At 40.1% G+C, this 144,179-nt stretch overlaps 1 protein-coding gene and 1 pseudogene across 6 annotated transcripts; both read left to right on the top strand.

Moving 5' to 3' along the window:
* Window positions 1-37,060: 37,060 nt before the first annotated feature.
* On the top strand, window positions 37,061-92,934 carry CAND1 (cullin associated and neddylation dissociated 1). Of its 6 annotated transcripts, XM_054718881.1 has the most exons (16): window positions 37,420-37,484; window positions 49,758-49,849; window positions 50,621-50,764; window positions 59,931-60,085; window positions 62,755-62,878; window positions 64,173-64,429; window positions 64,516-64,621; window positions 67,480-67,625; window positions 79,749-80,041; window positions 82,782-82,923; window positions 83,271-84,764; window positions 86,272-86,367; window positions 89,214-89,383; window positions 89,468-89,632; window positions 91,525-91,632; window positions 92,369-92,934. In XM_054718881.1, the coding sequence occupies exons 3-16, from the start codon at window positions 50,625-50,627 to the stop codon at window positions 92,591-92,593; spliced, it is 3,621 nt and encodes a 1,206-aa protein (XP_054574856.1). In that variant the 5' UTR covers window positions 37,420-37,484; window positions 49,758-49,849; window positions 50,621-50,624; the 3' UTR covers window positions 92,594-92,934. The 6 variants fall into 6 exon arrangements, with proteins under 6 accessions (XP_054574857.1, XP_028012273.1, XP_054574858.1 ...); XM_008148761.3 differs by lacking the exon at window positions 49,758-49,849 and having other exon boundaries at window positions 37,084-37,484; XM_054718882.1 differs by lacking the exons at window positions 49,758-49,849; window positions 89,214-89,383; window positions 89,468-89,632; window positions 92,369-92,934 and adding an exon at window positions 87,331-87,425 and having other exon boundaries at window positions 37,061-37,484; window positions 91,525-91,586.
* Window positions 92,935-107,258: 14,324 nt separating this feature from the next.
* On the top strand, window positions 107,259-108,001 carry LOC129149628 (AN1-type zinc finger protein 5-like; annotated as a pseudogene).
* Window positions 108,002-144,179: the final 36,178 nt, after the last annotated feature.

The following is a 144,179-nucleotide window of genomic DNA, read 5'->3' as shown; positions in this document are numbered from 1 at the left end:
AAGGAAATTCTGGCATCTCCATTTAATTTAATATAAGCTATTGCTGTATCCAGACTTCAAAAAACCATGCCAGGTGTCTTTCTCAAAATATTGAGTCCTAAGTCATAGAAGAAAGCCTCCATAGCCATGAATTTTCCCCTATCTAGTCTTATATTTTACACTCCTGCCCAGTCCCATGTTCTAAAGATCTGGTCCCTCACATGTGCCCTTGGTTCATACCTGTATATGTGATCCACATTATTCAATTCCCTCAACATGCAAGCTACTTCTTCCTGGAGCAGACTACTTTCTCGTTCAACCTGTGCTGAAATCTGGCCCTAGTTTTCCACTAAGGGGTCGCGCTAATAATTGGCACCATTTTATGAGACACCTGCTATAGCTGAGGCCATTGCACAGTCTCCAGGTACCAGGACTCTCACCCTAGCAAGTGGAAGGGTCTGCTTTTGCCAGTTTAGAGAGATTAGAAGAATTTGGGTGTTAGAGAACTCGCAGGCTCACCTATCTAAATGCCCTAATTCCAGATCTCAGGACCCTATTTGTTTTCTATCAAGGTCCTGTATTTTACATAGGAAATCTATTCAGTTTGCACAGTCAGTCCTCCTTAAATAAGATCCAGGGCCTAATTTTCATCACCATCTACCTTGTGGCTGCAGGAATTGAGCACATTCTTCCAAACTACTCTAGAAGCTTATTGGTTAAGGTCAGAGTATTTCCTTTCCCTTAGTGCACAGTCATGATGGTAAATGCCTGCCCTCTCTTTGAGGAAAGCTTAGAGGAAGATTTACAGAGTATATTGTAGCCCAGTGGCAGGGTACTTTCTCAAGGGACTCGCCCTCCTCTTCAATCAAAGCCTGTTGAGCTTGTAAACCGGCCTGCAGCTGGATGAGGGGCACTGACTCTCCATACTGGTGATTCAAGTCAGTTTTTTGGATATGTGATCTGGATTTTTTTTTTCATGTTATAAAGGTCAAGAAATACTTGATTAGAATGTATATCATTTATGTAGCTGATGGCCAAACATCTTGGCCAATTGAAATCAGGTAACCCATGGCAATGGCAGATTTTCACATCATCCTGCCTGGCTTACAGAGGACAAGGACTACTGAGCTTTTATGTGATACTTTTGGCTGTCTCACCAATGTGTTGCTTAATGATCTAGTGAAGGAAGGGTCCTCTGAGGCATCCAGGATGATGTCATGAGGGTGGGGGTTTAGTGTACATGTCTCTTATGATAAATCCACTCCACCATACCCATCCTCTGAAACCTTTAAATTCCTTCCTTTACATTATTGGGGAAATGTCTGCCTCTCCTTCTCAATAAATACATGTCACCATTAAACCCAAGTTCTATCAATCAACCAAGGAAACGATTAGAACCACTTCCAGATGTGCAAGATAACACATTACATTACTAATCTCTGGAAAGGATAATCCTTTCAATTTCTTTGACTCAAAACAGTTGTGGATCAGAGACAGTGTATCATAAAGAATTAGTTAAATAGATATTGAAAGACTGAAAAGGCAAAAGGAAAATATTGAGATAACACAGAAATAATACTGCCATTCCAAGAGCTGGGGAACAAATTTTTATTAAAACTTAGAAGCTTGAAGAGCCTCCAGGTAGCAGGATGCTGGCCTCTGAGGATGGGGACTGGAAGTCGGTGTTTCTGAAGGGGTGATGATGGCAGGCACTTAACACAAAGCCCAAAGGTGCTGGCTGGTTATTTCTCCTCTCCAGGCTCCTAGTCTCCCTCTAGTGTTCTTTTTTGGAAAAGCCTAACAGGGAGCTAGCTGCTTGGCCAGCTGTTCATAAAGTATCACAAAACAAAGTACAGAAAGTGGGGTTGGAACTGAAAAACCACAGCTTAATAACTAGCAGGGCCCTCAGACTATCACAGTGGCAACTGGCTCAAGTAACCCATTATTTGAGTTACCAATGCCATGAACAGAGGCCCAGTCTCTTCCATTACCCTTATGCTTATAACTGTCCTCATATCTGGAGACATGAGATGTGCTACAGCCACAGCACATGCCAGAGCCTCAGTCCGCCCCCCGCGCCCCTCCCCCCCCCACCACCACTTCATCCCAATTAACCCTAGATGAAAGCTTTAGTGATTCTGTCGCTACTGCAAGCAGGAGTTATTACCACCTACACTTACCACCAGCAATAGGGCCCCTATCGCCATCAGAATGGGGAGAAACACAACTCCAAATTCTTTCCTGAGGGGTCTGCTTTCAAGGGTTAATTTTGGTTCCAGCAGTCTTAGCATGAATGCTCTAGAGCACAGAGCCTGAGGCAAACACTCATAGCTTGCTACTTTACCCAAGAATGCAAGCCCAGAAGTGAAAGAAAAGAGGAAAGAGTCGGGGAAGTAGGGAAAGGCAGCACAAGGTATATTACCTAGCAGGCTACCACCTGGTTTCCAACAAACTCATGGCTTGATCTTGTAAGATCCTAAGAGTCTATGAGCTACTGTGTTTCAGGACAGTCTGTGGGATAGAGGGAAGGAGGAAGGGTGGGTCTTTTTTTTTTCTTCTGGCTCCCATCTCCCTTTGTTCTACGATTCTCTGTGATTCTTTTTAAGGTTCACTTTCCTGCAATTCTGGTTTGAATGCATGGTTGCTAAGCCTGTCCTAGGGCATTTATGCCTCAGTTGCAACAAGGGAGCCCTAAGTCAGGAGGTGAAAGCCACATGTCTTCGGCAAGGAACAGGCACTGTTTGGTTGGAGTGAGCCATAGCTCCTGCTGGACAGGTCATTACAGGAGCAGATAGGGGGAAATAGTGACAAAGGACCCTGGTGAGGCTGAAAAGGCACAAGTGATATCTGTTATAAACAATATGTATAACAGCAAAAGATGAGAAACGACACAAAAGGAAAATGATTAAACAAGAATATATATATAATATTACACAGCGGTTAAAAAATTAGAAAGAATTTAATGTACTGTTGTGGAAACCTATAAACTATATTGCTAAATCAAAAAGAAAGATATAGCCCTAGCTGGTTTGGTTCAGTGTAAAGAGCATTGATTGCCCATGAACTGAAGGGTCCCGGGTTCAATTCCAGTCAAGGGCACATACTTTGGTTACAAGCTTGAGCTCCAGCCTTGGTCAGAGCTCATGTGGGAGGCAAATAATTGATGTGTCTCTCTCACATTGATCTCTCTCTTTCTCTCCTCCTCCCTTCCACTCTAAAAAATCAATGGAAAAATATACTTGGGTGAGGATTAAAGAAACAAAGAACTCAAACTCAACAATAAAAAGACAACACAATTAAAAATAAATAAACAAAAAGAAAGGTACAGATGAACATTTATAATCTGCAACCATTATTGTCTGTCTTCCCATTCCTCATTGAAAAGTAGGAAATTTAGACCATATATATACTAGAGGCCCAGTGCACGAAATTCATGCACGGGTAGGGTCCCTAGTGGCTGTCGGCTGCTGGCCAGGGCCTCCCTTCCCACCCACGTTGGCCTGGTGCCGCCTGCTCACCTGCTCCACCATCCTGCCGTGGTCCTGCTGTAATCGGGGCCCATCGGGGCCAGCAGTGACTCCACTGCCACCAGCTGCCAGCACTGTGTCACCAATGCCCGCCATGTTCCGTGCCACTCCCTGGTGGTCAGCGCACATCTAACTCCCAGTCGGTCAAAGTCCTGCCCATAGGGACAATTTGCGTATTAGCCTTTTTATTATATACTAGAAGCCCGGTGCACGAAATTCGTGCACGGAGGTGGGTTGTCCCTCAGCCCAGCCTGTACCCTCTCCAATCTGGGACCCCTGGAGGGCAGTCGGACATCCCTCTCACAATCCAGGACTGCTGGCTCCCAACTGCTTGCCTGCCTGCCTTCCTGATTGCCCCTAACCACTTCTGCCTGCCAGCCTGATCACCCCTAACCACTCCGCGGCCAGCCTGGTTGATACTTAACTGCTCCCCTGCCAGCTTGTTTGCCCCCAACTTCCCTCCTCTGCCAGCCTGGTCACCCCTAACTGCCCTTTCCTGCAGAGTTGATCACCTCCAACTGCCCTCCCTTGCAGGCCAGGTGCCTCCCAACTGCCCTCTCCTGCCGGCCATCTTGTGGTGGCCATCTTGTGTCCACATGGGGGCAGGATCTTTGACCACATGGGGGAAACCATATTGTGTGTTGGAGTGATGGTCAATCTGCATATTACTCTTTTATTAGATAGGATAGAGGCCTGGTGCAGGAGTGGGGGCCAGCTGGTTTGCCCTGAAGGGTGTCCCTGATCAGGGTGGGGTTCCCTTGGGGCATGGGGCAGCCTGAGCGAGGGTCCTGTGGTGGTTTGCAGGCCGGCCACGCCTCCTGGCAACCCAAGTGGAGGCCCTGGTATCTGGAATTTATTTTCCTTCTACAATTGAAACTTTGTAGCCTGGAGTGGAGCCAAGCCTGGGGCTCCTTCTATGGCCGGCAGCCATTTCTGTTGGGGTTATAATTGAAACTTTATAGCCTTAAGCGGAGGCCTGGGCCCGGCCAGGGTTGCGGAAAGCTTTGTTTCCCCTGTTGCCTGGGGCAACCGTGGCCTGCTCTCTCAAGCTCCGTTCTGCCACCATTTCTGTTTGAATTTGTTTACCTTCTATAATTGAAACTTTGTAGCTTGAGTGGAGGCTTAGGCCTGGCAAGAGCAGGTGGAAAGCTTGGCTTGCTCTGTTACCTGGGAAACCTTGCTCTCTGTGGCTGTAGCCATCTTGGGTTGGGTTAATTTGCATACTTGCTCCGATTGGCTGATGGGCGTGGCTGGTGGGCGTGTCAAAGGTGTGGTCAATTTGCATATTACCTTTTTATTAGGTAGGATACTAGTATAGGAATAGAGAAACTCTGGAATAGCACATGTGAAACTAAGAAGAGTATAACAGAAGCACAGTAAGAATCAAATATATGGGGACAAATATGAGAGGTCAGGTTCCCACTATAAAATGTTTTGTACTATTGGACTTTTGAGCCATGAGAACATATTTGCTAAGATTCAGTGTTAAAGGTTGGTATGGGGGGAGCATTAGAAAACACCTAGAAAAACAAAAAGTAGGGAAATTCTACTTATCTTCTCAGATACATGACACTCTAAAATAGACAAAGATGACAATGATAATAAAAAATTAATCATTAAAAAAAACACCCAGACCTTGTTCTTCAAAAAGTTTAATGAGATATTCATGCAAGACTAATAAATACAAGTATAAAAATAAATAAAATACAGAATAAGAAGGGATAAAAATGCAGACACAACAATATAAACATGTGTATGCTAACAAATTTGAAAACTTAGATGAAGTGGCATAATTCTAAGAAAAATAAGATATTAAAATTAAAAAGTGGGAATTTGAAGAAAATATTTACTATTTTAAAAATCCCAGGCCTGACCAGCTTTATAGTGAGTTCTACCAATTTTCCATAGAAAGGTTAGTTCATGTTTGATGCAAGTTGTCCTAAAGGTGGAAGAAAAGCTGCCCAGATCATATTATGAGGCTAATGAATCTGATTCTGAAAGTATAAGGACAAGTCAAGGAAAGAAAATTATAGACCATTTATCTTATAAATATAAACATTGCCTTCAAAATACAAGCAAAATCTGACCACTTGTTACCTCCTCAACAATGCAGGCCACCATTACCTCTTATCTGGACGTTTAGCAACAGAGTAGCCACTGCCACCTATTCTCCACAGTGGCAAGAGTGTTGTTATTGTTTTAATGTTAAGACATCATTCTTTTAGATATCTGCTCAAATATCTCTTCATAAAAGAGGACTTCATCTTTTTCCACATCCCCATCACTCTTTATCCCTTACCATGTACTACCAGATGTATTATATATTGCTTAGTTTATGCTTTATTGTCTGTCTCCCTACTCCAGAATTAAATTTTATGAGAGCAGGGGTTTTATTATGTCACTACTATTTCCTCTGTACTTAGAAGAGTAGTTGGCACAGAGTAGATACTCAAATATTTGCTGAAGAATAATACTTATTAGTATGACTACATGAAAAATATGCAGTATATTGTACAGTACTCCAATATATATATAAAACCTAAAGATATGCATGAGAATGATAGCCACCAATGGCAGGAGAATGTGATCAGTTCACGGGGTAATTTTTATGAGTTGAGTAATAGGTACATGGGTCTTTGTTATATCATTATTTCTTTACCTTTTTTAGGTACCTGAACAGTTGATATATTAATTATCAAAAGTGTAGACTCCAGAGTTGCTTGGAACTGGGTTTGAATTTTTCTCTGCCATTTTGAAACTGTATCACTTGAAAAGTTGCACTTCACATATCTGGGCTTCAGTGTCATTCTCTGTAATGTGATAATAATAATGCCCATCATATCACTGAATATATCTCTGTATATAAAAGCCTAAGCGACCGGAACGCCAGAACAACCGATCGTTATGATGTGCACTGACCACCTGGGGGCAGACGCTCAATGCAGGAGCTGCCCTCTGGTGGTCAGTGCACTCCCACAGCCGGCCAACCTCCCCTGGGCTTTCCCCACGCTGGCCAACCTCCCACAGTCCCTTCCCCGTCCAGCAGGCCCCAGCTGGCAGCTGGTGGCCAGCAGGAAGGTGGGGCTGGCCAGGGGGAGAGGGGAAGGAAGGAAGGCCCCGGCCCACAGCCGGAAGGCCCTGATCGGCCCTGATCACTGGCCAGGCCTAGGGACCACACCTGTGCAAGAACTTCATGCACCGGGCCTCTAGTGTAAATATATTGGCACATAGTGCTAGGGAAGACACTTTCTTATTTCCTACTATTGAGTTCAACTCCGACAAAGGATTTGTAAGCAACAAAATAACACCAGGTCCCTTGGCATGATCCATCCTTGCATCTTAGTGAGCACAGAATAGAGGAAAGAGACATGTCTATGTTTACATTTGACCATGCCATTTCCTATTTATGTAACCTTCAACAAGTCATTTTCCTTTTGTGATCCTCAGTTACTCTTCCTGAAAGTGGGAATAATAATTTACTATTTTAACAACAAATGTTGACCAAGCATCCACTATATTAAAACACAATAGACAATCTCTAACATATAATAAGGCAGAAACCATTATTGTTGTCCAGGACAGTGCTAAGCACTGAGGAATAGAGATAACAAACACATAAACCTTATTCTTAAGGAAGTATTATCCGAGTGGTGGAGACAGTGTGACACCCAGATGAATTATAATGCAATGTGAGAAGTTCAGCACTAGAAATAACACAGAGAAGGGAGTGGTTAAAAGCTGAGAGAATCCAGTGAAGTGCTCCAAAATGAACTCACTGGGGAGCCTCCCTCTCTGTGACAGAGGGAGCTGTCCAGGGAGAGATGCTACATGCTTTGTCTTTTGCGTCCTTCTTCTTTGTGTCTCTGGTGGCCTCTACTGATGAAGCTTAACATCATGCAAGCTGTCAAGGAAGAAATATCCCAATATCACAAGCATAGCAGTGAAGGGTGAATTTGGAGCAGAGAGGCAATAGATTGACTATGGTATAAACTAATGAGTCCACAATTATAATAAATGCAAGTGAACTAAGTGATCCAATTAAAAGGCAAAGATTTTCAAACAATTACAACTAGGTACTGTTTACAAGAAACACATTTAGGAAATAAGGACATGGAAGATATAAAAACAAAAGTTTACATTTCAATTACTAAAAATAAAGAAGGGCACTTTATTATGGTAAAACGTTGAATTCACAAGAAATTAAAACAAATGAAAATTTGTATGTATCTAATCATTTAGATTCAAAATATATAAAGCGAAAATTGATGACGTTACAGTGAAATGGACAAATCCACAATAGTACTGAAAAATTGTAACATACATTTTTCAGTTAACTGATTAAATAGATAAAAATTAGTAAAGATATAGGAAATTTATGGATTGTTGCAATGATAGGCAATAGATCAATGGAATCATAAAGAGAGCACACAAAAAGACCTACATACTGGTATAAATGGACTCTCAATTTATCACAGAAGTAGGACTGGAGAGCAGAGAGGGAAAAGCTCTTTTCAGAAAATATTGTTGGGACAAAGAAAAGCACTTAAAAAGATTGATACAGTGGACTAATATTAAAATTATGAACTTCTGCTCATTAGTAAGAGATTACACAACAAGGTACAGACTGAGAGAAGTCATTTGCATAACATTTATAGTATTTACTAGAGGCCCAGTGCACAAAACTGTGCGCGGCTAGGGTCCCTAGGCCTAGCCTGTGATCAGGCCATCTTCCAGCCCCGCTGCTGCCACCCACCCTGGTTCCTCCTGAGATCAAAAGAACAACCCACTCTGCCTCAGGTGCCTTGTGCCATCAAAGGGCACCTGGCCCTTTGCTCCCTTTAAAGGAGTAAAATAAACGCCCTCTCTCTGCACCTGTCTCTTCTCTCCCTTGTGAATCCTTTCACAGCTGGCGTCACCAGCCAAAACCCTAACAATGACATGGGAAGCTCAACCAGGAAGGGCTACGCCTGTGGGAGGAGGTGCAGGGAACCAGAGCTGCCCGCTGCTCCTGCCCCTCCCTCCCTCCCTCCCTTCGTCCCTCCCTCCCTCTGTCCCTGCACTGGCCCAGCTCCTGGCTCAGACCCTCCCCTATCATGGAACAGCTCAGCTCAAGCTCTGGCCCCGCCCATCCACAGGGAGGAGCATGCACAGTTTCTTGCAGACCCGGAAGCAGCTGTGGAGTAGGGAGGTGGCTGTTTTTCCCGAGGAGGGTGTTTGTGCTTTAAAGCTGATGCTCTCCGTCCACCTCCCAGCAGTGAAGGCTGAGGGTTGCTGCAGGCGCTGAAGTCCTTGTTGAAGTCCCGGCTCCAGAGCCTCGCACAGCAGTGAGTCCGAATCCCAGGAGGCTGCACAGTGGAGTAGCTACGTTCCTTTCGGAAGAAACTGAAGATTGATCAGAGTCTGCGGGCCAGGGTAGAGGGACCAAGAGGTCTGCCTTCCTCCCGCTTGCCAATCCCCAGTCTCACCCCGCCACCATCCAGCCTGGTTCCCTGTGGTTCCCCGTTGGCCATCCAGTCATCAGAGCCTGCCAGCTGGGGGGAGGGACCGAGAAGTGGTCGATGCACTTCATAGCAACTGATTGATCAGTGGTTCTAGTCATTACACCGTTATCATCACTGGCCTTTTATTATATAGGATACTAACCAAGTGATCCTACCCAGAGCATTTGAAAAAGGCAGACAACATAATGAAAAAAAAAAAGAGGGTCAAAATTTTAAACAGGCATCCTACCTAATAAAAGGGTAATATGTAAATTACCATCACTCCTCTACGCCCATGATTGGGCCAGCAGGAGGCGCAGGGGGCGGGACTCGGGGTGGCCGGGGTAGCCTATTGGGCCAGCGGGACGCTGAGCTTGCGTCACCAGTGGCGGCGCGAGCTCAGCGTCTGTACCATGCTGTGCTGCGGCACAGAAGGGGCCTCTGGGGCAGCGAGCTCACGTCCCACTACGGACCGTCCAAAGCGTGGGAGCTGGGTGCCTGTCTGCTCTGGCACCAGGCCTTTCAGAAGCCTCCGCCTAGCCGAAGGCTTCTGAAAGGCCTGGTGCACCAGCAGACAGGCACCCGGCTCCCCCGCGATCAGCGAAAGCGTGTAGGGGACCCTACACGTGCATGATTCAATCATGCACTGGGCCTCTAGTTTTACTTAAGAGGTAAGCCAAATGGCTAATAGAGGTGCTCGATCTTATTAGTAATCAGGGATGTGAGGTTTAAGCTAAAATGAGATCTACATACTCAGTGGAAGAGTTAAAATGAAGAGTCTGACAATACCAAGAGTGGTAAGGAGTGGTGCAAAAGCAATTTTTACCCGAGTGTAAATTGGTGCAAACAGACATTATCTAGCAGGAGTGAGGATACATATGTCCTCTGACCCCAGCAATTCTTCTTCTAAGTATGTACTCTACAGAGATGCAGACTTAGATGTAACAAAAGACATGTATAAGAGTTTTCATTGCAGCATTTTGTATGATAACCACATAGTGGAAACAAACCAAATGTTCATCAGTGATTGAGTGATTTAAAATTGAAAATGTGATATATTTATTCAAATGAATATTATACAGAAACAAATTAACAACAACTCACATTGACAATGTGGGTAATTTACAAAATAATGTGACATGTAAAAAAAATCCAGGGAGAACAGATTGTATATAAACTGCAAAACCAGCCTAAATCAAACTGTAATGTTTAGGGCGCATACTTAAGTGGTAAAAACAAACAAACAAACATATAAAGAAAGGTAAAACAGTATGTGAGTGGCTACCTTTAGTAGGAGGTTGAGCTTCTGAATGGATGAAGCAAGTAGGCATTCTGGGATAATAGCAATATGTATTCTATTTCTATAGCTGGGTGACAGGTACTTGAGTGTTTGCTTTTAAATAATTCATTTTGCTGAGCATAATTTTTTTTTGCACTTTTCTAAATGTGTTCTGTTTCACAATCAAATACAAAAAGAGACAAACAAATAATCCTAACAGGGTAAAACATTGTGCTGGATGTTTCCTGTTCGTTCTGTCTTTTAATTCTGACAATAATACTGTGGGAACAGTATTAGAGTATTATCCCTTCATTTTAGGGGTATGTATTATATGTTAGTGTCTTTATCTTCAAAATCTAGCACCATACTTGGCATATGATATGCGCCCTATATGTTTATAATGTGGGGCTCCGAGAAGTTAAATGCTTTTTTTCCCAAGGCACCATAATCCATAAGGAGTGGAACCTGCAACCCCCAGTTTTCTGAGTCCAGCCTTCATCAAACCACATCTGCCTCTCTGCATTTCTGCTGTGGCAGACAGCGGCTCTTCCAATTCTGGCCGCCAACTGCACACGCAGCTCTCTATAAAAACCGGTTTCTAACTATGGACTACAAATAGACTGCAAGATTAAAAACAGCTAGAAAATGGGGGTGGGAGGAGGCTTGTCTGTCCCCGAGAGGATGAAATGGGAATTGTACACCTTCAATTGCTGTGTTAAATTGACATCAGACAAGTCACCAACATCCCACACAAGCCAGTGCCCCTTGCCTATGCAGCATATTTGCCAGTGTCATTCTGGAAGCAGCAGAGATAATGTTAAAATTTTTATCCTAAAGCATGTTGAACTCCCCCCTCCCCGCCCTCCCATAGCTCAGAGTATGTTTAACAAGTTCATCATAATGTAGTCAAAAAGTCCTGGTGTAAAAATTACTTGAATACAGATACACAGACTTCAGGCCTAAGTCTCTGGACATATCCACTATTGTGGAGGTAACAAAAATCTGTTTCCTACTGGTTTCTGACATACAGAAAGTATCTAAATGGTTGCCAGAACAATAAAGGTTTTACCCTGGGTACAAACAGTGACAAACTCAGCAGATTCTCAGCCAGAGAGGCAAGTTCTAGGGACTCTCCTGAGAAGGGGAGTTTTTCAGCGTCAGGTTATGATTCATGAATGGCTCCCAACCACCTAGGAAAACATAAAATAAAATAGATCAGAAAACATTGGAGTGCTTTGCCTATAGTAAGAATAAGTACTATTTTATGAAACCTTTATTTCACATTATCTGGGTGTGTGAGGACATATGCTCTTTTTTTGTTCCTGGGCCCAATCCCAATGTTTGGGGGTGAGGGCTTCCTCACATCACCAAGGAATTCTTGGCCCACCAACTGGGTGTCCTACCATTTAACTCAATTGACACTGCCTACCAGAGATAGAGTCAGATCCCACAGGCAAGTCCTACAAGATTGCTGCCCCAAGCCCTTCAGACACCAATTGCAAGTTCAGGATACATCGCCTGTGCTTCCGACCAACTGGCTATAGATAACTTTCCTTGGGTTTGATTAATTTGCTCGAGTGGCCCTCAGAGCCATTTTAGTTACTAGATCACAGCTTTATTATAAATGGATATACTTGGGAACAGCCAGATGGAAGAGATGAAGGACAAGGTATGGGGAAAGGACAAGGCGCTTCCATGCCCTCTCCAGATGTGCTGTTCTCGCATTTGTGCACTCATTCTTTTGTTTTTTTCTGAAGGCTTCATCACAGAGGCACGAATGGTTAACTCATGGGCCATTGGTGATGGATTCAACCTCCAGCCCCTCTCCCCTGTGTGGTTGGTAACCAAGTCAACTCATTAACGTGACAAAAGATACCTTTATTGCTCTCATTACTTAGGGAAATCCCAAGGGTTTAGGAGTTTCTGTGCCAGAAACAGGGATGAAGACCACATGTCTATTTTTGGTTATAAATCACAATATTGCATATCTATCTATATCTATCTATATCTACATCTATATCTATATAATTTTCATGTACTGAGTTGAGATATAAAATGTTTTTCTTGATACATACCATGGTAAAAATATGGCTGAAAACCGCTGCTTTAGATGATATTTTTCTTCTGTACTCTACAAGATTCATGTTAAAGGCCTATAATTATGTGTTTACTTTTGTGATTGATTACAAAAATTCAGATAGAAAAAAAAAAAGAAATATTGAGGAATGGTACATCATAGCCTATGACCTAATTCATCTGAATCAGTAACTTGATGTGGCCTGAAAGCAAACGGATAGCCAGCTGACCAGCAGAGCTACAAAAATCTATAAACTCCAGCAGGGAGGAATTCTGCACTGTTGTTTTAATCTGGTCCAAAGGCAACACAGGGGAGCACAGCTGCATGCAAGGTCTGTGCCCAGGCACACTGAAGACTAATCCTCTAACCACCACCCGACTCTAGAACTAATCTAGTGGCCGACCTTCAGTTACAGATGTTGACTAAAAAGACAAATGAGAAAGCAGAAACTTCATCATTTCTCCTTCTTTACAATAACTCCTCTTATTTCAGTGTTTTCTGTTTGTCTTTGTCCCTAATGGGACAGGGGCTAGTTTCATTTCATATGTAAAAGAGATTATAAATGTACTTCAACTATTTCTCTTTTTGGCATAGTGATCTTGTTTCTGTATTGAATTGTTTTGGATATATGAAAAAAGAAACTCTTTAATATTATTAAAACAAATAAACAAACAGGCCCAGGAGTATCCAGAGGTAAATCTGCCCTAAAGCACTATATGAAAAAAAAAGTTTGCTAAATTGAATTATTTTTCCATTGCTTTATTGCTCAAGAGCTCTGACATTTTAGCTACATGCTTCTCTGCCAGCCCTTTGTTTTCTTCAAGAAGCTAATGCTAGTCCTAACCAGTTTGGCTCAGTGGATAGAGAGTTGACCCTTGGACTGAAGGGTCCCAGGTCCGGTTGTGATCAAGGGCACGTACCTTGGTTGCAGACAACCTATCAATGTGTCTCTCCCACATTGATGTTTCTGTCTCTATGACTCTCCTCCTCCCTTCCATCTCTCTTAAAAATCAATGAAAAAATATTTTTGGATGAGAATTAACACAAAAGAAGAAGCTAATGATAAAGGAATTCTGATATTAATAACCACTCCCTAAGGTATTTATTTGACACATTTAAATGTTCTTTTATTGTGATTGCTGAAAATAATGATGAAACTATATTAAATTATTACATTTTTTGTAAGAACTTCTTGTCTATTGGCCCAAAGATTTACTACAAGTGCAAAAGCATATACGTACGTTATGAAGAAGATTTGTGAAGTGGTCTGTTAGAGATTAGCAGGAATAAAGACATTCTGCTAGGAAACATAGATAGGCTAGGTATCTTTCTAATTTCTTAGGAGTCATGCCAGAACAAGCGATGGCCTGGCCGAATCCTGGATGGGTGTGAAACGGGTGGACACAAATTGAAAAGCAGTGAGTGCTGAACTTCGTATCTGATTCTAAGAATCAATTACCTTGATCAGCATGACTTCTTTTCCTCAGAAGTTTCCATGGGGATGATATTCATAAAACATTTTAACTTCTGAGAATAGCTTGCTCCTTTTCTGAACTATGGGGCTGAAAACTGCTGATGAGAGGAGAACAAACATTTGGAAGGGAGATTGTCTTTTTCCAAAATACAAACACTACAGTATTTCCCCTTTTCCATGGCTTCACTGTGTGCAGTTTCAGTTACCTGTGATCAACTCTGGTCTGAAAATATTAAATGGAAAATTCCAGAAATAAACAATTCATAAGTTTTAAATTGCACGCTGTTCTAAGTAGTGCAATTAAATCTCTCGCTTTTCTGCTGCATCCCTCCCGGGATGTGAATGATCCCTTTGCCCAGTGCATCCACACGGTACATGGCCCCTGGCCCTTAGTCACTTAGTTGCCTTCTCGGTTATCAGATCAACTATTGTGGTATCTAGTAAGCCTATTTTATTTTAAGAATGGCCCCAAAGCCCAAGAGTAGAAATGCTTGGGATTCAGATGTGCCAAGAAAAGCCTAAACCGGCAGTCAGACATACCTCTCACAATCTGGGACTGCTAGCTCATAACTGCTCACCTGCCTGCCTGCCTGATCACCCCTAACTGCCCCCTCGCCAGCCTGATCACCACTAACCGCCTAACTGCCCCCCCCCAGTGGCTTAGCCACCCCTCACTGCCCCCCTCTGCCAGCCCAGTTGCCCCTCACGGCCTCCCCTGCTGGCCTGGTTGCCCCCAACTACCTCCCCTGCTGGCCTGGTCACCCCCAACTGCCTTCCCTGCTGGCCTGATTGCCCCTCACTGCCCCCCCTGCTGGCCTGGTTGCTGCCAACTGCCCCCCCTGCCAGCCTGGTCGCCCCTCACTGCCCCCCCCACACTGGCCTGGTCGCCCCACGCAGCCTGCTGTTCAGTCGTTTGGTTGCCCCTCACTGCCCCCACTGCCGACCTGGTCGCCCCATGCAGCCTGCTGTTCAGTCGTTTGGTCATCCCTCACTAACCCCCCTGCCAGCCTGGTCTCCCCATGCAGCCTGCTGTTCAGTCATTACTGTGAGGGCGTCCTGACCAATTTGCATATTACCCTTTTATTAGTATAGATAGTGAATTTAAAAATGTATATACTTTGGGTTCTGGGAGATCATAACATTTTCACAGCATATTCAATTAGATAGTTCATAAAATACAAATAATAAAATGGCATATTTACATGTAGTCATAAAATAACATTTATATTAATTAAATGTTTTTAATATATTTTTATTGATTTTAGAGAGGAAGGGAGAGGGAGAGAGAGATTGAAACATCAATGATGAGAGAGAGTCATTGATCGGCTGCCTCCTACTAGGGATGGAGCCCATAATCCTTGTCTGGAATCGAACCCAGGACCCTTCAGCCTGCAGACTGATGCTCTATCCATTGAGCCAAACCAGCTAGGGCTAATTAAATAATTAAGTAAAATAATAAGACAAGTACTTTTAAACTTTGGATATTTTATTTGTAAACCAAGAAATAGTTTTCTCTCCTGACCCTGATCCAGTATCACCTTTGGCAGTCCTACCCATGTTTCAAAACTTCTCTCTAATTATCCATTTCTTTATCAACTATTTTGAAATCCATTCTCACTATAGTCAGAACTAGTCACTTCCCTCCTGTCCACATGTTGCACATTTATGTCACTTTTCATCAGCAGCCTGAATAATAATAGCTATTTTGCCCTACATCAGAGTTTGTAAATGAATAAAAAGAGTTCAAATCTATCTAAATTCAAGTCCATGTCCCTCTGCCATGCTGCATCTTATGAATTATAATAACTAGATTGGGGTCCCCAAAGGGCTGGCATGGTATTGCAACATTTAGCGTAGTACCTTATACAAACTGGGAAATCACAAATGTTTGGTAATTCAAATTGTTAAATACAAAACAGCTATTCTGAATAATGTGTTCAAATTATATATACATGTTAACATATATAATAATTTCACAGGCACTTAAAATTCATATTATTCTTCAAATTTATTTTTAAGAAAAAGAATATGGAAAGGAACATGGGGAGAAAGCAAGTGGACACAATAATGTACTATTCTAAAGAAAATATATCAGAAGACAAGAGAATACAATTTAAGAGGAAATGTACTGAAAAGAAAATAAATTCATTACTTGGGATTGATTTTGTGATCTATATCTAAAAGTTTTGTTCTCCTTCAACTGTTTCCAATCCACAGTAGATGGTTAATGATGCACATTAAAAATATAGAAGGCTACAAAGGAAATTCACTGCCACATTGTAATATTTGAATACCCTTCTCAAGAATTCTAGGACATCAGAATAGGCCATTGGAAATCCTGTTTGAGGTTTCCCAGGAAAAACGGTGAAGATTCCTTTGTCCAAACCCAAGGGAATGCTGGTGGAAGGAATTGTAGGATCCTAGCAGATGCCTGAGAGACAGCACATCCCTCCTGAGACAGGAGAAAGACGAATCTGGCCTTGGGAGCTTATCCAGCGTGGTTAGAAAAGGGCCCTTTTGAGAATGGCTCTGGAGAGTTCCTGAATGTCTTCCAGAATTGTTCTAAATTTCCTATAGAGAAGCTTCTAAAGCTAAAGAGTAGGGCTACTCTTTGGAGTCCAAAATAGCTGTATTCATCATCTAATATCAATTCAAGGTTTTCTAAGAGAAAATTAAAAAAAAAACAACCCACAATTCTGTAACAATTTATTAAAAGCCACAACACTTGACAGGTTAGGGAAGTTCTCCAAAAAATAAAAATAAATAAATAAAAAGAAGTTCTGACAATAAAATCATAAATGACTGATATAGAAAAACACTGCTTTGAAATATCACCTGGTATATTTTCTTTTCTCAACAATTTGTCTTTATCCTCTGTAGTCCTTCAGCCCAGGAAGAGTTAGTTGTTCATGGTAGGAGACACATTGTCTATGGGAAAAGAAGACAATTTAGAACTTTGAAAGGAAAAGTCATTGCCCAGCCCTGAGACCCAAGCTTGACTTTTAAAAATTAATAAGGAAACAAGAGCCTTGAAAGATGGCTTTTAGAGAGAAATAAAGATTTTTCTCAACATCATCAAAGTTTGGACTTCATTCTAGAACCAAAGCTTGAAGGGTTTATCATAAGTGGATATAGAACAGAGGCAATGGGAATATGGTATGCGAAAGTTCTTGCAAAACTGAGAGGTAGTACCGAGAGAGTGGCTTTCTCTATCCCATGCCTAGAAGTCAGTTTCCCTACCTAGAAGTGAGTTTCTGAGGAGGACACATAAATAGAAACACCCAGATATGTTTAATATAATTTACAAGGTAAATTGTTTAGTTTCTGTATTAGTTTTCTAGGGCGGCTATAGCAAAGTACAACAAACTAGGTGACTGAAAACAACAGAAATTTATTCACACACAGTTCTGGAGGCTAGAAGTCTGAAATCAAGGTGTGGGTAGTACCGTGTTCTCTCCGAAGGCTCTAGAGGAAAACTGTTGTATGCCTTGCTCTTAGCTTCCAAGGTTGCCAGTAATCCCTGGAGTTTCTTGAGAAGGGTATGGCAATACTGTGTGGCAGGGAGTTTCCTCTGTAGGATTCTTCTGCTTCACTAACCACCTACTGTGAATTGGGAAAAGTCAAATAAGGATAAAAGTGTTAGATGTAGGATATAAAATAAGCTTATTCTGCCAAGTAATGAAATATTTTTTCAGTATTTTTCCACTTAAATTGTATTCTTTGTTTTTAAATATTTTTATTTAGAGTAGTACATTATTGTAGTCTACTGGTTTTCTCCCTATATTCTTTTTCCATAAAAAAAAAAACAACAAAAATATATGTAAAGAACAATATGGATTTAAAGGCCAATGAAATGACATTAAATTCTATGAGTATATATAATTTGAATACATACTGCTATATTCAGAGTAGCTGTTTTGCAATTATCAATTCAAATTAGCAAACTTTTGTGATTCCATGTTTTGTGCAGGGTGCTATGCTAGACAGTACAATACCATGCAGCTGTTTAGGGACCTCAATATAGTCATTATATTTCATAAGTACCAGACATTAGTGCTTTGCATTTTTAAAATATTTTTTTATTGATTTCAGAGAGGAAAGGAGAAGGGGAGAGAGATAGAAACATCAATGATGAGAGAGAATCATTGATCAGCTGCCTCCTGTATGCCCCACACCAGGAATTGAACCCGCAACCCAGGCATGTGCTCCAACTGGGAATCGAGCCATGACCCCTTGGCCCATAGTTCGATGCTCAACCACTGAGCCACACTGGCTGGGCATCATTTTTTGAGGGGACATAATTCAACCCACAACAGTTCCCAATGAAAATGTGGGTTTAAGAGCTAATTCAGTTCATTTATGTGATTATTTTTATTATCATTTTTCCTACTGATTATAGTATGTGGCAATACTGTGTGGCAGTGAATTTCCTCTGTAGGATTCTCCTGCTTCATTAACCATCTACTGTGAGTTGGGAAAAGTCAAATAAGGACAAACATTTTGACCCTTCTCTGACAGGCTGACAAATTACAGAATGCATGTAAATTTCATCCAACCACCTTTTTCATTTTACTAAGGTGCATCAGCTTTCAATGTTTTTGTGTTTTTTTTAACATTTTTAATGGTCTTAAACAAATAAAAGAAAAAGTATTTTATAACATGTGAAATGTATATAAAATTCCAAACTAGATATCCACATATATAGTTTTATCAGAGCACAGTCACAGACATTTGTTTTATGTATTTTCTATGGCTGCTTTTGTGCTCAGTGGCAGAGTTGAGTAAACACAATGGAGATTGCAAGCCCACAAAATCTAAATTTTTTACTATCTATCTCTTTACAGAAAACGTTTGCCAACCTCTGATCTATGGTGATAGGGCAAAAAGGGGAGAAATATAAAGTGATGAATATAAATGAATGGAGAAACCTTCAGAGAGTTCACCTTTAAAAGACTTTTGCAAAAATGAGATCAGAAATATGAGGGAAAGGCACAAGAAGAAGGAGGAGGAGGAGGCGGGAAGAGAAGGAAGAGGAGGAGGAGAAATATTTGGAGAAGTAGCAAGGATTATATAGAAATGATGTCAGTGAAGGTAAAAGCTCAGAAGATTCTGAGGCTTGTGAAAATGATTAATAACAAGAAAAATTACTTTTATTTGTGAGTAAGGAAACAAGAATGGTATATAAGGCTACCATTCGGGATGAATGGCACAATGTTACTGAATAAAAGAAACCAATTTGAAATACTTAATTTTCTTCAATACTACTAACTTCTTAGCTATATTTCCTTCCATCTTTTCTGTGAAGATTTATCATCATTTGGACAGAAGAAAATGAATAGTAATAATAATAAAAAAAAAATCAAAGTCAGAGGAAGGCTGTGTGAGAGAGCCCTGGGCCTCTCCCCGTGAAATGACAACAAGTTAACCAACTGTAATTCAACAAAGAAATCCCTGCTCAACACAGACGCATGCCTGAGAGACCTGCACATTGAAATATCTAAAGGTGGGCAACCAGGAATAAATGGGGAGACAAGAAGGGAAGAATGCTCAGATGGCATGCAGATGGACCCCTGAAGCCAAGAGCTCAAGGCCCAGCCAGGAGATGGAGGAAGACAGCAGTAGAAGGAGCAGTAGAAGGAAGCAGCACTTCCTTCAGGCAGGAGGAACAGAGAGCTGTAGGGGACAGGCCAGCAGCAGGGGCGGCTAGGGAGTGAACAGTGTCTGAGACAGCAGATGCCTGACAGAGCGAGGAGTTCTGCCGGGCAGCTCTTCACTGTCTGGCAGGATGGTGGGGTTTCAGACAAAGAAATGGAACCACAAAGCCCTGCAGCCGCTTGGACTCCCAAAACTCGCCTCCCATTGCCCTTGGAGTTGGGTCCAGAAGCATATTATCTGTAAACCAAGAGCTATTGCAGTAGAACTACTGTTTCCCTCATGTAAAAAAAAATCCTGTGATTCAGTGCCATCTACTGGAAAACAGGAAAGACTTCTCCATTAATATAGACAGATATAAGTGCCTAGGCAAAGAAGAACGGCAAATACCATGAATAACCATGGTTACAAGGATGATCAAAAAGAAAATGAAAAATTCCCAGAAAGTAAGCTGGAACACATGGAAATATGTGATATAAATGACTAAGATTTCAAGATTGCAGTTCTGAAAATACTCAAAGAGAAACGAGAAAATATAGACAGGCAATTCAATGCATTCAGAAAACAATGAACAAAATAAGTACTTTACTAAAAATATTGAAACTTAAAAAAAATACCAATCATAAATCCTGAAAATGAAGCAGACAAATAAGGAGATTAAGAGTGAACAGGCTCTGTGTGGCTCAGTGGCTGAGCCTTGACCTATGAACCAGGAGGTCACGGTTCCATTCCTGGTGAGGGCACATGCCTGGGTTGTGGGCTCAATCCCCAGTGTGGGGCATGCAGGAGGCAGCAGATCAATGATTTCTCTCTTATCACTGATGCTCCTCTCTCTGTCTCTCTCTCTCTCTCTCTTTCTCTCTCTCTCTCTCCCTCTCTGAAATCAATACAAATATATATATTTTTAAAAGAGTAAACTACTGAGCATAGAAAACAGAGTCAATGAGATGGAGGAAAGAATTAGTGCTATCAAAGATAGGAATCTAGAAATGACCCAGAGGAAAGAAAAGAGAGACCTAAGCATAAAGAAAAATGAAAGTGCTCTACAAGAACTATCTGACTCCATCAGGAAAAGCAATATTAAAATTATAGGCATTCCAGAGGAGGAGGAGAGGGAGCATGGAATGGAAAGTCTATTCAAACAAATAGTGTATCAGAACTTCCCAAATCTATGGAAAGAACTAGATCCTTGAATCCAAAAGCAGGACACCTAGCTACTTTGATCAGAAGAGGCTATCTCCAAGGCACTTGTTATTAAAGTTGTCAAAAATTAAGGACAAAGAAAAATTCTCAAAGAGCCAAGGAAAAGAAAGAAGTGACCTACAAAAGAAAACCCATCAGAATTTCATCCAACTTCTCAGCAAAAACTCTACAAGCCAGAAGAGAGTGGAATTAAATATCCACACATCTGAAAGAGGGAAATTATCAGCCATGAATAGTATATCTAGTAAAATTATCTTTAAATATGAAGGAGAAAGGAGAAATAAATATGTTCCCAGAAATGCAGAAGCTTAGGGATATTATCTCCAGAAAACCTCCATTGCAAGAACTACTCAAGGAAGTTATTCTACCTGAAACAAAGAACATAAAGTCACAACACTACGAGTAAGTTCATCAAAAAACTTATAGCATAAACAGGGATAATTTGTGACAACAAAAACATAAAAGGGGAGGGAATAAAGATCTGAACTAGCAAAGGATGAAGATCAGATGCACTCAAAAGAAAAAAAAAAACTATGCTATATGCAACTTCATTTTTTATAAACCTAATGGTAACCACACATAAAAATACCCAAACCAGAACACACAGCTTAAAAAAAGAGGAAACAGAGGATAGAAGTATGGAATACCACCAAACAAAAACAACAGACAGAAACACAAAGGAAGAGAACCAATGCAGACACAGGACTACCAGAAAACAAAAGATAAAATGGCTATTGTAAATCCTCATACATCAATAATTATCCTAAATGTAAATGGTCTCATACATAAATAATTAATCTAAATGTAAATGGTCTGAATTCACCAATAAAGAGGCACAGAGTAGCAGAGTGGTTAAAAAAACACACACAAAACAACCATATAACTATATGCAGACTATACAAGACACATCAAAACTGTAAAGACAAAGGTAGATTCAAAGTAAAAGGGTAGAAAATGATTCTCCAAGCAAGCAACATTCATGGAAAAGCAGGTGTAGCCATACTTATATCTGACAAAACAGATTTCAAGATAACAAGAGATAAGAATGGACACTTTATAATAATAAGGGGATACTACATCAAGAAAACATAATACTTCTTAATATATATGCACCCAACCAGGGAACACCAAAATATATAAAACAACTATTCACAAAACTAAAGGGGGAAACAGATCAAAACACAATCATAGTTGGGGACTTTAATACTACATTGACAGCTCTAGATTGATCAACCAAACAGAAAAACAATAAAGAAATATCAGCCTTAAGTGAAACACTAAACCAAATGGACATAATTGACATTAACAGAACCTTTCATCCCAGAACATCAGATTATACATTCTTCTCTGATGCACATGGAACATTCTTAAGCATAGACCATATGTTGGGTCACAAAACTAGCAGCAACAAATTTTAAAAGATTGAAATTATACTAAGCATATTCTCTGACCACAATGCCTTGAAATTAGAAATAAACTGCAAAAATGAAGTAAAGAAACTCACAAATATGTGGAGATTAAACAACATACTATTGAAAAATGACTGGGTCAAAGAAGAAATAAAAGAGGAGATCAAAAGATATATAGATACAAATGAGAATGACAATACAACATATCAAAACTTCTAGGATGCAGAGAAAGCAGTAATAAGAGGGAAGTTTATATCATTATAAGCCTATCTCCAGAAACAAGAGAAATCCCAAGTGAACAACCTAAACTGACATCTTAAAAAACTAGAAAAAGAAAAACAAAAGCAACCCAAAGTCAGCAGAAGAAAGGGAATAATAAAAAATTGGAGCAGAATCAAATGAAAGAGAAAACAAAATGAAAAGCTGGTTCTTTGAAAAGATTAATAAAATTGACAACCCCTTGACTAGACTCACTAAGGAAAAAAGGGAAAAGACCCATATAAACAAAATCAGAAATGAGAGAGAAGTCACCATTGACATCATAGATATACAAAGGATCCTACTAGAATATTATGAAAGACTATATGCCACCAAATTCAATAACCTAGAAGAAGTGGGTAAGTTCCTAGAAATATATAACTAAATCATGAAGAATTGGAAAATTTAAATAGACTGATCAGTAGTGAGGAAATTAAAACAACCATCAAAAACTTCCCAAAAAAATAAAAGTCCAGGACCTGATGGCTTCACCAGTGAATTCTACCAAATGTTCAAAGAAGATTTTAAACCTATCCTTCTCATACTCTTCCAGAGGAGAGGCAATACTTCCTAACACGTTCTATGAGGCCAATACAACCCTGATACCAAAACCTGGCAAAGATAGCACAAAAAAAGAAAACTACAGAGCAATATCTCTGATGAATACAAATGCAAAAATCTTAAACCAAATTCTATCAAATCAAATACAACAGTACACCCAAAAAATAACCCATCATGATCAAGTGGGGTTCATTCCAGGTGCAAAAGAATAGTTCAACATATGCAAATAAATCAACATAATACACCACTTTAACAAAAGAAAGGATAAAATGAGATGATCTTATCAATGGGATGCAGAAAAAGTATTTGATAAGCTATAACACCCATTTATGATTAAAACACTCAATAAAATAGGAGTAGAGGGAAAGTGTCTCAACATAATAACAGCCATATATGATAAACCCTCCAAGAATATCATATTCAATGGTGAAAAACTGAAAACTTTTCCTTTAAGATCAGATTCCACTCTCACCACTCTTATTTAACATAGTGCTGGAAATCCTAGCCAGAGCAATAGGGAAAGAGAATGAAATAAAAGGCATCCAAATAGAGAAGGAAGAAGTAAAATATAATTTTTTGCAGATGATATGATTCTGCATATAGAAAACCCTAAAGACTCCACCAAAAAAATATTACAAACAATAAGCAAATAACAAAGTTGCAGGATACAAAATCAATGTGCAAAAAAATTCATTGCCTGCCTTCCTGTATATTAACAACAAAACTTCAGAAAAAGAAATGAAAATAAACAATTCTTTTTGCAATTGCAACCATAAGAATAAAATACCTAGGAATAAACTTAACAAAGGACATGAAAGACCTATATACTGAAAATTACAAAACATTACTAAAAGAGATTGAAAAAGACACAACAAAATGGAAAAATACCCCATGTTCATGGATTGGAAGACTCAACATAGTTAAAATGGCCATATTACCCAAAGCAATATGCAGATTTAATGCAATACCCATCAAAATCCCAATGTCATTTTTAAAAGAAATAGAATGAAAAATCATCAAATCTGTATGAAACTACAAAAGAACCTGATTAGCCAAAGCAATCTTGAAAAAAAAGAATGAAGTTGGAGGTATCACACTACCTGACTTCAAATCATACTACAGAGCTATGATAATCAAAACAACATGGTATTGGCAGAGAAACAGACACACAGATCAATGGAAAAGAATAGAGAGCCCAGCTATGAAACCACATGTATATGGAGAGATAAACACACAAAGGAGCCAGAAACACACAATGGATTAAAGATAGTCTAGTCTTTTCAACAAATGGTGCTGGGAAAACTGTAAAGCCACATGCAAATGAATGAAACTGGATTACAGTTTGTCCTCATGTACAAAATTAATTCAAAATGGATCAAAGGCCTAAATATAAGACCCGAAACAGTAAGTTACATAGAATAAAATATAGGTACCAAACTTATGGACCTTGTTTAAAAAAAAAAGAAAAAGAAAATCAACAGAGTAAAATAGTAAAGAAACATCTATCTGCCCTAGTTCATTTCCAGGCCTGGATGAATATCTCAGGATATCAAAAAGATACCATCAGTCCTAGCCAGTTTGGCTCATCTGGTAGAGCATCAGCCTGCAGACTGAAGGTTCCCAGGTTCAATTCTGGTCAAGAGCACATCCCTGGGTTTTAGGCTCTATCTCCAGTGAGGGCATGCAAGAGGCAGCCAACCAATGAGTCTCTCTCATCATTGATGTTTCTATCTCTCTCTCCCTCTCCCTTCCTCTCTGAAATCAATAAAAATAGATTTTTTAAAAAAGATATCATCATCTCAATATATAAAACAACTATTGACTATTACTAAGTTGTTATTGATAATCTTAAGAAATTTGGAGAGAAGTGAAAAAGTGTTTAAATATAGAGTTAGTAAAATAAAGCCTCAAATTTATAAAGAAAAAGATGCTGTAAACTATGCGATTGAGAGTTTGCTATGACTACCAGTAGGACTCTAGAATGAATTGTTAAGTCTTTAAGAGCTGACAAAGGAAACTTGTGATCAGGTTTACTAAAAATTCATGCCAGATAAGCCTCATAATATTTTTGATAGGATTATATATCTTGATTTTGCAAACTCCTTTGACAGGTTCTCTCATAATAACCTTTGTAGAAGATTTATAAGAAATGATGTTTGCAGATTAAGAAGTATAATTAGTGCAGTTATATGGATTTGTAAGTAGAGTACTTGATTAATGATATTCTCCAAAGGGCTGATTAATGAATTAAAGCCAAGTCATGAAGAATTCTCCAGGGTATCTCTCTCTCTCTCTCTCTCTCTCTCTCTCTCTCTCTCTCTCTCTCTCTCTCTCTCTCTTAAATGATTTGCTTAAGGATATTGCTGACATATACCTAAATTTGCAGAAACTTAGTAACAGTAAGAGGTAGCTAGCATGTCTCATGGTAAAATCAACATTCAAAAATATCTTCAGAAACTGAAGCAAAATTCTACAATTAGATTACAAACAAAACAAAGCAAAACATGACCAAAAAAAAACAAAACAAAACAAAACGTAGGTCTCAGTTTCTCAATGCCGGTTGCACAGTAGAATTACCTGGGAGATTTTTATTTAATTGGTCTGGGTGCAGCCTGAGCATCAATGTTTTTTAGAAGCATCTCAGTGGATTCTAAGCTCAGCTGGAGCTGAGAATCACTTGCAATACACTAACAGTGAATTTACAGGAGGGGGTGGCAAGTGAGATAACCAGGTCAAGTGCATGTACAGAAGTGTTTAGAGGATTTTGCAGGCCAAAAGATCAATGAAGCAACAGTGAGATGTGACAACTGCAAAAGCTGAAATGATCTTAAATTGTAAATATCGAATAGATAATTAGGAAATGTTCAAAGTAACTCCCATTTGTCAGGCAATTACTCTTGTATCAGGCACAGTAAGAACGGATTTCTAATACATTATATAGTTTAATCCTCACATTATCTCTATGAGGTAGATGTTATTATCCTGAAATTGTAGTGGAGAACACTGAGGCTTAGCGAGGTTAACTAATTTGCCTAAATCACTCAGCTAATATATAGTGTGGCTAGAGTTTATGGATTTACTATATGAGTAATGAATTGAAGAGGGCCTAGAGAGACTAATTGTACTGGGAATTATTGGAAAGGAAAAATTTAAGTGATATTTTAATGAAGAATTGGTGTTGAAGGGAATATAGATAATGAAGGAAATGCAAAATTCAAATATTTTCCCAAGATTTCTACTCTAGGAGACTGGAATATTTGTAGGACCTATGGGGGAAAAATGTAATAGGGAAGACAGTTTTCTGGAGAAAAATAATTTTGCTTTTTAATAATAGTAGGTAATATTTATAAAGTACTTACCTTGTACTAAGCATTTTATATTCATTTCATTTAAGTCTCATATAATCCTAGGGATCATTAGTATTAATCTCCTTTTAGTGAAGTTGGTCAAGAATACAGAATAAGTGCTATAGTGAGGATTTGAACCCAGCTCTCTGTGAGTTAGAGCCTGCACTCTGAAACACCTGGCTATACAGTATCACATGTTGAGTTTACAGTGACTGTGCAACATCCAAGCAGAAATGTGCCAGCACAGTGGGAAACATGGGAGTACAGCACAGGCAACATGATTGTATTATATGTTCAAGTAATTAAGAGTTTATAACTATGCCTACCAAGTAATTTTAAATGGAGCAACAGCACATAAACATTTGTATGTGTCTAAAACTTGTTTTTGTAGATACATATGGGAAATATATACTGTATACTCTCTTTTACGCAATTCCTGGTTCCTCCTTTCTAGTTAGTATCTCTTGCTCTCCAGTAGTGACAATTCTGAGTTATTCTTTTTATGTCTTAAACCAAGCACTCTCTTTTGGGGAAAAATCCATAAAAGAAAACTAAAATTTACTTTGACTCCTATTCTAACTAAGTTTGTTTTTAGCTAACTTGGCTTCTATTTTTATCATTATTTTGTCATCTTTATTGAGGCATAATTAACATCTGATAAACAGCACACATTTAAAATGTACACATTTGTGAATTGTGACACTTGTATATACCCGTGAAACCAATATCACAATTAAAATAACACTTTTCCATCAATTTCAAAACTGTTCTGCCACCAATCATAATCTGTCCTTCTCTCCATCCTCATCCCTCTGCAACCACTGGTCTGCTCTTGTCCCTGCAGATTAGTTGGCAACTTCTAAAATTATATGTAAACTAGAGGCCTGGTGCACAAAATTTGTGCGGGGGCGGGGGGTCCCTCAGCCCAGCCTGCACCCTCTCGCAATCCGGGACCCATCAGGGAATGTCCAACTGCTGTTTTAGGCCTGATCCCGCAGGGATCCCGATCCTGCAGGAATCCCTGTGGGATCGGGCCTAAACAGGCAGTTGGACATCCCTCTCACAATCTGGGACCTCTGGCACCTAATCGCTCACCTGCCTGCCTGCCTGATAGCCCCTAATCACTTGCCTGCCTGCCTGATCGCCCCTAACCCCTCTGCCTGCCTGCCTGATTGCCCCTAACTGCTTTGCCTGCCTGCCTGCCTGATCACCCCTAACTGTCTCTGCCTGCCTGCCTGATCACCCCTAACCACTCTGCTTGCCTACCTGATTGCCCCTAACTGCTCACCTGCCTGCCCGATCATCCCTAACCACTCACCTGCCTGCCTGACCACCCCTAACTGCCTCAGCCCTGCCACTGTGGCTTCATCTGGAATGACATCTGGAAGGACGTCCAGAATGATGTCCAGAAGGTCGTTCAGCTGTCCAGTCTAATTAGCATATTTGCTTTTATTATTATAGACTCACCAATTGTGTACTCTTTTTCTCTGATTTCTTTTATTTATATGATAACTAGAGGCCCAGTGTATGAAATTCATGCTGAGGGGGGGTGGGTCCCCTCAGCCCAGCCTTCACCCTCTCCAATCTGGGACCCCTCGGGGGATGTCCGACTGCCCGTTCATCCAATCGGGCCTAAACCAGCAGTTGGACATCTCTCTCACAATCCAGGACCACTGGCTCCTAACTGCTCACCTGCCTACCAGCCTGATCATCCCTAACCACCTCTGCCTGCCAGCCTGATTGACCCTTACTGCCCCCCCTGCCAGCCTGATCACCCCCAACTGCCCCCCTGCTGGCCTGGTCACCTCCAACTGCACCCCCTTGCCAGCCTGGTCATTCCCAACTGGCCCCCCTGCCAGCCTGGTTGCCCCACGCAGCCTGCTGTTCAGTCATTTGGTTGTCCCTCACTAACCCCCTGCTGCCAGCCTGGTTGCCCCACGCAGCCTGCTGTTTGGTCGTCCGTCTGGTCGTTTAGGTTGTGATGGCCCCTGGCTTTTTATATATTAGGATTTTGCTCATCACTCATGCTGGGTGTGTATCAATGGTTCTCTCCTCTTTATTCTAGGAAGTATTACCTTGAATAGATTCATCACAGTTTGTTTATCTGTTCACCTGTTGGTGGACTTTTGGATTGTTTCAGTTTGGCACTACTACAGATAAATCTGATATGAACATTTGTGCTCTTTGTCTTTGTATAGATATATGCTTTCATTTCTTTGGGGTAGATACATTGAAATGGAATGGCTGAGATATATGATAGATGGATGTTTAGCTTTTTAAGACAGTTTTCCACCAGCAATGTAGGAGAGTTTCAATTGTTCCACATCCTCACCAACACTTTCTATGGTCAGCCTTTTTTATTTTAACTCTTCTAATAAGCCTGTAGTGTTGTCTCATGGTCTTTTTTTTTTTAAAAAAAAAAAATAAGTTTTTATTGATTTCAGAGAGAGGAAGGGAGAGGGAGAGAGAGAGAGAGAGAGCATCGATTGGCTGCCTCCTGTTCACCTCCCTACAGGGATTGAGCCCACAAGCTGGGCATGTGCCCTGACTGTGAATCAAACCTGCGACTCTTGGTGCATGGGAGGATGCTCAACCAACTGAGCCATGCATGCCCAGCTTACGGTAGCTTTAATTTCTCTTTCCTGAATACTAATGATATTGAACACCTTTTCATGTGTTTATGTATCATCCTGTAGCTTTTTAGTGAAGTATTTGGTCAAATCTTTTGCCTATTTTAAAATAAGAATTTGTCTTATTATTATTGTGTTCTACGGAGTTCTGAATACAAGTCCTTTGTCAAATAGATGTTCAGCAAATATTTTCTACTGCTTTAAGCCTTGGTTGTACTATTAAAAGTAATAGTTTGTGCCCATCAATAACGATTATTTGCTAAGTCAATTCTAGATTGTGATATATCCTAATTGTTAATAACCACATCCATTATAATAAAGCTCTCACACTTGCTAGGAATTAATGCAAAATATTACATGTATTCACTATAAAATACAAAGAGAGCTTACCTAAATTTTTTTACTTAGGTTATATAAAAATGTTTGTATTTTCCAAAGTTATATAAATACAGTAAAAATATCTATTTCATTTAATGAGCAATTTTTTTTCTAGAATGTTTTTAGCACTTCACTTATTAGTATAAGTAATAATGATGGACTGATTTCATTACATGAATATCCATTGTTGAAAATTCTCAGCATCATTTCATTATTTTCACTAAAATTACTATCTTCCTCACTTTGTTTTACTGTAATTTAAAAAAAATATCCTTGAGCCCTAGCTGGTTTGGCTCAGTGGATAGAGTGTTAGCCTGCAGACTGAAGGGTCCAGGTTTGATTCCTATCAAGGGCACATGCCCAGGTTGTGGGCTCAATTGCCAGTAGGGGGCATGCAGGAGGCAGTTGATCAATGATTCTCTTTCATCTTGATGTTTCTATCTCTCTCTCCCTCTTCCATCCTCTCTGAAATCAATAAAAATATATTTTAAAATATATAGCCTTGATCCTGTGGATTCATTTGCCTTTAATTACTTTTTCACACCTTTTCTCAAAAATAAAAACTTGCACCTGGTAGCAAGCTGATACTTTTATAAACAACAGCACAAGATATCATCAGCACATCTGTATTCAAAGCAAAATGCAGCATTTGCTGAATTCTGGCACTTTCTTCTGTATCCTTCTGCCAAAACTGATAACCAGCTTTTACATTTATAAAGTTATTTTTAGTTGCCTGAAAATCTTGGACGGTGATCTTGTAAATTTATATCAGAAAATGTCATGATTTTTAAATGCCAGATGATGGTTAATCCTATATAATAAAAGCCTAATATGCAAATCAACCGAACAGCAGAATGGCTGGTGAAATAACTGGTTGCTATGAGGCACACTGACCACCAGGGGGCAGATGCTCAACACAGGAGCTGTCCCCAGCCCCCAGACCCCAGGCCAGCCAAGGCTGGTGCCAGCAGGGCCCCCCAATTGCCCTGCCAGTTGCCCACAGATCAGCCCTCAACGCCGGCCAGGCCTAGGGACCCTACCCGTGTACGAATTTCGTGCACCAGGCCTCCACTATTATTATAAAAGTCAAAAATAAGAATGGAATGATAGATAGTCTAAAGACAATACCTTAGTAACATAAATAATCTTTGTAATTTTCTCTAATATACTGCAAATGTATTTCTAACGCTAAAAGAATGATCCCTTCATAGAATTGCAATAAAGTTTGATTTAGAGTGCCACTAAAAATTAACAAAGAGCGCCTAGCAGTTGTTTAGAAGAGAGTAGATCATAGGAAAAACTCTAGCTGTTGGGTTGCTTCCAACCAATTGAAAATAAATCTTCTTAAGATTAGTCATATATAGCATTTACTTACTTTTGCATCTAAGTTGAATTCAGTATTGACAAATGATCTGTAAAAGGAAGCATTTTATGTATTTATATTTGCATGCAAAGCTGTCTACACTGAAACACAAATCAGAATTGCCCTTTCCCTTCTCTATTAACATATCAGCTTTGACATTCAACAAAGAGTTGTATTTCAGAAATTAATGACTGGTTGAATAAATATAGCTCTATTTTCTTTAATTCTTTTAACTCAATTTACAACAAATGTATGAAGTAAGCCCAGTCCACATTTACTTGGCAGAAGGCTGTTTTAAAATAAATGTCAAATAAACTCATTTTCTATTAAGACTTTCCTTTTTGCCATCACCCATTGAGAATTCAGTTCAGAAAAAAATAAAAACAACCAATGGAACAATGATATCCAAATCATGTTTCATGGTACTCTGATCCCTTGAAATGGAAGTAGAACTTTAAAAAATTCCAAATGTGTCAAGTATCTGCATAGGGAAGGAGAGGGGAAGGAAACACAATTCAATTCATATGGATTCTATATATATTCCTGTTATGGATTCATAAGACTTAGCATATGAAATGTTCTGAGATGTCCCACAGTTAAGAAACCCATTTTCTAAACTCTTTTTCTTACCACAACTCTACTCTCTATCACATACTTCCCCACCAAGAGTATCCGCTTCTATTGAATTAAAGAGTATCTTATGTAACTAGTGTCAGGGACTAGTGCAGTTTGGGAAATGGTACAGTGGAGCTTCCTTGTAATAATAGTGGAGGAAGATGGAAATTGATAAAAAGCCCTCAAGCATCTCTTGGGAAAATAACCTGGACTCAGTAATATTCCTCTCAAATACCTGGGGAATTATATGTTATCTATTTAGGCTTCAAGAGCTATAAAACCGACAAAGAAAATTTTGTTCTTTGTTATATCACTCCAGACCTTTCCCTTATCTCTACAAGAGTCACTGCCATTCTAAACGTATCCCTCTTTATTGCACGTCCACATTCTTAGAGGTCTCTTTCCTCACATTCCCTCCACATATGTATAAAATGAGACATTTCTTACTGTTTTAGAAGTTCCCAAGATGAAGATGTTAGGCATAAAATATCCTGTTTTTAAAGAGACCCCCCAAGGGAGTCCAGTCTCACCTTCCAGGAGTGACTTTGTTGCCATGGTCCTACTAACACCCTTCAGTGTGTGAGATGACTACCGTGGGCAGAAAGGATTTCAGAGAAATGTGACAGTAATTCGCTCACAGAGTGCTGGGTGTTGAATCGTTCCTTCCCTTCCCGCTCCAAAAAAAAAAAAAAAAAAAAAATCCCATATCTGACAAACAGAAAAACCCAGCACTCAGAAGAAATAAGAATCTCTTAATTAATATTTATCTCTAAATACTTAATTCACCCCAGACTTAACCATATTTAAACATTTTAAAGACAATTTCAGGATCTACTTCTCATTACAAACATAGAATATAAATTTATTTTAATTTTATACTTATGGTAAACAATTTTCTCAATTTTGCCTAAAATTAAAAAAAAAAAGATATACAGTTTAAGATTTGGTCAACGTGAATGTTCCTCAAGGTTAAGGAACATGTCTTGCTCATCTTCGATCCCCAGTTTCTAGTACCTGCCATAGTGTAGGCACAAAATAAATGTTTAGGAATTAAGCTAAACTACTGGTTGATATTTGAAGAACCTTCTAACAGCTTAAGGGACTCCATTTTTTCTTCCTCTCTCAAATTTGTCTTAGTTTTCCACTGTGACCATTGACTAGAAAGAAACCCTTTAGAGGATAGTCTTACCTAGGCTTATTTCCTTTGCACTTAAATTAATTTAGCCTTTACAGATCCTTAAAGGAAAGGATTTCCCCGCTATTTAGTAACCAGCCATGTTCAGTGACACACAAATCAAGTCTCCAAGTGGTCAAGAATACAAAATAAAATTGATTGTCTTATGAATTTGTCATGGGCTAAGTACTTGAAAGAAGCAGAAGGGGTTTAAAGTTGGTAGTATTTGCTCTTAAGGAGCTTACACTCTTACTGGAGGCTAGCATATGAACACTATGATTGATTCGAGATTTGAAAGGGAGACGGGGGATGTGAAAGACATCCCAGGTGGGGAGAAGCATTCCAGTATAGAGATTTGGATCATAGGTTCCTAAGCCACACTGCCTGGGTTTTAATCCTGACTGTAATTTATTGGGTGACCTTTAACAAGTTGCTTAAACTCTCTGTGCCTCTTAAAATGTGGGTCAAATGAGTTAATGCAGCACCTGACCTACAAGTAAGTGCTTAGGATGATAATGATGTACAAAAACTTGGTGCTGGGTCTTTGAGGGACTCAACTAAGAAACTGATGGGAGCAATTCCTATATTAGAATAGTGAGAGAAAGGTCGGAAAGAAAGGGACAGTGACAGATGAAGGAAGCCACTGACTGCCAACACATTTGGATTTTATTTGGTAATAACTTTAAAAAAATATTTTTATTTATTTCAGAGAGGAAGGGAGAGGGAGATAGAAACATCAATGATGAGAGAGAACCATTGATTGGCTGCCTCCTGCATGCCCCCCACTGGGGATCGAGCCCGAAACCCGGGCATGTGCCCCTGACCAGAATTGAACCCAGGACCCCTCAGTCCGCAGGCCAACACCCTATGCACTGAGCCAAACCAGCCAGGGCAGTCAGGGAACTTTTAAGCCTGGCTGGCGTGGCTCAGTGGTTGAGGAAAATGTTAGGACTATAAGGCATTATAATCCTTAACGGCCATTTGTAAGCTTCCCACCAAAATAGAACAAAAGACCAGGAAAGACTTGCTGGACATCAGGACTCAAACCATGTAAGGAATGGAAACTGTCCTAAAGACACCTGATTGCACACCTGCATTCCATTCATATTCCAAACCCACCGGCTCAGCCCCAAAACTAACTGAGGACAAAAGTTTCCCGCCAGTGACTGCATATGAGGATGACACTCCAGCTCCTGGGTGCTGCCATCGTCCACCCAATGTCCCCTTGGCTCAGTGCTGTGCAGCCCTTCCCTCTGGATATGCCATCGCCCACCCCCTTCCCTTAAATAAAGTCAATTTTTCTTAAATCACCATCTGAGATGGCTATTTAGCCTGCCCGCACACATCATCCACCATGTTAACTTTTCAAATGTGAAATACAGTATGGGCAGTGGTCGGCAAACTGTGGCTAAGGAGCCGTTCTGTTGACTAATGAGTTTACTGGCCACTGGGATAGGGCCTTAATCACAAGGAACAACAAGAGCCTGTAATTATTGGAATCGAGAGTCTAGGTCAGTGGTCGGCAAACTCATTAGTCAACAGAGCGGCAAACTGCGGCTCTCGAGGAATATAGTCAATGATATTGTAACTATATATAGTGTCAGATGGATGATCGCTTCTTAAATTATATGTGTGTAATCACTGTGTTGTACACCTGAGACTAATATAATACTGTATGTCAGTTGTAATTGAAAAAAAAAATTGTTTTAAAGATGATTCCCTTTTGAACAGAAGAAAGGGAGGGTGGATACTGGTCAAACCAAGTCTGGTGGCATGGAGGTATGTTTTCTCTGTGAAATAAGGTGCAAAGTCACCTGATAAGAAAGACAGGGTTGGTGTCAGAATTAGAGGTTTGATGAAACGTTTACAACAGCTTCTAGTTTCATATAGAAAAAAAGAAGAGAGGCCCGGCTGGAGGGGCTCAGTAGTTGAGCCTCAGCCTATGAACCAGGAGGTCATGGTTTGATTCCTGGTCAGGGCACATGCCCGGGTTCTGGGCTCGATCCCTGGTGTGGGACATTTAGGAGTCAGCGGATCAATGATTCTCTCTCATAATTGATATTTCTATCTCTCCCTCTTCCTTCCTCTCTGAAATTAATAAAAAAATATTTTTAAAAAATTGGTAACAGTATTTTGAAAAACTGGTTATGTAGGATGTTTATTTGGGATAGGGACAAGTAAAAGACAGAGAATATAATAATAATAGTCAACTTTTATTAAATGTTTATCATGACCTTTGTCAATGTGCAAAAAATATTAGTTATAAACATTATTATTATGTTCCAGACCATGTGCTGAGTACTTTATATGCAATATATGTTATGACTGAATTGTGTTCCCCCAAATTCATATGTTGAAGCCCTAATCGCCAATGTGAAGACATTTAGAGATAGGGCCTTCAGAGAGGTAAGTAACATTAAATTAGAACTCAGTTAAGGCTAAATAAGATTAACAAGGTGGGGCCTAATCCAATGGGACTGGTTTCCTTATAAGAAGAGAGAGACCAGGGGTGGGAGCACACAGAGAAAGGGCTGTGTAAGAACACAAGGAGAAGGCGGTCATCTGCAAGCCTAGGCCTTAGGAGAAACCAGCTTTGCTGGCACATTGATCTTGGACTTTCAACCTCCAGAACTATGAGAAAATACATTCCTGTTGTTTAAACCACACAGTCCGTGGTATTTTGTTATGACAACCCAGTCAGACTAAGCTCATTTGACTCTTAAAACAGTCCCATGGGGTGATACTCTGATGATGGTCATTTGTTACCCACGAAGAAACCCAGGTTTAGAGAGCTAAATGTGAATTGCCTGAGACAGCTCATAATAGGCAATAAACAGGATTTATACTCGTTGTCTGACTGCAAATATTATAGTTCAGTTGGAAACTGATAAATGAAAGGATTTACACATAGTTTGGATTCAGGCTAAAAGAAAGGGTTATCACCAGATGGCAGATTTTAAGCCATGGGGTCCACACAAGATAAATGACTGGGTTATTTGTGTGTGATGTGTATGTGTATAGTTTATATCAACTACCGAGGAAAGGTCGTTCAGATCAGAAGGGAATTGTGGCTGAAGCTCTCCGGGAACCTAATAATGGCTGACCGGCAAAATGAGGGAAGGGATGTGGTTCTACTGGGAGAAAAGCCGCATTAAAGTAAAAGGATGCATGGGGGTAAACAAGAGTAATGAGGGAAAATGTGGATATAGATTAAGAGGTCAAAACCTGTGTCATCTGTTTTAAATTTTTTCTTAAATGTTTTTATTTATTCCAGAGAGGAAAAGAGAGGGAGAGGTAGAAACATCAATGAGGAGAGAATCTTTGATGGGCTGCCTCCAGCACGCCCCACACTGGGGTTGGAGCCTGCAACCCCCGCACATGCCCTGACCAGGAATTGAACCGTGACCTCCTGGTTGATAGGTCAACCGTTGAGCCACACTGGCCAGGCTGTTTTAACTTTTATTACCTATAACAATGCTTTGCTTTTATTTTTTATTTTATTTTATTTATTTATTTGTTAATCCTCACCATTGATTTTTAGGGAGAGTGGAAGAGAGGGAAAAACAGAAAGTAACATGGATGTGAGAGAAACACATCCATTGGTTGCCTCCTGTGAGCCCCGAACAGGGCCGGGACAGGGGAGGAGCCTGCAACCAAGGTACATGCCCTTGACACAGCTGTAGGATTATCAAGTCCAACAAAACCTACTACGGAGGGTAGTCATTTAGCTAGCTGTTCTGAATAAAACGAGTAGGCCATGAATACAATCATCAGTCGTTGCCCCATTAATCTTATAGCGGTCTTTCTTGCTTTAGAGAGCTGGTTCTTAAACACCTGAAGGAGCATGCCCAGCAGAGAGGATCGGCTGTCTTTAGAGGAGGCTACCATCACTTTTAAGTGTTAGTGGTAGCAAGTTGCTACGAGGCCTTGGTCAAGAACACCAACTGCTCTGCAATGAGCTTGCCCAAAGGCGGCAGCCTAGCTCTGCAAACATCCCTTAGCAGCAAAAGCAGAGAAAATCCGAGTCAGCGGCAGAAACCCAGAGCGCGGCGATCTAAAGGTTTTCTCCACCACAGCAGCCTTGCCAGACTGCAAATCCCAGCATTCCTTCCTTTTACGGGAGCTAATAAGGGGACGTTGCTTCAGCCAATCACATCTTGACTCACTGTAACAACCACCTCCCCCCTCCCCAACTGAATTCTGGGATTTGTGGTTTTCACGTGGCAACCTGATACCATCGTGGTTAAAGCAATGTAGGCCACGCATCCGATTCAAAATGAAAGCTCCTTTGAGTCATTCTTCTGTTGGTCTCCAGACTAACTCGTTCATTAGCATTATTTCCAGACCTTATACTCGTTAAAAAATTGTAAACTTTTTCTCCGTCACACAGGAAAAAAAAAAAAATCAAGTTATTTTTAGATTAAGGCACACTGATCCCACTCGTCCCCCATCCTTTAACCGTCGCACTTAAATCTCGCGAGAACAGCCCCTTTGGGTCGCGGTCTTGCCTCCTAAAAGGCGGTGCACGTGAAGACTGACAAAAGCCTCCTCCAACAGGATTGCCCTTCCAGTAGCGTGGCTACAGCGTGCGTGGGGAGACCTCCGTGAACCCTGACCTCAGCTCGCCGTAGCGTCCCGCGTCCACCGCCCCCGCCCCCGGAGCGAAGGAGGCGGGTTTTGGCCTCTTGCCCTGGGGAGAGAGCGCGGAGGGAGTGGGAGCGAGCTGAGCCCGAGTGGAAGGTCCGGCCGTGCTCCCTGCTTCCCATGAGCCCGTTCTCCGGCGAGCTGCGCCGTCGTTAGGCCGGCCTCGTAGCCTCTGCTTTCCCCGGGACAGGCCCACGCCTCGCCGGGGAGGGGGCCACCCGTCGAGGCGCCTCCTTAGTCAGCGTCGGCGTCGCGCTGCGACCCTGGAAGCGGGACCGCCGCGAGCGAGAGGAGCAGCAGCAGCGGCGGCGGCGGCAGCGGGCAGCAGCATCAGCGGCGCCAGCGGGCGGGATCGAGGCCGTCAACATGGCGAGCGCCTCGTACCACATTTCCAATCTGCTGGAGAAAATGACATCCAGTGACAAGGACTTCAGGTAAGGCCGGAATCCGACCCTGAGCCCACCGCGGGGCCCCCCGTCCGCGGCCCCGGCCCTCGGACGGGCCATGCCCCACCCCTTCGGCCGGAGCCGGCTTCCCCGCTTTTCCGAAGTCCCCTGCCCACCCCTCGGATCCGAGATCCCGGCAGCCCCCTTTCCTCTCCCACCTGGTCACCCCCTCCCCCATTCTTTTCTCCGGGCCGTTGCCCGCCGCTCGTCCCCGGCCCTTTCTGTGTCTCCTAAAGTCCCCTCCGCATTCTCGGCTACACTTTCCCTCCCCCACACCCGACAGGATTTTCGTGTCCCAGGTAGCGAAAGGGGGCGAAATCACTCACGTTGTGGGGAGGGGAGTTGCTCGAGGCGTGGAGATCCGGAGGCCGGGCCTACTCGCCGGGCCGCCGGAGGCGCTAGGCCGCTCGCTCGCTCGCTCGCCGGGGCCCCGAACTCGGCCCACTCGGGGGGGACCTCGCCGTCTCCTCCTTTCCCGCAGCTGTGAGCGGGCCTAGGTGCATTCCTCTCGCACGATTTGCTTGTTGTGAGCTCTTCTCGGATTAAGTTATAAACTTTTTCTTTGGACTGTTTTCTTTCGTGGGAATGGGAAGAAGGGGGGAGGGCAGCCAGGACGGAGGAAACCAGACTCGCAGGGTTTTCCCGCCAGCATCTCTGTCGTTTTCCCTTGTCAGGTAAAACCCAAGCAGGAACTCGGGGTTTCAGTTTTATTTGTTTATATCCAGAACTGACTGCCAGAAAGGTGACTTGCTGAACCTTAAACAGCAAAGTAAGCCAGGCAAATGGGTCTTAGTGGAGATGAGGAGCTTCTGGTATGGGGATGGTGAATAGGATAGCAGTTGTGTTCCAGAAGACTTACACTCTGGGTTCCAAACCTTGGTAACATGCATATTGAAGAATTGTTCTATTTTCACGGATTAACTTGATTTCTCTTTCATTTTTGCAATACGGTAAAAATTTTCAATCCTTTCTTCCTGCCTCCCATCCCATCACAAACTAAAAAAAGCTCTCCATGTTAAAACAAAAGTATTTTTATTTCTTTGCCACTCATTTTGTTCTCTAAGGTTTAGTGGTTGTATTTTGTGTGCATTTTAAAAGAACATGGAGTCTTCCATAAAATTGTGGCTGAAGAGCTTATTTATTTACTTATATGTGGTATGAACAGTATGATTTAACACCTGAAATCATGTCTAAACCTTATCTACCAGGGAGAAATTTTCTGATTTGTGAAACAAGAACAATGAAAAATGTAGAATTCGTGTTCCTAAATAAATTGATGTGCTGGCATATTAAAATGGCCAATGAAATACAGTTTTATTCAAAGCCAAATGATTTTAGAAAGTTGCTACCTAGGGAGTTTTTAGCATCATATTTGAAACTTTTAAAATCTAGTTTGCTAATTCTAAAGATTTTAGTGTTGTGACTTTTTGGAGGAGACTTGTTTGTTTTGGGTATTTTGATATTTAGATTTGTGTAGTTCTAGTGCCAAAATCAAGATTTTTAGGGGAAATAAGTTTTTGGTTGTTTTTCTTTTTAAAAAGGGGGTTGAATGCTCTTTACTTACATTTGCAGCTTTGCTTGCTCCCAACTCAAGCCATTCAAGTTTAAATAAAACTAACTTTCAGTTAGTGGAGTGTATGGTGTGATTTTTCCCTCCCCACTTCTTCCCATTTCTGTCAAGTTGGCTCATTCTGTAAAAGTACTAAATTTCATTTTGATTGTGTTCAATTTCAGTATAAAGATAGCACTTTCCCTATAATAATAATAATACAATTTTGTTCAACTAGTCAGACATGTGTGGGTAATATGTTTAGAATACAGAAATCAAATGTAGTAATATGCATATGTGATGATTGACTGAAGCTTTCTTGAATTTCTTGTAAAGACGAAAATACACACATGCTTTTTGGTTTTGTTTTTTTAAACTGAAAGAATTAATGCTCCAATGTTAAGCTACAAGTCAGTATTGAACTTGGTAAGGATTGTTTATCAATTTGAACTGGAATAAATCAAAACATTGCTTGGAGGATTATTCTCCGAAAAGTGTAATACTGAAATATTTCTAATAGTTTGTAAAAGTACTATAGAAGATAATTTTAGGTAGGACATATGTTTAGGAACAATAATTGACTTCTAGTAATATAGCATCATTAAGAATTTTTATTAACTCTGTTTTAAAGACTTGTGATATGCTCAAACCATCTACTTAACAGACAAGACAGTCTTTGGAACTAAAGCACTATGTATATTACAGACATTTAAGAGATTAATTAAAATAGTGAGTGTTTGAAGTCGAGCATTTTGAAAGTTTTTCTGTACATTTTCAATATAGGCATTTACTTGAATACCTTCTATTTTAAAATGATGCTTTCTAATTTCTCATTAGAAATTTATTTGTTTATTTATTTTGATGTAAATATCAGAGTTTTTCTACTACATGTTTTAAAATACCTACTACCAGAAGGTTGTGAGGACAAGACTAATTAATTAACATTATAGAGTATCTAACATGTGCAAACCACTCTACCTTGTGCTAAGGGGAAAAGAAAAAAAAATCATCTAAAAGGAAGAAAAAAGTGTATTCTCATGGTAGACTCCAAACAGAAAACCTACTAGTCTCAAGATATGTGTTCTGATCATGTAGGATTTTTTGTTGTGAAATATCTGTGAGATCTTGGGCAGGCTATTGAATTTGGAATTAAATTTTCACTTGAGAGACTTGTACATGGGTGATTACATAAGGTCCGTATAGGCCAGGAATTTCAGGTTTCTGTGGATAACTACTTCGTCCATTAATGGTAAAAAAGTATGTGCAGGCTTCAAAGATTTGAAATATCATCACTTTAAAAGAATTGTTTTGTGGCATTTAAATCATAGGCTCAATTTATTGAAAAAACAGACAACTAATGCCTTTTTTCCCGTCGTTAGTATTTTGTATTTTTTGAAGGTGGGATATATATTAAGGTTTAATACCAGTAGGTAGGTGATTCTGTAGATACCATGCTGAAAACTTCAATATGCATGAATCATGTGAATGCTCCACTTTTGAATATTAATATTGAATATTCAGTGGGTTGAGATAACAAAGTTCTGCTTTTATTTTTATACTAGAGGCCCGGTGCTTGAAATTCATGCACTTTGGGGGTGGTCCCTCAGCCTGGCCTGCACCCTCTCGCAGTCCGGGAGCCCTTGGTGAATGTCCTACTGACAGCTTAGGCCTGTTCCTCACTCAGTCTCAATTGGCTGGACCCTAGCAGCAAGCTAACCTACTGGTTGGAGCATCTGCCTTCTGGGGGTCAGTACACATCATAGCGAGCAGTTGAGTGGCTTTAGCATATCATTAACATCTTACGCTTCGATTAGTTGAACGGAGGACCAGACACTTAGCATATTAGGCTTTTATTATATAGGATAGGATATTTCACGCACCACCAACTGAATTAAAGTATTCCAATGAATCAAGTGCTAAAGAAAAAATTTACCCTTTTATCTCTCTGTTCATAATCTTAAAAGGCTAATATGCAAATAGACCGAATGGCAGAATGACTGGTCACTGTGATGTGCACTGACCACCAGGGGACAGATGCTCAATGCAGGAGCTGCTCCCTGGTGGTCAGTGTGCTCCCACAGGGGGAGTGCCACTCAGCCAGAAGCCCTGAGCTGGGCTCAGGGCTGGCGAGCGCAGTGGCAGTGGCAAGAGCTTCTCTCTCCTCCACAGCAGCGCTAAGGATGTCCAACTGCTGGCTTAAGCCTGCTCCCATCAGTCAGACATCCCCCAACGGCTCCCAGACTGTGAGAGGGCGCAGACCAGTCTGAGGGACCCCTCCCCTCCCCGAGTGCATGAATTTTGTGCACCAGGCCTCTAGTAGTTAATAATAATGGTTAGTGTGGGCTTTTATGCACTTGATACTGTTTGTTTATTTTTAATCTTCACCTGAGGATATATTGTTTTTCTGTTGTTTTGAATTTGTTTGTTTTTGTGGGTTTTTTTTTTTTTTAAGGGCGAGGGAGAGAGAAAAATTGATTGGTTGCCACCCTTACATGCCCTGACCTGGAATCGAACTCACCCACCTTTTGGTGAGTGCTCCAATCCAGGCCCCTCTGCCCCCCAGGGTGATCCTATTTAGTTAAGTGGATACTAACAATCTCTGTTATAGCTGAGAAAATAAATGGTGATGCTAATTACTTGCCCAAAGTCAGTTTGACAGTAGTGGATCTGGGCTTTCCAGATAGCCCCAGAACATGAACACTTTATGCTACTTCTCCAGGGTTTTGACTAGGGGACATTAAGAGTAAGTCCTTAAATTTCATTTCTAAGTTAGACTTAGGGAATATATTGTGCTAAAAGAAGCTTTTAATAATTCTGTAAGAGAGAATACAAAAAGTTGAAGATCTTGTGCTTGCCCACAATAATATCTACATGCTTGTTGAATGGTTAAGACACTACTGTAAAAAAGATAAGTACTCCATGGCAATATGTCTTTGTAGGCTGAAGTGGCAGAGAAGATGAAAAAAGCAAGGAGATTCAGGTTGTGGAATGTCTGAGGGTCTAAGCTAGTTCTTTAACCTTTTGCACTCGGATGTCGAGTGTGACTCGACACGGTTAGCATCGGTAGCCCATCCCTTCCTTCCCTCCATCCCTCCTCCTTTATTTGGGCTTTTCTTACATTAAATAAATAAGTTTGTATGAAAAAAAACTCCAGTTTTTTATTCTACTGCCATGCTTTGTAAAATCTGGGGTATTTAAAAAATTAAATCCCAAATAGAATAAAGGAATCAAGAAAAAAGCAAGCGAGTGTAAAGGGTTAAATTGTATGTAGAGAAAACTGTGTGAAAGCACATGTACAGCCCTAGCTGGTTTGGCTCAGTGGATAAAGCGTCGGCCTGTGGACCAGAGGGTCCCAGGTTCAATTCCAGTCAAGGGCGCACATACCTCTGTTGCAGGCTCCTCCCTGGCCCAGGCCCTGGGAAGGCGCTTGCAGGAGGCAACCAATTGATGTATTTCTCTCACATTGATGTTTCTCTCTGTCTTTCCCTCTCTCTAAAAATCAATGGAAAAATATCCTTGGGTGAGGATTACAAATAAATAAATAATAATAATAAAAAAAAAAAGGAAAGCACAAATATTTCATTGGGGAAAAGGGAGTAGATTATCTTGACTGTACTGGTACCTAGCTTGGGATGAGTACTGTTCTGGAAACTCTCTTGAGGGTAAGGAACCTTGTCTTTCTGAACTGAATTCTTTACTCTGTCTAGTGCCTTGACCATGTAGGTTCCCAATAGTTACTTGTTTTAGTTGAATTGGATTTTAGTTCAAGTTAAGAAAAAAGCATGTAGGGATTTGGGGGAAGTTTCTTCCAGAAGCCAGTATAAAATCGACCAGTCTATTTTTTACTTTTTTTTAAGAGGGAGTGTGAAAGGGAGGGAGAAAGAGAGAAAGAGAAACAACAATATGAGGGGCATCAATTGGTTACCTTCTTCCCTTGCCCTGACCTGGGTGGGGATCGAACCTGCAAACCAGGTACAGTGCCCTTGACCAGGAATCGAACCCAAGACCCTTCGTTGCTTGGGCCAACGCTCAAACCATTTTGACACACCAGCCAGGGCCATTGTATTTTTTTATATACCATTTTATACAATCTAAAATAATTTACTGCATTGTAGAATTTCCTAGCTTGATAATGATTGTGTGTTACCCAATGTACTTGTGTTTTGAATATTGGAAATAATTTTCTCTTGAAAGCTGTTTAAATGCTAATAAAAACTTCAGTCCTGTTAAATGGAATCAGGCTTTCAGAGCTGGAAGGGACATTAGAGATCCTGTAACATAGCTGACAGTACTGTGTGGGCATTCACAGAAATGTAACAGGAAATACTAAGTGAAGTTATCTGGACTGCTTGTGCTTGAAAAAAAAAGTAGGTTTAAGCAGAATAAATGGATTTGTAGAGAATAAGAAGGTGATTTGGGGGCATTTTTAAGTACTGTGCAGGTTGATGGCAGTAAGTTACTTGCTTTCACTTAATGTGATTTTTCTTGATATAGGTATACTGGTAACACTGATTATATTGAGCTCACCACTGACTTCATTGAGGGAACTGGGAAGAAGAAAGATGACAAAAAATTAGTTTTATTTACATGAACAATATTAAGACTGTCGCAAGTTAATTCTTAAGTCTAAGGGAATAAATAAGAAAAAGTTAGATTGCAGTGGTGTGTGTATAAGATCTTTGAAAAAGAATTGATTCACTGGGTGATGCAGTTGGCCCATACATTTAGATTTTTGATGCAGTTGATCACAAGGGTAAAATTGTGTTTACACATGAGGGAAAGGTTGTGGTGAGTTACTCATTGTGCAGTACAAGGTATTTATTTCTACCATTTAATGCTTCTCTGCATTGAATAATTTCTCTCCTCAAGGAATTTTCAGTTTTGTAGAATAAGCCAGGTGTGGAAATTTCAGACCATGACTGTCTTGTTCATAACTGTTTGCAGGGCTTGGCACAGTTCCTAATGATAATATCCCCCAAATATTGGTTGAGTAAATGACCTGTAAGTTATATCCAAGTGGGACTCCCATGGGAGTCTAAAAGTTAACATCTTAATTTCCCCCTCTCTCACCTTAAATTACACCTTTTTTTAAAAAAAATTCTAATTTTGTCTTGTTATATTACCATCCACCAAATGTCCCAGTTGGAAAGCCTTGATGTCACCCTTTTACCTTTTTTCTCAAATTAGTCTCCCTGTAGGGCCTTTTTATTATTAGTGCTGTTATTATTATTGTTGTTGATTTTAGAGAAGGAGGAAAGGGGGGGGGGCACCAATGTGAAGGATACATTGATCAGTTGCCTCCCTTACAAGACTGGGGTCAAACCCGCAACCTAGGTATGTGTCCTGACCGGGAATCAAACCCAAGACCCTTTGGTGCACGAAATGAAGCCCTGACCAACTGAGCCACACTGCCCAGGGCTCAGGCCTCTTTTTAATACAATCTGTTGGTAACTCTTCCATTAGAATTTTCTTCCTGACCTGATCATATCCTTCCCCACTAATTCCACTGATTACAAGATAAACTTTAAACTTCTTAGCTGTTGCCTCTTCCCCAAAATTCCTCACAATCTTCATGTAACTAATTTAGTGGGTATTTTCTTTACTGGTATTTGATATGTAAGCAGCTTACTACTTTTTCCTTCTTGAAATTCTTTTATAGTTATCTCTGACACAACTTGGGTTTATTACTATTATAGAGAGGGAGCACACACACTGTGGGGTGTGTCTCAGCAAGAGGGTTGGGACCTATTGATTTGGGTAATTTGGGAAAAGATCTAATGAAGTGGAGACTTGCTTTAGATTGGGTGTTGTCTGAAACTGGGGCACTTTTATCATTTGACATCTTAATATTACAGGTAGGGCAGACTAAAGCAGAGGCAGAGCTGTAATTGGTCAAGAAGTAACAGTCACTCATGAGAGGAGGAAGTTTTCGGTATTTTATATGGCTTAGTGACCTTGTCTGATATGGTTGTTCTGTGAGGTTGTTTATGTCGATGCTTTAGCTATAAACATCAGATCAGTTTGGAGTAACATTGAGGTTTAGGTATGAGCCTCAGATCAATCCTTGAACTTCAATGGCTGTTGTCTTTCTTAGTCTTCATTTGAACGCTCTATTCACTGAGCCAAACCGGTTAGGCTCATTTGGCCAAAGGCAGATGAATTTGGGCTGCAGGACATTAATTCAGGATGTTCACATCTTCACTATTGCTGATATTTTGTTGTTTCAGATCAGAGGAGTAGCCATTTATGTAGTTTGTAGTTGAGCCAGGCTTATTAATACTTTCTTCTTTTGTAAGGTGAGAGGTTGAACCATCTGATGTAACAGTGGCTATTTAATAACGTTAAGACTCTGGACAGGATACCTATTCAACTGTCACACCTGATTCCTGTGGTTTTCTTCTCTGTCCATTTCCTAACTCATGCCTTTTTATTTATTTTTAAAAATATATATTTTATTGATTTTTTTATAGAGAGGAAGGGAGAGGGATAGAGAGTTAGAAACATCTATCAGCTGCCTCCTGCACACCTACTGGGGATGTGCTTGTAACCAAGGTACATGCCCTTGACCAGAATCAAACCTGGGACCCTTCAGTCTGCAGGCCGATGCTCTATCCACTGAGCCAAACTGGTTAGGGCCCTAACTCATGTCTTACCATTCCCATATCTAATAAATTTCAGAGTCTTAATTTTAACCTTGTAAATCTCAGGGTTGGTTCTCATTATTCAAAGTTGCCATGAAGATTCAATTAGCTATTCTGAACCATTGCTTTTAGGGGAGATACAGGGTTTGTAACTTGGTGTTACATGTGTTTCTGTTTAAAAACACCTTATTTAATATACTAGAGGCCTGGTACACGAAATTCATGTACTGAGGGAGGGGGTGTCCCTCAGTCTGGCCTGTGCCCTCTCGCAGTCCGGGACCCCTTGCTACTTATTGCCTGCCTGCAGCGGAGGCGGGAGAGGCTCCTGCCACCACCGCTGCACTTGCCAGCTGTGAGTCTGGCTTCTGGCTGAGCAGTGCACCCCCTGTGGGAGTGCACTGACCACTAGAGGGCAGCTCCTGCATTGAGTGTCTGCCCCCTGGTGGTCAGGGCAGTCATAGCGACTGATCATTCTGCAGTTTGGTCAATTTGCATATTAGGGTTTTATTATATAGGATGTTGATTCATAATATTGAACTCAAGGCCAACAGCACTATAACTTATGCCTAAACAAATCTGACAGGTGTAGTTTTTTTCAGGGAGATGCATCACAGCTTTCTTGTACTTAGGAATACTAGACAGTTCTTTTGCACTACTATTGGGGGTCATTTTAAATAGCAAAATTACCAACAAAAAGCACAAATGTGTATAAAACCTGACGCTAAGGAGACTGAGAAGAGATACATTAGTGCCTCTTTATCCACAGTTTCTCTACCTGCAGTTTCAGTTACCCACAGTCAAATGTGATCCAGAAATAAATAGTTAATAAGTTTTAAATTGAGCACTCTTTTGAACTCTCACCACCCAGCTCTGTCCACATGGGTATGAATCATCTCTGTCCAGCATATCCACACTGTATACCCTACCTGCCTTCTTGGTTATCAGATCAGCTTTCCACTGCACTGTTTCTTAGTGCTTTACACTGAGGTACTTATTCAGCACTACCACCTTTACCACCCACACAAAGATAAAAAATTTAAAATTCCAAACCAGCTTTCCCAATGCAAACCCCTATTAATCTTTTGAAACCCAAACTAACCATCAGTTTTTTGGAGTGATCATTGCCAAATGCCTTAAAGTATTGCTTTTAAAAATTTGTAAGATTGAAATTTGTCTTTACTGGTCTGTCCATTAGTAGATGAAAAAGTTAAGGGAAAGAGACTGAGTCTATGTTTATTATCCAAGCCATTAGTATCATGCCTAAAATAGTAAATGCTCAAGAGATATTTTACCAATTAGCTTTTGAATCTGCCATAGAGAACATCCAAAATGGTCACTTTCCTTATAAGAAGATTTTTAATACAATTTCTTATATTTAACATAAGGAAGAAATATTCAGGGGTAACTCTTATTGTAACCTCATACTATATCCAATTTTTCTGATTTTTAAAAATATTAACTATTGCTAATTTTGCTGGTGCTCATTCTAACTTTAAAAAAATATATATTTTATTGATTTTTTTTTACAGAGAGGAAGGGAGAGGGATAGAGAGTTAGAAACGTCGATGAGAGAGAAACATCGATCAGCTGCCTCCTGCACACCTTCTACTGGGGATGTGCCCACAACCAAGGTACATGCCCTTGACCGAATCGAACCTGGACCTTTCAGTTCACAGGCCAATGCTCTACCCACTGAGCCAAACCGGTTAGGCTCATTCTAACTCTTTTTTTTAAAAGTTAACCATTACTAGTTTTTTGAAAATCAGTAGACTTCTTTATTAGAATACTAGTGTCCCGATGCACAGATTTGTGCACAGTGAAAGAAAAAATATTTTAATGTCACTATTCGTGTCTTGCTAATGAAAAGATAATAGAATTCTGCCCAGTCTCCTATCTACCTACTCCAGGACTTCTGTGAGTATCAAAGGAGATGAGGCACGGAAAATGCTTCACAAACATTTGGTTAAACTGTAAAATGTTTGCACCTGGCTATAAGGCAAGTCAGGTTCCTGGGCTGAAGAAACTCCAAGGAGACTAGTTGCTAGGGGGAGGAAGCCTGGATTGCTACGTGATGTCATTAGTTGGAGCCCATAGTGGCCGTTTCCGGGCTGGGCTGGGCTGTAGACTGCATTTTGCGCCATGGGGTCTTGGCAGCGTTGGCTGCAATTTGGTGAGGTGTCGCTCTGGGGTGGTGGCAGGGTCTGTGTCCCACTTGGGGGAAGCCGAGTGTTAGTTTGTCAGCAACTGGTCTGTGGTGCCGTTTATTTTTAAACTAGTGGCCCGGTGCACGAAATTCTTGCACATTAAAAGGGGATTAATTAGAGGAAATAATTTAATATTGCTATTTGCCCTTTTTCTATAATAGTAGTGTCAGAGATGAAAGAAAATTAGTAAAATGTATATGAAAACCTTCCTCCTGTCAGAGACTGGGGCTCACCACAGGACCAGAGTCAAGTCCCCGCCCATCCACATGCGCCTCAAAATCGCGTGAGACCCATACCCAGCCGCCCCCCCCCCCCCCCCCCAGTGGGCTAGATCCAGACCCGGCTAGTCCCACCCTTGTCAAGCCCCGCTGGGTTGGGGGCATGTCCTAAGATCCCCCGTCAAGCCCCACCAGGCGGGGGGCGGGGGGGGCGCAGCCTCAGGTCCCCTGTCAAGCCCCACTGGGCAGGGGCGCAGCCTGAGTTCCCCCAACCCAGCATTGGGGGTGCACCTTAAGGTCCCCCGTTAAGTCCCACTGGGTGGGGGACATGGCCTGAGGTCCTCTGTCAAGCCCCGCCAGGCAGGGGGGTTGAGCCTCAGGTCCTCTGGCCCGATGCTGGGATGGGGGGTGCGGCCTGAGGTCCCCTGGCCTGGTGCTGGGGCAGAGGGCAAGGCCTGAGGTCCCCGTCAAGCCCCACTTGGTGGGGGTTGCGGCCTGAGGTCCCCCAGCCTGGCACTGGGGCATGGGGAGCAGCCTGAGGTCCCCTAGCCCAGCACCAGGACGGGAAGCGCACCTTGAGGTCCCCTGTCAAGCCCTGCCAGGTGGAGGGCACGGCCTGAGGTCCCCTGTCAAGCCCCACGGGGGCGGGGGAGGGCGTAGCCTCAGGTCCCTGCTGATTGCTCGTTAAGGCTCCTTATGGAAACTTGGCCTCAGCTGTGGGTGCAGCCATATTTGTGATGGAGTGATGGTCAATTAGCATATTCCCTCTTTATTAGATTAGATTATTAGATTAGATAGGATGGCCAGTACATTTCATGGCAACTGCTATGTTGAGCGTCTGCCCCCTGGTGGTCAGTGTGCATCATAGTTACTGGTTGACGGACACTTAGCCTTTTATATCTATCTATGTATATAAAACCCTAAGCAACTGGTTGATCCTTTGATCAGCTGCCTCCTGCAAGCCCCCTACTGGGGATGGAGCCTGGAACCAAAACATTTTTTTACATTGGGCTTATCTGCTTTTACTGAAATTGATGGTCATCATGTTTTTCTTTAACCAGATGATTAGCATTTCAGGGATTCTTAGAGGTGCTAACTACTATGGTTATTTAATGAATTTTATCTAAGTAAAATGGTTAAGATGCTTTTATTGTTTTATGTGTAGAGGTGCCTGCCTTCATGTGCTATTCAGTTTGTTTTATTTTACTTTCCAGAATATTGTAGTTTTAATTTACTTTTTGTCATATAAAATGGGAAAGGGCTTCCAATTAGGAGAATTATGACGTACTTAGTCCGCCAATGTTGCTCCGTAGTTGAGTGTGACCCAGGAACCAGGATATCACAGTTCCATTCTTGGTCAGGGCACATGCCTGGTTTCAGGCTTGATCCCCAGTAGGGGGCATGCAGGAGAGAGCCAAACCACCTTTACAAAATTTGGTAAGAATTGTGCTTGCATGTAGTTTTAAACTTTGAAGTTAGCATTAAGTGAACATACTAATTACTGGACTTATCCTTAAATTGTCTTATAATTGATGACTTGCTAAATTAATTAAGTTCTTTTGCCAAATTCTTGCCACATAATTTATTGCCTAAGTTGCCAGACTATCTGCATAATCTGTTTATCATTTTAGCTCTAATTTGTTTTTCAGTCGATTTAAACATGGATCTTTGACATTTCTGAATGTAACATAAAATATTGAAGTTTTGCTCAAACTGGATCTGGTTCAAATAAAATAAAAAGGTATTAAGTAGTTATTTCTGTTAGATTCTTTTTTTAGGTAGAGGGGAGCCAAGAATTAGGGGGAAAATTCATTTGGTCTTTAAACAGATTTTTGGAGCTTTATTTCAATGGGCTTATCTGGTATTCTGAGAAACTACTTTTAAAACAATGAACTGACTCATGAGGTATAAAGGGAAAAAAATCTACAAGTCTACCTTATTTATATATTCTGTTCAGTCTTTTATTTAAAACTGAGATTAAACAGTTGATCACTTGGTGATTTTGTCAGGCTGTTCAGTATTTAACCTTCCTTTGACAGTGGTTCTTAAGGGAGGGGCTTGGATGTCATGTGAAACAGCTTTCTAGAATCACCTCATTATCACTTTGAAAAGACACCTGATACCTAGTAATGGGAGTTGGGATGGAGATGAGAATTTGTATTAATTTGCAATATGTAACATGTAACACACAGTATTACTTAAGACGGTGTTCTTAATGTTTGTAGTTAACACGTTAAGCTCCATGTCAGTCGCCGATGACTGAAACGGAAAGGAAGATAAAACAGGCTTGGTGCTTAACGTGTTAAAGGCTTCCTAGGTAAAACTCAAATCACATGCTAAGAGAAAGTTAAGAGGAGCTTTTCTCCCCCTAAAAGCAGTGATGCAATTAATTAGAATGAAAGATCACTCACTGTAGTTCCTGTCAGTAAATGTGAAATCAAAACTGACCTGGGAAAGATAATTTTGTGTAATGATACCTTATTAAAATTAACAAATTTTAATTTTTTGGTAGGTTTATGGCTACAAATGATTTGATGACGGAACTGCAGAAAGATTCTATCAAGTTGGATGATGATAGTGAAAGGAAAGTAGTGAAAATGATTTTGAAGTTACTGGAAGATAAAAATGGAGAGGTACAGAATTTAGCTGTCAAATGGTAAGTTGTTTTTTTACTTGCTTACTATGCTCTCTACCACATTTAAAATACTGTAATAATTGGTAAATTATCTTAGTCTTGTATTATGTCTTTCTGGATTAGGTGACTGGTGAATGTTTAGTATTTATACTTAGTATACTGCATTTTCTTATAGTTTCTATATTGACTAACTGTAGCCTTTTATGGTATTTTATTTCTTAAAAAAGTAATATAGGAAACTCCAGGAAGAGTGGTTCTCTCACTTGTTTGACCCAGTTTTTTTTAGCTTTATTAAAAGGCCTACCTGCCTCTATCCATCTCTATATTCCAGTGTTCAAGGAAAGTACAGATGAAAATAAGACTTAAAGAATAGCAGCAGTTAAAACAACATCATTAACACAAATCAACACTGATGATAAAATAGTTACAAAGAACCTTTTTTTAAAAAAATTGATTTCAGAGAGGAAGGGATGGGGGAGAGAGATAGAAACATCAATGATGAGAGAGAATCATTGATTGGCCATCTCCTGCACACCCCCCACTGGGGATTGAGCCTGCAACCTGGGCATGTGCCCTGACTAGGAATCTCCTGGTTCATAGGTTGATGCTCAACCACTGAGCCACACTGACCAGGCTACAAAGAGCCTTTCTTTAAAATTGTGAGAATTCCAGTTGTCTTTGTGTGTACAGTACAGTAGAAGCATCACATTAGAGATGATATTAAGAAGAAAACTTGAAAGTTGGTCTTACTCTGTTAATGCATCTATTTAATTGATACATACCAAATATTAGGAATCCTTAATTTACATCGTAAGGTATTAGTGAGTATAACCTGTAGTTTCATATAAAAATTAAATTATGGAATTTTATGTCATTTTATGTTATATAATATTTGATAATTTAAATGAAGTATTGTCTCATTACTATTCCTTTATTGGATTCCTTATAAAGGTTTTTAATTTGTTTTGAGCTAAGCCTTTAGATACTTGCTGTAAGAGTAGGCAACAATGTGAGACTCATAGATCAATATAGAATTTCTAGACACGCAATACAACTTTTATATATGTTTCTTTAACTTGGGACATTTTCATCTTTTAATTTTTTTGCCATGTTCTTAATAAAGTTTTGTTCAAAATATATGCTAAACATTTTCCACCCTTTAAATACAATAAGAAAAAGTAATCTTTGTTCTAGATTGAGAGTTGTGAGGTATGTAGGTCTTTTATCACTTGAGTATGAATCTTAACTCATAGGAATCTGAGGCTTTTGATTTTTGATGATCTTTTATACTTAAAATTAATGGGTTGGGGAAGAAATCACATATTAAAGAAAATGAAAGAATTAAGATAAAAAAGGTAATAAATTAGATAAAACTCAAGATCTGCTTCTTGGAAGAGGGAAAATCCCAATAGATACATAAATTACTAAAGTAGTCTAATCAAGAAATTGGGAAAATTGTCAAAGAACTTATCATCCAAAGGACAGTCAGACCCAGAAGTCTTTCACATACTCTTTGAAACCTCAAAGAGTATATAATTCCAGTACACATAGTTCTAGTACTATTCCAGAACATAAAGTATGAAAACCACGCAGTCTTTTATTTTAGCTAAATACTGATAACAAGTTTGATGAAGTAAAGATAACACTAAAAAAGAAAACTACAGACCAGTTTCATTTAAATGTTCAAAATAAAATTAGACAGTATATTAGGTGTAACATACCATGATCAAATGAGGTCCATTGCAAGAACATAGTGCAGTTCAATTGTGCTTTATTAATACATTTGTTTCAGGTTAATAGATCAGATGAAGGAAAAAACTGCCTGGTTAATTGTCAAGGTACTGTGAGATTCTACCTTGATTTTGATTTAGAAAAACACACACACAAAAAAAAACACATAACTCAACACTTAGGTTACTTTGGATAATTAGAGGAGTGAAGCACCTTCCAAAGACCAGCATCATATTTAATGTGTCATTAGGGGGAAAAAGCAGGTCAGGGATGCTTTATCTCACTAGAGAGAATTCATCACCAGTTTGAAGTAAAACATTTAATAATATGAATTTGATAGTATCTTTTTAACATTAAAAGTTCACAAACACACATTCACACCTCAACACAAATACCAATAAATTACCAGATACCTCCACACAAAAGTCAAGTACAAGGCAAAAATGTGTCTGTCCCAGCAACATTTCTTTTGAAGATATTAGCCACTGTAAGACAAGGTACATGGGAAAAATTAAGTCAATATAGAAAAAATATTAATGTAAACAATGAGAATTCCATGAAGTAACAGAATGTAAAATTAATGAACAAAAATCAGTAACTTTCATATACGCAGGTAATAGCCAGTTGGGAGATATGGAAACAAATGTCCATTTATTACAGCAACAGAAAGACAAAATGCCTCAGAATAAATGTAACAAGATATGTTACAATGGTGACCTTGAGTGAGGCTATTGTATAAGAGAAACAACAATTTTATCTTTTTCAAAACTTATATCAAGGAAAACTTTAAAATACTCCTAATGGATAACAAAAATGTACTTGTAACAAATGGAAAGACATTCCATGTTCTTGGATCAGGATAACTCAATTTCTCCAGATTAATTTAATGCTTACCTAATTATAAAAATCAGTGCTTTTTCCCCACAAGATAGACAAGTTGATTCTAAAGTAAATTTTGGTGGGAAGGAGAAGAGGGCAGGGTGTTTGCTCAAGATAGCCAAGAAAACCCTATAAAAGTATAACAAGTAGTGGAGTGGGAGTGGGGGCGTTGATTAGCTTTATTTGAAAGGAAAACATATTATGTTTCTCTAATCAAAGCAGTGAAGTAATGAGGCATTAATAGAACAATGAAGTAAAATAGAGTGGAAAGTACATGATGAAGGCGGTAGGCATCATTGGTGAAAAGTTAGATCTTTTTTCAGAAGACTAGATAAACATTTGCAAAAGATAAAATTGTACTTTTACCTCACATACAACATCCCTACTTGAGATCACCATTGTTTTGTTCACCTTAAATTAGTTTTGCCTGTTGTAGAACTTGATTTAAATAGAGTCATACAGTATGTATAGGTTTGTGTCTGGCTTTTTTCCCTCTCACATAATCTGTGAGAGTTATCTATGTTGGATGTATTGGTGTTTCATGAGTTTATTACTGATTAATAGTCCATAATACCACATTCTGTTAAACATTTGGTTTCTTTCTAGGCTTTGGTTATTGTGAATAAAGATAAAATAAACATTCTTTTATGAGTCCTTTTTAACTTAGTTCCTGTGTCTTTATTTCTTATGGATAAATACTAAGTATGAAATTGCTGTTGTCCATTTTGATTTTTTTAAGAGCCTGCTAAATTGTATCTTAAAATATTTGTACCATTTTACATGAAAGTACTAGTTGTACCACATTCTCACCAACACTTGGTTGTGTCACTCTTTAATTTTAGCCATTCCCATGGGTATGCAGGTATAGTTTTAGTTTATATTTTCCTAATAACTAATGATATTCAGTGCTATTTTGTGTTTATGGCCATTTGTTTATCTTTTGCTGACTTTCCCACCCGATTTTTATTTATTTATTTATTTTCCCCATATAAAATACATTTTTTGTCAATTATGAATACCAATGATCATCACTGTATTACAATATCTTCAACAAGATAAAGCAACCCAGTATAAAAATGAGCAAAGCATGAAAAAATAATTCACTGAAGAAATACAAATGGCCAATAAACATAAAAAGTTCAACCTTACTCTTAATTGAAGAACCAATTTTTAAAATTGAGTTTATCTTTTATTGTAGGAGTTCTTCATATATTCCTTTGGCACTTATGTGTTTTGTAAATATTTTCTCCCAGTTTGATGACCTTAAGTTTTTAATTTTAGATTTGAATTTAGTTTAATTTAAAAATTACTTTCAATTTTTCTTTTATGGTTATTACTTACTGTTTCCTAAGAAATCTTTATTTATGTTAAGTTACAAAGATTTTCTCCTATATTTTCTTCCAAAAGCCTTATAGTTTCAGCTTTTACTTTTAGTTCTATGATCTATCTTGAAGTAATTTTTAAAAATGTTTTTATTGAGTTTTAAAGAGAGAATAATGGAGAGGGAGAGAGAAACATTGATGTGAAAATGGAACATCGATTAGCTACCTCCTGCACACCCCTTAGTGGGGATTGAGCCCCAAACTGGGGAATGTGTCCTGACCAGAATTGAACTGGCAATCTCTTAAGTGCACAGAATGACACCCAGACAACTGAGCCACTGAATTAATTTTTATGAAGTAGGAAATGAGTTCATTCTCTCCCCATAAAGATATCCAGTTGTTGAAGTGCCATATACTGAAAACACCTTTTCTCCCTGCTGAATTGCATTGGCATCTTTGTCAGAAATCAGTTAACTATAAAGGTGTGGGTCTATTTCTAGACTATTCTGTTCTGTTGATCTGTCTATTCTAACACCAGTGCAACACTGTTTTATTAATGTAGTCAGGCTTTTTCATTCTTGGCACTATAGATTTTTTGGGCCAGATAATTCTTCGTTGTGAGGAGTTATTCTGTGTATTGTAGGATGTTAAGCAGCACTTTGTCCTTTACCCACTACTTGCCAATAGCATTCCTTCTTCCCCTCAATAGTTAGTGACAACCAGATGTCTACCAAAGGGTGAAAATCAACCTTGGTTGGGAAATGCTGGACTACATCTGTAAAAGTCTAAAGTAAGGTAGTGTAAGATTTCTAGTTTTTTTCTTTCTTCCCCAATTTCAGGTTCTTTTATTTCCATCTAAATTATACAGTCAATTTGTCAATTTCTTTTTTAAAAATAAATAAGGTAACTTAAATTTTGAGTGGGACTTTGTTGAAGCTATAGAAATACTTGAAGAGAATATTTTAACAAGAATAAGACTTTTAATCATGAATTGCAGTATCTTGAATTTTTTTGTTGATTCTTCAGGATTTTCTACCTAAATAATTGTCATCAGTGACTATCCCTCTTTTAATCCTGATTTTGGTAATTTGTGTTTTCTCTTTTTTCCCTTCAATTCCTCTAGGGATTTACAAACTTTACTACTTTTATCAAATAACTGATTTTATGGCTTGTTAATTTTCTCTGTTACTGATTGCCTATTTTGTTGATTTCTTATTCTTCCTTTCTAATTCTTAAACATTTATATTTTTCTCTTAAGTACTTCTTGAGCTATATCCTATAAATTTTGATGTTTTCATTATTTTTCTATTTGAAGTATTTTTAATTTCCACTGTGATTTTTTTCCTTTGATCCATGGATTATTTAGAAGCAATTTTCAAATGTTTGGAGATTATGTAGATGTTTGTTTTTATTTTTACTGGTTTCTAATTTAATTGCATTATGGTCTGAAGACCACACACTCTTTAAGATTTAGGGTCGTTTTGTTTGTTTCTTTGTGTTTTGGTTTCCTTGTTTTGTCTATTTACTGAGATTTGTTTTATGTTTCGGCTATGGTAGTAGGTCTTGGTGAATGTTACATGTACATTGAAATGAAAGTGTATTCTGTAGTTGAGTACATTATTTTAGAAATGTCAATTATGTCAGGTATATGACAGTATTGTTCAGATTTATATCCTTAGTGATTTTTTTCTTTTGTTGATATTAAATACTGAAAGAGGGATGTTAAAATTTCAGCTGTGGTGGTCAATTTATCTCTTAAGTGTTTTTCTCTTAAATGTCAATTTGTTCATGTACTTTAAAGCTCAATGACTGGGTACATACATTTACAATGATATCTTTTTTGATATTTGACTTTTATGAATATAAAATGTTTCTTTTTAAATATACCATATCTTGAAATACATTTTCTCTTATGTTAAAACATCTTAAGTTTTTTTTAAAATTAGTATTTGTGTAGTATATCTCTTTATATTACTTTCATTTTAATCTCTTTTATTTTTAAGTTCTGTATTTTGTAGACTTCAGATAGTTAGTCCATTGACATTTATTGTCAGTCCTAGATAATAAAGATGTAAATGCAAATGGTCATTACTCCATGAAGCGTAACGACCAACTGAGTAACCACCGGATCACACGTCAGCAGGAGGGTGGGGCAGCGAGCTACAAGCTGATGGTGGAGAGCTACAGGAGGAGGCAGGGCAGCAAGCTATGAGCGGTGCGGGGGAAGCTACAAAGTTTGATTTGGGGGCTCCTGGGACATCTGAGACCCTGAAAGTATAAAAACTGTTATATTAGTAATACTAGGGTGTTACTTTCCCTTTGACTTCCTTTTCTCATAAGTGCACAATATAACTTTCCAGAGGCCACATCATATGTGATATTACAACAGATTAAATCCAGTTGTTTTAAGCCCAAACATTAATTTGTAAAAATGTAAAATTTTCACATTTTTATTTTTTGGAGAATATAATTATTTTGTCTTAAAAATATTTATGTGCCCTAGCTGGTTTGGCTCAGTGGATAGAGCGTTGGCCTGTGGACTGAAGAGTCCTGGGTTCAGTTCCGGGCAAGGCATATACTTCGGTTGCAGGCTCGATCTCTGACCCTGGTTGGGACATGTGCGATGACAGCTAATCGATGAGTCTATCTCACATCACTGTTTGTCTCTTTCTCCCTTTCATTCTCTCTCAAAATCAATGGAAAAATATCCTCAGATGAGGAATAACAACAGTAAAAATAAATGTATATATTATTTATGTTGCCCGTGCAGGAGGCAGTCGATCAATGATATTTCTATCTCTCTATCCTCTGCCTCTCTAAAAAATCAATGAAAACATATTTTAAAAATATTATTTATGTTAATTTATTATTGTCACTTTTAAATTTCAGTATGGTAAATATTGACAGATACAGCCCATGTAAAGAAAAGTTCTTGGTGTCTTTGTTGATTTTGGAAGTGTTATAAGGGTTTATGAAACCAAAAAGTTGGGAATCACTGTATTATAATATTTAATTTTGATTTTCTCTGTTGACTTTTTAGAAAGCTATTTGCATTACTATTTTTGATATTCACTCTAGGCTAGGGATTAAAAATTGCATCTTAAATTTATCACATATGTAATAAAGAGGGAATATGCTAATTGACCATCACACCCTCACAAATATGGCGGCGCCCAGTCCCCTCAGCCCCGCTGGGGCGGCAGGCGTGCAGCATGGCCGGGCCCGACCCCAGAAGGGTCCAGCTGCTCCACATGCCTGCCTCCGGAGTCCCTCAGCTCCCCAGCCACCCAGGGCCGGCCCGAGGCACAGGCAAGCCTCAAATATCGGCTGCCCAGCCACCCAGGGCCGCCTGAGGCTCAGGTAACCAGAGCCAGCCGAGGCTTGCGCTGCTGGCAGTGGCAGCAGCAGAGGTGTGATGGGGGCATTGCCTTCCCCTGATCACCGGGTCGCCTCCCACCCCTGAGGGCTCCCAGACTCTGAGAGGGGGCAGGCTGGGCTGAGGGACACCCCCCACTCCAGGGTATGAATTTTCATGCACTGGGCCTCTAGTCTATTAATAAAGTTAGTATTGTACCACATGATATAAATTATAAAAGCCTTGCAATAACATTCTTCTTTCTCCTGTCTTTGTGCTATTGTAATATATATAATTTAAAAAATATAGCCATGTACACACACACACACACACACACACACACACACACACCATTTCTCATGATCTTTCTTTATTCCTTTCTGTAAATCCAAGTTATAATCTGGTTGAATTTTCCTTTAGCCTAGAGCAGTGGTCGGCAAACCACGGCGGTTTGCTGCTCTGTTGACTAATGAGTTTGCTGACCACTGACCTAGAGAGCTAAGTATAGGTCTGGTGATGATACATTCAGTTTTTTACTGAAATTGACTTAATTTATCTTCATTTTTAAAGAGTAATTTTACTGGATATGGAAACCAGGTAGTTCTTCTCTGGTTTAGTTCCATCAGTAGCTGGCATTTAAATTATTGTTTTCTAAAATAATAGTTTTAGAGGTTTTACATTTATTATCTGTAGTAAAGTTAGCCCCAAAAAAGCTGTTTTGTCATTAATGCAAGCTAGAACTCTTTAAATTCATTTTTTAATTCCTTTTATTTTCACTCCCAATTTTCACTGTTTCACATTAGTTCTCCATATATGCTATGTCTTCCTTGTCACTGCCATCATTTTGGATTGGGCTATTCTTGGACTTCTTTAACATTTTTGTTTATTTTTCTTCCTTCTCTTAATTCCCCAGATTTCTCTCCCTACTACTTCTCTAGTCAAGCAGCATTTATTGATTAAGCATATATATATATGTGAAACACTGACCAGAGTATTTATCAAATTAAACTATTTTCATTCTGCACTTATGCTTGAGAAAATTCATTGGCTCCCAGTTTTACCACAACACATTTAAATTAATTGGCCTGATATTAAAGGTTCTCCATAATGTCCCCGGGGCCTAAGTTTCCTATTATGTTTTTCATCTGCCTTTTGTATCAAACACTTCCTTTCTCTCATTTCTTTTTCAATATGCATTCCACTTATTCTAGACTCTGATCTTTTTATAAGAAAAGCTCTTTTTTTTCTAGCTATATCCCATCAAAGCCCAATACCTAAAAAAACTCTTTAGGTACAATCTCCTATAAATACTAACATTGAATTTAAAAGTTTGTTTGTTTGTTTTTACAAACATTGTGTAGCCTAGTGAATGCCTTCAGTTCATTTCTAATGTAGACATGTTAATTCCTCACCTCACCAACCAGACAGTACATTTTTGGTGATAGAGGTTATACTATTCACTACAGTGCTGAATATAATGGCTCCTCCTCAATGAGTAGTCATGTACTCAACATTACCTATTTTGTGTGCTAAATTCTTTGGGAAGGACACAAAGCTGTGACCTCAGCCAGTGGACCTACATGCAAACCCATAATAGTATAAAATCCTAATATGAAAAGCATATACCACAATATGCTTGGGAGAAAAAAGCAGTACTATCTTAAGTTTCATTATACTATAATGGAAATCAGCGGGGAGGGGAGATTGGAAACTAACCGCAAGGAGTTTATGTATCAAGAATTTCTTTTATGCCTTTATTTGTATACTACTTACCATTTTGGCATAGTGTGTTTACTTTGTGTTGACAGGTGCTAGGCAGGAAAGTTAATGTTTCTATTTGTTTATTTTTCTGTTTTTGTATTTATCTAGATTAAAATTTTTGGTTTTCTTTATATTACAGCCTTGGGCCTTTAGTGAGTAAAGTGAAAGAATACCAAGTAGAGACAATTGTAGATACCCTCTGCACTAACATGCTCTCTGATAAAGAACAACTTCGAGATATTTCAAGTATTGGCCTTAAAACAGTAATTGGAGAACTTCCACCAGCTTCCAGTGGTAAGTAAGCAAGGTCACTTTTTTTTTTCCTATTTCCCTTTGGAGGGAAATATATTTCTCTTCTCTTTCCCCCCTCCCCTCTCCTGGTCAGGGAAGGAGAGAGGTGTCCATCCTAAAAGATCTTTGGTAATCATCCCTTTGAACAACTAAGAAAAAAATACCAGAGTCTTATTTTTGATTAAAAATTCACTTTTAAATGAATTATTTTATTGGATTTAAGTATCTTATAGGAATTTAAATATCTGAATGATTCTTATGTTGGAGCAAGATTTAATATTGTTGTATGTACCATGACTATAGAATAATTATGTCATCCTATGCAATGAGGCAAAAGATAATCAAAATCATGAGTTATTTCTGATTAGCTCTTTATTTTCAATATTAATTTTGCTTTGCTTTAAAATTTATGATATAAAACATTTAACACTATTAAGACAGCTGTGAAATAGTTCAGTTTATTAGTATCTTTAGGTAAGGTTGAATCTCTTATAACTACTTGGTAATTTTAAAAACCTTAAAACTCACCCTAGCCGGTTTGGCTCAGTGGATAGAGTGTCAGCCTGCAGACTGAGGGTCCCAGGTTCGATTCTGGTCAAGGGCGCATGTCTGGGTTATTGGCTCTATCCCCAGTAGGGGGCATTCAGGAGGCAGCCTATCAATGATTCTCATCATTGATGTTTCTCTCTCTCCCTCCCTTTCCCTTCCTCTCTGAAATCAATAAAAACATAAATTAAAAAATAAATAAAAACCTTAAAACTGCAATTATTTCACCAACTCAAGTATGTTATTTATAATTGTATTAGCTATGTTGATATTTTCCTTATTTTTTTCTCATTGAAACATGTTTGTGTTTAGCTGATTTCTCGTTAACCATTCAGATTCTTTCTTGCAGAATTTTTTTTCTCACTTTTTAAAAACCCAAATGTACTTTAAAATAGTAACCTTGATTTATGAGTTCTCTGGAACAACAACATTTTCACTTTATAATGAAGTTATGGAATCTTTGGATTGGAATGGATTTTATTAGAGACTAGAGGCCCGGTGCACGAAATTCGTGCACGGCGGGGGGGGGGGTAGCGGGGGGTGTTGTCCCTCAGCCCAGCCTGCAGTCTCTCCAATCTGGGACCCCTCAAGGGACCTTCATTTTTTCCTTCAAGAGTGTGGTGGAAAAACCCTAGATTACCCTCTTGGATTCTTATAACCCAAATTACCGAGAACACTGCAATTGGTGGCCTACAGGGAGCTTAGCCAATGAGTTGTCAGAAAAGGTATTTACTCTCAAAATGGTTTGGCTCAGTGGATAGACCGTGGGCCTGCAGACTGAAGGGTCCCAGGTTTGATTCTTGTTAAGGGCATGTACCTTGGTTGGAGGCATATCCCCAGAGGGGAGTGTGCAGGAGGCAGCTAATGGATGTTTCTCTCTCATTGATATTTCTGACTGTCTATCCCTCTCCCCTCTTCTCTGTAAAAAAAAAAAAAAAAAAAAACAATAAAAAATTTTTTTAAAAAGGTGTATCCTCTGCAGCTCATGCAGCCCCTGGGTTGTGTCCACTGGGCTAGGGGCATGTCCCTGCCACCCAGTGGTGGCTGCCGGAATCTCTGCACACCCCAGAGGCCAGCAGCCATCCCCCTGTGGAGGGCGCTAGGCTTGGGGCATGGACACAATCTGCCACTTGGTGCTGGAGCTTGGAAAGCCTCTGGGGCAGGGCGGGAGCATCCCCGACTCCAAACGCCCCAAGGCCAGCAGCCAGCCCCACCATGGGCCCCAGGCTCGAGGCTTGCAGGGACCCTGGGCAGCACGCAGCGGTGGCCGCCAGGGTCTCAGCAAACCCAGGAGGCCAGCAGCAGCACCTGGTCCTGGGCGCCTGGCTGGAGGCATGGCCCCAAACCGCCGCTTTGTGCAGGAGCCTTTGCAAGCCGCTGGGGGCTATAGGGACGCGGGGATGATCTGCCCACCAGGCTGCTTGGCGCCTACACCCATAGGCTCTGAGTGGCCAGGGGGTGTTCTGGGACCCCTGCCGCTCAGGACCTAAGCACGGGCCTACAGGCTAGGAGCGGCCTGGGTCCAGAGGATGTTTCCGGGACCCAGGCTGCTCAGCACCTACATATGCAAATTAACTGCCATCTTGTTTGCTCTGATTGGCTGTGGGCGTAGCGGAGGTGCGGTCAATTTGCATATTTCTCTATTATAAGGTAGGATTACAGTTATCTCTCTCTTTTTTTAAATAAACCATGTTGGTTTTGGTTTGTGTTTTGATCATTAGTTTTTATAATTCACTAAAATTTAGAAGTCTAGGTTACTGGTAAAGAAGACTTCAATAGAGAAAAATCTCATTGATGCTTTCCAACCACTTATAGCTACTATTGACTCCGTAGTTGGCATTCATACCATGCATAGAAATTGATGTTCAGTAGTGCCTATCTGAATCGATATTGTTTTCCCTGGGTCACGTACTCCTTCTGCAGTTATTATCTCATTTTGTGAATGTCTTAATAAATTATTTTATTGAGAAACAGCCTATTTTGAAATACATAATTTTTGACATGGATCTCTTGAATCAGTCTCATAATCAAGTTTAAAGTTGTCGAATATTTGGCAACTTCCATGAGTATAAGGTGGAATTTAAAATACTTGCCTTGAAATTATTATTGGTTTCTTATTCATGCAGGCTCTGCATTAGCTGCTAATGTATGTAAAAAGATTACTGGACGTCTTACCAGTGCAATAGCAAAGCAGGAAGATGTCTCTGTTCAGCTAGAAGCCTTGGATATTATGGCTGATATGTTGAGCAGGTAAACATGCCTATAATTTGTATTATTTGTAATAAAAATATTATGTGCATTTATTAAAAACCCCTTCTGATAAGTATAATAGAACTTGGTTTAGAATTATTCATGTTTAAATTGTGGCTGTTTTATAAATATGTGTGGGTGGTTAGGAATCGGAGAAATAAATTTGTGATTTAAATATTTCCGCAAATTTTTTATGTTTTATTTTACTTTTATGTTCATGAATACAATGATCTACTGAGATAAGATGTATAGGCATGGCAGATTTTTCAGTTAATGTTTATAAACTTCAGTAACCAAGTTTACACTGCATGTTTTTGAGGAGGAAGGAACTTGTCTTTATACATTTGTTGCTTTTCTACTTTCCTCTGGAAGACAAATTTGGGGAGATACAAAGATCTAAACAACTCACAGGGGAAAATACCTTAAAAGACCTGTCAATTTCGGTTTACCCTTGATTTTCATAATTATTCTATTTCATCATTATTGTGTTAGTTGTGGCTAATGCACTTCAACTTGAAAATAAATAATCAAGTGACTTCATGTGGTACATATTGAAAAGGTATCATCCTGACACACAAAGAGCTTATACTCTACAATAGGGGATTAGAATGCAAATGGCTATAATATAAGGCAGAATGAAACTAAATACTAACTGCAAATATAGTGTGTTTTAGGGTTTAAAATGGAAGTATTAAAAGTTTAGTTAGACTTTTTTGTCCTCTGTGTGCTTTGATTTACTAGGATTGTTTTGGCACATAGATATTTGACTGCTATTGACTTATTGAACCACACATGTGAAATGATTTGGAAGAAAGGGTTGGACCAACAGGATAAGTGAAATTTAGTATACAGATGTGTAGAAGAAAGACAGTGGAAAGAGAGGGTAGTCAAGAGACACTTTGAGTTGTGAACCCTGAAAGAGCTGTAATAGAGAAGAAAAAGCTATCAATAGAGAACATTATTTTATAGATCTGGGAAAGGGAAAGTTACAAAATCATATTATGTTTTTAATTTTTAATGTACTCCCAAGTCTGTTGGTTGGATAACATAGGTCTAGATTCCAGAAGGTGGTAATTTAGGGATACAGATTTCAAAACTACATTCACTTTGCTCAAGTTTTTAGTTGGGTTGGTAGAGATAGTAAGAATTTAGTTGTCCTTTCATTCTAATTTTGGATTATGTCATGTAAATTTTTACTCTTTGAATACATTGGGTTCAGGGGCCAGACATTTCAGTAATGTTCAAGCATCTTGAATTTATTTGTTGTTGTTTTTTTTTTTTTTTTTCTTTTAAGGCAAGGAGGACTTCTTGTTAATTTTCATCCTTCAATTCTGACCTGTCTACTCCCCCAGTTGACCAGCCCTAGACTTGCAGTGAGGAAAAGAACCATTATTGCTCTTGGCCATCTAGTTATGAGCTGTGGAAATATAGTTTTTGTAGATCTTATCGAACATCTTTTGTCAGAGTTGTCCAAAAATGATTCCATGTCAACAACAAGAACCTACATACAATGTATTGCTGCTATTAGTAGGCAAGCTGGTCATAGAATAGGTAAGCAATGTTGAAATATTTTCAAATTTTCTTCAATTAAAAAAACTATTAATGAATGTTTTTAAGTACCAATATGCTTTTCTTAGGTGAATACCTTGAGAAGATAATTCCTTTAGTGGTAAAATTTTGTAATGTAGATGATGATGAGTTAAGAGAGTACTGCATTCAAGCCTTTGAATCATTTGTGAGAAGGTAAGTTACTAAGATCTCTTTTTTTTCAAATAAAATTTTTTCATTAATAAGAGCTAGATTAAGTAGGTGAGGAAAAATGGGTTAATTTACTGACAGCCTGGAGTCAGGCCAGAAATGTATAAATGTATAATGAATTTCTTTTCAATAGTTTTTGAGGCCTGTCACATACATTTTGCTAGGGCAGGGGTTCTCAATTTGGAAACCTTGATTCAAAAAAAAAGAAATGCAATTATGTACTAGAATGGGCCATGTAACAGAGTTTTCCCCTCTTTGCCTAGAATTGACAGTGTAGTAGCAGGTACAGTGTCTTGACAGTACAGTGTCTTGAAACTTCTCTGGTTGTTATCTGCAGCAGTCCCTTGGTGCAACTCAGTGGTTTTAAGTAGCTTTAGTCATATCAAATTGTTAAAATCAGAAATTGTGGGAATTGTTTTTGTCCTTTTAGTTGAGAAACAAATTATTCCTTTATTTTGAGGCATTTATATGCTCTTTCTTCTTAACATACAGCTAGATAACCAAACCTAGATGAATGTACACTGACATATTCACAAATAATCCTAATTGCTAAAGAGAGTAAGTTCATATGGGCTTAATCCTCTAATCATATGTTGAAAATATACAGCATACAGTATTCCCCCTTTATCCATGGTTTCTCTTTTCAGTTACCCACTATCAACTGGTCCAAAAATATTAAATAGAAAATTCCAAAAATAAAAAAGTCATAAATTTTAAATTGCACCCTGTTTTGAGGAGCCTAATGAAATCTTGCACCATCCTGTGGGGATGCGAATCATCTCTTTGTCCAGCATATCCATGCTATATATGCTACCAGACCTTTAATTAATAGCTGTTTCTGTTATCAGATCTGTTGCATGTGCTTGTTTTGTTTTTTTAATACAGTCATGTGCTGCTTAATGACGGGGATATATTTTGAGATACTTCTTAGGTGATTTCCTCCTTGTGCAAACATCAGAGTGCACTTACACAAACTTAGATGGTATAGCCTACCACTGTGGTTGGCAAACTGCGGCTCGCGAGTCGCGGTTTGCCGCTCTGTTGACTAATGAGTTTGCCGACCACTGACCTAGACTCTCGATTCCAATAATTACAAGCTGTTGTTGTTCCTTGTGATTAAGCCCCTATCCCAGTGGTTGGCAAACTCATTAGTCAACAGAGGGGCAAACCGCGGCTCGCGAGCAGTTTGCCGACCACTTGCTTACCACATACCAAGGCCATGTGGAATCTAGCCTATTGCTCTGTGGGGGAGGAAAAATAATTTTCTCTCTACCCTTCTCGGTTTTTAGTTGAAACTCATTGTAATCAGACAGATTAACAAGAAAAAAAACCCAAAGTTTAATAATATGTATATCTCATGTCTACATGGGAGAGACCCACGAAAATTGACTAACTTATCAAAATGGCTGAAGCCACCTTTAGATATACCTTCTTTAGTTGAAGAGTAAAGAGGATGTTAGGTGTGAGGGCAGTCAGTTTGGGGATGTTACCAGGAAAAGCAAGATAAAAAAGAGTAAGTTTGTTATAGATTTTAGTTCTGGCCTTCTTCGTTGATAGAAGTTTCTCCCTGGCTATATGCTTTTCCTGGTATAGCCAGGGAGAAACCATTACAAATAGAGATTACAAGGGATACTTGTAATTGGTCTTCAGAGCTTCTCTCATGTCTGTTGTTTCTTAAAATTAATCAGCTTAATATAATCCTTATGCCAAAAAGACATATTTTGGGGTGACAAATTCTGTTCCACTACAACTCCTAGGCTACAAACATATACAGCATGTTACTTTACAGAATACTGTAAGCAGTTGTAACACAGTGGTAAGTCTTTGTGAAATGCATTGCGTTAAGATGGCAATAGTTTTTCAGCTTCATTATAATCTTACTAGAGGCCCAGTGCATGAAATTCGTGCACAGGTAGCGGCTGCCAGCTAGGGGCCTCCCTTCCCTGGCTGCCTGGCACCAGCCGGGGTGGGGTGGCTTGGGGGAGGGACCGTGGGGCAGTTGGCTAGCCAGCCCCGTCCCCTGGTCGAACTCCCTCTTGAACTCCCTGTCGAGGGGACAGTTTGCATATTAGACTTTTATTATATAGGATGGGACCACTGTCATCATACATGAGGTACTTTATTGACCGAAAGTTGTTATGTAGCTCATGAATGTAATGGCCCCCAAATGTAAATGTAGTAATGCTGGCAATTCCGATATGCCAGAGAAAAGCCATAAAAATGTATGTATGTATGTACAGAGAAAACACACACACACACACATATATAGGGTTCAATACTGTCTGCAGTACAAACTGGGGAGGTCTTGGAACATAAACCCATGGATAAAGGAGGGACTACTGTATACATATTTCTTTCTAGTCTACCCCACATTAACCCTGACATACCATTTATTATAAAAATCATTCTGGTCTGGCTCAGTGGTTGAGTATTGACTTATGAACCAGGAGGTCATGGTTAGATGCCCGGTCAGGCACATGCCTGGGTTGTGGGCTTGATCCCCAGTGGTGGGTGTGCAGGAGGCAGATGACCAATGATTCTCTCTCATCATTGATGTTTCTCTCTCCCTCTCTTTCCTCTCTGAAATCAATAAAAATATATTTAAAAATATAAAAATTATTCCGACTTAAGAGATGTTAAAATGTGAAGGCTAAAGTAAATCTTTTAAAAATGAATCTAATGGAAGAAAAAGATGTAGGGTCATTGGTGTTGAAAAGTCTGGGATCCACTTTCCTGTGTTATATTAAAGAAGAAGAAAAAGTCTAGTAACAAAGCAAAACAGGGCAAGTATTGAATCAAGGAGAAAAGTAGTTACTCAGGATAGTTTTTGTTTCTTTCTTCAGATGTCCTAAGGAAGTATATCCTCATGTTTCTACTATTATAAATATTTGTCTTAAATATCTTACCTACGATCCGAATTATAATTATGATGATGAAGATGAAGATGAAAATGCCATGGATGCAGATGGTGGTGATGATGATGACCAAGGTATTTCAAATTAAGTAGAAGAAATTTGTTAAATTTTAATGAAAAAAAGTGTTACAGATGGAGTTGATTTCTTTCCCCAAATTTCACTATTTATTATTTACTAGAGGCCTGGTGCACGAAATTCGTGCACAGTTAAGGTCCATAGGCCTGGCTGGCGATCAGGGCCGATCTGTGGGGTGACTGGCAGGGTGATTGGGGAGCCCCCGCCTCGGCTGGCCTGGCACCGCCAGCTCGCTGCTGGTCACCTCCCTCTGATCAGAAGGCCCCTGCTGGTACCCACATTGGCTGTCCTGGGGCCTGCGGGCTGGGGGCAGCTCCTGCATTGAGCATCTGCCCCCTGGTGGTCAGTGCTCGTCATAGCTACCTGTCACTCCACTGTCCATGTTTGGTCGATTTGCATATTAGGTTTTTATTATATAGAATAATAATGAAAATGGAAATGACCTCATTATTTAACAATAGCAATTGATTAAGTAAATTATGGGGAAACCATGTATTGAACTGTTATACAGTATTTTCAGAGGCATGTAGAAAAATATTTACTAAAGCAGTTAATAAGTTGAATAAAAAACTAGGTAACAGAAATTACTGTATCCCAGTTTTATTTCATATAAAACAAACTTCAGCCCAGTAAATTTGAAGATTTAATTGGCTTTAATTAAGGGATTTATGAATATAGCAACTAGAAGGGCTTTCTGAGAGTTGTACAAAATAGAAGGGTCTTATAGGAAGAAGGATGGGTCAAGGAAGTTATTAGCAAAAGAAAAGAAAGGATTATTTGTGGGCCTGGACTTCTTTTCTTAGAGGAAGGGTTTTCATTTATGCAGATTCCCTCTTTCTGTGGAGGATGGAGAGGGCCTATGTGACAAATTACCTTACTGGTGCTTAACCAGAATATTCCATAGTAGTTGTTTAAAATTGATGTTTCAGGTTGAAACTGCAGTTAGGTTAGGTGTTAAATTTAGATTTGGTATCATGGACTTTTAACACCAATGATGACATTTTGGGTTGTGGTTTTTTGTTTTCATTTTTTTAACAATTTTTAAATAATACACAGAAAAAAATGTAACATTTTTCTCATGGCTAGCAATTAGATTTTTGTCCTTGATTGTTCTTCAAATTTTCTACATAGCATTTTGGTAATGAGGGAAATGAATGTTATTTTTATAGCTATACCTGGAGATATACATATTCAGAGTAGTGTGGTTGGTTTTATACATAGCTACTTTCATGAAAAATCCTAAATATTGTTTGAGGCTCTATTTAACTTTAGATTATTCATGAATAATCTAAACATTGCTGAGGCTCTTAAAATTTACGTGATGCTATTATTTAAAATTTATGTCATGTTATTTAATCTGGAAAGGAGTAGCATTTAAGGACATAGGGGTGGTTCATGTTTTCTTGTTTGCTTGTATTAAGAGAATCATAAGAGATTAGTGACCCGGTGCAGAAATTACAGATTTTAGAGGAAAGTCATTATGTAAATGCCCTCAAAGAATCAAATGAAAAAGTATTATAAAAAATAACAGGAAATCCACCAACCTATATATATATCCGGTGCACATTGAAAGGGGATTAATTAGAGGAAATAATTTAATATTGCTGTTTGCCCTTTCTCTATAATAGAAGTGTCAGAGATGAAAGAAAATTAGTAAAATGTATATGAAAACCTTCCTCCTGTCACAGTCTGGAGCACACCCCAGGAGCCAGAGTCAAGTCCCTGCCCACCCACATGTACCTCAAAATTGTGTGAGACCCAGACCTGGCCGGCTCCCCCACATTGGGCTAGATCCAGACCTGGCCAGTCCCACCCTTGTCAAGCCCTGCCGGGCAGGGGGCATAGCCTCAGGTCCCCTGGCCCGGCACCAGAACGGGGGGCATGGCCTGAAGTCTCCCAGCCCAGACCGGGGCGGGGGGTGTGCCTTGAGGTCCTCCATCAAGCACCGCCAGGTAGGGGACACAGCCTGAGATCCCCTGTCAAGCCCTGCTGGGTGGGGGGCATGGCCTGAGGTCCCTTGTCAAGCCCTGCCAGGTGGGGGGCGTGGGCTGAGGTCCCCCGTCAAGCCCTGCTGGGTGAGGCATAGCCTCAGGTCCCTGCTGATTGCTTGTTAAGGCTCCTTATGGGAACTTGGCCTCCCCTGTGGGTGCAGCCATCTTTGTGACGGAGTGATGGTCAATTAGCATATTCTCTCTTTAATAGATAGGATGTTTAAATGGATAAGTTACTAGGTATATAGGTTGGTGGATTTCCTGTTATTTTTTATAATACTTTTTCATTTGATTCTTTGAGGGAATTTACATAATGACTTTCCTCTGAAATCTGTAATTTCATTAATCTTAAAAACAAAACAAAAACAACTTACAAAAAACTCCTTTAAACCCTAATTATACTCTAGCCACTACTTCCCAGTTTTTCTCCTTTACAGCAGAACTCCTTAAAAGAAGGCTTGCCAGTTCTTTTCTTCCCCTTTTCTCTTGAATTCAGTTTTCCAGTGATGGACAAGATTGCCAGTGACCTCATATGTTTGCCTCTGCCTATTACTCAGTCTCAGCAGCATTTCTTTTTTTTTTGACTTTTATTTAATTATTTTTAAATTTTATTTTATTGTTTAAGGTATTACAAATAGTAGTACGTATATCTCCTTTTTACCCCCATTGACCTTCCCCCAGCCTCCCCTACTCCCTGGCATATGCCTTCATCCCACCCCTACCCCCCTCCCAGTGTCTTGTGTCCATTGGTTGTGCTTATATGCATGCATACAAGTTGTTCAGTTGATCTCTTTTCCCCACTCCCCAACACTCCCCAGCCTTTCTGCTGTAATTTGACAGTCTGTTCGATGCTTCACTACCTCTGTATCTATCTTTTTATTCATCAGGTTATAATATTCTTTATTTTCCATAAATGAGTGAAATCATGTGGTATTTTTCTTTCATTGCCTGGCTTATTTCACTTAGCATAATTCTCTCCAGTTCCATCCATGCTGCTGCAAATGGTAAGAATTCCTTCTTTTGTATAGCAGCATAGTATTCCATTGTGTAGATGTACCATTGTTTTCTGATCCACTCATCTGTTGATGGGCATTTAGGCTGTTTCCAAATCTTAGATATGGTGAATTGTGCTGCTATGAACATAGGGGTGCATATATCCTTTCTGATTGGTGTTTCTAGTTTCTTGGAATACATTCCTAGAAATGGGATAATGAGTCAAATGGGAGTTCCATTTGTAGTTTTTTGAGGAAACTCCATACTGTTCTCCACAGTGGCTGCACCAGTCTGCATTCCGACCAGCAGTGCACGAGTGTTCCTTTTTCTCCGCATCCTCTCCAGCACTTATCATTTGTTGATTTGTTGATAGCCATTCTGACAGGTGTGAGATGGTACCACATTGTCATTTTGATTTGCATCTCTTGGATAATTAGTGACTTTGAGCATGTTTTTATATGTCTCCTGGCCTTCCTTCTGTCTTCTTTCAAAATATCTATTTAGGTCCGTTGCCCATTTTTTTTATTGGATCGTTTATCTTCCTTTTGTTAAGTTGTATGAGTTCCCTGTAAATGTTGGAGATTAAACCTTTATCGGTGATAATATTGGCAAATATGTTCTCCCATACAGTGGGCTTTCTTGTTGTTTTGTTGATGGTTTCTTTTGCTGTGCAAAAGCTTTTTATTTTGATGTAGTTCCATTTGTTTATTTTCTCTTTAGTTTCCATTGCCCTATGATTGGTATCGGTGAAGAAATTGCTTTGGCGTATGTCTGAGATTTCACTTCCTGTGGATTCCTCTAGTATTTTTATGGTTTCCTGTCTTATGTTTAAGTCCTTTATCCATTTTGAGTTTATTTTTGTGTATGGTGTAAGTTGGTGGTCTAGTGTCATATTTTTGCATGTATCTGTCCAATTTTCCCAACACCATTTATTGAAGAGACTGCCTTGACTCCATTGTGTGTTCATGCCTCCTTTGTCAAATATTAATTGAGCATAGTGGTTTGGGTCGATATCTGGGTTCTCTATTCTATTCCATTGGTCTATATGTCTGTTCTTGTGCCATTACCAGGCTGTTTTGAGAACAGTGGCTTTGTAGTACACCTTGAAATCTGGTATTGAGATCCCACCTACTTTGTTCTTCTTTCTCAGGATTGCTGCAGCTATTTGGGGTCTTTTTTTATTCCAGATGAATTTTTGGAGAGTTCTTTCTAGGTGTGTGAAATATTCCGTTGGTATTTTAATGAGGAGTGCATTGAATCTATAGATTTCTTTGGGTAGTATGAACATTTTAATGATGTTGATTCTACCAATCCATGAACACGGAATGTTCTTCCATCTGTTTACGTCTTCCTCTATCTCTTTTTTCAGAGTATAGGTCTTTTACCTCCTTAGTTAAGTTTATTCCTAGATATCTTAATTTTTTTGGTGCGATGGTAAATGAGATTGCTTGTTTAGTCTCTTTTTCTGTAAGTTCATTATTGGTGTATAGAAATGCCATAGATTTCTTGGCATTAATTTTGTATCCTGCTACATTGCCAAATTCATTTTTAAGTCTAATATAATTTTTTGATGGAGTCTTTCGGGTTTTTTATGTACAATATCATGTCATCTGCGAATAGGACAGTTTTACTTCCTCCTTTCCAATTTGGATGCCTTTTATTTCTTCTTGTCTAATCACAATGGCTAATACTTCCAGTACTGTGTCAAACAGGAGTGGTGAGAGTGGGCATCCCTGTCTTATTCCTGTTCTTAGGGGAAATGGTTTTAGTTTTTGCCCATTGAGTATGATGTTGGCTGTGGGTTTGTCATATATGGCTTTTATTATGTTGAGGTATGATCCTCCTATTCCCACCTTGCTGAGAGTTTTTATCAAGAAAGGGTGTTGGATTTTGTCAAATGCTTTTTCTGAATCAATTGATATGACTATGTGGTTTTTATCTCTCACTTTGTTTATGTGATGTATCACGTTTATTGATCTGCGGATATTGTACCATCCTTGCATTCCTGGGATAAATCCTACTTGGTCATGGTGTATGATCTTTCTGATGTACTGCTGGATCAGATTTGCTAGAATTTTGTTGAGGATTTTGGCATCTATGTTCATGAGGGATATTGGCTTGTAATTCTCTTTCATTGTGTTGTCTTTATCTGGTTTTGGTATTAGGGTTATGCTGGCTTCATAAAAGGAGCTTGGAAGTGTTCCTTCCTCTTGAATTTTTTGGAATAGTCTGAGGAGGATAGGTTTTAGTTCTTCCTTGAATATTTGGTAAAACTCCCCTGTGAAGCCATCTGGCCCTGTTGTTTGCTGGAAGCTTTTTGATGACTGCTTCAATTTCTTTCATAGTTATTGGCCAATTGAGAATTTTAGATTCTTCCTGATTGAGTTTTGGAAGGTTGTATTTTTCTAGGTATATGTCGATTTCCTTCAGTTTGTCCAGTTTGTTGGAATAGAGTTGTTCATAGTATTTTTTAACAACCCTTTGTATTTCTGTGGGGTCTATTGTTATTTCTCCTCTTTCATTTCTAATTTTGTTTATTTGGGTCCTCTCTCTTTGCTTCTTGGTGAGACTGCCCAGAGGTTCATCAATCTTGTTTATCCTTTTAAAGAACCTGCTCTTGGTTTTGTTGATCTTTTGTATTATTTTTTTGGTCTCTATGTCGTTTATCTCTGCTCCGATCTTTATTATTTCTTTCCTTCTGCTTACACTGGGATTTTCTTGTTCCTCTCTTTCTAACTCTTTGAGTTGTAGAGTTAGGTAATTTATTACTTTTTTATTTTATTTTGCGGTAAGCTTGTAGAGCTATGAACTTCCATTTCAGGACTGCTTTCACTGTGTCCCATAGATTTTGGATTGTGTTTTCATTGTCGTTTGTTGCCATGATTTTTATTTCTTCTTTGATCTCTGGTAACCCAGTCATTGTTTAATAGCATGCTATTTACATTTTTTGGATTGTTTTTATTGTAGTTGATTTCCAGTTTTATGCCATTGTGATCTGAGAAGATGCTTGATATGATTTCTATCTTCTTGAATTTGAAGAGACTTTGCCTGTAACCCAATATATGGTCTATCTTTGAAAATGACCCACATGCTCTTTAGAAGAATGTATATTCTGTGGCTTTGGGGTGAAATGTTCTGAAGATGTCAATTAATTCCATCTGGTCTAGTGAGTCATTTAGGATTGATGTTTCTTTGCTGATTTTTTTTTGTTTAGAGAGGATTTGTCCAATGGTGATAGTGGGTTATTAAAGTCCCCTACTATGATTGTATTGCTGTCAATCTCTCCCTTGATATCCTCCAGACGTGGTTTTTTGTTTGTTTGTTTTTTTTGTATTTGGGTGCTCCTGTATTGGGTGCATGTATGTTTACCAGAGTTATTTCTTCTTGTTGGATTGCTCCCTTTAGTATTATGAAGTGGCCTTCCTAATCTCTTTTTATGTACTTCACTTTGTTATCTAATTTGTCAGATATATGTATTGCTACCCCAGCTTTTTTTTAAATTCCATTCGCCTGAAAAACCTTTTTCCATCCCTTTACCAACAGTCTGTGTGTGTCTTTTTTTCTGAGGTGGGTTTCCTGTAGACAGCAGATAAATGGGTCGTGTTTTCTTATCCACTCAGTTACCCTATGTCTTTTGATTGAGGCATTTAATCCATTTACATTTAAAGTTATTATTGGTAGGTACTTGTTTGTTGCCATTTTTATTCTTTACCCCTGAGTTCCTTCTTCGCTTCCTATTTCTTCTTTTTACAGCAGACCCTTTAGCTTTTCTTGCATTGCTGGTTTGGTGGTAATAAACTCCATTAGTCCCTTTTTGTCTGTGAACCTCCTGATTTCACCCTCAATTTTGATAGATATCCTTGCTAAGTACAGTATTCTTGGATTCAGACCCTTCCTTTGCATGACTTTGTATGTTTCATTCCATTCCCTTCTGGCCTGATGTGTTTCTGTTGAGAAATCAGTCGCTAGTCTGATGAGGGATCCTTTGTAGGTAACTTTCTGTCTCTCTGTGGCAGCTTTTAAGATACTTACTTTGTCATTGGTGTTTGCCAATTTAATTATAATGTGCCTTGGCATTGGTCTTTTGGGGTTCATTTTGTTTGGGACTCTGAGCTTCTTGGATTTGTGTTTTCTCTTCCCTATATCAGGGAAGTTTTCTGTCATTATTTCTTAAACTGGTTTTCTATTCCTTGCTTAGTTTCCTTCTGGCACCTGTATTATGCGGATGTTGTTTCGTTTCGTGTTGTCCCAAAGTTCCCTTAGGCTCTCCTTCTGTTTTTTAATTTTTTTTTCTAGATGCTGCTCTGCTTGGGTATTTTTTCCTATCTTGTCTCCTAGCTCATTGATGTGGTCCTCTGCTTCTTCTAGTGTACTGTTGATGCTTTCTATTGAGTTCTTTATAGCAGCGATGTCATTTTTCATTTCTTCTTAGTTCTTCTTCCTCTTTGTTGTTACACAGATTGTTGAATTTGTCTTCCATTCTTTTCAGCCACCTTATGGCCATTTCTCTGAATTCTTTCTCTGACAGGTTGCTTTCATTTCGTTTACTTCCTTTTCTGGAGATGCCTCCTTTTCTTTTGTATGCGGGCTGTTTCTTTTGTCTCCCCATGATCTCTCTTCTCTGGGTGTCTGTTTATGTAGTTCTCTCTCTCCTTTCCCTAGGCGTAATCTGAACTTTCCTTGAGAAGGTGCAGAGCTCCTCCGAGTCAGTGTATTCGCGCTGCCTGAGATCCAGTGTTCCTGGGTTTGGAGTTGGTCCCTGGGTGTTCTGTTTATAGAGTCGCGGGATGTATGGGCTTATATAACAGCCACTCTTCCCTTCAAGATGGCGCGGTTTCCGCGGTAGAGCCCATCGCTCCGGGAGAGATTTCAGCAGCAGTGTAGGCTGCCCAGTCAGGGGAGCTCGGTCCGGCAGTCCCCAACAGTCCCTTGGAGTATAGGTGACCCTCACCCACAAATATACACTCCCCATACGTCCACACACTCTCCTTTCGTTCTCTCACTCACACACTATCTTGCAGTCTGCCTTCCTCTCGGCAGCCATCTTCCTCTTCTCTCAGCAGCATTTCTTTATTTAACATTCAGAATACCACCCACACTCTCCTGGTCTTTGTCCTATCAGTCTCCATATTGGTCCTCTTCATCACCCTGACCACTGAACTTTGGAGTATTTTGGGGCTCAGTCCTTGAACTTCTCTCTTATACTCTTACTAGAGGCCCGGTGCACGAAATTCGTGCATGGGGGGGTGGGGGTGGTGTCCCTCAGCCCATCTTGCACCCTCTCCAATCTGTGATCCCTCTCACAATCCAGGACTGCTGGCTCCCAACCGCTCGCCTGCCTGCCTGCCTGATTGCCCCTAACTTCTGCCTGCCAGCCTGATCACCCCCTAACTGCCCTCCCCTGCTGGCCTGGTCACCCCTAACTGCTCTCCCTTGCAGGCCTGGTTTCTCTCAACTGCTCTCCCCTGCAGGCCTGGGTCTCCCCCAACTGTCCTCCCCTGCAGGCCTGGTTGCCCCCAACTGCCCTCTCCTGCTGGTCCGGTCACCCCTAACTGCCCTCCCCTGCCAGCCTGGTCACCTCCAACTGCCCTTCCCTTTTGGCCTGGTTACCACTAACTTCCCTCTCTTGCTAGCCTGGTCACCCCTAACTGCATGCCTGGCCGCCCCCAACTGCCCTCCTTGCAGGCCTGGTCACCCCCAACAGCCCTCTCCTGCAGGCCTGGTACCCCAACTGCCCTCCCCTGCAGGCCTGGTCTCTCCCAACTGTCCTCCCCTGCAGGCCTGGTTCCTCTCAACTGCCATCCCCTGCAGACCTGGTTCCCCACAACTGACCTCCCCTGCAGGCCTGGGACCCCCCAACTCTCCTCCCCTGCTGACCTGGTTGTCCCCAACTGCCTTCCTCTGCCGGCCTAGTCACCCCTAACTGCCCTTCCTTGCAGGCGTGGTCCCGCCCAGCTGCCCTCCGCTGCTGACCTGATCCCCCACAACTGCCCTCTGCTGGCGGCCATCTTGTGGTGGCCATCTTGTGTCCTCATGGGGGTGGCCATCTTTGGCCACATGGGGGCGGCCATCTTGTGTGTTGGAGTGACAATCAATTTGCATATTACCCCTTTATTAAATAGAATGTTTTTGTTTATCTTGTCTGGTCTTCTAGCTGAAAATCCAAATTTTATCTTTATCTGAGACCTTTCTATGAATTCCAGATTCATGTATACAGCTGTTTTATTTGCTGCTTAGATGTCTATAAAGTATCTTCTCCCAACCCTTCTTCCATCCCCTGCCTAACCTGTTTCTTTAGCCTTTTCCATCTCAGAATGGCATCTCCATTCTTTTTTAGTTTCTCAGACCAAAAACTTTGGGGTTATACCTGATTACTTTTTCTCATTTTTCTCTCCCCTCTACCCCCAATTTTAGGCCTTTTCCCTTATTTTTAAAAAAATATATTTTATTGATTTTTTACAGAGAGGAAGGGAGCGCTATAGAGTTAGAAACATCGATGAGAGAGAAACATCGATCAGCTGCCTCCTGCACACACCCTACTGGTGATGTGCCCCCAACCTAGGTACATGCCCTTGACCGGAATCGAACCGGGGACCCTTGAGTCCGCAGGCCGATGCTCTATCCACTGAGCCAAACTGGTCAGGGCCTTTTCCCTTATTTTATACTCTTATTCTCTCTTTTCAGCACTTCTTAAATACACTTAATCACTTTCTGACATTTTGTAATTATTTTCCACCTAGCAGGATGTCAGCTTCATGAAGGCAGAGATTTTCATTTTAGTTCCTTATTGATTGCTTTATCCTAGTGCCCAGGACTGTACTTGACACACAGTAGGCACTCAATAAATGTGTTGTATTAATGAAGGGAAATCTTAGCTTCTAATAGGAATATCATTTGAAAGAAGCTGTAGCAATATATGTTCCAGGTTTGGATAGTTGGCTTTTAGTACACTTACATTGAAAAATAAACCAACTTCAGCTGCTTTATCTGTTTACATATTATAATTTCAGTGATTAGGATGCTTGAATTTTTATAACCTATTTTTAAAAATAAAATACATTCCCATAGTTGAGTTGCCATGAGAAAAACTTCACTTATTTATTTGCTTTTAAATAGCCTATTTTAATAGCACCTTGTAATTTTTATTCAAGTGGGTATTGGTGAATAAATCAAATGCCTTGGGTTTAACAGTATTTGGTTGGGTTTTCCTATAATGTGCTAAAAGGAAATTAAGTAAACTTTTAGAGATTGGACAATTTTATTATATATCCTAGGATTTTCTAAGGCTACATTCACCTTTCACTGGCTGATTGGGAAATAAGTCAATGAAGAAATGATATTTTTTCCCCCAGTGAGGAATCATTTCAGGCCTTTAGTCTTATCTAAGAATAGCAAAATTCTTGTTAGATAATTTTGGGCTGCCCTTAGAACTGTTAACCTTTTGCACTCGGATGTCGAGATTAAAATTACTCTTTGAATGTATCAATAATTTGAAATATAAAAAAATCCAAATAAATAAGTTTGTATGAAAAGAAACTCCAGTTTCTCATTCTACTGCTGTGCTTTGTAAAATCTGGGGTATTTAAAAAATTAAATCCTGAGTAGAATAAAGGAATCGAGAGAAAAGCGAGTGCAAAGGGTTAATATTTTAACCATCCTCCTGACTTCATGTTACCCAGCTTATTCATCAAACTGATGGTGTTAGAAGGAAATAATTTTCAGAGATTTCACACACAAAAAAGTTATCAGGTATATATAAATGAGGTGGAATTATTAATGCCTATGATTAGAATATTGTTTTAAGACTTAATAGGAGTTTGGAGAAGATGATGCTCTGTTATATGGGCAGAATTTTCTTGTTATAATTGAGACAGTAAAGTTTCTTTAAACTACAGTAAGACAGTATCTTGAAAGGTTGAGAATATGCATATTTGTTCCTAATAACCCCCCATTAACAAATTTAGTGAAAAGTCTTGTAATTACAAAGAAAGCTGGTGTTAGAATTCTCTTTATCCCCAGAAAATTAGTTCTACAGGATGTCCTGGGATTGATAGCCATTTTTCTTATCACATCATCTATAGCTACAAATCAAGAATCTGTATATATTAAAGCCTAATATGCTAAGTATCTGACCTTTCAACTGGTCGCTGTGATGTGCACTGACCACCAGGGGGCAGATGCTCTGACTGGTAGGTTAGCTTGCTGCTGGGGCCCAGCCGATTGGGATTGGGAGAGATGGGCCAAACACGCCCTGGAGCCCTCCTGTAATCCCTCCCCAGCCAGCCAACCTCCTGTTGTGGTTGTTGTTATATCATGTTATTGTTTATTTATTAATCAATTTATACATTATTTTCATATACATTTTACTAATTTTTTTTCATCTCTGACACTTCTATTATAGAGAAAGGGCAAATAGCAATATATTAAAAAATTTTTTCTTCTAATTAATTTCCTCTCAATGTGCATGAATTCGTACAACGGGCCACTAGTTATCTTAAAAACTCTCCGATTGTTTGATTTTGACCTTTAATTCAAATTGTTTAAAAGACTGGGACATATATGATTTTACAAATATTTTTGTTCTAAATAAGTTTAATGTGTTATGATTTTAAAGGGTTAATAAGCAGCTCATTACTTGCTATAAATGATAAAATGTTTAACAATTAAAAACCCAATTGTGCCCTTAGCCGGTTTGGCTCAGTGGATAGAGCATCTACTTTCGGACTAAAGGGTTCTGGGTTTGATTCTGGTCAAGGGCACGTATCTTGGTTGCAGGCTTCTCCCTGGCCCAGGCCCTGGTCAGGGCTCGTGTAGGAGGCAACAAATTGATGTGTTTTTCTCACATTGATAGTTCTCTCTGTCTTTCCCCCCTCTTCCACTCTCCCTAACAAATCAATGGAAAAATATCCTCAGGTGAGGATTAACAAAAAAACAAAAAACAAAATTGTGATCATTTTTATTTAGAGGTTTATTTATCAAAGTTAACTATATCTGTTTCAGTTCTAGTTCTTTGTAAACTTATCCACTCTGTATATGTTAGTAAAAGTTAGAAAACTATCTTAGTTATGAACTTACTTCCTGTGTTAAACAATAAACTTTTCCTATGATTAATGGCCTAATGTTAAAACTTCTCTTTAGGGAGTGATGATGAATACAGTGATGATGATGACATGAGCTGGAAAGTGAGACGTGCAGCTGCTAAGTGTTTGGATGCTGTAGTTAGCACAAGGCATGAAATGCTTGCAGAATTCTACAAGACTGTCTCTCCAGCACTGATATCCAGATTTAAAGAGCGTGAAGAAAATGTAAAGGCAGATGTTTTTCATGCATACCTTTCTCTTTTGAAACAAACTCGTCCTGTGCAAAGTTGGCTGTGTGACCCTGATGCCATGGAACAGGGAGAAACACCTTTAACAATGCTTCAGAGTCAGGTTAGTTTAAAAGTATGGCTTTGAAAGTCATGCTAGTAAGTGTGATCTTTAAAATTGTATTTTTAATGTGGAAATGTGAACTCCAGAACATGTTTAGTGAAATGAAGTTCTGGGGTGTGTTTTATAGTAGTTTATGTATATTCATATTATGTTACTTATAAATAGTTTATTCTGATGGAAGTATTCTTTATTTTCCTGGATAAACAATATTAAAATAATTTCATGATTCAGTAAAGTAATTTTTATCTTTGATATTAATGGAGAAATCTTAGACAGCGGAGTCGGACTACTTGTGATACCAATTTTCTGTTCGGGTCTGAGTTCATTGTCTAGAGCAGTGGTCGGCAAACTCATTAGTCAACAGAGCCAAATATCAACAGTACAACTATTGAAATTTCTTTTCAGAGCCAAATTTTTTAAACTTCTTCTAATGCCACTTCTTCAAAATAGACTCGCCCAGGCCATGGTATTTTATGGAAGAGCCACACTCAAGGGGCCAAAGAGCCGCATGTGGCTCGCGAGCCACAGTTTGCCGACCACGGGTCTAGAGAAATCAAAGAATGAGTTCATGGACAAAGAGATGAGCAAAAGCAAAGTTTTATTACAGAAAAGCTCCCTGTTGCAGGGAGGGGACCCAAACAACTTGCCACAGAAGCTTCTTTGTCTAGGTACAGTGGTTCTCAACCTTTCTAATGCCGCGACCCTTTAATACAGTTCCTCATGTTGTGGTGACCCCCAACTATAAAATTATTTTCGTTGCTACTTCATAACTGTAATTTTGCTACTGATATGAATCGGAATGTAAATATCTGTGTTTTCCCGGTGGTCTTAGGCGACCCTGCTAGCTGTTCTCAACCTGTGGGTTCTCAACCTGTAGCGACCCACAGGTTGAGAACCGCTGCTGTAGAGCCTTAGACCATCGGAAAATACAGATATTTGCATTCCGATTCATTAGCAGTAGCAAAATTACAGTAATGAAGTAGCAACGAAAATAATTTTATGGTTGGGGGTCACCACAACATGAGGAACTGTATTAAAGGGTCGTGGCATTAGAAAGGTTAAGAACCACTGTTCTAGGAGTTAATGTGTCCTGCTAACTTCCCATTGGTTGGTCCTAAAAATTCAGCCCTAGCAACATCCATACACTTTAAATTTCAGGGTTCCCGTTTACTTTCCCCACCCTGTGTCCACCTCATAATCAGGGCCCTTCGTTCTTGTAATTTTACATGGGACAGGGTGAGGCTGATGAACTGGTTCCTACTCATGCCTGCAGGGGTTAGCTGCATTTCCACTTTACATTTATCTCCTCATAGTCGTCCCGTCCCTAACTGCCTAGCGGCTTCTAACGCCTCACTTGCATTCATAACTGGCTTCATTCCTAATTTAGCTGTGTGATCTTGGAGAGATTATTCTTTTTTGAAATATATTTTTATTGATTTCAGAGAGGAAGGGAAAGGAAGAGAGAGAAACTTCATTGATGAGAAAGAATCATTTATTGGCTGCCTCCTGCATGGGGATCAAGCCTGCAACTTGGGCATGTGCCCTGACTGGGAATTGAACCGAGACCTACTGGTTCATAGGTCGACACTCAACCACTGAGCCACGCTGGCCAGGCTAGATTATTTATTCATTTTATTAAACCTCACTTTTTTCATTTGTAATAAGGGTTTACTTAGAACTGTCTGCCTAAGGTAGTGACAGAAGAAATGATCTATGTAGACATTTAATGTAGTGCCTTATACATAGTACTTGTAAATAGCAGCTCTTAAGGTTAATAAAATACACATTTTCACTTTAGGTCATCTTTTCTAAGATCCTAAACACTACAGCTATATAGCTCCCATTTGGTATGTGGTAGGCATTTTCCTGTCATGTGTAATCCCTGTTGCAGCCCAGTGGGATGCATATTTGTCCATTTTTATAGATTCTAAAACATGTGAGCCAGATTAAACAACTAAACCAGAGAATGGGATATATATACCATATCTATCTTGTTTTTAAGTAGTACAAATTTAAAAGATTTGTGGTAAACTTTAAGGTGGACATTGAAGGTTAATTATAAAAATAAGATAAAGTATATGGATGACATAAGCAATTGAATAAGTGTATAGAAATTAGGTAAAAACACAGGAAATTCTGATTATGCTGTGATGAATTAGGTGTTTTCTTTTGTCTGTGGTTCTCAGATCATTGTTTGATATAATATGTGGCTGTATCCAGGCATTCATAAGATTTATTAGTAAATATCCTATTTAGGTTTTACTACCAGAACATTAGGATAGAAAATTTAGAAGCTTACATTTTTGAATCATGCCCCTGTTACTTGTTTGATATGAGGTTGATTTCATTGTAATGGCAAACTAAAAGCAAAAAAGAAGACTCGTTTAATGGTTTCTTTTCCATAATTTCTTTTTTTACTTTTCATGCTTTTCTGTGTTATTCATGTTAAAAAAATTTATAAATTATGCTCTGAATATTTTGGTTGAAAATTTTGTTATTTGGTTAGATTTATATTTAGTCTTGTGTATTTCTCTATCAGTATCAAGCAAATACAGTTACAAGAGAACAGAATTGATGCAGCAAAGTTTATATTTAATAGTCTTGTTAGCAGTTAGAGGAATTAGGAATTTAACAAAAAAAGGTAAGTTCTTCCCATTCTCTTCATCCCCTGTAATTTGTGTTAATTGTACTGAAGAAATACCAGTAGCTGAAACAGCTAATGAATGTGTGATAATTACAGGTTCCCAACATAGTTAAAGCTCTGCACAAACAGATGAAAGAAAAAAGTGTGAAGACTCGGCAGTGCTGTTTTAACATGTTAACTGAACTGGTAAATGTATTACCTGGGGCCCTAACACAGCACATTCCTGTTCTTGTGCCAGGTATGAAAAAAAGAGTAAATCACTTTTGGAATTTAATATAGACTTTATTAAGACCTAGATAAGCTTAAATGAGTCCTTCAAAAGGATAATTTGTGACAACTTGATTTGTACATAGACCTAAGCTTTGTTATAGAACCATCTAGAACACCTAAAGTTAGAAATTTGCAAGTAAAAAGTTAAATCTTATCCTTAAACTTTTTGGCTCTGACATCATAGATTGTGGAATTTCTACTACTTTAGTGATAATGTGATGAAGTAGAAACTAGTAATATTTTAGGGGTTAGTTTTTAAATTTTTTTCTTGAAACTATACATAAAAATTATTGGATTTTTTTATTGTCTTTTTAGGAATTATTTTCTCATTGAATGACAAATCAAGCTCATCAAATTTGAAGATTGATGCTTTGTCATGTCTATACGTAATCCTCTGTAACCACTCTCCTCAAGTCTTCCATCCTCATGTTCAGGCCTTGGTTCCTCCAGTGGTGGCTTGTGTTGGAGACCCATTTTACAAGATTACATCTGAAGCACTTCTTGTTACTCAACAGCTTGTCAAAGTAATTCGCCCCTTAGATCAACCTTCCTCGTTTGACGCAACTCCTTACATCAAAGATCTATTTACTTGTACCATTAAGAGATTAAAAGCAGCTGATATTGATCAGGAAGTCAAGGAAAGGGCTATTTCCTGCATGGGACAAATTATTTGCAACCTTGGAGACAATTTGGGTTCTGACTTGCCTAATACACTTCAGATTTTCTTGGAGAGACTAAAGAATGAAATTACCCGGCTAACTACAGTGAAGGCGTTGACACTGATTGCTGGGTCACCTTTGAAGATAGATTTGAGGCCTGTCCTGGGAGAAGGGGTTCCTATCCTTGCTTCATTTCTCAGGAAAAACCAGAGAGCTTTGAAACTGGGGACTCTTTCTGCCCTAGATATTCTAATTAAAAACTATAGCGACAGCTTGACAACTGCCATGATTGATGCAGTTCTAGATGAGCTCCCACCTCTTATCAGTGAAAGTGATATGCATGTTTCACAGATGGCTATCAGTTTTCTTACCACACTGGCAAAAGTGTATCCGTCCTCCCTTTCAAAGATAAGTGGATCCATTCTCAATGAACTTATTGGACTTGTGAGATCACCCTTATTGCAGGGGGGCGCTCTTAGCGCCATGCTGGACTTTTTCCAAGCTCTGGTTGTCACTGGAACAAATAATCTAGGATATATGGATTTGTTGCGCATGCTGACGGGTCCAGTTTATTCTCAGAGCACAGCTCTTACTCACAAGCAGTCCTATTATTCTATTGCCAAATGTGTAGCTGCCCTTACTCGAGCATGTCCTAAAGAAGGACCAGCTGTAGTAGGTCAGTTTATTCAAGATGTTAAGAACTCAAGGTCTACAGATTCTATTCGTCTTTTAGCTCTACTTTCTCTTGGAGAAGTTGGGCATCATATTGACTTAAGTGGGCAACTGGAACTAAAATCTGTAATATTAGAAGCCTTCTCGTCTCCTAGTGAAGAAGTCAAATCAGCTGCATCTTATGCATTAGGCAGCATTAGTGTGGGCAACCTTCCTGAATATCTACCATTTGTCTTACAAGAAATAACCAGTCAACCCAAAAGGCAGTATCTTCTGCTTCATTCCTTGAAGGAAATTATTAGCTCTGCATCAGTGGTGGGCCTTAAACCATATGTTGAAAACATCTGGGCCTTATTGCTAAAGCACTGTGAGTGTGCAGAAGAAGGAACCAGAAATGTTGTTGCTGAATGTCTAGGCAAACTCACTCTAATTGATCCAGAAACTCTCCTTCCACGTCTTAAAGGGTACTTGATATCAGGTGAGTACCCAGGTTTTCTTATTTATTTTTTTATTGATCTCAGAGAGAGAAGAAAGAGATACATTGATTGGTTGCCTCCTACATGCCCCTGACTAGGGATGGAACCTGCAACCTGGGTATGTGCCCTTGATCGGGAATGGAACCTTCACCTTCTGGTATACAGGACAATGCTATAATCAACTGAGCCACACCAGCCAGGGCCCTAGGTTTCCTTTATCTTAAAAAATTTTTATTATTAGCAGTTGGTTGCCTTAAAGGGTGCCTAATGCATAATTTAAAATACTTCTATATCTTGTTACATATAGAACCCATTGCCTTACGTTATAATATGGAACCATATTTGAATAACTTTTTGTTTAAAAGGATAAAGAGAGTGTAATTAGATAATGGTTAAATAAGTCTGTTCTAATTTTCATTATATTCTAATGTTACTCTTGTTTTAAAATGTGGCAAAGACAGGTGTCTCTTGAATTAATATATCCTGAGGAACTTGCTAGTAATAATTATAATACTAAAATTGGTACACTTAACTTTAGTTCAATGAAAGATGCTAGAAGAATTTCCAAATTTAGTAGTGTAAATCCCTTTGAATGAAGTAGAAGGTAATAATAGCCATTTATTAGAAGTTGCTTCCTTTTAAAATAAAAAAACTTGAAGATATTATAAGGTATTTATAGATTTAATCAGTTCCTTTTTGTGAGGGCTAGATCCTCCACTGCTACTCTCCCAGGACTCCTCCTCCTCGAAGATATTGTTTATTTAGAAATATAATAGAACTATTATATTCTATTGGGGCCAGCACCAGTAGCGGGTGCGAGTGGGGCTGACGGCGCCGAGCGATCGGGACTGGCACTGGGTGCCAGCAGCGGGTGCGAGCGGCGACTCCCGCACCTGCAGGGGTTGCAAGCGGGGCTGTCACCAGCAGTGGGTGTGAGTGACAGCTGCTGGCCCTGATCGCCCCTCAGGAGCAGAGGGAGGTGGAGAAGCTCTAAGGGGCAATCGGGGCCGGCAGCCTCTGCTCACACCCGCTTACGGCACCAAGTGATTGGGGCTGGTGCCAGGTGCCGGCAGCAGGTGTGAGCACCAGGCAGGACCTTGGCACACGGGAGCAAAGAATTTTCAGTAACCACCAGAGGCTCGTCCTGATGACAGCGACTGGCAGCTTGCCTTGGTCTGGTGTCCCCACTCATCTGCTTCACCATCCTGCCATGCCGATGCCCACCATGGTCCGTGCGCACTCCCTGGTGGTCAGTGCACATCATAGAGACTGGTTGTTCGGTTGTTCTGCTGTTTAGTCTGTTTGCATATTAGGGTTTTATATAGATTATGTTTCATAAGTAAACTTTGCTCATCTGTTAGTATTCTGATAGCAATACCCTCTCTGGTCAAAGAGAATTAAAAAAAATTGAAAACACTAGTGTTATTTGAAGTGGTTTGAAAATGATAAACATGTCCATGGATTTTAGTAGACTTACCTACCAATAGACTGAAATTTATTTTTAATTAGGCTCATCATATGCCCGAAGCTCAGTGGTTACAGCTGTGAAATTTACCATTTCTGATCATCCACAACCTATTGACCCACTATTAAAGAACTGCATAGGTAAGTGGAAACAAAGATAAACATACTGATTGATTAACTATTTAGTAGTTAATTGTCAAAAAAACAAATCATTTCAATAACTAAGAATTTCACCAAGGAACCTAAAATGCTTTTAAGGGGCTGGTTATTGTTTCATTAGAAAGATGTTGCTAATGTATGATCTTATATACTTATATTCTGTCATCCCTTAGTTTGAAATTGTTACCAGATAATTTTGTAAATAACTGAAATTAGTAAATACACACTAAAATGTCTTTTAGAGTCAACTATACATTTGATAAATCATATTCTGGGGATGGCCTAAAATAACTAGGGGGGAATATTTTATCTTTCTAAATAGTCCTGAAATTTCCTCCCAGAAAAATGAATCTTAACCTGAGCTGTTAGGGCCCAAATTTTCTATTATTACGCGTAACCCTTCAATTCCTGAGGGGATTGTTGAAACTTCCATATGTAACAACCTAAGAATAAAAGAAGATAATTACCAGGAGAACTAAAAGGAGATACTCCAGAATGACTAGGGCTCTCTATTTTCTGTGAAGACAAGAATTAGCTTTGAGGACTTTTTACATGATGTCATAACTTCCCTTGTTTTTTTCATCATCAGTTTTCCTAGAATTGGTAGTAGTAGCTAAAAGCCCTGAGAACTCACTTTTATGCTTTCTTGAGGACACAAGAACAGAAATAGAAGTAGAGAGGATAGAAGGACATGGGAAAGAAGCTTCCCATTGTCAGGTTATTCTACAGTGAACCAGAAAGGGGGAAAACAATTTAAAAGAACTACAGAAAGGAATTACTAATTCAGAGTAAAGAGGACCCAGGGATAAATGGGTGCTATTGCTGGAACCTAGAAATAATTCAAAGAAATTTTCTATCCAAAAATTCTTGCCTTTGTATCCCCTCATCCTTTTTTTTTTTCTTCTTCTTCTTTGGTATATTTATTTACATTTGATACTGTATAAGCTAGGACAAAGAAAAAGACCTGTGCCACATCCCTAGAGACATCTTTCCAGGTTGACAACAGTCAGTGTTCAACATTGGTGTAGTTATTCAATCAGGTGATTATTGTTCTAATTGAATTATGGTTGAGTTCAGTATTATTTGTGATATATGAACATCCTACAAACACCTAGGAAGCTTTTTAGAAACTGAAATTCCTAGACCAGAGTTGAGAACCACGCATCTTAGTCCATGTCACCATTTGTCCATAATAATAGCAATGTTTTATTTAGATGCTTTACTGAATGCATTTTCATTCCAATTTAGTATTCTAATTTAATGTCTTAGTAACTCTAAACCAACAGGATGAAGAGGTTTAGTATGGTACATTTAAATTCTTTTTTAACCCAAGCTATCTTCTGAGTTTTTGTAATCAGAACTTTCCTGGATAGTCAACATTGAGTTCACCAATCTGTGGTGTCTGAAGTATTTCTTTCCTCCCATTTTTTTAAATTGCTGTTGTGATACATTTAAGTCTCCTGGCACTTCTCTTTTTCCTTGTGAATTCTAAAAGATTGCTGATGATAGGGTTATTACATAATGATAGCTCCATATGTGAATATGAGGTGCATATTAGACACTGTATTCAATAATATACATGGCATTTTTTCTGCTCAGTAGAACTAAAATGTGTATAATTCTCATTTTATAAACTGGGAAACCGAGACTCCTGCCTAAAGTAAATTGCCAGAAGTCATACAATTGACAAATGAAGTGGTTTGAATCATCATCTATATGACTCCAAAGATTTTTGCACTATAATTTCTCCCCCACATTTGTTAGAAAACCAGATGTATATCTGTTTTAAAGTGCCTTAGGCGCTTTAGCTTTTTATCCTGTTGGGTTTCAGTTTCCTCCTTTTGTATTCTTACCTTTTACCAATTGATATATTTCTCATTAAAGATACATATAAAAATAGGACTTTTGGAGGCACATTTCTCTTTGTCATCTGATAGATTGTGTACTTGTTAACAGTATTCCATCTTTTTAAAAATATATATATATATAATTGATTTTTTTTACAGAGAGGAAGGGTAAGGGATAAAGAGTTAGAAACATCAATGAGAGAGAAACATCGATCAGCTGCCTCCTGCATACCCCCTACTGGGGATGTGCCCGAAACCAAGGTACACACCCTTGACCAAAATCGAACCTGGGACCCTTCAGTCTGCAGGCCGATGCTCTATCTGCTGAGTCAAACTGGTTTGGGCAGTATTCCATCTTTATCAAGCAATGGATATGTCCTCACCTTGTTTATCTTATTTTGAACTCAGTTTTTAAAATTCTATTTAGGTTGTTTTTAGTGTAGTAATTAATTTTGAACTCTAAGGACAGTCATCCAGGTTATTAGATTCTGTGCCTTGTGCAGAGCTCCACCACTTCTCTTTGCAACCTACCTTTTTATAAATTATCTATAAAGTAATTTAAGGAATGTTCTGAACTCTCACCATGTATCCTCTGTATCAGTGGTCTCCAATCTTTCGGACCTCACGGACCAGGAGTGGTCCATGAACCGTTGGTTGGTGACGGCTTCTTCAAAGGTTTCCTTAAACCAGCTGTCACAAACCTTTGGACCTCACGGACCGCCGGTTGATGACCACTGCTCTGTATTATAGGTGCTTGAGAGTAGATTATCAATTAAATCCACTCACATTTAGATATGATCGTTTACCTGCTGCCAAAAGAAACTAGATAGTTCACTTAGTATTTCATCATGTTCTTTCCTAACCCATATTGAAGAAATAACAATACCAACCACAATAAACTATCAGTTTAGAAAAAGGTATCACATATATTTTCTTTTAAGCTTATCTTAATTGTATGTTGCTTCTCTTATAATTTCTCAGGTGATTTCCTAAAAACGTTGGAAGACCCAGATTTGAATGTAAGAAGAGTAGCCTTGGTCACATTCAATTCAGCGGCACATAATAAGCCATCTTTAATAAGGGATCTTCTAGACACTGTTCTTCCACATCTTTACAATGAAACAAAAGTTAGAAAGGAGCTTATAAGAGAGGTAAGCTAGTTAGTTCAATTACACTTTCTCTAAGATTATCTTTTTCTTTTAAGTATATGCATATACTCTTTTGTATTTCAACAGGTAGAAATGGGTCCATTTAAGCATACAGTTGATGACGGCCTGGATATTAGAAAAGCAGCTTTTGAGTGTATGTACACACTTCTAGACAGTTGTCTTGATAGACTAGATATCTTTGAATTTCTAAATCATGTTGAAGATGGTTTGAAGGACCATTACGATATTAAGGTAAGATGTTGCCTGTTTTTAGAATGTTTTAGAAGACTAACTAAAGTGACTTTTACCCTTGTAATTTACTTTTGTCTATTAAGTGAGAAAAATTGTTTGCTTGTCAATGAACTATAATATGCAAAAGTAGTAGTGGTATAATTGTAACATTAGTTGACATACAGAAAAAATCCAGAAACCTTTTCATTGAAGGAAGAGGTCAACTCTTAGTGGATGGGAAATTCCAAGAAATTCTGTGCAGCTTGCTTATTAGCACATAGTCCCTAGGTGCTTTCTCTCCAAAGAGAACAGACAGGTTTTGTTGTTCAAAGTATACCTGTGATCTGTTTGGCATGTGTTAAAAGTGTGCTGCAGTTACTACCCAGGGAGGGTATTTTGCCGTTTTACAAGATAACCATATTATTTACCTGAATGAGGGATTTTTGTTTTCCAGTCTAATATATGGGATTAATATCAAGTATTTTTTAAAGGATAACATGCAAGAACTATTTTCATATAGTTTCATTCTCTAAACAATCTATGTAGAAGCAACTAGAAGAGAAATCATACCACTTTTTAGGTTTAGAGAATGAACTTCATTTAAACTGTTCTTTGTTTTCCTATTTGATCATGTTCATTTAAAATGTAAATATTAAAGGGTAAATTGAAAAATAGTAAGTGCATTGTCTCTCTCTCTCTCTCTTTTTTTTTTTTTTTTTCGTTCATGGCCTTTGGTCAAGCAAGCAAAAGTAGTAGTTGAGCAGTTATGCAGCCAGACTCAGAACTCCAACATTTTTGTTTCCATTTGTGGTAGTAACCTGACCCCCCTCCCAGGTCCATTAAAAAGATCCTCCTCCCAAATCCATTAAAAAGAGCCCCCAAGGACGTAATAGGATCTTCCTGTTGAAATCTACAGTTTATAGTCAATAGAAAAATGGTTATGGGTTACCAGGCTTTCTGTGGGTTAATCTGAATAACCAGTTTGTTTTTTGTTTTTAAAGGAAAATCTGCTAAGATAGTAGAAACTAAAAAAACCTTTCTCCTGGTTCAGTTACTTTCTTACTCAATGCTTTCCATTTTGGTGCACGTGAGCTTTTTTAAAATATGTGTATATATATATTTATATTTGATTGATTTTTTTACAGAGAGGAAGGGAGAGGGAGAGAGAGTTAGAAACATTGATGAAAGAGAAACATCAATCAGCTGCCTTCTGCACACCCCCTACTGTGGGTGTGCCCGCAACCAAGGTACATGCCCTTGACCGGAATTGAACCTGGGACCCTTGAGTCCGCAGGCCGATGCTCGATCCACTGAGCCAAACCAATTAGGGCTGCACGTGAGCTTTTTAAAAATTCTAACCCTGCCGAAACCGGTTTGGCTCAGTAGATAGAGCATTGGCCTGTGGACTCAAGGGTCCCAGGTTCGATTCCGGTCAAGGGCATGTACCTTGGTTGCGGGCACATCCCCAGTAGGGAGTGTGCAAGAGGCAGCTGATCGATGTTTCTCTCTCATCGATGTCTCTAACTCTCTATCCCTCTGTCTTCCTCTCTGTAAAAAAATCAATAAAATATATTTTAAAAAAAAATTCTAAATCTATAGCCCTATCCTAACAGGTTAAGTAAAAATCTCTGGTAACGGGGCAAAGTTCCCCAGTTCTAATGTGTGGCCAAGATTGAGAACCATTTTTCTAGTTCTTACACTGGGACCACATTATCAGGTATAAGTGAGGTCTCAGTAGTACTTGTAACTGAATTTACCTCAGGTAAGGTTAAAACTTTTTGAGAGAGATTACATGAAAATGAAACTTCATGGTGCATGCTGGTCATTTTCCTTTTAAAAGCTTTGTTAGAATTTGGAATTGTCTTTAGAAAAATAACAAGAGGTCACATTTTGTCTTTCTTTATTCATAATAGATGCTAACATTTTTAATGTTGGTGAGACTCTCCACCCTTTGCCCAAGTGCAGTACTGCAGAGGTTGGACCGGCTTGTAGAGCCATTACGTGCCACATGTACAACTAAGGTAATCATTGGTAGACATCAACTTAGGGTGGATTTGGTGTATTCAAGATTTCTAGTTGTCCTAATTTAACCATGCTAGCACCATATGTAGCAATAGGTTTTAAAAGTTAACCTATTGAATGTGGATGCTTTAGAATACTTAGCACTTATTTAATGCTATTCTTTAAAGTTTTTATTTTTATAATAACAATTTGATACATATTTTGAAGTATTGATATAGGATAAAGTGAGATTGTTCCACGAAAAAGGAAGTGTTTAATTCTGGTGGAGGTGGGATGGTAATCATAGAAGACTTCAGATGAACATGATGACATTTAAAATGGACCTTAAAACGTCAGAAATATGTTTAGATTCAGAAGGTGAAACAGGGCTTTCCATATAAAATTAACTATGAATTAAGGCACAGAGATGTTTAGTACATGTGTCTGAAGAATAATGAATAGGGTGTCTAGAGGGGTAGTTTCTTGGTGGAGGCCAAAGTAGGACTTGCTAAGCAGATAAAGCTCAGGTTTTCACTCTTTCAACCATGGTTCAGGATTTTGTTTACTCACTTAAAAGGAGACAAGCTACTGCTAAAAAGAAATTTAAAAACAACCATGCTTAAAATACAACATGACTTTTGGACCTATGAAAGAGCAGCTTTGCTTTATTTACCAGAAATTTCTAGGTGCTTACATTTTGTTTGTATGATAGTTTGTCTTTTATAGCATATAATACAAATTTACTCAATGTTACAGGTAAAGGCAAACTCAGTAAAGCAGGAGTTTGAAAAGCAAGATGAACTAAAGCGATCTGCCATGAGAGCAGTAGCAGCACTGCTGACCATTCCAGAAGCAGAGAAGAGTCCACTGATGAGTGAATTCCAGTCGCAGATCAGTTCCAACCCTGAGCTGGCAGCCATTTTTGAAAGTATCCAAAAAGATTCATCCTCCACTAACTTGGAATCAATGGACACTAGTTAGATGTTTGTTCAACATGAGGACCATGATATTGACCTTATGATGCACTGAATCGACAGGTTAATCATAAGACATGGAAAGAGAAGTATCTAAAAGCTTCAAAATGTTCCACTTTTTTTTTCCTTCACGGAGACAGTTTGGCTTTCTTCCATTTTTGTTTTTGTAACATTTATTTCAGAAATATGTATTTCCATAACCCAGAGGTTGTAAAACCACTAGTGTTTTTAGTGGTTAGGGCAACATTTAAAATGGAAACTAAGAGTTAGGATTTATGGAATATGGAGATAGGGTCCAGGATCTACTTGCCCTGTAATGTTTAGGATTAAAATGTTAAAATTTTGTGACCATGAATTTCTTTCTTTTATAAATTTCTCATATTTAAAAATCAAAAATTCTGCAAGACAAAAACCATGTTTCTTTTCCTTATATAACTTTTTGTTTCAGCAACATAAATTGACTTTTAGCTGGCAGAGAAGAATATCTGTAAGATTTGTTACATTTTGGAGGATTTGGCAATTTAAAAAAGATAAGATATCATTTTTTTTTTAAGTATAGGGATTAGCAATATCCCTGTTGCGCACACTATTTTTGCATGAGCAAGTTTACAAATATGTATTGTCTGTAAAGCAGCATGTGCAGATTATTCATAATACAAAAGTTAAAACAAGTATTGTATTAGTGCAATTTGCAGATACTTATTTTTGCACAGAAAACAAATCTGGAGAGAAAGTGAGGAGTAAATTTTTGAAACTTTGGTTTTCTTAATGCCAGTGTGAATTTGCCGATGTTTTCAGCAAATCAAGTCACAACAATTTGCCACTCTTTTCTATTATAAATTTTCTTACACATTTAAAATTTGAATATTTAAGTACACAGTTTTTCTCAGTTACCCATTTGTGTGTGTGTTGCCACTTAGAAATTAAATTCTTAAGGCCAGTTTTTTTCTTTCATTCCATTTGTATCTCTTATGTCCCATTATCAAAGGATATAAATACTGTGTATGCTTTTAAATTTTAGTTTTAGGAAATTCTGAAACCGACTGCCACAGGTTTGTTAGCTAATTATAGCATTTCCTTTTAATTGAGTTAGATTCCCCCCCTCTCTTGTAGAGCTAATTTACATATTGTATTTGGTAAACCTTGACTACTTTTCCTGATTAAGGGGTCTCTGCTGGGGGAAACAAAGCTTTGCAGTACTTTATACCATAGTTTGAAGTTTTTTGAACATATCCTTCAGTGAACTCATTTCACACTGTAGCCTCTTCCTTCAAATTTGTGGTGCTCCTGTAACAGTAAGAACTATCTTCTGAATAAAGACATCTCCTATGCTGTGCAAAACATAGTTTACATGTATTGAAGGAGGCAGTTGTTAAATTTAGTGACCAGTTTTAAGCAGTCAGATATTTGAAAACTGCACCCTTTATTTTTGAAACTGTGAATTAGAAATATTTTTTTCTGCTGTATTACCTACCTGCTTTAACATCTAAATATGCAGTGATTTGAATTGGTGACATACTGTGGTTATTAGGTTAACAGCTTAATTTTGAATATTCAGATGATAATGCATAAAACATTACATTGACATGGAATGTTACATGAAGTTGGTGCCATTTCAGAATGTGGCAGGTGGTAATCGTATACCATAATTTGCATAAAATTGTAATAGAAATTTATTTTGAGACATTAGTATATATGTACTATACATTACCGTGGTATAGATGTTGTGGATATATTTAAGTATTTGGTTACATGGTTTCACAATAAATTACAATACTGCAGGCTCTAGGACCAAATAGGAAACTAACATGCATATGTTGTGTGATGTCTTAGTTAATTATCTAAAGTTAAATTCAAATATTTTTCATGTATTGGATTTCTCCCTTTTTTAACCTTCCATATATTTTTTTTTAAGTTTTGAAAGATGGTTAATTTTTTTTAATATAGCTGAAATTCTCCTTTAATACAAAAATAGGTTCTGCTCTTTGTAGTAGTAGATATGGTTTACATATATAATGTATATTCACATATATAAAATGAGTAACAGAAGAATGCTCAGATTTTAAATACCAAGTCATACTGATTAACCCCATACTTCTACTGGTGATGTCCTGATACTGATATGGTGGTTGCAAGGTGTGAGGTCCAGTCATAATCTGCCACTCAGACTGCTTATTGGTCTTTTAAGATTTATTAGCTAGTTCTGCTTAGCATTTCTACACATAATAGGTTCTTTAGGAGATCTAAAAGTTAATTGTAAGAAAAGAGCTGTTTGCTGATTTCCTTGAGGATGTTTAAATTGTTTGGATTCACCTGATTTCTTTTTAAGGAAAACTCAATATGGAGTTGTGTTTTGAGTTCAGGTTATTTTATGAAAATAAGGCAGAAAGGTCATTTGGTATAGCAAGGCCTAACCTAAACATTTATAAAATCAGTAGCATTGAATGATAATTTTAAAATTATGGTCATATTATTCATTAATGATATCTAAAGATCCCATTGGTAATTATAATTCTTAGAAGGTTGGAATACAATGACTTCATCAAATGTTTCAGTATTTACATAATTTTTATGTAACCATAGTTAATAACCAAATCGGTCATTTTTTAACACTTTTGTTGGGTAAAAGGTAAAGAAATAGTGTCCATGTCTAATTTAACCAATTCTAAGGGATGTTCTGATACCTTTATATCTAGCTCAGTCTCAGACATCATAAAGGCATGAAGTTCAAAATAATGAGATACTAAATCCTCATTGAAAAATTCAGTTACCTGGTTAAGAGGCCTTGTAAGTTATACTTAACCACATGACAAAGTATATAATAATATCTCACAATTTAAGAAGTTGAACATTTATGCCCACTTTATTATTTTTTTATTTTTTAATCTTCACCCAAGAACATGTTTTTATTGATTTTAGAGAGAGGGGAAGGGAGAAAGAGAAACATCCATCGGTTGTCTTCTGCATATACCCTGACTGGAGATCAAACCCACAACCTAGGTATGTGCTCTGACCAGAATCAAACCTGCAACTTTTCAGTGTATGGGACAACGCTCCAACTGAGCCACCCTGGCCAGGGCCATTTCTGCTCACTTTAAATTTTACCCAAAATAAAGTGTTAAAATTAACTGCTAATCTCTAGATATAATATACCTAATAAATGTTTTGATATTAAAGAGCTTAAAATTTTAGCAAAATAATTCAGATTCTAGCTCTAAATTGAATTCTAATTTTTAAACCACTGCCACATCAAATTCATCTTTTTTGAAATCTTATTCAATCTTCTGTGAAATGGAAAAGGGACAATACAGTGTTCATTTTACTATTTGGAAAAAGGATATTCTTGATTTAACTGACTTTTCTAGTTAATTAAAACTCCTTTGATACCTTCAGTTGCAAAAATGGAACACAATGGAAGTATTTGGTGGCAAGCTGCCACAAGTTCACTAGATAAGGCCATTAAGAAAGATGCATACTGGAATTATATTGTTCCCTTTTACAATCCAGTAAGTTGCTTTACTTTCCTATTAATACTGGAAATAAAGATTTGTGAACACTTAATACTATAATTTAAGACAAGATATATCGGCAACATGTTTTTGCTCTTTGTAACTTAGAAAGTTAGCTCTAAATTCAAAATAGGATTTGTTTTTTATAACAAAAGCTAACTTCAATTAAAATTACTGAGGAGAGTATTGAAGATAATGTTAACTTTGTTAGATCATGTCATCGTGTATCGGGTTTCAGAATGATCTTTAGTAGAGGGACTCTTAATACCCCTGACTTCTTCATACATTTTTATTCTGATCTTAATGATCAGTGGTGATTTTGGCAAATTGAATTGGTTCATTTAGGTTTTAGAAAAGAAAAAGTTTATATTCTGTGAACTGAAATTCTGGATTAGGGAGTATTGGAATTGGTGTATTTAGCCATTATCAGTAACTAATGGTTGATGCACATTGAGTGATTTTATTCTAAAATGCTCTCTCACACATAAACGTCTAAAGAATTGTACTCCGGAACTGGTTAATGTGTAATATTATGATAATTCATGTTTTACTAGCCTGTAATAATCCTATTACTCTGCAGAGCTGTTTCACTTGTTTCATAGACATTTCACTTTTAATATAAACCCACTGCTTACTTAGGCAAGGGCAACATAAATGTGTATGGTGGTAGCTTACTGTAATCTTGGCATATTTTTAAAAGATATAAATGTGCATCTTGGTTAGAATCGTTAACCATCCATGAACTAAGTTAGGCCTTCCTAAGAAGTCTGGAAATAAACTGTTTCCTTATTCCAGAAGTAAAAATCCATGCTTTCCTCCAGAATTTATACTTTAATAGAAAACTGCATGTTCTCTTTAGATCAGGATTTCTCAACCTTGGCACTGTTGACATTCTGGACTGGATAATTCTGTCATGGGGTGCTGCCCTAAGCATTGTAAGGTATTAGCTTGCCTGGCCTTGACCCACTTAGATACCACTATCCCCTTTGTGACAACCAAAATTGTCTCCAGCTATTGCCAAATGTTCCCAGAGGAGGGTGCAGTAAGGCACGAATTGCAATTCAGAACTGTTTTAGAGGTTTTTTTTGCTAGCAGCTACAGCTTATATACATGTAAAAGTTTCGAGATATTTTTGAGTGCCAGTTCTTCAGCTTCCAAACTCAATTTAAGTACTGCTTCTAATTAACCTCTTTCACCCATTATTTAGAACTGTTATGATTTAGTAAAAGTAGATTTCTACTTTATATACTGTTACTTTCTCTGATTTAAATGCTTATTAAATCCTTTAGCATACTGTTTTTCTATGGGTATAAAATGCTTTCTGCATACTATCTACACTAATAAAAGAGAAATATGTAAATTGACCGTACCTTCGTGACACCCACCAACCAATCAGGAGTGAGTGTGCAAATTAACCCAACAAATGGTGGGTTAATTTGCATACATAGGCACTGAGCAGCGGAGGGTGGGATGCCTGTGTCATCGCCATAGCGACGATGCAGGCGTTCCACACCGCCCCAGCCGCTCTGGGCCTCTGGGCAGTGTGGGAAGGTGGGAAGGCGGCTCCAGGCCAGAGCGAAGGCAGTGCCGGCAGCCAGGGGAAGGAAGGCCCATTCTTGTATGAGTCGGTGTGCATTGGGCCTCTAGTGAGTTTTAAAGGAGCTACTACTATACAGGGGAGTATGAGGCACTTTGCTTCGGAATCCTCCTATCTAATAAAGTGGGAATATGCTAATTGACCATCACATCGTCGCAAAGATGGCAGCACCCAGTTGCCCACGGCCGGCTGAGGTTTGCGCTGCCGGCAGTGGCAGCAGCAGAGGTGTGATAGGGCGCCGCCTTCCCCTGATCGCCAGGTCGCTTCCCGCCCCTGAGGGCTCCCAGACAGAGGGGGAAGGCTGGGCTGAGGGACCCCCCCGCTCCAGTGCATGAATTTTCATGTACTGTGCCTCTAGTCTATATATAAAAGCCTAAGCAACCTGTTCATGTGCACTGACCACCAGGGGGGCAGACGCTCAAACAGGAGCTGCCCCCTGGTGGTCAGTGCACTCCCATAGCGGGAGTGCTGCTCAGCTGACCAACAGGCGCCAGACATGAGGCTCACAGCTGGTGAATGCAGCTGCGGCAGCATGAGCCTCTCTCCTTCATGGCAGCGCCATCAAGTGGCAGAGGCGGCAGGCGCAGCGGGACCAGGATGAGTGGGATTGGGCCCAAACCAGCAGTCCGATATCCCCTGAGAGGTCCTGGATTGCAAGAGGGTGCAGGCCAGGCTGAGGGACCCCACTGGTGCACCAAGCCTCTAGTATACTATATTAAAATGTTTAGGAACACTAGCCATGGGCAGCTAGTGTGTTTTCCTTGAATTCTTATAAAAAGAGTAAATAGATTTTCAAAATTACTCATTTACCTTCTCTTTAAGAAAAGTTTGCCCATTTACTTTTTTGAACTAGTATGAGTCATTTCCTAGCCTATATAATAAAAGGCCAATATGCAAATTGACCAAACGGCAAAACAACCAGTCACTATGGTGTGCACTCACCTCTAGGGGCAAACGCTCAATGCAGGAGCTGCCCCCTGGTGGTCCATGTGCTCCCACAGGGGAAGTGCTACTCAGCCAGAAGCCAGGCTCACAGCTTTCGAGCACAGCAGGGAGCAGGCCTAAGACATCGGTCGGACATCCCCTGAGTGCAGGAATTTTGTGCACCGGGCCTCTAGCAATAAAGACATGCTAAATAGTGATATATTATGTAATTCCTAAACAAGATATAATTGAACTTTGAAGGCAACTATTAAAATTAAGCTGACTATAGCAGGTTTTTGCTACATTCCAAGGATTAGATGATATTTGGAGACAATAAAATGCTTTATACCCACACAGGGTATACCCACACATGGATTTTAAAGACCGATGGAGATAGCACATGGCAGGGAAGCTACCACAAATTGCCCATTTGAAATAAGACCATTGAGCTAGTGAGTAGTCTTTCAAACTTCTGAACCGTTTCAGTCCCATTTGAGAGAATTGGCTCAAACAAAAATAAGATTTTCCTTTTACATGCTGATACTGAGATATTAATGAGGCTGATTGGTCAGCAGTTTGAATAAGCTCAGAATACTAAGTTTGGAAACTTTGAAAATCAGTCTTTAAAATCTACTTTTAAAAGATAAATTTGTTTCAGCATCAGCTGTCCTGAGAGGCCCACTGTGACCTGTTCTACCATAGCCCATGCTCAGTGCTCTGCATGGTAAGATGGATACAAAATTTATTGCCATGCCTCCATTCCTGTAAACTGGTCATCAGAGGCAAAGCTACCTAATTACCTTTTTCCCTTCTTCCCTTGGTACCTTCTGTTTTTTAGCACTAGGTGCTTAGCATCAAGGACAGTGTCTGGAAAAACGTACTTGATAAGTTTCATTAAATAGTGTTGAGATGGGGGAATACATGATTCTGTGTGATTTGTGGCACTGAGGTTCCTGGCCTGGGAATCAAGCCTAAGCCAAAAGTCACGTACTCTAGACAGGGAATAGAATTGGCAAAAACAGGGACATGACCTCTTGTAAAGCTGAGTATTGTAGTTTGAAATATAAGGGGCAGTTAGAGGGGACGATTATAGGGGGCCTATAATTTGATCTAATTTCAGGGGTGATGGCAAGCCAGGCAGTCTTGTGATCAGATTTGTACTTTTGAAAGATTATCTGCAATTTAGGTAGAAGAAAGGAAGGTAAGACATTTGCTGATGAGACATTACTGGGGTAACACAAGTGAGAGGGATGTTACTCTGAACCAGTGTATTTTTAGAGTGGAAGTCCGGATTCAGATAAAATTATAGAACAGTAATTGGTTAAATATTGGAATGTGCTATTCTGCAATACGGATAGTCCCCAAAATAGGTAATTGAAAACAACTTGCTCTCCATTGTGCCATTGGGGGTCTGCTTCCCATCTCTTGGACCGAGCTACCATTCGATTTTCAGTTGCTGTGACGAAGGGAAAGTGAACACAGAATCGACTTCTTCTAGTGCTTTCTCCTGACAGTGACAGTTACCACTTCGGATCCTTTTTTGGTGGGCCAGGAGTCATGGTTACACCTAACAGCTGAACGCCATTCACAAGGCATTGGTGAGAACAGTAAGCTCAGATGAGCTGTGGAGTGATCCTTTCTTAGAGGCAGGGGAGTAGAGTAGTTATGTCACATTGCATACTACACCGCAAACAATTCAAAATTGGATGTTCCTTACACCTTGACTGGGCAGCTCGGTTAGAGCAGTGTCTGGATTCACTGAGGTTGTGGGTTTGATCCCTGGTCAGGACACATACAATAAGCAACCAATTAGTGCATAAATAAGTGGAACTACAAATCAATGTTTCTCCCTCTCTGTGTGTCTCATCAATAAAAAATAGAAATTAGATGTTCCTACATATCCTTACAAGTTATTTTCAACCCACCCTGCCACTGTTTCTCTTAAGCTCTTCCTCTAAGTGCCAGTCGACTCCTCTCCCTTCTTCCTTTATCTTTTCTTTCTTCCCTCCTCTGTGGCCACCCTCACCCCTTCCAGAGTAATAATCAGATTTTGTTAGCTGCTTTTTAAGCTGTGGCATCCAGAACCATGGATCATCTACCTCAAGCACCCCACCCCGCAACCCCCTTTCACATTTCAGGTGTATTTTTCCAAACAAAAACAGCAGTCTCCCTACGAGTGCCAACAATTTAAATGTCTTCTGACATATACTTATGTAGATACTCTTATTTAATATCCCAATCCCATTATTCTTGCTTTTATCAACCTTCATGTCTACCATTTCAACCATCCACTCTGAAGGCTACAGCTTGGATGTTTTCATCCGGAGCTGTTTGAACGTGAACTCTAATATCCTACTCTAACTACAGCCTATCAAGTCCTGTCCTCACTCGCTATAAACTGATTTTAGTCCTGCAGTCTATATTTCCCACCATTTTCTCCCAGTCTCTCCTAGCCTTCTTTGTCCAACCTTGATCTGATTGATTTTATAAATGGCTTATTCATAAAGTTACTTGTCTTTTTATTGCATTTAGAGATGCTCCTTGCATCCCCTAACCTTTCCTTTAAGTGTAACAGTTATCCCTTGCCTACCCAGTAGGCTCACTTCATCAATGCAATTAAGGCCATTATTCCTGTCCTTCCACCTAAAAATTTCATGTCCATTCTCATCCTCATAGCCTCATCTCAGAGACTGAGTTGTCCTTTAGCTCTGACCCAGGTTTCGGTTAAGCTGGTTCTCCATATCTTCTCTTTCATTTCAATGCCACTTCCGCTGGTTCCATCTGCTAAATTGTCAAAATATGCTGAAATCTAATCTAAAAGGTTTTAATTATTTTTAATTGAATCTTCCACAAGTTGCCATCTATCTGTAGAGAATTGGATTTGCATTCCCAATTTTTTGCCTTCTCACTTAACCTTTTCTAATCTGGCTTTCACTCAATTGGTGATCATAGCAAAACAATTTCAGTGAAGTCTTAGATGGCAAAATGGCCTTCAGTCTTCTTCTTACTTGAACTCATTGATGCTAATACTATAGATCACTCCCTTCATGACACTACTTTTTGTCTTGGCTTCTAGGACACCACTGTCTTCTGGGGGTTTCCTTATATCTGTGAGGCCACTGAGTCTTAGTTTTCCTTAAATATTGTTCACTGAAGCCTTCAGTCCACATCTCTCCTCATTGTATATAATCCCTCCTGGGTCATCTTATTCATTCTCAGATTTACATGTTGTTGATCTCTAAATCTGTGTGCCTAGCCCTCTTCATAACTGTATTATATGAAACTACTAGCTGGACACCCTGTAAAGGTGTCTCATATAGCATCTCTAATGCTGAACTCGGCATCTCCCCCTGGTTTTTCCTATCTTTATGTCCTTGCTGATGGCTTCCTCTTTACCTAACCACTCAAGCTGAGAATCTGAGCACAAGTTTCGGAGGCAGAATAGCATAAACAAGGATTCTGCTGCCAGACATGGCCTGTGTTTGAACGTTGGCTGATTGCTCGCTGTTTGACTTGTGTAAATTATTTAGCCTCAGTTCCCACTTCTATAACATGGGAATGAAAATAGTAACTACCTCATAGAGTTATTGTGAGGACTAAGTAGGAATACTTATAAAATAGTTAAAACTTCCTGGTACATAGTAAGTGCTATATAATTGTTAGCTCTTACTAGCATTCTGCCCATTTTGTTTCCTAAATATCTTTTCGGTTCCTCCCCACTACATTTTTGGTTAAAGATCTCATTTCCTCTTTATGATTGGACTACAGCAAATGGCTCCTAATTGGTATTTTGTGTTCATTTAGCAAGTTAATTTATTAAGCATTTTGCTAGGTCTTGCAAAGGCAGGTGAGAGAGAGTACCTGATATAAAGAAGTGTGCTGGATACCATGAGAATACTGACATAAGGAAACACCACAAAATTCTACCATATGAGAAATATATACGAGGGACAGAGTGGTAAAAATGAAGGATATGATCCATTTTGCATGGATTGGGCAGGAAAGGTTTGTAAAAGAGATGAAATGTCCTAAGAGGTATTCCTTAGAAGAGTGGTTTTCAAATGAGTGTGTATCATATTCATCTGGATGGTTTATTAAAACACTTTACTGGGCCCCAGCTCCAGAGGTCTGGTTCAGTAGATTGTAGTGGGGCCCAGTAATTTTCATTTCTCATAAATTTTCTGGTCTCGATGCTACTACCCCAAACAAAACTTTGGGGATCACAGCATTAGGGTACCCAAAGAGCATTCATCCCCAAATCTCTCCACACAACTGCCAAAATAATGTTCTTAACCATTTCACATTCTTGCACTACAGCCTTCAATGGCTCCCTTTTGCTTATAGGGGATGTACAAGCTCCAGATCTGGCTACTGTTTACATTGCTAGCCTCAGTTGCTGTCATACCTAGGACTGACCTTTATCCTCTGAGGGAACAAAATATTTCCCTCAGCCACCAGGCTGTTCCCTGCCCTCATAGCTTTGTTCAAGTTTAAGTTGTGCCTCTTGTCCAGAATATTCAGAATTCTCTTTCTTTTGTGTATAGTTTGAGTCAAGGACTCCAGGAAGTTTTCTCTGATGCCACATAACAAAAAGGGCATCATTTAGGAGCCAACTCCCATGTTTGGGGCCTGATTTCATACACACATGTATGGTCCAATTTCTTAAAAAGCACCCCTCTGGTAACATTGCATAGATACTGCTATCCCCCATGCCATCGCAATGGCTGAGTGCAGGAAGGGAAAGGAACAGGCCAACTGGACCAACTGTTCACAGACAGCCCTTTGTTTAACACTGAATACTGCAGCCACCCAGTCCCACCCTGTGCCAAATGTTTCACAGCTTAGAGTCCTGGGATTTGGCTGGACTAACCCCCCTAAGGGCTTTGTGACTTCCTCTACTCTGATGGCACCTGCTTTCTGTCTTCTAGGGGTTGGTCAGAATTTCTGAAATACATCCTTGGGCCTTCCCATCTGCTCTATATATTGTTTGGGATTTATTCCTTTTTACAAATGTTTACTGTCATTTAAGTAGAATTTTGAGGCTGAATAAGTAGCACATGAGATTTGTCTGCCATCTTCTCTAATGCTTTCATAAGAAACAGTATGACATAGTTGGTAAGAGCTCATCTCAAATCTTATTCTACCACTAATTAGATGTGAGACTTGGGGGAAATTACTAATATTTTTGGGTCTGTTTCCTCATTAGTAAAATGGAGTTATGTGTATCACCAAAGAATTGTTAAGAAGGTTAACACATATGAGAGAACTTATTTGGCAATGATACATCTGATAAAGGGTTAATATCCAAAATATATAAGGAACTCATACATCTTAACAAAAGGAAGACAATCCAATTAAAAAATGGACAAAGGGCCTAAATAGACACTTCTCCAAAGAGGACATACAGACGGCCAAGAGACATATGAAAAAAATGCTCGAAGTCACTAATCATCCAAGATATGCAAGTCAAAATGGCAATGAGGTACCATCTCACACCTGTCAGAATGGCTACCATCAACAAATGACAAGTGCTGTGAGGATGTGGAGAAAAGGGAACCCTAGTACACTGCTGGTGGAAATGCAGACTGGTGCAACCATTATGGAAAACAGTATGGAGTTTCCTCAAAAGTTAAATATGAAACTGCCATTTGACCCAGTGATCCCACTTCTAGAAATATATCCTAAGAAACACAAAGCACCAAACAGAAAGAATGTATTCACACCTATGTTCATAGCAGCACAATTTATAATAGTTAAGATTTGGAACCAGCCCAAGTGCCCATCAGTAGATGAGTGGATAAAAAAGCTGTGGTGCATTTACACCATGGGATACTATGCAACAGTAAAAAAGAAGAATCTCTTACCTTTGAGACAGCATGGAGGGACCTGGAGAATATCATGCTAAGTGAAATAAGTCAGAGAAAGACAAGTATCACATGATTGCACTCACACGTGAAATCTAAGTAACAAACTGATGAAGGGAGTGGATCCAGAGACATGGAAGCATGGAACAGAGTGTGGAATCTCAGAGGGAAGGTGGGGGAGGGTGGGTGGGTGGGAGGTAATCAACCAAAGACCTTGTATGCATATATGCATAATCAATGGACATAGACAATAGGGTGCTGAAGGCCTGAGGTAGGGAGGGGCGGGCTGAAGGGGGCCAATGGGGGACAAACAGGGACATATGTAATACTTTCAACAATAAAGAATTATTTTTAAAAAAGGTTAACACATACATATACATATAAAACAGCGTGTGGTATGTAGTAAGCACTCAATAAGTATGTTTGAAAAATATATCTATTCATACATGACTGACTATAAGAGCTTCATAGTCTCATTTTTCTGATGTTACTTTCATTACTGATTAATTGAGCTTTTTAAAGAGGGATGTTATAAAAGTACTTAGAGGGAAATTTTTACCCCATATTTTGAGAATGCTAGGATGGCTCAATATTAGGAACTATATCAGCCTAAACTATTATATTAGTAAAGTGAAACAGTAAAAGTAAAAAGACTAGTTATCAGAAACCAATAACAAATAATATCCTAAGTGGTGAAACATAAAAACTATTTGATTTAAAGTTATGTGCTAGAATACCAGCATTATTATATAGCATTACCTTAGGGATGTTCAAAAAAATTAAACAAAGCTAGAAAAAATGAGTGATATGAATTAAAAAAGATAAAGGGCCTGGCTAGTGTGGCTTAGTAGTTGAGTGTTGATCTATCAATCAAGAGGTCACGGTTTGATTCCAGTCAGGGCACATGCCTGGGTTGCGGGCTCGATCCCCAGTAGGGGGTATGCAGGAGGGAGCTGATCAATGATTCCCTCTCATGGATGTTTCTCTCCCTCTCCCTTCCTCTCTGAAATCAATAAAACATAATTGAAGAGAAAAGAGATCAAGGAAGACAGTAAAAGATAATAACCTAGGATCCTGAACTCACCTCCTTCCATGAACACATGTGGAACAATTTTCTCTGAAAAAGACCTAAAAACTAGCTGAGCAAGTACTTCACATCAGCAAATGAGCAAAGGGCCACATCAAGGGGAGTCAGAGAGGCTGAGACAACTCACCAAAACCCCACCCCACATGCAGCAACCCATAATCAGGAGAAACTTCTCCCTGAGGAGTGAAGACTTTGTACCCCACATTAGGCACCCCAACTTTTTTGTTTTATTTTTTATTAATCCTCACCCGAGGATATTTTTCCATTGATTTTTAGAGAGTGGGAGAGAGACGGAAAGAGAGAAACATCAATGTGAGAGAAACACATTGATTGGCTTCCTTCTGTATGTGCCAGGACCAGGCCCTGGGCCAGGGAGGAGCCTGCAACCGAGGTACATGCCCTTGACAGGAATTGAACCTGGGATCCTTTGGGCCACAGACCAACACTCTATACACTGAGCCAAACTGACTAGGGCAGGCACCCCAACTTTTAAGACCTGAGCCTGAGAAATGAGCTCACAAAGCATCTTGGCTTTGAAAACCAACAGGACTCATGTCCACAAGACCCAAAGGGCTGTAGCAAATTGTAAAATGCCTCTTAAAGCGCTCAAACACAATCACTTGCCCTAGGGGCCAGGTGGCCCAGTTGGTTGGAACATTGTCCCATACAACAAAAGGTTGCAGGTTCGATTCCTGGTCAGGGCACATATCTATGTTTTGGTTCAATCCCTGGTGAGGGCACATATGGAAGGCAACAGATGGATGTTTCTCACTCACATTGATGTTCCTCTCTCTCTCTCTCTCTCTCTCTCTCTCTCTCTCTCTCTCTCTCTCTCTCTCTCTCTCTCTCTCTCTCTCTCTCTCTCTCTCTCTCCCTTCTTCCTTTCTCTAAACAGGTGAAGATGAAAAAAAAAAGATATTGGATGAATACATTTCTTTAAAAACCCAAGATACATCTATATGCTGCCTCCAAGAGACTCACTTTAGATGTGAGAACACACAGAGACTGAAAGTGAAGAGATGAAAAAAGATGTTCCATGCAAAGGAAAAATAAAAGAAACATGCACTAGTTATATGCATATCAGGAAAAATAGACTCTAAAACAATGACTGTAATGAGAGACAAAGAAGAGTATTACAAAATGATCATGGGATCGATCCAACAAGAAAATATAACATATGTACATATTTATGCACCCAACTTAGGAGCACCTAAATATATAAAACAAATATTAACAGACCTAAAGGAAAAAATTAGATGGCATTACAATAATAGTAAGGGACTTTAATACTTGACTTACATCAATGGATAAACCAAGATAGAAAATTAATTTAAAAAAAACACATTAGATTTAAATGACACATTAGACCAGATGAAATTAACAGATATTTACAGAACATTTTATCCAAAAGTAACAGAATACCTATTCTTCTCAAATACACATGGAACATTTTCCAAGATAGATCACATTAGGCCACAAAACAAGTCTTAATAAATTAAGAATATTGAAATAATATCAACAATTTTTTCATACAATAGTATGAAAATAGAAATTAATTACATGAAGAAAACTGGAAAATTCACAAATATGTAAAGATTAAGCAACATGCAAAGAGAAACAGAGAGAGGAGGAGAGACACAGGAAAATATTGAACTATCTCACACCAATATCCCGCGTGCACCGTGATACAACCGCAGAAAAATATGGCTCAGGAGACTAACCAGACCCCAGGGCCCATGCTGTGTAGTACAGGATGTGGCTTTTATGGGAATCCTAGGACAAATGGAATGTGTTCTGTTTGCTACAAAGAACAGCAGAATAGTGGCAGCAGAATAGTGGCAGAATGAGCCCAATGGGGACAGCTAGTGTTTCCAACAGTCCTAACTCAGATTCTGCATCTGTGCAAAGAGCAGACGCTAGTTTAAACAACTGTGAAGGTGCTGCTGGCAGCACATCTGAAAAATCAAGAAATGTGCCTGTGGCTGCCTTGCCTGTAACTCAGCAAATGACAGAAATGAGCATTTCAATAGAGGACTAAATAACTACCCCGAAAACAGAGGTGTCAGAGCCAGTTGTCACTCAGCCCAGTTCATCAGTTTCTCAACCCAGTACTTCTCAAAGTGAAGAAAAAGCTCCTGCGTTACCCAAACCAAAGAAGAATAGATGTTTCATGTGCAGAAAGAAAGTTGGCCTTACAGGGTTTGACTGCCGATGTGGAAATTTGTTTTGTGGATTTCACCGTTACTCTGACAAGCACAACTGTCCATATGATTACAAAGCAGAAGCTGCAGCAAAAATCAGAAAAGAGAATCCAGTTGTTGTGGCTGAAAAAATCCAGAGAATGTATATTACTACTTGTGAAGTGACTGAAACTTTGTTTTTATTTTAATATATCATAGGAAAACATTAAAGAGCAGATGCATGGCCATTTAAAAAAAAATGATTAAGCAACATGCTACTGAACAAAAAATGGGTCAATAAAAAATTTGAGAGAGCCCAATTGGTGTGGGAGAGTGTCTGAACATTGACTTATGAACCAGGAAGGAGGTCATGGTTCGATTTCTGGTCAGGGCACATGCCCAGGTTGTAGGCTTGATCCCCAGTAGGGCGCATGCAAGAGACAGCCAATCAAATGATTCTTTCATCATTTATGTTTTTATCTCTCTCTCTCCCTCTCCTTTCCTCTCTGAAATCAATAAAAATATATTTTTAAAAAATTGAGAGAAATAAAAAAAATACTTTGAGACAAAGAAAAATGGAAACATAACATACTAAAATTTATAAGATGCAGCAAAAGCAGTTCTAAGAGGGAAATTCATAGCAATAAACAGATACCTGAAAAAACACACAAAATAGCTGATTTTAACAATATATTAAGAAAATTATACACCATAATTATGTAGGATTTTTACCAGGGACAATGGTGGTTCAACATCCACAAAACAAGTAATGTGATTCATTATATCAAAAAAACCAAGGATAAAAATTATATGATCATTTCAATAGAATCAGAGGAGGTATTTGACAAAATTTAACATCCATTTATGATAATAACTCTCAACAAAGGCAATATATAACAAGCCCACAGCTAATATTATACTCAATGGCAAAAAGCTGAAAGCTTTTCATCTAAAACCAGGAACAAGATAAAAATGTGAATCCTCACCACTGCTAGTCAATATAGTATTGGAAGTTGTAGACAAAGCAATCAGAGAAGGAGAAGAAGAAGGAGGAGGAGGAGGAGGAGAGAAAGGAGGAGGAGGAGGAGGAGGAGGAGGACAGCCAAATTAGAAAGGAAGAAAACTGAAACTATAAACCCTAAAGAATCCACCAAAACACTAATAGAATTAAAAGAAAGCAGTAAAGTAGCAGGATACAAAATTAATATACAGAAATCTGTTGCATTTTAATACACTGACAAATGAACAGAAGGAAAAAATAATAAAACAATCACATTTACAACTACATCAAAAAGAATAAAATCCTAGGAATAAATTTAACCAAGGAGGTGAAATACATGTACACTGAAAACTATAAAACATGGGAAAAAATAGAAGGTACAAATAAATGGAAGGATATGTGGTACTCATGAATTTGAAGGATTAATATTGTTTAAATGACAATACCATCCAAAACAAGCTACATATTCAAGGCAGTCCCTATCAAAATACCAATGGCATTCTTCTCAAAAGTAGAATAAATAATTCTAGAGTTTATAAGGAATCACAAAAGACCTCAAATAACTTAAGCAATCTTGAGAAAAAAAGAACAAAGTTGGAGGTATCACACTCTCTGATTTAAAACTATAGTATAAAACTATAATAATCAAACAGTGTGTACTGGCACAAAAAAAGACACATAGGTCAATGGAACAGAATAGAGAGCCCAGAAATAAACTCAGGCTTATATGGTCAATTAATCTATGACAAAAAAAGACAAGAATATAAAATGAAAAAATGACAGTTTTTTCAACAACTGGTACAGTAAACTCTCAATTTTCCGGACCTTTACTTAATGGACTTTAGATTTAATGGACAAAATTTTCGGTCCATATGTCATATGTGAAAATTAATACCCTGTTAATTTTAAAATGCTTTTAACCAAGATTTGCATATAATTAAATTAACAGGTCATTTTTTTTGTTATTAATTCACTATTCTTTTTGACAAATTCTAGAAAATAGGCTATATATTGGAAAAAACACTGTAGTAATTTCACTGACATAAATAAATATTACACGTCTACAACTGTAGCCTACATATTTAAATCAAGAGTACCTGCTCATAAACAATGTTCAGCAAATGATTAGCACATGATCGCACTGCATGACTCTAGTATCTGGTTCTGTTGTCGAGTGGCGTGACTTTTTGCAGCAGCTTTAATGCCTGCTGGCGATATTCCTATGTGCACTAAGCCCCACCTCAGCTGTGTGCATTTGTTTACTAGCGGTGACTGGTGAATGCTTGCATTTACCTGACCTACTTAGTATAAATTTAAAATTACTGTAACATATAGAAAACTTTTCTGTGAAATTAAACTTTTCATACATATTTAATTTTAATTACACAAATGTGTCTACATAAGTAAAAACAGGTTAACTGATTTGTCAAATTTTTAACATAAGCATTCGGAAAACCTACTTTATTATGTAATGGACTTTCAGCTTTAATGGACAACCCCTCACCTGAATTAGTCCATTATATCAAGGTTTCACTGTACTGGGAAAATGACACAGATAGATGCAAAAAATAAAATAAAACTGGACAATTCTTTTTAACCATATAAAAAATCAACTCAAAATGGATTAATGACTTAAAATGTAAGACCTGAAATCATAGAACATCTAGAGAAAAACAAACTGATTTTTTCAGCAGAAACAAACTTTGTAGGCCAAAAGGAAGTGACACAATATATTCAAAGTGCTAAAAGAAAAAACTTCCAACCAAGAATACTATGACCTGCAGTTATCACTCAAAAGTGAAGGGGAGGGAGATAAGAGCTTTCTACACAAGCAAAAAGCTAGAGTTCATCACAACCAAACTCACAGGAAAAAAGATCGGATTTTTGGTTACTAGAGGCAGGAGGTGGTAGGGGGTGTGTGTTGGAGGAAGGTGGTCAAAAGGTACAAACTTCCAGTTATAGGATAAATATATAAGAACTCCTAGGGATTAATGTATATCTTGGTGATATAGTTAATACTACTTATGATACTGGTATATAGCAAGTTGTTGAGAGAGTAGATACTAAGAATTCTCAACACAAAGAGAATATTTTTTTCTTTCCTTTTTATTGTATCTACATGAGATGACAGATGTTAACTAAACCTATGTGGTAATCGTTTCACAAAATATGCAAATCAAAACACCATGCTGCATTCCTTAAACTTATACAGTGATGTGTCAATTATTACTCAATAGAACTGGGTGGCAGGGCGGTGGACGCTATTATTATTGGCTAATGCAGGGTAAGAGTTTGTCCCTGCTGCTTTTCCCCATCATCTTTTTCATTGCTCCAACTAAGTCTTACAGCTAGATTCCTCAAATTCCCTGTTTCCCATAGGGCTCTCCTGGGAAAATTATAACTCTATGCAGGTGAATTTATGCCAGAACCCCTCTTTACAGGTTTCTAGAAACATCATCCTTTCCTTGTCCTTAGAGTCTTGGAAAGATAGTTACCAAATTGGGTAGATCTAGCCTAACTGTGTTGCACATAGTAAGAGTTAAATGTTTTTTTTTTAATATATTTTTATTGATTCAAAGAGGAAGGGAGAGGGAGAGAGAGAGAAACATCAGCGATGAGAGAGAATCATTGAGTGGCTGCCTCCTGCATGCCTCACACTGGGGACTGAGCCTGCAACCCAGGCATGTGCCCTGACTGGGAATCAAACCATGACCTCCTGGTTCATAGGTCGATGCTCATCCTCTGAGCCAGGCCAGCTGGGCTGTGTGTGTGTGTGTGTGTGTGTGTGTGTGTGTGTGTGTGTGTGTGTATTGAAAAAGCAAAGGAAAATACAGCACAGAACAGCAAGTCAAAGAAGGAAGAGGAGGCATATTTCAGAATGCCTCTAGCTTTCTCTGCTCCTTATCTTTGTTCCTGGCACTGCCATCCATTTGGTCAGTCTGATAATCTCCTACAATCTCTCATGCCTCCATATCTAAATGCGTGTATCACTATCAGTTCTTAATTTTACCTCCTAAAAGTACCTCTCTTGATTTCCCTCATAATTCTCTGCTCTGATTAGGTAACAGTATTCTAATTGGTTTCTTTCAGTTTAATGTATTTTCTTTTTCAATTACAGTTTACACTCAATATTACAGTTAATATTTCAGATGTATAGCATAGTGGTTAGACAACTGTATACTTTACAAAGTGGTTCCTCCCAATATTGCAAGGTGAGAGTACTTGAAATATCAGGGTGGGGGGACCTCGTTGGTTTCTTGACTCTCACAGCAGAGGGGAGGATAGATGGGCAGAAGAAGAAATCAATGTTGTCTTTCTAACATAAAATACGTGATTACATGAATCCCTCATTTAAAATCTTGCAGTGATTCTCCATTGCCTATTGATAAATACAAATTTTAAGTTTTCATTGTTGTTGTTTTTTTTTGTTTGTTTGTTTTCTTTGTCTTTTATAAACTTCCCCCTATCTCCTTGACCTGTCCCATTTCCTCCCATGTTATCTTCTACTTCTAATCCAGATGGCTTAGGTTTAAACATTCCCTGCTGACCTGTGCATTTTCATAGGTTATTCCTTCTTTTTTGAAGCCCTTCTTGCTATATCCCCAACTCCTGGTGCACCCACGCTCAGCTCACTAGCCAGCCTGTCTGAAGTGTTACCACCTCTCTGAAACTTTCCCCAACTCCCCTAGCAGTTAGTTGCTGCCTCTTTTTCTAAAAACAGGTTCTGTTATAGGCACCCCAGAAACACCAGAAAGGGTGTTGTAGGACAGTCCCCCGAGTTAGAGGGAGAGGGCCATCCCCTCATTGGTTCTTGTCAATCTTGTAGGAATGAAGTCAAATGAATGACAGCAGTGTTGCAATAAAGTCCACTTATTTAAAAAGTAAAGCAAGTTCATTTATTAAAGAAGCCAAGCAGGCAAATTTATCAAAACACATCTGGCCTATAAGGTGCAGGCGGGCTCTCTCAGCTAACCTGAGGAGAGGGTGTGGTGGGGCTTTGGCAGTTCAGTATGTTTTTGTCTATAGGTTTTAAAATTCCTCTGCCGATTATCTTGATGCAGATGAACTCTTAAGGTCTCCCCTTTTACTTTGTTATGGCTTTCCTAGAATTTATGAGAAGTACCTGGTGATTTTATCTTGATAAGCCCCGAGATTGCTGGCTTCACTGTTTAAACAGTGAGATGAAAACTGTACTTTCTTCCTCCCCCCCTTCTCTCCTGCTGTTGGGTGATTTATGCTATGAATTCTCAGGTGAGAGAGAAGGGGCATTAAGATTCCCCCCTCCTCACTCCCTTCCCTTCTCCCTCCTTTTCTGCAGGTTTTGGTTAACCCTTTGTTCTCAAGATAAGATCCTGAGGCAAAATGGTTATAAACTGGCCTTGGTTAATTTTCTTGTCTGTTTTCCTATTCCTCCTGCTCTAGAAGTTTCCTAGCTTCTTACTATAGCCTATAACAGTTCTTCATTCATACGTACTTATTGAGCACTTAATATGTTTAAGGCATTAAGGTGCCAAGATGAAAAAGATATAGTCCCTGCCCTCAAAGATCTCAGTCTAGTGGGGATGCTTAAGCTGAGTCTTAAAAAATTAATATAGATCACTGTGTTTCAGTAAGATACAGGCATAAATAACTCATTTCATTGCACAACACAGAGGTTGCTTTTTTTTTTTTTACAAATTAAAGACAAGACTCTCCAGCAAAAAGATTTATGACTCACTTTATTGTGATACTTGCTTTATTGTGGTGGTCTGGAACTGAACCAATGATATTGTTAGGTAGGCAATTAGATATGAGCGGCTGGGGTGGGGCCTGTCCTGGGGTCCTGAACACGGGTCGTGCCAACACTGCCTACAGACCGCCTATCTATGGGCAACCCAGTAGCCAGCAGACCAGCCAGTTTGGACCCCTAGTCTTTCATATGGCTGGTCAGAGGGTTTAGATACCTTGACCTTTTCCTCCCTAAAGCTAGCATCTAGGCCTCAGTTGTATTTCAGCTCCAGGCCCAGAAAAAGCAGCAAAACCAGACAAGTAATCCATGGCTGCTTCAGGACCAGCTGCATTGACTAATGACCCCTTCCCTGGCACTGGCCAAGCAGTAGAGATGATGACCCTGAAAGAGCACACCTGGAAAGCTGATGAATATTCTATTAAGACCCTCCCCTGGTATCTCCCCTAAGATTTCCACCTGCAAGAGAGAGAAATATGCTCAGGACAAAGGACCCAGCTCACACTCTCCCTACAGGGAGCGTGCCTGTGCCATTCATTCCACTTCAGGCACGTATCTCCCCACATCTATGGGACCCCAGGAGACTTGCACCCAGGGGAGCAATGGGCAGTGGCAGCTCAGCCTGGGCTAACCCCTGATCCTGTCTCCAAGGCCCCCTGTTCTCTGACTTCCCAGTGAGCCAAAGCAGCCCAGCGTAGGTCTCCTGTTGCTTCTTCTATGCCCTTCCTTGATTCACTCTAACTATATTTTTGCTGTGGTCAATACATTCTTGCCTGCTTTACTTTCATTTTCGTTGACCTTAAAATCTTTTCTGCATCGAGGAGAAGGTTACCCAGCTGGTAACCCCAATCGGTAACAATAGCTCTGAGGTATGCCTGCATCCTCTCATCCTAGCTGGACTTGAACCTCAACAATATGAGGTTGGAATTATCATGGCCACTTGCCACTGCAATAACACTGAGAATTACATCAACACATGTCAAAAAGCAGGGGATAAGCAGAGAGATAGAGAAAAACAGTCTCAGTGACCTATTTTGATCCATGAATCAAGTTAGTCCCAAAGCCAGCTTACCTTGGAAATTCAGCTCCGTGAGTCAATCAATTTCCTTAAGCCAGCTTGAGTTGTCTTTTCTCCCATTTGTAACCACTAGAATCTTAACTCATACAATAAAATTTTGTCAGGTAGAAAATGGAAGTAATGGAAGATGAAAATAGCCTATACAGGGGCTTGGAGGACTAAAAGAAAAGCTAAATTGCAGAATGTGGAAAGAGAGGAAAGAGACAATAGGGGAGAAAGGGCCTCCAGTCAGGATCAATTTTAGTAGACCAGATGAAAACTGACAAGTAAAAAGCTCAGCACAATGAAGAACCAACAGCTCTTCTGGGAACTGCAAGAGCGGGGAGGACTGGGGCAAACCACCCCCTAGGGTTGCTGAGACAGTCAGGCACACACAGGGTGTCACAACTTACCGGAACAGGGACAAGTGGAAACCGCCTGGGAATCAGCGCTGGGGTAGGAACCCTGAGCTGAAACTGATGAATTGCTGGAGGCTCAGTCAGTGTGGACTGACTGAGAGTTAAAAACTTCAGGAGGACTCCACAATTTTGTGGGTTTTACCTCCAGGAGCTCATATGGGAGAAGAATCTCCTCATGCTTCCAGCAGGGTGAGGAGAAAAAGACAGTTTGAAGCCGGCCAGGCACTCTGTTCTTAATAAGACCTGCCCTCAGGGAAACTAATTGCCCAGGGCCTCACCTGCTGGGTATTATCAGAGCCCAACTGGCCTGGGGGAAAGGAAACACTGAACTTTAGCTCCATCTAGCCATCCTGTCCTACCTGAGGGGGAGAGAAACGAAGCACATGTGACGCTCACAGTCCAGAGCAAGTATGTCAAACTCGTGGCCCACAATGAATGTTTTTGAGGCCCAGCCAATATAACGGTATGTAAAAAATGTTTTAATAAAAATTTCATAACTTGCCCTAACTGGTTTAACATAAAATAATAGAACATTTTAATAAAAATTAATTTTTTTCTTGAACATTAACTTACCAGACACTGAATAACTGCACAAATAAGCGTAACACAAATAAACCTATTTTTGTAACCACTAGAGCGTCAGCCTGGGGACTGGAGGGCCACAGGTTCGATTCCAGTCAAGGGCATGTACGTTGGTTGTGGGCACATACCCAGTGGGGGTGTGCAGGAGGCAGCTGAATCTATGTTTCTCTCTCATCGATGTTTCTAACTATCCTTCTCCCTTCCTCTCTGTAGAAAATTAATAAAATATAATTTAAAAAAATTTCATAACTTAATTTTTACAATATTCTGTTATATATAATTATTAATAATGAACTACAACATTCGCTAATGACTGATTACTATATTCGTGTTGCATTCATTTCCCTAATGCGCCTTACACGCAGGCACACCATTTCTCTCCACTAATACTAGCAGCGAATATTTTAGCAGCTGACTGCACGTCATTAGTCTTGGGCTGACTTGTTTGGTGTGCGCAACAGGAAATATTTCGCTTTCGGAGAACAAGAAAAATAGGTTTATTTGTGTTACGCTTATTTGTGCAGTTATTCAGTGTCTGGTAAGTTAATGTTCAAGAAAAAAATTAATTTTTATTAAAATGTTCTATTATTTTATGTTAACGATGACTCATTTATTTCAGCCCTTTGTATTCAGCATGTCTCTATTGAAATAAACCTACATTTCTATGAAAATTGAAGCTGTTGTTTTTTTGCGGCCCACATGAACTTAAACCTTGTTTATTTGGCCCGTGGTAGCCTTTGAGTTTGACATGCTCGGTCCAGAGGCACAGGCTCTCTGAGACTGAGACCTCACCCCCGGGCTGCGGAGCACTCCCTCCCCGCACAGCTACCTCGCTACAGGCCTGCTTACAGCGGTTCAATCGACCGGGTCCATCATGCTCACCAGCAAGAAAAATTCACAAGACATACCACAAGGCAAAAAGTACAACTTGAAGAGACAGAGCAAACAACAGAACCAGACAAGGCAGGGATGTTCGAATTACCAGACAGGGGATTTGAAACAACTGTGATTAATATGTTAGGAGCTCTAATGGATAGAGTAGCCAGCATGCAAGAAGAGATGGGCAATGTAAGCAGAGAGGGAAATCCTAAGAAAGAATGAAAAAGAACCCAAAACACGGTAACAGAAATGAAGAATGACTTCGATGGGCTTATTAGTAGACTGGACTCAGCTGAGGAAAGAATCTCTGAGCTTGAGACAATTGGAGGTGAATCGAAACCTCCCAAACTTAAAAGCCAAGACAACAAAGGTTGAAAAGAACAGAGTAAAATACCCAAGGTCTGTGAGACAACCACAAAAGGTATAACCTATGCATGCTCTTGTGGGAATACTACAAGGAAAAGAGAGGGAGAGAGGGAACAGGAGAAATATTTGAACAATAATGACTGAGAATTTCCCCCAAATTAGACCACCAACCACAGTTCCAGGAAGCTCTAAATCACCAAGCACCATAAATATCAAAGCAAAAACAAAACAAAAAAACACTATACCTAGGCATATCATTTTCAAACTAAATAGGCATGTCATTTCCAAATTGAATAAAATAGAAAATAAAGAAAAATCCTGAAGAAAATGAGAGGAAACAACACCTTACTTGGAACAAAGGTAAGAAGTATATTGAATTCTACTCAATGCATGCAAGCAAGAAGATAGTGGAGTAAAATATTTAAAGTGTTCAGAGAAAAACCCACCATCCTACAAATGTGTATCCTGGGAAATTAAACAAACAACTTGATTTTTAAAATTGGCCAAAGACCATAATAAGCGTCACATTAAAGATGTACAGATGGAAAATTGGCACATGAAAAGATGCTCCACATCAAATGCCATCAGGGAAATGCAAAGTAAAACAATGAGATACCACTGTACAACTATTTGGCCAAAATCCAGAACACTGATAACACCAAATGCTGGTGAGAATCTGGGGCAATAGGAACTCTCATTCATTGCTGTTGGGAATGCAAAATGTACAAACACGTTGGAAGATAGTTAGGTAGTTTCTTACAAAATTAACAAGCCTTAACATAAGATCTAGCAAGCATGTTCTTTGGTATTTATCCAAAAGAGCTGAAAATTTATGTCTGAACAAAAAACCAGCATGTGGATATTTATAGCAGCTTTATTCATAGTTGCTAAAACTTGTAAGCAACCAAGATGTCCTTTAGTAGGTGAATGGATAAACTGTGGGACATCCAGACAATGGAATATTATTCAGTGCTCAAAATAAATGAGCCATCAAGCCATGAAAAGACACAGAGGAACCTTAAATGCATATTAGTAAGTGAAAGAAGCCAATCTAAAAGTGTATTTACAAAAGTATGATTACAACTACGTGGTATTCTGGAAAAGACAAATTATTTAGACAGGAATAATATTGGTGTTTGCCAGGGCTTGTGCTGTGTGAGAAGTGATGAATAGAGACAGAGCACAGAGGATTTTTAGGGCAGTGAAAATACTCTTTATAATACTCCTAGAGGTCTGGTGCACAAATTCATGCACGGGTGGGGTCTGGCTGGCCCTGATTGGGGCTGATCGGAGCTGGGCCAGTCAGGGGGGAGGGGCCGCAGGTGGTTGGCCAGCCAGCCCCACCCCTGATCAGGGTAGGAGGGGGCTATCAGGGCCACAGTGTGCATCAAAGCAACCAGTCATTCTGGTCATTTCAGTTGTTCTGGCGTTCAGGGTCGCTTGGCTTTTATATATATAGATATTGATGAATAGGTGTCATCAGACATTTGTCCAACCCTCTAGAATGTACAACACTGACTGAACCCCAACATAAACTATGGACTTAGGGTGATGATGATGTGTCAGTATAGGTTCATTACTTGTGAAAAATGTACCATTTTGGTGGACAATGTGGATAATGAGGGAGTCTATGCATGTGTGGGGGTAGGCAGTATATGAGGAATGTCTGTACCTTACTCTCACTTTTGCTGTGAAACTAAAACTGCTTAAAAAAAAAGTCTTAAAAATACGACAAAAGCCTGAACTAGAATTATATTAGTAGGTCTCGAGATGGGAGGATATACGTCAGAACTATTTAGAAGGTGGCCTTTATGGGACCTAGTGCCTTATGGGGGAAATGGGTCAGCATTGCTTTAGAGGCTGAATCTCAAGTTTCAAGCATGAATAAAGAGAGGAATGGTAGCGTCTTGGAGGAGAATGCAGGGGCAGGTTTTGCATGTAAACACACTTGATGTGTTTGTGGGACATACAGTCAGGTCTGTAGGGATTTGGAGAGAAAACATTAGAAGTCACCTATGTCCACCCCTGAATCTCCAGAGGCAATAACTTTCACCACCTTTATCTCTTTCTTCTAATATTTTCTTCCAGATTTCTCATTAATGTGCATAAACTGCAATCTTCTGATTATCCAATGTTAGTCATTCTTTATCAACTTCTTATTAGACAAAATGTGGATTTAGCATTTTTAGGCTACCCCTTTCTCTCACTTTCCTTACCATTGTGTCTTCCCCAAAAGTTACATCACAACTTTGGTTGAATTAATGTTCTGTGTTTATTTTTACTATGATATGTAAATATATTCACTTCTGAACCCCGAAGTGCTCTTTGGTTACATTCATTTTCTGACCAACTTTGGTTTTCCTTGGATTTTTTTTTTTTTTTCAAAATATATTTTATTGATTTTTTACAGAGAGGAAAGGAGAGGGATAGAGAGCTAGAAACATCGATGAGAGAGAAACATCGACCAGCTGCCTCCTGCACAGCCCCCACCGGGGATGTGCCCGCAACCAATGTACATGCCCTTGACCGGAATCGAACCTGGGACCCTTCAGTCCGCAGACCGACGCTCTATCCACTGAGCCAAACCGGTTTCGGCTCCTTGGATTTAATAATCTCTTAGTTCCTGCTGTTTAGATTTCTTTGTACCTATCACTCTTAGAACTGTAGAACCACTTTCAATACAGTGGAACCCATCAAGTCATCCATTTGTCCTATCTGTACCCCGAGCTCTTATTGAATTTAGCTTTGCAGGAGGCAGCCAATCCATGATGTTTCTCTCTCATGGATGTTTCTATCTTTCTATCTCTCTCCCTTCCTCGCTCTCTAAAAAGCAATAACAAATATTAAATATATCTCTCTATATAAAAGCCAAGCGACCGAACGCCAGAACGACCAGAATGACTGGAACGACCAGAATGACCAGTTGCTTTGATGTGCACTGTGGCCCCGATAGCCCCCTTCCACCTCGATTGGGTGAGGGGCTGGCCAGCTGACCTCTCACATCCCCTCCCCCTGGCCAGCCTGGCCCTGATCGGCCCCAATCAGGGCCGGCCGGACCCCACCCCACACATTTGTGCACTGGGCCTCTAGTATACACATATATACCATATATATTTGTTGATTTCAGAGAGAAAAGGAGAGGGAGAGATAGAAACATCAATGATGAGAGAGAATCATTGGAGAATCACTGATCAGCTGCCTCCTGCATGCTCCCTACTGGGGATTGAGCCTGCAACCTGGGCATGTTCCCTGACCAGGAGTCAAACTGTGAAATCCTGGTTCATAGATCCATGCTCAACCAGTGAGCCACACTGGCCAGGATATTTCTCAGTTTCTATCTTCATTTTAAAATAATGTAATTTTTTAGACCACTACAGAAAAAGTAAATCTGTGAATTCTGTTCTATAATTGCAGTCTTTGATTTTAGATTGTGGTGGGCAGAATTCGAAGGTGGCCCCAAGACTGTGTCCCTTATGTACACACCCTATGTAATCCCCTCCTCTTGATTGTGGGCAAGAGCTGCGAATATGATGGATGTTGTGGATGTCCATGATTAGGTTATATTGTATGCTAAAGGTGAAGGGATTTTTGCAGATGTAATTAAGCTTCCTAATCAGTTGATTTTGAGTTAGTCAAAAGGGATATTATCCTGGATGATCTGACCTAATCAGATGAGCTCTTTAAAAGAACATCTAGAGGTCAGAGACCTTTCAAGCAGCATACATTCCTGTGAACTATTCCTGGAGGGGCTACATGGCAGGGACCTGAGGGTGGCCTCTAGTAACTGAGAGCAATTCACATTATTAAAAATAAAATGGTGGACAATAATATTCTTGCATCTCACATACACAGTTTTGACTGCTCAAAAGCAGCCTTGCAGGCTCGTGCGATTTTGCTGTAATGTAGTTTTCATGCCATTTAAATTTGGGAGAGTGGATTAGCAGGTAGTTCTCAGCCAATGGCATTTTGTGTTCTGATGCCCATTAAGAAACCCAAGGGATCATTTAAGTTTATATGTTTTATTTTATACTGTAGGGAAATTATATGATACTAGAGGCCCGGAGCATGGATTTGTGCACTGGTGGGTCCTTCAGCCTGGCCTGCACCCTCTTGCAATCCTGGACCCCTCAGGGGATGTCAGACTGCCAGTTTCAGCTTGATCCCAAAACTGTCAGTCCGACATCCCCCAAGGGGTCTAGTAGTGCGCGAAGAGGCAGGCGGCTGGGGAGGAGCCCGAGCCTGGGCTGGGCGCTGCACTGCTCCCGCTCATCCTGGCCCCACGGTGCCTGCCACTGCTGCCACTCGGTAGTGCTGCGGCGGAGGTGGGAGAGGCTTGCGCGGCTGCAGCTGTGCTTGCCAGCCATGAGCCCAGTGTCTTGTGCCCTTTGGTCAGCTGAGTGGCGCTTCCACTGTGGGAGCGCACTGACCACCATGGGGCAGTTCCTGCACTGAGTGTCTTTCCACTGATGGTCAGTGCACGTCATAGCAAATGGTCAACTGGTCGTTCAGTTGTTTGGTCGTTTGGTCACTTAGGCTTATATACACTGAGTGGCCAGATTATTATGATCTCTGAATGCATAATAATCTGGCCACTCAGTGTGTGTGCGTGTGTGTGTGTGTGTGTGTGTGTGTGTGTGTGTGTGTATTAGAGGCCCGGTGCATGAATTTGTGCATGGGTGGGGTCCAGTCAGCCTGATCAGGGGGAGGGGACATGGACGGTTGGCCGGCCTGCCTGCTGGTCGAACTCCTGGTCAAGGGGACAATTTGCATATTAGCCTTTTATTATATAGGATAGTGGAGTAAACAGTGGAGTTTTACTAGTGCTTGCCAAGAGGCACTCAGAAAAGCCTGAGGGAAACAGACCGAAGGACCAGCAGATGGAAAACAGAGGGGTCACTAGTGGTTGGGGAGAGAGGAGACTCGGCCAATACCCCATGGTGTACATGAAGAGAGCTCTTGGCTTACATTTGAGGCCTCTTGGGACTTCTCAGCTCCCCCTCAGGCCTACATCCACAGTTTGGAATCTTACCTCTGCCTGGCTTCCTGGTAGAGAAACTTTTATTGGTGACTAACAAGTCCAGGCATGTGATGGAAAAGAGTGAGATTGCTGGGTCCCAGGGGCAGCCTGGACTCAGGGACTATTCCTGCTGTAGATAAGGAACAGGAGCTAAAGATTGGCACAGGGCAAATGGCTATTCAAAACATATTAGTAAACATGTCCAACTGATTATCTTGGATCCTGATTAATCAGATTAGCCCCTCCTCCTTCCTTGAGAGTAGCTAGGACGGTGTACTCATTCCTGCTCTGACAAGGGCAGTTACAGAATTGGGGATTTGAGGGGTTTAGAAGCATCTGTTCTATACTACTGATGGACCGATGTCTGCCCAGCAATGAAAAGTAGCTGGAAAAAAAAAAAAGTAGCTGGAGACATTCATTTAAACTTAAGAACAAGATAGACACATCCATTCCTTCCTTTGCTTATGTTTGCTTTATAACTCCTAAGTCTATGGGCATGGTGATGCAAATAAACAAAGGAAGATAGCTTTATGGTTAAAACAAAGATAAAAACAAAAGCCTTTATAATCTCATCCAGATTCAGATGTGGAGCGTGATTCGACTTCTAAACTGAAGGGAAAAAATCATAAGAGTATGGACTCAGGAGGCAGTTTTATTTCAAGATGAATTCTCCAGCCTGTATATCCACATTATAACTTTTATTATGAGAGTGCCTTTTTTTTTTTTTTGCAACCACAGTTACATCCTTGTTAAAATTTAAAGTTGGAAATAGGAGAGCTTTTGAAAACTATGATTAACTTTGAATTTCTTAAAAACAACTAAAGCCTATCCCCTTTTATTACTGCATGAAAAATATTTTAGTGCATTACAGTATTTAATATCTTGTTCCAGACCTAGGCTTAATTGCCCAGCTAGGCTTTTGAGATTAATTATAAGTCCAGAACTGTCATTACATCTTGACTGGTTTCCCTGGTCAGGCCTGGTCTGCCTTGTGATCTGGACTATCTGGTTTAAAAGGTTTTGAAATTCTGCAGGAAATCTGTACTGCTTCCTCCCAGGTGAGCTCATCTCCTTCCAGTTTATTTTGATGAGGGCCACATGGGGTGAGTATATTGGATGTATGGCCCCAGAACCTATGGTTTCATTGTTTATATGCTCAAAGACAAAAATACTGAGACAGTTTAGGTGGAAAGAACTTTAGAGGCAGAATATAGCAGCAGTTTGAATTCATTCAATCCACAAAGATGTATTGAGTGCTTCCTGTGTGCCTGGCACTGTTGTAGACCTTGGGGACACAGGAGCAGACCACACAACTCCTGCTCTCAAGGTGCTTATGTTCTAATAGGGGCAAGGGAAATGATGACCACAGATTAACAAATGTCTATAACATGTCAAAGGGTGGTACCTGCAAAAAGAGATAAAGTAGAGGAAGGAGCTAGAGAGCGCTGTTTCATATAGGATGCTGGAGGAAGGCCTCTTTGACAAGGTGACATATGAAGGAAGCTAGGGAGCATGTGAGGATAAAGAGCATTTCAGTCAGAGGAAGCAGCAAATGCAAAGGCCCTGGGGTGAATGAGTAAGGGTGTTCAAAGAACAGCAAGGATGCCTGTGGGGCTGGGACAGAGGGAGTGAGGGGAAGAGTAGTGGGAGATTAAGTCAGAGATGAAGAGTCAGGTCGGAAGATTGTAAGCTATGGTGATAACTTCAGACTTTAGGGCTTCTGATGGGGAGCCTTTGGAGACATATGAGTTTCATTTGTTGCTATAAAAAATTGCCACTCACTTATTGGCTTAGAGCAGCACAAGTTGATTACCTTACAGTGCTGGAGGTCAGACACTCGAAATGGCTCTAATGGAATATACTAGTTGGCTAGGGCTGCCATCATAAAGTACCACAAGTGGGTGACTTAAACACAGAATTATTGTCTCACATTTCTGGAGGTTAAAAGTCTGAGATCAAGGTGTTGGCAGGTGTGGCTCCTTCCAAGGGCTGTGAGGAAGAATCTGTCTCATGCCTCTCCCCTAGCTTCTGGGGGTTTGCTGGCGATCTCTGGAATTCCTTGGTTTGTTGAGCTACCACCCTGATCTCTGCCTTCATCTTCACCTGGTGTTCTCTCTGTGTGCATGTCTGTGTCCAAATGTCCCCTTTTTGTATACACACCAGTCATGTGAAATAGGACCTACCCTAATGACATCATTTTACCTTATTCACCTCTATAAAGACCATCTCCAAATAAGGTCATATTCTGAAGTACTGGGGATTAGGACTCCAACATATTTTAGGGGGAGACCCAATTCAACCTGTAACATGGGGCTAAAATCAAAGTGATGGCAGGGCTGCTTTCCTTCTTGGGACTTTAGGGGAGAATCTGTCCCCAGACTTACCCACCTTTTGGAGGTGGCCTGCCAACAATGGCACCACTCAGCCCTCTCCTTCTGTGTCACATCTCCTCCGACTCTGCACTCCTGCCTCTCTTCTAAGGGCCCTGGTGATTACATCTGGAAAGTCAAGGGTAATCTCCCCTTTATAAATCTCAAAATCCTTAATTTAACCACACCTGCAAAGACCACTTTGCAGTAGAAGGGAACTTATTCATAGGTGCTAGGGATTAGAACAACTTTGAGGGGTCAATATTCTGCCTATCTGAGAGGATTTTAAGCAGAGGAGTAATATGATCTGCACTGTATTTTAAAAGAATCACTGTCTGCCTGAGCCGGTTTGGCTCGATGGATAGAGCGTTGGCCTGCAGACTGAAGGGTCCCAGGTTCAATTCCAGTCAAGGGCACATGCCCGGATTGTGGGCTCCATCCCCAGGGGTGGGGGAGGTGTACAGGAGGCAGCCGATCGATGATTCTCTCTCATCACTGATGTTTCTATCTCTCTCCTTTCCTCTCTGAAATCAATACAAATATATTAAGAGAATGACTGTCTGCTGTGTGGAGGAGTATGTGAGGCAGGATACCCATTAGAAGAATGTGGCAATGGTCCCAGTGTGAGACGATGGTCTCTCAGACCAGGGCGGAGGTGCTGAGAAGTGATCAAATTCTGGACTTATTGTAAAGAGCAACTTGCCAATGAAGCACAAGAAAGGTGTAAGATAATAAAGACTCCACGTTTCTTTTTCAGAATAACTTATTTTTTTGTTTGTTTTTCAGAATAACTTATTTTTAACATAAGCTATTAAATATAACTAATATTCGTTTACCAATTTAAAAATTTCAACATGATTTTTCATTAATTTTCTCATTGGAACTTTCTAAAACCTTGTTATATATCATTATTTATTTTTTAAAAATATATTTTTATTGATTTCAGAGAGGAAGGGAGAGGGAGAGAGAGAGATGGAAACATCAATGATGAGAGAGAATCTTTGATTGGCTGACTCCTGCATGCCCCCTACTGGGGATCAAACCTGCAACCCAGACATGTGCCCTTGATGGGAATCTAACCAGGACCCTTCAGTCTGCAGGCCCATGCTCTATCCACTGAGCCAAACCAGGTAGAGTACATATCATTATTTTTATCCTTATTTTATATATGAGAGAGTTGAAAATTATGGAGGTGACTTCTGGTGATTCAGTTTTTAGTTCATTGGAATTATTTTCTGAAATTGGCTACTTCAATGCTTTGATGATTAGTTAAGTTTATACTGGTGATAAACGGAAACAGATGTTACTTGATGTCTCCAGTGTATTATAAATAAATTCACTAATCCCAAAGCCAGGGAGAGTTCCATATTTAGTTTTGGTGAGGATTAATGAGTATATATATATATACATATATATATATATACACACACACACACACACACACACACACACACACACAAAGAGTCTAGAACATTGTCTGGTATATGTAAGCCCTATATAATGTTAGCAATCATTATATTATTATTTATGATTTAGATTCAGTACTTCCAAAAGATATTCAAAATGACAATTTATGGGGGAAAAAAAGGCAAAACAAAAGTAGAGGAAATTTTTGTATTGCAAGTAGCTAGAAAAAATTAGTTGCTACAGCCAAACATTTAATTTAGTTCTGAGCATCTAGAGAACTACATCAAACACCCACCACATTACGTAATAGGGTTCTTGCTGATTTGTAATTGAAATAAAATTAGGTTGTCTGAAGAAACAGATCTTTCCATGGAATGCTAATCGCACTTCAACGTGCAGGTCTTCACACGAGGGCTTTGAAACATGATTTTGTTGGTCTTTTGTAAAAGCCAAGGGCATGACATTAATCTGAGTACAGTTAAGTCCTCTACGCACGTGCTAACCCACATATCCCAGAGCTTACTTTGCACAGCGGCCACCCTCCCTTGTTGCCAAAGTCACTTTAAAAAATGCAAACCTGATCATGTTACTCCCCTGCTTAAAATTCATCCCTGACACTGCCCTCAGCAGTGTTTTTCAAGCTTATTTTTAGCGAGAGAACCAGCTCTTCACATTAGAGCTTACATGGAAGTCCAGTGGACAAACAGATGGAAGCTGGGCTGCTCTGGATGAAGTGTGGGTGGGCGGTGACACCCTGCCTATCTGGCGCACTTGTTTTCTGCTCTTGTACCGTCCCGTTCTCTGAACTGCTAGGACATAATCATAGCTCTCAGTGTGGCCCAGGGCATCCTTCCCACCCTCAGATGTTGCCATGCAATCTGGACTTTGGCTGAGCTTAATTAAGAATCAAATTAGTCAACCGAGTTATTATTTTTTTAAAAAAATATATCTTCATTGATTTCAGAGAGGAAGGGAGAGATAGAAACATCAATGATGAGAATCACTGATCAGCTGCCCCCCGGAACGCCCCCTATTGGTGATGGAACCCGCAACCCGGGCATGTGCCCTGTCCAGGAATCGAACCTGCAACCTCTGGGTTCATGGGTCAATGCTCAATCACTGAGCCACATCAGCTGGGCAACCAAGTTATTTTTGAGAATAAGAGTTGTTAAAAAGAATTAAAATCACCTGATTTTTTTTTCATATTTACTTACTGGTCAACAAACTAGTTTTATGTTATTGTTGGACACTTAAAATGATTCCATTAAGATTGTTTTTAAGCCTCTTTACACATATTAAAGCAGATATATTATCTGAATGTTTAAAAAAATAACACAAGCATAATAATTATTCTTGAACCATATTACTGTATTTTAATTACTTTCTTAGTTGGATCTGTCCCTATGTCTATGACTGTGTTTCTCCTCTCTCTTTTGAGTAAATAATGCATTTTTTCAATATGTCCTAAAGTTTTCATGAAATTGCTTATAACATTCAAAATTGTATTTTATGGTATATAAATTGGAAACATTTGACATTTAATTGCATTTTCTCTGAGGACCCTATTTTATTTATTTATTTGTTAATCCTCGCCTGAAAATATTTTTCCATTTTTAGAGCGTGGAAGGGAGAGGGAGAGAGAGAGAGACAAGGATGTGAGACACATGATTGATTGCCTCCTACATGCCCTTGACCAGAATCAAACCCAGGACCCTTCTGTTATGTGGGCCAAGGCTCTATCCACTGAGCCAAACTGACCAGGGCTATTTTATTTATTTTTGAAGATGTTTAAAAATGGATTTTTAGAGAGAGTGGAAGGAAAGGGGAGAGACACATGTGAAAGCTGAAGATCATGGATTGACTGCTTCCTGCATGCTCCCCACGGGGATCCTGACCGCAAACTGGGCGTGTGCCCAGATGGGGAATCGAACCAGCAGCCTTTCCGCCCGGGAGGACGCCCAACCAACCGAGCCAGTCGCCAGGGCATTTACTTATTTTAGTCGCTCAGTTTTATTTGCTGCAGTGACAAACACTTAAGCACCAAACAAAATAAGTGAACAAGTGCCCAAGGAACAGTACAGGCAAAAGATTGGGGCCCCATGGTAAGTGGAACTCCTGCAGGAATCGCGGCGGTAGGAGGACCCACTGCCCAGGAGCGGACACGAGGCTGGGCCTCAGCCCCCTTTTCCCAGCTCGGGATCAGCGGGAAAGGCCCCCCCCCCTCCCCCAAGCGCTGCATGGTGCGCACCACCAGGGAAAGCTGGCTGAGGAAGCTGACGATGGAGGTCCGCGGGGGGCGAGGGTCTGCGCACCGCGAGCTCCTTCCCAACCGCCCCTCGGCAAGGCTCCGGCCCTGGGGCCAGGGCTCCGCGGGCCATGTCTGCCTCCCAGGAGGACGGGAAAGGCACCCGGAGGGAGAATGTATGCAGCCCATTTCCGGGCGCTTGGGCCGCCAGTACGTCTCCGCCCGGCCCGCAGTCGCTGGGCTCGTGCAAAGCTCCGAGCTCCGCGGGCCTAGGCCATCCAGGCAGCACGGCCGAGGGCTCCGGTGAGGCCTGTGTCTGCCGCCCACGTGCCTGTGTCAGCCGCTCACGTGTCCTCTGAGCTCCGCCTCCGACCCCGCCCCCAACCGGATCCCACCACCTGCGCTCTCCACGGCCAATGAGGAGCTGCGGTTCCTTCAGAAGCTCCGCCCCTTCACACTGACCCGCCCCGCGGGCCTGAGCCACAGCCAGTGGTGTGGTGCGTTCCTTCAAGCTCTGGGGGCCTCAGTTTAAAGAGAATATATCCTCTTTAAAGTACTTCAAAATCTCAGAGCAAACTCTGCTAAGTGGAGGATATTTTTAATTCTATTTTTTATATTTTCAAAGGAGAAACAATTTTAACCCACATATTTTTTCTTTGACTCAGTTTACCTTTCTTTGCTATGTAGTTTTGTAAGACAAACTCATCTGGAAAGTTGTGTTTTTTATGTTTAAAACATTTCACCAAATTTAAATGTTATAAAAGCGTAGGCTTCTTGAGTAAACCACTCTATTCGGGAACAGCATGCCTATTTATCCAATTAAAATAGGAGTTCCATCAAAAGAGTTGTCCCAAGTGGAGATATTTCAAAGTGTAATTATAGGATTTCAAAATTCTGTATATCACTTTTTAAACTATTGTTGTTACATTTGTTCACTTCCCTGCTTTCATAGGGACACATTTCATTGCTTCTCTGTTTATAAGCTTTATTCAATAACCTTAATTCCCTGAAACTTTTCACAAACTGAAGTTTTTTGGTCCTCCATTTGTTGAATACCTTGATTAAAGATTCCAATACTTTTTAATAAAATGCAACCAAATATAGATAATTTGTTTACCAAAAAAGTTATTCTACAATGACATCCCACCTCACACCTATCAGAACGGCTATCTTACCTTATAATAGAGAAACATGCAAATTGACCGCACCTCCGCTACGCCCACGATTGGGCCTGCGGGAGGCTGGGGGTGGGACTCCGGGTGGCCTATCCGGCCATTGAGAAGATCAAGATGGCGGCGCCCAGTCCTCTTAGTTCCGGGGGTCCCTGGGGCGATCGGCACCCCGGGGGGTGGGGGCATGGCCGGGCCCATCCAGCCCCTCCCGGGGGTCTCGGGGGAGATCGGCCCCCTGGGGGGGGCGCGTGGCCGGGCCCATCCAGCCGCTCCCGGGGGTCCCTGGGGAGATCAGCACCCCGGGGAGGTGAGGCGGGACTCGCCCAGCTGCTCCCAGGGTCCCTGGGAACATTGCAGGCATGTGGTTGCTGAAACCCAGACCAGGCCTCTGGCCACAGATTCATAGCTTTGTGGAGACCTAGGGCAGGGATCTGCCTCATCTGCAGAGAGACAGAGGTTCTGCAGTGCCCCCAAGACGTGGGTAGGCCCAGCCAGGGATCAAGGGGCATGGAAGGACTCCTGGCAGAGGGGCAAGGACCCTCACCCCTGAGGCGGGGGTTGAGGGGTGGTGCCACCTCAGTGAAGGGGTGCTGCACTGCAGGGTACTGGACTGACTGATGTGATTCAGAGAAGCTCCCAGTGCTAATGGGCCTTGCTCAGGCGCCTTCACACTTCAGAGGCAGTGACTCCTGCTCCTGCCTTGACCCAAAAGTAAGCTCGCTATACCCTGCCCCATTGCAGAGCATGCCTAGGCAGTGAGTGGGAAGCCTTCCACCTGCTTCGGAGAAGGGGGGGCAGTAAAAAATGGGGGGAGAGGAAAGAATGTGGAGCATCCGCAATGAAGAGGTGCTTGAGAAAGAGGCTGGGAAGCCTGACTGGAAGGTTTGCTCTGTTTGCTGGGCTGCTGCCCCTTAGGAAGCACAAAGAGCATGGCTCTGAGGGCTTCCTGTGTGCTGAGTCAAGTTCCACAGCCAACTGGAATTGGCCTCAGTTTCCTGGTCTGTAAAATGGATGAAGCGTGTCCCAGTGCCTTCACTGAGCTTTGATGGCCAATTGAGATAGTATATAAAGAAAATGAGGGAAGAAGTGAGAAAGAAAAGGAAGGACAAGCAACACAAAAGAAAGACTGAAAGGAACCTGTAAACCCATTGTCACTTAAATAGGGAATATAGTCAATAGTGTTGTAATGATGGTATGATGCCAGGTGGGTACTAAAAATATCGGGGAACACTTTGTAAAGTATATGATTGTCTAACCACTATTCTGTAACTAATATAAAACCTGAAACCAATACAAAATAATGTTGAATGTAAAGAAATGAAAATTGGAGTGAAATTTTTATAAATTTCAAAGTTTAAATAAAAGCTGTAAAGGAAGGAAGGGGAGAATAAAAAGTGTTTTTCATTTTGCCACTTCATTAAAAAGACAGTTGTCTTTATATGGTGCTTTTATACTTTTCTAAGTCATTATCTCATTTTAATTTCCGGGCAACTTAAAGACAAGATAAGTATTCCCTCCACTATTCAAAGAAAGGAAATCTTGGTGTCTGGTCCTAATGATTCAATCGTCAAGCCCTTATTGTAAAGCAGGGTTAGTAAAATTTTCTGTGCAGGGTCATATCTATACTAATAAAAGCCTTGGGGGTGATCAGGCCAGCAGGGGAGGGTATTTGGGGGCAATCAGGCCCGCAGAGGAGCAGTTAGGGGGCAATCAAGCCAGCAAGGGAGCAGTTTAGGGGGCAATCAGGCAGGTAAGTGAGCGGTTAGGAGCCAGCGGTCCCGGATTGTGAGAGGGATGTCCAACTGCAGGTTTAGGCCCGATCCCTATGGAATCGGGCCTAAACCTGCAGTTGGACATCCCCTGAGGGGTCCCATATTAGAGAGGGTGCAAGCTGGGCTGAGGGACACCCTCCTCAGTGCACGAATTTCGTGCACCGGGCCTCTAGTCTATATATATAAAAGCTCAGCAACCGGAACGGCAGAATGACCAGAATGACCGGTCGCTATGATGTGCACTGCGGCAGCCAACCAGCCTGATCCAGGCCCCGATCAGCCCTCCCACCCCCACCCCCAACCGGCCCAGCCTGATGGACCCCCATCAGGCTGGGCTGGCTGGACCCCAACTGTGCACGAATTCGTGCACCTGGCCTCTAGTCATCAATAAATCCACAAACAATAAGTGTTGGCAAGGATGTGGAGAAAAGGGAATCCCAGTGCACTGTTGATGGGAATGCAGATTGGTGCAACCACTATGGAAAACAGTGTGGAGGTTCCTAAAAAGATTAAAAATGGAGCTGCCTTATGACCCAGTGATTCCACTTCTGGCAATTTATCTGAAGAAGCCCAAAACACTAATTCGAAAGAATATATGTACCCCTATGTTCATTATGCCGTTATTTACAATAGCCAAGATATGGAAGCTACCCAAGTGCCCATCAATAGATGAGTGGATAAAAAAGCTGTGCCTTTCCCCACCCCTTTCCCCAGGCGAGTTCTTCTTGCCTTCTCTCTCCTAAGCTCCAAGGGCCCTTCGTTTGCCTCTGTAACTTGTTTCCTGAGCCTGTTTTTTCTGCTGCTCACTTCTTCTACCTCTGTGACTTTCTAAAGAAACTTTCTATTACAGTTTGAAAGCAACAACAACAACAACAGAAGTTGTGGTCCTACACAATGGAATACTATCCAGCCATAAAAAAGAACGAGACATTACTTTTTGTGACATCATGGATGGACCCAGAGGATATTACACTAAGTGAAATAAGCCAAAGACGAATACCACATGATTTCACTTACATGTGGAATCTGAAGAACAAAATAAACAAAATAGAAACAGACTCATAGATACAGAGAACAGACCTACGGTTTTCAGAGGTGGGGTGGGGGGGCGGGACTTAGAGGAGGGCTGTGTGAAAAAGGTGAAGGGTTAGGGAGTACAAATTGGTATTTACAGAATAGTCACAGAGATGTAGATTACAGAATAGGGAATACAGTCAATAATATCATGATAACTAGGTAGGGGGCCAGGTGGGTAGTTGAAGCAGCAGGGGGAGCACTCTGTAAAGTACACGATTTTCTAACCACTTTGCTGTACTCCTGAAACTAATACAGAATAATGTTGAATGTAAATTATAATTGAAAATTTAAAAAAGTCTAATACCATGGTTGACTGCTTAAGTTGATTTAAAAAGTAATTTATTTAAAGAATTAAGCATTTTTTATACATTATTATTTTTAAAAAATATTTTTTATTGATTTCAAAGAGGAAGGGAGAGGGAGAGAGAGATAGAAACATCAGTGATGGGAGAGAACCATTGATTGGCTGCTTCCTGCACGCCCCCCACTGGGGATCAAGCCCGAAACCCGGGCATGTGCCCTTGACAGAATCGAACCAGGGACCCTTCAGTCTGCAAGCTGACGCTCTATCCACTGGGCCAAACTGGTCAGGGCAAGAGTCAGGCATTTTAAAAGTCCAATTGATAATAGGCAGCAAAGAGAAAACAGTGCTTGGCTGAAATACTGTTTTTATTTAGCAGCAGCTTTATTGCAACAATTTTCTAGTTCAGATATTTTGATTATGTACCTATATAAAATATGTGAAAATCACTCTATTTTGATTGGCAGATTATTAAACCTTATTTTGGACAGCTTTATATATTATGTGTGAATTGCATATGCCCCATGGATTTCTTAATTTAGTAAATATTGACTTCAGATTTTTGGCCTCCAGAACTGACAGAGAATAAATTTCTGTTGTCTTAGGTCACCAAATTTGTGGTAATTTGTTACAGCAGCCCCAGGAAACAAATACATATACCTTTACAATAGTACTTATCACATATAACCATAGGGTCTCCTGCACTAAACCATGCACTTCTTAATGACAGCTTATTTGTCTTCCTAGTTCTAGCTTTCAGCAAAGTGCTTGGAATAGACGTTCAATTTTTGGTTGAATGAATAAATGGTGTTAATGCTTTAGGTTTTCATTTTTATAGAGTAAGGACTTGGAAAACTATAAATATATACTTGAACAAGTATAAATCTATTTCATTAAATTAAAATTAATGCAAGTCGCAAGCCTCTGTTTTTACTGGATAATGGAAAACTCAGTCTTTCCAATTCAAGGCTACTTAGTCTGCTCTGGTTTAAGACTCTGTCTCTTTCAGAATTCTCTGCCCTTTCCCTCAGAAGTACCTCAGGTGGCCCAAGTTCTTAGAGGATTGCTATAGACATTATGTCGGTGTCTCCACAAAATTCATATGTTGAAATCTAATTCCCAATGTGATGGTATTAGGAGGTGAGGGTCTCTGGGAGGTGATTAGATTATGCGGACGGAAGCCTCAGGAGTGGGATTAAGGTGCTTATAGAAGAGACACTAGAGGGCTCGCCCACTCCTCTGCCTTGAGTAGACACAGTGAGAAGAAGCCCATCTTAGGAACTTGGTCTTGGACTTCCCAGCCTCCAGAACTGTGAGAAATAAATGGCTGCTGATGACAAGCCACCTGGTTTATGCCATTCTGTATAGTAGCTCTGTGGCCTGACCAGTGCCCGCAGAGGTGTGGCTCTCTCTACCTGACCCTTGGGCTTCAGTCCTTACAGCCATTACTTCCCTTGAGTTAATTGTGATTCTGCTGAGGCATCAGATTGCTACAAACACTCCCTTCACTCTGCATCCCCTGCGGCTGCTGGCTGGTTCTCAGCCACTCTGCACACTTCTCAGGAAACTTGGGAATGCAGAGTGGGACTCGGTGGGACCTCCCCGGGCCCAACAACTAGCCTATGTATCTTCTTTATCTATTGCTTTCAGATAAACGCGGCTTCTCCATAAGATTGGTACCATTATGGACAATACTCTGAGAAGGTGGGCACTGTTCCTTCTCCTCTGGGATCTCCCCCTAACTTTCCTGAGGTTTTTATGGAAGTTTCTATAGTCTTTTTTTTTTTTTTTAAATATATTTTATTGATTTTTTTACAGAGAGGAAGGGAGAGGGATAGAGAGTCAGAAACATCAATGAGAGAGAAACATCGACCAGCTGCCTCCTGCACACTCCCTACTGGGGATGTGCCCGAAACCAAGGTACGTGCCCTTGACCGGAATCGAACCTGGGACCCCTCAGTCTGCAGGCCGACTCTATCCACCCAGCCAAACCGGCTAGGGCAGTTTCTATAGTCTTGCTGCCCCCACTTGCTCCCAGGAATCAGTTTGTGGCCTGGAGGGTCAGGCCTTTACTCTGGGATCTTCCAGTTTACGGAAGCTGGTCACCGCCTCTCTGAGCCTCCCTTTTTTATTTTCTAGTTAAACTCTTACTTTATTTGCCGGTTAATATGGCAACTCATATCAGTAGAGACACCTTTTATTGACATGAGTCAGTGGGAGAGGACTATCCCAACCTTGATCCTTGTCTTCTCATATAAATGAGTTTATATGAGAGACCTAGATTGTGTTGTGTAAAGCCAATTTATTAAAGCAATTAAAGCACACACCTTTATTAAAGAAGCAGAGCAAGCAAACCTATTCATTTGGCTTATGAAGTGCAGACTGGCTCTCCACTAATCTGAAGAGCAAGTTGGGTGGAGGTCCGAGGCGTTATATACCCTTCTGTCTTTGCTGAATATTTTGGTATAGATTAATTTTTAAGGTCTTTTTTACTTTGTTGTGGCCTTCCCACAATTCACGAGAAGCACCTAGCAATTTTATCTTGCCAAACCTTGAGACTGTGGGCTTTATTGATTAGGGAGTAAAACTATCCTTTTTTCCTTTCTCCTTTCCCCCTCCCTTTCTGCATTCTCTCCTTAGGGAGGCTTTTAACCATTTGCTCTCATGTCCTTGGCCTGGGAAGATAATGGCTTGCTATTTACAAGCTGGCTGCAAATTGTCCACACTGTTTGGTCTTGTTTTAACTTTTTTTTTTTTTTTTTTTTTGGTCTGTTTCCCCATTCCTCCTGCCCTGGAATCCTGTAACAATATCATCACACTGTGAGTTTATTGTACAAAGTCTATGCTCCAGGTCCACCAGGATTTGGCTTCCGATACTTAAGGCCCAGATTTTCAGAAGTAAACAAAACAAGACAAAAAGTTAACTCCTTTCCTTCTAAAAAACAAAACAAGAAGCTATTCTTTCTCAATTTCCTGCCTTTGAGAATTGGAAGCCATGTCTTTTGCAATGAAGGGCAGTACATACAAAACTCCAGCTACCGCTTGAGTGGTGGCTGTGGGAATGGCCGTGGTGAAAAGAGGAAATGGAAAAATATACAGTTCGATAATAAAATATTACTTCATTATTGTAATGTGGCAAAAGTATCAGACCACGGTCAGAGAAAGTAAAATAATTACTTGGAGACTTAAAAGAGAAGAGTTTTCTGAAAGAAGGTATTTAAAGTCTTAGTGATGAATGGACAGAAATTGGCTTTTTAAAGTATGGTAGGTATACACATTCTGCTCTTTATAAATTTCAAGTCTCTGCAGATCATCAAAATTGATAAAAGAAGTAAGCTGGTACTTCATAATCTAGAATATTGAGATCATACATAATATTGGAAACCCAGTATCAAGTCCTTATTCTAACCAGCCTGGTATTATTTCTGACAGTGAACCAAACACGTTATTTGGGAGATGGAGTTTCCTTCTGTTACATAGTCTTTAGAAGTTAAGGGATCTGTCTGAATATCATTTTCCCTGGACATAGTAATGGTGCCTTCAAAGAGTCAGTGAGGAACTTTAAATATGAAGTGACTAATTTCTACCTTAGAATCAGAACTCCCTTTATAACAAAGATGACTATAGGAGGCTAACTAATGAAGCGTAGGCTTTTAGTGAATTGAGTTGGGAGGAGAGGGAAAGTTCTGATGTCTATGCTGAGGCCACGACTTAAAAACTAAGATCCCTACAATACCTGAGTGTCAACTGCACACTTGGAGTAGTGCTATGTGACTACATACAAGAGGGTCCTGGCCACAGGAGGACATGTTAGGTAGGGCCAGAGTCTCAAGGTCTGGGCAGTTCTAAATGTTATTTCTTACAAAATGTTAAAATGTAGCATAGTATTTTATGGAGGCAGCTATAAATAGGATGAGCTGACAGGAACTCAACCAGATGAAAGTTGCCAGCGGCAAAGAAGAAATCAACATGTAATTGACCAAGTAGTGTATATAAGTAATGGCCACGCCTCCCTTCTGGGAGGCAGGGCTTTGGATATGAATCCCCTGTTTCCTTTACGTGCTGCAAGTAAATAAAATTACCTTGCAACAACCATGTCTCCTTTTTGAATAGAGCACCCAAGTGGCGAGCCCCTTGAGTTCGGGAGCATACAAGTGGCCTACTTAGTCACGGCTGGACTCAGAGAGAGTCAGCAGCGCTCCAGGGAAAGCTGAGGAGCGGTGACTGCTTCACGTAAAGGTTCATTCTTGTGGGTCTAAAACGTGGGCTGGTGGGGAGAGGGGCTCTCTAGAACAGCCGATATAGATGACACGAGGGGGAGGGAGGAAGTAAGTGGGCATGTCTTTTTGCCTGTCCGAACTGGCCAGGAAGCCATTGTCCTGGCTGTTCGTAGTGCTGCGTCCCACCAGAGAGCAACCCCATTCTTAACATCTCAATCATTGGTCATCCTTCTGGCAGACATTTGCAGAGACCTGGCTATGTTTGTGACTCAACTCTGAGTGCTGGGGTAGACAGTCAGACGCTTAAATCATTTCCTAGAATGAACCTATAGCGTGTGGGAAGGGAAAACAGTTTTACTAACTTGTGATGGTGCTGTGATGGAGGTATGTAGAGGGTCTGTATGAGCACAAAGGTGAGGGTCTCCAGATTGCCTGGAGGAGACAAGAGAAGGCAACTCCTGGGCTGAAGTTTAAAGGACAAGCAGGTCACAGGGAAGGCATTTGAAGTAGAAGCAAGAGCTCATATGAAGCATGGGGACCCAAGGGAGCCTGGCATATTTAAGAAAGCTTGCAAGTAGTTCTCTGTGCTGGAAGTTGAGTTCGTGGTGGGAGAAGAGAAATTGCCTAAAACCAACTCATTGAAGAGTGGTGAAATCTACAGGGAGAGGATCAGTGCCAATTTAGATACGTTTTTGACAACTTTTTAAATGAAGTGTATGAAGGTGGCCAGCCCCTTGGTTTATTTTGGTGTAATCTCACTGACAGGTTAGAGCACCATTTTGATGAGAGTCTTTAGGAAGTTGGAAAATAATTGCTGAATTGATCATCTCAAAACCTTGTATATCTCGGCCAAAAGTCAGGCTATTTGGATCTGTCCTTAAACATAAACAACCCAGTGTTCAGCTGAGAAGAACTAGAAGATAAGCAGGAAGGTGTCCAAAACTGCTGGAACATCAAAGCAACCAAGATTCCAGGGCGAGGGAGGAAGAGGAATAAAGGAAAGGATGAAAGAACTGAAAGGAAGCCTAACAGTTCCCAAGAATTTGGTTGTGGGTCACTGAAACATTTCAATTCCATGGATATTTGTAAAACTGAACTTCTGACCCCAAATGTGGGTTCCGGGGGAGGTGGGGATGCTGCAATGCTGTTGTTGATGTCGTTGTGTGGGCAGAGTTCTTATCTCAAGAAGCTTGGCAACAACGAAAGTTATTTCTCCTCTTGGCCCTCAAGCTTGGGAGAGTTCCATGTGATTGGCTTTAGCAAGTAACTCTGTCATGTTACATGAGATACTTTGTCAAGAGTATCTTTCTGTTTTTTATTGGGCCACCATGAGCTTCCTTTCAGTTTATGGGTCGATGGGGCAGCCAATTTCAGACACTAGAGTCAACCTTTTGGGAATAGGAGTTATATCTTTTTAAAAAGTAGTTTCTCACACTGTTTTTTATAGGGTAGGCCCTCAAGAAAAGCTTTATTAGGAACAACAACAAGAAGCCTGACATATTCAATGCTGTGTTCAAACCCGCCATCTTCCAAAATAGCAGCAAATCACTTCATCACCAGCAAATCACTTCATCAGTTATAAAAGAAAGGTTGCATCCAGCTCTAAAATCCTAAACCCGTGTTCCATGTTCTGTGTTTTATGAATAAGCATAATGGGTATTCAGAAAGGAATCAGCCGCCCCTGGCTACTCCAGAACATTGGTGAGCTGTATAAGCAACCAATTTCCCCAAGAGTCAGGACGGGATGGGGGCCAAATCTTTAGAAAGAACAGATGGTCAAATTGTCCCTGGTGGGAGTTGACCTTAGAGTCCACGCCCCTCCACGCATGAATACAGTTTGTGCTTTGGGATTGTGAGTGGTTGGACTAAAATAATTTGTTCTCTAGAGTTTTATGATTCCCCCCTCCATCCTCATTGCATGAGGATATTTATGGAAAAGATATAATGATCAAGGGTAAAGTGTGTTTGAAAGTAATATTTTAAGGCATTACACTATGATCCTTTGGCTTTTTATAAACAAAACTTTGAGAAGTGAAGATGGATGAGATCTTGTGCAGAGAATGTCAAACATTCCACTTCATTGGGTTGTATTTCTGCCATATGTGTAAACAACTCCACCACAAGATAGCCTGGAAAGGAGTTAATCTGGAAAACAGTCCTGTTAATAATGTTTTCAAATCCTTAGAACTCTTTTGCCAAATTCTGGGACTAAAAAAAGCAAAGATAAGGATGACTGCATTCAAAGCCGAGTATGGAAAGATTCTTTTAATATCTCTGTGCTCCTGCAGTACCACTGACACTTGCAAAATGGGATCTCATATCTCTTTACTAATGAGAAGAACTCAGGCCTCCTCTGGGGACTGGCAACTGGAGAGGCTCATTACTCACAGGTTTGATGTTATCTCTTGCTCTCAAATAACTGACGCTGGAGTTCTGAACATTTGCCTTTTAGCTTTCTGGGTTGCCCAACATTATGTTAATTCATCTGGAATGTGATGCAAGCGTGTATCGTTAGTGACTGCAGTATTGACCTTTCTTGAGAATTGGAAGAAAAGGATACTCACTGAAAACTGAAATCCCAGCATCCTTTTTTTTGTGTTTTTGGTCTTTTCTTCCAGGAGATGGCGATAGAACATCATAAATATCTAATTACAATCTGCAAGAGTTTTGCCCCTGGAGGCCTCCCATTTCAGAGCCTATGGCCAGCATGGGATTTGAGCCACATGTGAGCTATTTCATTGCAACATTTAACTTCAATGTCATATGTAAAGAGAGGACAGAAATACTTTCAGTTCAGCTGCTTACTTCCTTTTCCACATGCCTTCTCATTTTCTGAGTTTGTGTGTGCTTTTTTAATCCTCACCTGAGGATATGTTTTTTTTTTTTTAAAAATTGATTGAGAGAGAGAGAGAGAGAGAGAGAAGAACATTGATGTGAGAGAGAAACATCGATTGGTTGCCTCCCGTACACTCTCTAGGGATTGAACCGGCAACCTGATCAGGAATTGAACCCACAACCCTGTGGTGTATGAGACATCCCTCCAACCTACTGAGCCACCCAGCTAGGGCTCTGAGTTTATGTTTTTAAGTGAGGACACAAATTGAATGGCCTCCAGGTGAAAGGTGCAGGGTTTTACCAGCTCTGTTGTGGGGGTGGGGGGAAGGGGTGGGGCTTTTGAACCTAGAATGCCAGAACCAATCGGGCAGCAATGCTGTTTTCTAGAAATATAAAGATATCTCAGACTGTATTAGAAACTAATTTTTAAAACACTCCCTGGTAGTCTTCACTCGTTACGTTCAGCATTTTGATTCGCATTCTTTAAGTTGGTATTGGGCAGTCCTCCCTCGCCTGCTTAGGAGAAGGGCAAGTGCAAGAAACAAAGAGATATTTGCCAAAGAACAATTTCAGACGACCTTGGTTGGAGAACGGGAATTTTGTACCCACCTTATCCATCTACCGGTTAACTTCCGGTTTCCTCATTAGGAGGGAGGAGCTATCCCCAGGTCTATTATAAATTGCTGCCAGTCTAAAATTAGCTACTTTTCAGGGTGATCTAAATTTGAAAATATCCATTCTTTGAGTACCTTGGAGATTTTACTAAAATAAAAAGTTCCTGATTTAGCAAAAACAAGTCCAAGTGAAATTGGAATAGGTATGAAAAGGGAACTCAAAAGTAGAAAAGAGAATGGCTAATTCCAGGCCAGTACTTTGTGTTTACACCAAAGGAGGCTTTAACATTGACTGATTCATTTCAGAGTCTGTATGGATGATCAACAAGTGCTTATTTTTTTCCTTTTTATTGAACTTATTGGGGTGACACTGGTTAACAAAATTATACAGGTTTCAAATTAAATTAATTCATTTTTGAGCTTCGACTCCATGCAGGGTCCTGTGTTAGGTAGTAGGAATGTAAACCTAATGGAGTTTGGGTAGCCAGTATCCAGGAGGCATAGTGCTGCTGTCTCAAGATGTTTGTTGTCTAGTAGGTGGATACAGGCAATAGACAAACATTGGTAAAGAATGCTCTATAAAATGCATGAGTTTTTCAGCATTTCAGTGATCGTGGCATGAAAGAAAGCCATCCGGGCCAGCTGTATGCAAGACTGGGAAGCTGGGGAAGTATCATAGCAACAGATTCCGGTTTTACATTCTGGCTTCTCGCTCACTAATTGTGTGACCTTGGGCAAACTAAACTCCTCAGGCTTCAGTTTTCTCAGGTAAAATGGGAATTCTTACACTGACTGGTGAGATATCTGTTTGCAGGGATCTAATGACATGATGGAAGCCAACCATTTGCGTGATACTTCAGATCCAGCAAATGGCAGCTACTGTCCTCATTTCTGTTTGTCTCCCTTTGGTTGGCTCCCCTCCCACTGCCCAAGGCGCGGTGCCCTTTGCTTACCTGCTGCTGCCATCCTAGAGGAACATCCTCTCAGCCTCTTCAAAAATGCAGGCACACTAGGTGCTTTCTCTAAGCCTTTGTCTCCAGGGGCAGAGAGCTCTATTTCTAGAATTTATCTCAGCCTCCCAATTAGACACTGTCCGGCTAATCTGATAGACGAGCCTGTACCAAAGAGGTTGTGGATAAGCGTCACCCTTTACCTCGAAGAAGGAGGGCTGCTGAGGTGACCTGCTAGCATGTGTCCTCCCACGTTTTGAGTTGCTGAGGAGTGATGTGTGTGGACCTGTAACAGGTGCATTTCCAGTTCCAACAGTTGGACAGTCCATGTGTTCACTGAAACCTGTTCGTGGCACTGCTCTTCATTTCTAGATGTTGGGTGGACAGAACAGACACTGGTATCTCACTGGGCTGGGAGAAAAATCGGATGCAGACAGACAAGAAACTGAGAGGCTTAAACAACAGAAATTTATTGTCTCACAGTTCTGGAGGCTCGAAGTCTGAGACAAGTTGTCCGCTGGCTTGGTTCCTTCTGAGGGCTGTGAGGAAGAGTCTGTCCCAGCCTCCCTTGTAGCATCAGCCTCCCTTGTAGCATCGGCCTCCCTTGTAGCAGCCGGGGGTTTGCTGGCAATCCTTGGCGTCTTTGTCTTGTAGATGCATCACCCTGACCTCTGCCTTCCTCCTCACGTGGCATTCTTCCTGTGTGTGTGTGTCTCTGTCCAAATGTCCCCTCTTGATAAGGACACCAGTCATTGGATGAAGGACCCACCCTACTCCAGTATGACTTTTTCTCAACTCATATTTGCAACAATCCTATTTCCAAATAAGGTCACATTCTGAGGTCCTGGAGGTTAGAACGTCAACATGTGAATTTGGCAGAACTGGGGGGAATGACACAAAATTCAACCCTCCACAGGGGTCAGCAGGGAAGAGCTCTCAGAGGAAGGGAAGAAAAGGAGACCTTTGGGGAGCAGAAGTTTCTCCTGGGACTTTCCCATCATGCCACGTAAACAGCTGCTGCCCAGCCCCGTGTGGAGCTGACCCTGTCACTCCCTGCAGCTTGAGCTGGGAGTAGAGTCAGGGAACTCCCATGGGTTGTGCCTGAGCGTCTGGCCGCTCATCTGATACCACATTTAGAAGCGGAGATTAAATCTCCCACACCAGAGACAGGGCAGAAGGCTTTTTTATTGTCTGGGCTTTGACGTTAATGTGACGCGTGCTTTAGCTTCGTCTTCCCAATAACAGGGCAGAGAATGGAAATCTGGTTAGTGTGACAGGTTTATGCAATCATCTGTCATGTCAGAGTTGCACGGTCATTTCAGAAACGGAAGAAATTATCATCCTAGTTGTCATTCATTTATTTGACCAGTGCTGTCTGCCAGCACTGTGCTAGCCAGTGGCCACACAACAGGTGATATGAAAAATATTTAACCACCTGTGATGGCAGGGCACTGACCCAAACCGACAACATCTATAAACAGCTGGTACAGCCACCCTGGTACAAACGCACTGGATACCAGCCCGGAGCACAATACTCAACAACCGTCTGAGGTCTCATGAAGCTGGCAGCCGGCCAAAAGAAATGTGATGCGTGCCCATGTAATTTAAAATTTTCTAATAGGCACATGGAAGAGTAAAAAGAAAGGGATGAAATTAATTTTAATAATATATTTTATTTACCCCAGTGCATCTAAACTGTTATTTCAACATATAAGCAATATATAAATTATTTATGCAGTATATTACATTCTTTGTAAATACTCAGTTTTCAAAATCTGGTATGTATTTTTTCTTTTAGTCATAGAAGAAATGGGCTCAGGAAACAAGCTATCGAGGCAAAGAAAGGGCCCTTGCAGCTTAGGAGTGAGGCAGGTAAAGGTGACTTGCCTGGGAGGACGGGGATGGGGAAGGTGAAGGGAAAGGCGGGGGGGGGGGGGCATGCTCCTGAGAGGGAGAGCGCCTCAAAATCTGGTATGTAATTTAATCTCTTATAGCACATCTTAATTCAGACCAGTCAGATTTTAAGTGCTCAGTAGGCACATGGGGTAGTGGCTGCCATATTGAGCCGCACAGGCCTAGAAGATGAATGGAGAATGGAGGTCTAGCTCTCACTTTCTTAGAAGGAGACCTAAATAAGAACGAATGTCTTTTGCGGGGACAAAGATGCACCTGAGGGAGCATGCAGTGGGAGGGATATGTTAAAATCTTAAATGATTATATTTTTTACTCCTCTTTCCCCCAGCTTAAAATTATGTTTTCCTGCAGGCTTCCTGTCAATATGACTCCCAGGAAAGTGATGAGAATAAATAATACTTTGGGGAGAAGGAAATAATGTGGAGCAAATCCTTGTCCAAAAGGACAAAGGAGTAAAGGAAAATTCTTCTGATTCGAGAAAGAGAGAGGTAGACAGGAGGGAGGGCGAGAGGAAGGGGGAGAATATGATGCCAGTGTCCTTGCTTTGTCCTACACTCTTAGGATTGAACCACGATGAGGAGTGAGCTATTGGAACATCTGTGTAAGCACTAAGAAACACCGTGAAATCAGTGATCCACTCTCATGAGCATAGCATAGGGGAGGCTGCAAGCTTTTAGACATCTTGTATTTAAATTGGCACGATATCCAAAAAGGAGAAGGGGCAATGAATTGGAATGGGTGTGGGTGTAGTGGGGTATAGATAGAGAATGAGAGAGAGACAGAGAGAGACAGAGAGAGAGAGAGAGAGAGAGAGAGAGAGAGAGAGAGAGAGAATGGATGCTTTGAGGCTGTGGAGAACCACAGCCTGAAGGAGATCCCAGTCACTGTGCACCCTGGTAAAGGGGCCCTGAGATGCTCAAAGGCCAGAGACCCAGCAGAGGCTCGGGATCAGAAAAAATAAGCGCAGAATTTGAGGACCTGCTAACCGGAGGCAAATGGCTGGAATCACAGACTGTACAGATGTCAGCTCAATGCCCATTAAGGCCAGAAGGAGCACAAGGGCCCTCAAAGGACATTGTGGAGGATTAGACAAGACCACCCATCCTTCAGGCATCAGCAAAAACTGAGAGAACATGCAAATAACCAATGTTAAAGTGTGTTTGCATTGGTCAAGGCCCAGTCAAGGAAAAAGAACCATGACAGGTAGAGGGTATTTATTATTGCCACTGGTTAGAGAAGTGTTGGAAGAATTAAAAAAGGGGGAAGGTGAGACAACCCTGAAATTAACAAAGGCCAACCCAACTACTCAGTACTTCTCTAAGCACTGGTGGGCACGTGGCAAGGAAAAGAGAATGGAGATAGTTGAGAATGAAGGAGTTTGATAGAAAGAAGAGAGAGTGAATGTAAGGTTTGGCCTCATTAAGTCAGGTGTGGTAATAGCAGCCAGTGGAGACACTTTGGGAACCGCCGCCAAGCAGGTGTGGCGTTGGAGCTGCCTCAGCGTGCTTAG

This window comes from Eptesicus fuscus, chromosome 7 (genome assembly GCF_027574615.1).
Source record: "Eptesicus fuscus isolate TK198812 chromosome 7, DD_ASM_mEF_20220401, whole genome shotgun sequence".
In the NCBI taxonomy this organism is placed as follows: Eukaryota; Metazoa; Chordata; class Mammalia; order Chiroptera; family Vespertilionidae; genus Eptesicus; species Eptesicus fuscus.
This window is presented reverse-complemented; position numbering and strand designations above follow the sequence as displayed.

Coding starts and splice junctions, on each gene's coding strand:
- CAND1 (XM_008148761.3), top strand. CDS start 37,417: ATGGCGAGCGCCTCGTACCACATTTCCAATCTGCTGGAGAAAATGACA. Junction 50,765..59,930: donor CAGAATTTAGCTGTCAAATG/GTAAGTTGTTTT, acceptor TTTATATTACAG/CCTTGGGCCTTTAGTGAGTA. Junction 62,879..64,172: donor ATGGCTGATATGTTGAGCAG/GTAAACATGCCT, acceptor TTTTCTTTTAAG/GCAAGGAGGACTTCTTGTTA.